General features: G+C 39.8%; 12 protein-coding genes across 16 annotated transcripts; 5 read left to right on the forward strand and 7 right to left on the reverse strand.

Moving 5' to 3' along the window:
* Window positions 1-9,331: 9,331 nt before the first annotated feature.
* On the forward strand, window positions 9,332-11,431 carry LOC102718762 (NAC domain-containing protein 43-like). The gene is made up of 3 exons (XM_040526541.1): window positions 9,332-9,636; window positions 9,741-10,018; window positions 10,331-11,431. Exons 1-3 carry the CDS (start codon window positions 9,465-9,467, stop codon window positions 11,045-11,047), a joined length of 1,167 nt encoding a protein of 388 aa, XP_040382475.1. The 5' UTR covers window positions 9,332-9,464; the 3' UTR covers window positions 11,048-11,431.
* Window positions 11,432-33,983: 22,552 nt separating this feature from the next.
* Window positions 33,984-39,730, reverse strand: LOC102719694 (polyadenylate-binding protein-interacting protein 11). The gene is made up of 10 exons (XM_006659001.3): window positions 39,094-39,730; window positions 38,866-39,009; window positions 36,277-36,321; window positions 36,126-36,198; window positions 35,940-36,052; window positions 35,780-35,839; window positions 35,652-35,699; window positions 35,462-35,530; window positions 34,503-34,564; window positions 33,984-34,413 (listed from the first exon to the last, which is right to left on the reverse strand). The coding sequence occupies exons 1-10, from the start codon at window positions 39,391-39,393 to the stop codon at window positions 34,356-34,358; spliced, it is 972 nt and encodes a 323-aa protein (XP_006659064.2). The 5' UTR covers window positions 39,394-39,730; the 3' UTR covers window positions 33,984-34,355.
* Window positions 39,731-43,643: 3,913 nt separating this feature from the next.
* Window positions 43,644-45,203, forward strand: LOC102719977 (60S acidic ribosomal protein P1-like). The gene is made up of 5 exons (XM_006659002.2): window positions 43,644-43,698; window positions 43,790-43,902; window positions 44,011-44,134; window positions 44,708-44,793; window positions 44,891-45,203. Exons 2-5 carry the CDS (start codon window positions 43,834-43,836, stop codon window positions 44,942-44,944), a joined length of 333 nt encoding a protein of 110 aa, XP_006659065.1. The 5' UTR covers window positions 43,644-43,698; window positions 43,790-43,833; the 3' UTR covers window positions 44,945-45,203.
* A 343-nt stretch (window positions 45,204-45,546) lies between these two features.
* LOC102719317 lies at window positions 45,547-75,996 on the reverse strand. 3 transcript variants are annotated; one of them, XM_006659702.3, is made up of 48 exons: window positions 75,855-75,996; window positions 75,453-75,530; window positions 75,224-75,336; window positions 75,043-75,136; window positions 74,589-74,632; window positions 74,420-74,488; window positions 73,379-73,452; window positions 72,370-72,574; window positions 71,399-71,464; window positions 71,217-71,296; window positions 69,862-70,011; window positions 68,868-68,931; window positions 68,634-68,735; window positions 67,460-67,636; window positions 67,229-67,353; window positions 66,111-66,261; window positions 65,954-66,043; window positions 65,751-65,852; window positions 65,121-65,179; window positions 64,934-65,036; window positions 63,390-63,581; window positions 63,187-63,303; window positions 62,736-62,995; window positions 61,105-62,648; window positions 59,857-61,013; window positions 57,440-57,568; window positions 57,210-57,362; window positions 56,146-56,739; window positions 56,007-56,078; window positions 54,425-54,889; window positions 54,162-54,348; window positions 53,839-54,079; window positions 53,361-53,735; window positions 52,595-52,711; window positions 52,064-52,337; window positions 51,873-51,986; window positions 51,319-51,402; window positions 50,407-50,457; window positions 50,147-50,323; window positions 49,741-50,045; window positions 49,324-49,665; window positions 49,153-49,234; window positions 47,677-47,823; window positions 47,337-47,441; window positions 47,149-47,259; window positions 46,965-47,069; window positions 46,710-46,779; window positions 45,547-46,563 (listed from the first exon to the last, which is right to left on the reverse strand). In XM_006659702.3, exons 1-48 carry the CDS (start codon window positions 75,946-75,948, stop codon window positions 45,902-45,904), a joined length of 10,272 nt encoding a protein of 3,423 aa, XP_006659765.2. In that variant the 5' UTR covers window positions 75,949-75,996; the 3' UTR covers window positions 45,547-45,901. The 3 variants fall into 3 exon arrangements, with proteins under 3 accessions (XP_006659765.2, XP_040382901.1, XP_015695966.1); XM_040526967.1 differs by lacking the exons at window positions 45,547-46,563; window positions 46,710-46,779; window positions 46,965-47,069; ... (2 more) ...; window positions 47,677-47,823; window positions 49,153-49,234 and having other exon boundaries at window positions 49,425-49,540; XM_015840480.2 differs by lacking the exons at window positions 45,547-46,563; window positions 46,710-46,779; window positions 46,965-47,069; ... (3 more) ...; window positions 49,153-49,234; window positions 49,324-49,665 and having other exon boundaries at window positions 49,812-49,929.
* Window positions 75,997-77,134: 1,138 nt separating this feature from the next.
* Window positions 77,135-81,906, reverse strand: LOC102719888 (exosome complex component RRP41-like). The gene is made up of 7 exons (XM_040526901.1): window positions 81,504-81,906; window positions 80,024-80,102; window positions 78,500-78,602; window positions 78,279-78,399; window positions 77,915-78,003; window positions 77,676-77,825; window positions 77,135-77,598 (listed from the first exon to the last, which is right to left on the reverse strand). Exons 1-7 carry the CDS (start codon window positions 81,664-81,666, stop codon window positions 77,512-77,514), a joined length of 792 nt encoding a protein of 263 aa, XP_040382835.1. The 5' UTR covers window positions 81,667-81,906; the 3' UTR covers window positions 77,135-77,511.
* A 466-nt stretch (window positions 81,907-82,372) lies between these two features.
* On the reverse strand, window positions 82,373-86,129 carry LOC102720170 (beta-1,6-galactosyltransferase GALT31A-like). The gene is made up of 11 exons (XM_015840219.2): window positions 85,939-86,129; window positions 85,758-85,797; window positions 85,603-85,664; window positions 85,320-85,525; window positions 85,188-85,251; window positions 84,952-85,030; window positions 84,742-84,862; window positions 84,541-84,628; window positions 83,875-84,000; window positions 83,681-83,790; window positions 82,373-82,721 (listed from the first exon to the last, which is right to left on the reverse strand). The coding sequence occupies exons 1-11, from the start codon at window positions 86,061-86,063 to the stop codon at window positions 82,573-82,575; spliced, it is 1,170 nt and encodes a 389-aa protein (XP_015695705.2). The 5' UTR covers window positions 86,064-86,129; the 3' UTR covers window positions 82,373-82,572.
* Window positions 86,130-90,610: 4,481 nt separating this feature from the next.
* Window positions 90,611-94,770, forward strand: LOC102720259 (kinesin-like protein KIN-1). Its single transcript, XM_015840267.2, has 17 exons — window positions 90,611-90,766; window positions 90,951-91,090; window positions 91,412-91,514; window positions 91,663-91,706; window positions 91,959-91,988; window positions 92,080-92,202; window positions 92,280-92,305; window positions 92,401-92,482; window positions 92,612-92,653; window positions 92,728-92,761; window positions 92,839-92,914; window positions 93,180-93,328; window positions 93,408-93,469; window positions 93,547-93,638; window positions 93,717-93,915; window positions 94,003-94,185; window positions 94,276-94,770. The coding sequence occupies exons 2-17, from the start codon at window positions 90,971-90,973 to the stop codon at window positions 94,444-94,446; spliced, it is 1,536 nt and encodes a 511-aa protein (XP_015695753.1). The 5' UTR covers window positions 90,611-90,766; window positions 90,951-90,970; the 3' UTR covers window positions 94,447-94,770.
* A 1,893-nt stretch (window positions 94,771-96,663) lies between these two features.
* On the reverse strand, window positions 96,664-98,499 carry LOC102720451 (40S ribosomal protein S13-2). Its single transcript, XM_006659706.3, has 5 exons — window positions 98,397-98,499; window positions 98,219-98,291; window positions 97,986-98,124; window positions 97,701-97,887; window positions 96,664-96,947 (listed from the first exon to the last, which is right to left on the reverse strand). The coding sequence occupies exons 1-5, from the start codon at window positions 98,417-98,419 to the stop codon at window positions 96,914-96,916; spliced, it is 456 nt and encodes a 151-aa protein (XP_006659769.3). The 5' UTR covers window positions 98,420-98,499; the 3' UTR covers window positions 96,664-96,913.
* A 4,606-nt stretch (window positions 98,500-103,105) lies between these two features.
* On the reverse strand, window positions 103,106-104,061 carry LOC102720541 (probable calcium-binding protein CML7). Its single transcript, XM_006659004.3, has one exon. It carries the CDS (start codon window positions 103,938-103,940, stop codon window positions 103,494-103,496), a length of 447 nt encoding a protein of 148 aa, XP_006659067.1. The 5' UTR covers window positions 103,941-104,061; the 3' UTR covers window positions 103,106-103,493.
* A 5,066-nt stretch (window positions 104,062-109,127) lies between these two features.
* LOC102721011 (somatic embryogenesis receptor kinase 1-like) lies at window positions 109,128-112,917 on the forward strand. Its single transcript, XM_006659707.3, has 4 exons — window positions 109,128-109,602; window positions 110,695-110,955; window positions 111,085-112,011; window positions 112,358-112,917. The coding sequence occupies exons 1-4, from the start codon at window positions 109,128-109,130 to the stop codon at window positions 112,837-112,839; spliced, it is 2,145 nt and encodes a 714-aa protein (XP_006659770.3). The 3' UTR covers window positions 112,840-112,917.
* Window positions 112,918-115,024: 2,107 nt separating this feature from the next.
* On the forward strand, window positions 115,025-117,769 carry LOC102721298 (cation/H(+) antiporter 15-like). The gene is made up of 2 exons (XM_040526930.1): window positions 115,025-115,345; window positions 115,440-117,769. Exons 1-2 carry the CDS (start codon window positions 115,106-115,108, stop codon window positions 117,660-117,662), a joined length of 2,463 nt encoding a protein of 820 aa, XP_040382864.1. The 5' UTR covers window positions 115,025-115,105; the 3' UTR covers window positions 117,663-117,769.
* Window positions 117,770-117,866: 97 nt separating this feature from the next.
* Window positions 117,867-121,675, reverse strand: LOC102720818. Of its 3 annotated transcripts, none has more exons than XM_040526932.1 (7): window positions 121,507-121,675; window positions 120,196-120,652; window positions 119,945-120,111; window positions 119,768-119,848; window positions 119,575-119,650; window positions 119,407-119,496; window positions 117,867-118,289 (listed from the first exon to the last, which is right to left on the reverse strand). In XM_040526932.1, exons 2-7 carry the CDS (start codon window positions 120,632-120,634, stop codon window positions 118,144-118,146), a joined length of 999 nt encoding a protein of 332 aa, XP_040382866.1. In that variant the 5' UTR covers window positions 120,635-120,652; window positions 121,507-121,675; the 3' UTR covers window positions 117,867-118,143. The 3 variants fall into 3 exon arrangements, with proteins under 3 accessions (XP_040382866.1, XP_006659068.1, XP_040382865.1); XM_006659005.3 differs by having other exon boundaries at window positions 120,196-120,659; XM_040526931.1 differs by having other exon boundaries at window positions 120,196-120,659; window positions 121,499-121,675.
* Between the last annotated feature and the right edge of the window lie 221 nt (window positions 121,676-121,896).

Consider the following 121,896-nt stretch of genomic DNA (forward strand, 5'->3'; position numbering starts at 1 on the left):
GTGTAGAAAGAGAGAAAAATATTTTGACTTTTTTTCTCAGAGAGAAAGAGAGAGAGATGCAATTGCGACTGCCCTCCAGTCATGTACTCATCCAGTTTTTCTATATGGTGGACTTTTAGATCTCTATTTGATCATTTACTTTATTTAAATTTTTTGTGTAAATACGTAAAATAATTAATAATTATATAACTTTTTAAATAAAATGAATGGTTAACTTAGATAAAAATTAACTGCGTCAAATAAAAAATTTGATGAAGATAGCAGTGAAAAGTTTTAAGGTCGTGTGAGGACCGGTCACTGGCCGGCACACTGCCTTGCATGTGCATTTATAGGAAAGGAAAGAGCCGGCTTTCTCTTGTAATTTTCGATGGAGCACATAATTAACCCCTAACCTTTTTGGCTCACTTGAGACCGAATACACTGTTTAAAATGAACCACTTTAATTACTCTGTACCAACATTTATCTTTTTGTTTCTCGCCCATTGCTTGCTAGCTAGTCAGTGAACTGAAGTTAGAGAGATATACTTGTAGGCAGGGGTAGAACAGAGAATTATTAAGCCTAAGGCTCAACAATAAAATATTAATCTTTTGGGTAAATTTTAATTAAAGAATAGTAATTTTCAATGTAATTTTTCGGCTAGGTGTGTGGCTCAAATCTAAACTGTTCCACGCCTAGCACAGTAGCACCACCCCTGCCTGCAGGGTCCAAGGGCAAAAGTGCTCCAAACAAAATAGTTTCAAGGAGTGCATTGAACTTTCCAGGCTACAAATACCACGCATTCCTTTGATCACTTTTAGCCATGTCATTTAAGTATATTTTCTTGAGGAAAAAGTTCATATTTGGTCACTTAATTATAGTCCTGGTTCAGTTTTCGTACTCAATTATAAAATTACTCACTTTTATATTAGTCCATAAACTATTGAACCGTTTAATTTTATCGATGGAAACTACATTATTAATTTTTAGATAACGTGGAAACCCAAGTAAAGTCCATATATATGAACTAGTAGTGATAACATCACTATACTAATAATAAATAAATACAAAATAAGTTAAAAATAAAAAAATATAAAACTTGTGAAGCCGATCTCATCTCTTATTCCTCTCCACTTTCGTATCATATATATAATTTGTGTTAAATATCTAACTATTTAGAATACCCCACATGACGACATGCCACCGAAAACAACCATGGTTTCGACTGAGGGACCAAAGGTTAGAAGAAAGCACAAGAAAGATAATAGCTGAATGACCAACGTAGACTATTTTTCTTTTCTAAGAATGCCATTTGTAACAGTAGTGGTAGAGCTGTAGCTGCAGATATTTGTGCACACAAAAATATAAAGTGAAAATTAGGAGATATTTCGTTAATTGGTAGAAGGATAATTAGGGAAGTCGAGTTGATCGGCGTCGTACGGTTACTGCCAGAAAATGCGCGCTTTTTTGTACACCGGAAATACATATATACGGCGTACTGTGTACGTACGAGGTCAGTACGTACGTACGGACCATCGTACTTGATTTGCATTATTCGTTTTGTAATCAAGTTGCACATTACACGTACAATTATTACACTATTATATGTCGTGTACGGTCGATCGAGAACCTCTTGCATATATATACGAGGTCCCTATTTTTTTTTCTCTTCCCAAAAGTATATATATCCTGCTCGATCTGATCTAAAACAGTACTTTCATGTGCTCGGTGCTGCCAATTAAGTATGGTTATTAAGGCCGTCTATTTTTAATTGAAAATTATCAAATTTTTATAATTATTTAATAGTATAACCGATTAAATTAACGATAATAAAGTTTGAAAACTACTCGGTAAGATGTAGATTTATTTTTTAAAAAAACAGTGTTTATCCGTTCAAAAAAACATGGACTTAAAAGCTGAAAACTTATATAGGGAAAACAAAGCACCTTTAAATAATCTGCCAGGTGCGTCTCCGGTGGCATTATTCACATCACATAGGCGCAAAGGTCACATCATTTTTCCTTTTATTTTAGGAAAATTTTAAAAACTTATCATACTGTCGTAAAATATTTATTTTAAAAACTTTAACTCTGATTTAATTTATCCCAAAACTATAAAGTTATATAACTTAAACTACCACAAATTTTCCAAATAGATGACTCAAGGTATGCTTGTTTGAGGTAACTGATCACAATTCACAAACTAATATTATTACAGGTTAATTTAATTTGGTTGTAATACACGGTTTCGGCCGGCGACGCCTACCCCGATCTATTGCTCTAAAAAAAATCCCAAATAGGAAAAAAAAACAACTTAAAAATATAATGCAAATCCTAAGCTATCTGAAGGATATGCAAAGGCCCTAAGCATTATTGAAGACCAGAGGCCGGCTGAAATCCAACAATGCTGCTTCCATATATTATAATTAATAATTAGGTATGATCAACAAGCACCTTTCGTCTTTAAACAAAAGAGAGATTCGATTCCTTTTGCATCAGGCCACAATTTTAAAATGTCACTTTTCAAACATAATTTATCAACACCAAGTATATTTGTTTTGAATGGTTGCAGATGCAGATGCTCTGCTTAACCAACACATACATAATGATTGATTAATCGGTTTGCTAATTCTCTCTTTTGACATGATAAATTTAAGATGCCGTGTGGACAAAAGTCAAGGAAAGCATCAAGTGCAAATCGGTCGAATTTACACTGAATCACAACTAATTTTCTTTAATTTGTACTGAAAGTTTATACGTACAAAATTAAGTACATCGAACAAACTGGAGTACGTAGCTAGCAGGTAAGTAGTACGAATTAAGTACAAAACAAATTCCGACAGTGTACTTGCTGAAAATGAATAGAGAGGGTTAATTTTAAGAGGTTCGAGGGAGAAAATATTGGATTGCTCGTAACCGTAATCACGTACAATTGTAGCCTCGTACATACGTACTACGCTTTATCAGCTTCTCTCCATCTCCTTAATTTAATTTGTTGTCAACCGTAAATACACCATTTAGCAATTTAGAAAGTGTATACACGAAAAACGAGAAAATCAGATTAGATATAAGTAAGAAAGAACGGACCTACGAATGCACACAAGTACAGCATGTGTAATAGAACGAGGACCCAAATAAGGACCTCCAAGAGTTATACATAAATATCTATACTTATATTAAAAAAAATAGTGGTTATGGTACTAAATCTGCCACCACCCCTAACCTCACAACAGTTTTGTAATTTAGTCTCAAATTTCTTGATATTAAAAACCAGTTAAATATAAGTAGATATCTATATATAAATTGAAATTAAGGTGACTATTTCATTTAAGAGAATTTGATAACACATTATAAAATCCGTAACAAAGTACGGGTATTTAACCAGTAACCTAAATATAAGTCCCACTCATACATCTTAAATAAAATATGGGAAATCGGTCCAAAAGAGTGTATATAAGACACTGGGACCTAAGATCTTACCAGGTACTGCAACCTCTGTTTCAAAATTTAAATAATAAGAATTTTAAATAAAAATTAATTGATGGGACAAATAGAAGTGGGAATAGTGTCAGTAGTATTTATATTATGGTATGGGATTTAACAACTAGAGATGGTTAATTATATTTGGGAATAGTGTCAGTAGTATTTATATTATGCATGTTAAACAGTAACTCTGCTTCCCCCTAATTAATTAATTAATTAATTAAACTTGATACAACAATCCAGCGGTGGCACAGGCACATGCAGCGATAGACACTGGCTGTTGCTGACGTACGACCAATCTAAATCTTAGCACTTACATCAGATGCAGATGAGACACGCCATGAACAAAATTTTAAGGACATCAATTAAAACTATCAGGCCCCAATTAAAACTATCGAGCATGGATTAACCTATCAATCGAAAGCTAGGTGACTGATTATAAATATAATAATCAAGTATGATTAGTTCATTCCCAAGTGGCCAAATTAAATATTGGTTAATCAACAGGAGATCATACTGATGGTTATGATTAAATACATGTCGAGTAGTACGTAGGTACGTGACTAACAAACGACATTGGACAATTGTCGCCAAGTGTGTACGTACCATGTTTAATTCATGCATATATGTCGCCACGTACGCGAATAATCAACATCGATCGAGACATGGAAATCTGAAATCTAATTGTTGCACAGAAAAACACTCTACTCCATCCATTCTAAAATAAGTGATTAATTTGTGAAGACTTATTTTGTTGCATAATTTGTGAAAAAAAAACTTCATTGTTGGAAATTTGTGAAGAAAAAAACTTCATTGTTGGAGGGAGAGAAAATTACCAACACGAATCAATCATACATCCAGTACCCCTCCATCTCAAAATAACTTTACTTTACATTGATCACACACATACTAATAAAAACACAAAGACTATAATACCCTCAGCTATATATATCAAATCAAAATATAATTATTCACTATTTTATCTATTATCAATGCACTTATTTTCATCTTTCATGAACTCCAGTACAACGTTTTCTGAAAATAAACTTATTATCTAATGGAGGTTATATAACAGCACACAATTAACAGTGACAACAGTAAAGGTGATTATTAGCTAGCTAGCAGCTGGTTGCTTGTTCGTACGGCAGGCCTAGATTAGATTAGATTGATAATGCAATGTGACGAGAGAGGGTGAGACCGACCTAACCTGCAATATTGTCCAGGTGCGTGCATGGTCCAGACTCTTTCCTGTCTATATATCTTTCTCTGCCCGTACTGCCCTGCAATATATCGCTTAGCTGCATGCTGCATGACAGCATGTTGTTATGTGCAACTAAAAGTTTTATATATCTCCCAAACTATATGTTCCCTTGAGCTATCTATCATCTCCTAGAAGAAAGTAAGCACATAATTACACCTTTTTGCAGTTTTTGTTTATCTTATCCATCTATCCGGCCCCTTCATACTATATATCACTCATCAAATACAGTGCCAGATCTAGGTTAGTTTTAATTAGGATCTGGACAAATATAATTAATACAATTATACTGAGGTTAACCGTGAGGTTTAACTTTTACTTCCTCCGGATAAATATATTTGTCGCTTAGGATTATATTTAGTCAAACATTTTAAATTACGACAAACAATTTGAAAAAAAATATAGACCAAGTCAGAAACTAACAAATGTAACGAAATTACACTGAGGTGAGCAATCGAACCAAAAGAACGAAATGTACTGACCTGATCTCTCGATCAGTTATATAAATCAAAGAAATGTACCCAACAAACAACCGATCGAAGAAAAAATTGGCCAGCTGCTTATTGCTGGCCACGTTGAACGTTGTCACGCCTCAAATATATTTGTGCCTGGTCAATTAATCTCGATTCTATGATCTTCTAGCAACTTAGTACTATCACACGATGGAGCAAGTCAGAAATTAAAGAAGATAAAAAGGATTGAAAATAACAGCACATGCATGGCAGCATAGTAGTACATATCGATCGAACAGACCCCCATATAAAACAAAATTTCCTAATTAAACACAGCTGATCCCAATTAACTAGTTGTTTAGTTGATTAATATATATATATTTATATATACTCTCTCCGTCCCTAAATATTTAACACCGTTGACTTTTTGACACATGTTTGACCGTTCGTTTTATTTAATTTTTTTATAAAATATGTAAAGCTGTATATATGCACAAAAGTATATTTAAAAATAAATAAAAATAATATAAAAATAATTAATAATTACTACCTCCGTCCCGAAATAAGATCATTTTTCGTTTTTCCGTGTCCAACGTTTGACCATTCATCTTATTTGAAAAAATTTTGCGATTAATATTTTTGTTCTTACTAGATGATAAAACATGAATAATACTTTATGCGTGACTAATTTTTTAAATTTTTATATAATTTTTTCAAATAAGACAAATGGTCAAACGTTGGATACGGAAAAATGAAAAATGATCTTATTTTGGGACAGAGGTAGTATGTAATTTTTTTGAATAAGAAGAATAGCCAAATATATATTAAAAGAAAATCAACGGCATTAAATATTAAGTGACAGGGGAGTATATATGGTTAATTAGTGCATATCCAGTAGTTACCAGCTATATGAGTTAACTGCAAAACCATGCAATTAATTTAAGTCAATCAACTTCATATATATTGTATAGCTTTGGTACTCCCTTTCTTTCCTGCACGATGTGTCCACGTCTGACACCAAACTCACAGGTTGATACAGTGGCCTACTAATTAAGCTTGATTTAATTTTCATCTAGACATACGCACGCGTGCCTGATTCAAACTCAATTTTAATTAACACTTGTTAGTTTAGAGTACGCTGAAATTGATAATTACTTTAATTTGTTTGCTATGCCAATATATATCTGCGGGTATGTAATTAATCTAAACTTTCACTAATATATAGTGAACTCCTAAACTGCTTTGGATTAGTATCTGTGTGTTGTCTTCTGATAGGACTTATCTTAATTAATTATTATCTATGGTTGGCCGCCGAAAGGAATTATTATAAGCTCTCAGAAAATTAATATGGTAGTAAATTTAAGATCTCTACTTAATTAGGTTGGAACTAACTCTCATGGAGTTCAAATTCCCCTTTTGTTAAAACTCATTATCACCGCAGCATGTGTAGTGCATACTAGAGTACACATATATAGTATAGTGTGCACAATAATTAAGTTGTAGAAATCCATTGGTTAATTTTATCTTCATATATAGCTGCGTTAAACCGTACATTGAACCTGACTGATTAACCTACCTAGGCTTGGTTTTTTGTTTTATAGACAGTAAGTGTACATGTCCATTAGTTTGGTGTTTATCACACAGTGCAAGAGAGTGACATTGATATGATATATAAAAGCTCTTGGGCAAAAGAGACTTGGCATCCATTTGTAACTACCCGAGAAGAAACTTTGGGGAAATGAAGTTTGACAAGGCCCATCAGCTAGATACTTAAGGTTAATTAGAGGACACTAGAAGACAACGAAATTTATTAAATTCGTACTAGCTAATTAACAGTTACATACTTATTATTTAATTGGGAGTTATATATATGTATATAGTTTTGTCGTACGTAAATCATGCAGTTTGCTGCAGCCTCGTACAGCTGCTTTATATGTAGGTGTTATATATAGATATAGATATGTACTAGTATATATACTACAGTAGTGTTGATCAGCCTGATCAGTAATTAATTAACCATGCATATGGATGTATTCTCCGAAATGGAAAATAAATCAATAGGCATGCACGTGCAGGGAACGCACGCAAAAATAAAAGGATCAATGTTGTGTTAGTTGCCACCTAATATTAATTAATTTGATATTCAGATGGTTTGACCAACGGGACTTTGTTTTTTGATATACTAGAAAATAACGAGGAGGGGAGGGGCAGTGGCAGCTATTACGGTTTTGGGCCATGATAATTATAGTTATCGTCATAATCACGGTGGACAAATCATCGGTTTTGTGAATGCTAGAGGACACTATTCATTCATAGCAATTTTACCATCCTTATGGAGGTACCAATAGGTACTACTATTTTCTACGTAAAATTTAATGTTTCTTGATACCTTAGGTACTAGAAGGTACCAAAATTTACATAGAAAAAAATGATATCTCATGGTACCTGCTCAAGTGCGGGAAAAAAGCTCATTCAAGAAACAAAAATTTCAGAGTTAGCTAGCTGCATGCTTGTCGATGGTAGTAGAAAAATATATTTGATTGTTTCGTCACCTTATGTCATATTATTATAGTTTAAGCATTAAGTTGTGCTTTGTATTATGTTATTAAAAGAAAAACTCTTTTGGTGGCTATAAGAAAAAAGGTAAATTTTGGTACCAGACATCATGGCCACTTTGATTTTTTATTTTATTTTATTTTATTATTGTTGACTAGATTGTTACGTTGGTGCCATGTACATTCTTCTATGAAAACCACTCCAAACAGTGCTGAGAAGGGTAATTCAATATCCGGATTAAAAAGTTGATGTTGCTAAATGTTTGGTTTTGTATTTTGAGGTGTAATTTGAGTTGTCGCAATAGTTGAGGGGTAGTTCGTACTTTTTTTCATTTTACTTTCACATATTAAATCTTAACATATACTACTGAGTTAACATAACGTAAAACAAAACAACCTGTAAATAGTTAAACGAGGAGTTTGTCAGTATGATAAATATGGGATATTTCTTAAGCATGGAAATATATTTGCACGTAAAAATCCTAAATATACCATACGTGGTATGGCCGTATGGGGGTGTATACAAAAGGAATACATTTTCTAGATGAGTCCTAATAGGACATAATATCATGAAACTCAACGACTAATTTTTTAATATAAAATATGGTACATTTTGGTGCATATAAATATACACAATAATATGGTATATGGAAAACCAACAGTGGAAAAAGTGCTACTCACCTGGCACCTAGAAAGTACGGTAAAATCACTCTCACTGTATTTGCAAAAAGTTAGCCGGTAGCCAAGCATATATAACATTCTATAAGTGGTATAATTCTTTTAAGCAACAGAATAAATAGAAATGAAATCCTCAGGGGAGAAAAAAGATACCAAAAATAAGAAATCAACTTATTATTACTAGCTGCCGGTGTAGATTTTGTTAATTAGAATCAATCAGATCAGTGGGAGCAGAAGAGAAGTGACTAGAGAGTTTAATTAATTAACTGGAAATAAAAATATGTTCCAGCAGGCTCACCATCTACAGGAGGCAGCAGCATCATTATTAATTTATGCAAAATAGATGACCTTTAAATTAAGAGCAATTTTCCCATCCTCGAAGGTACCATGAGGTATCAATGTTTTCTATATAAAATTTGATACCTCTTGATAACTTAGGTACTAAAAGGTATTAATTAAATTTTGTATAAAAGCAGTGGTACCTCATGTATCTCCTCAAGAACGAGAAAAATGCTCTTAAATTAATTACATGCATGAGAGAACAAATGAACCATGCATTCCCCTCTCTCTCTAGATCTTTAACATATATACACACACATAATAGCTTAATTTCTCTCTCTAACTTTCTCTGTCTGGCCATCTCTCTCAGGGGTGGGTGGCAAAACTAACCCCACTTGGCACAGCCAAGCTATCTAGAGAGAGGAGAGAGAAGAGAGAGCTAGAGAGAGGTATAGTATTAGTATGGATGGAGAAATTAAGCAGCAGTGGCCGGCCAGCCACATGTACACAAGTTACGTACAGCATGTAATGATGGCCAACATATAATTTTTTCTCTCTTGCGATTGATTAATTTTCGGTATCGCATTCCCTGCGCGCACTGCACTATATAAACGCGCCCGCACCCTTTCCCTCGCCACGCCCGTCGTCCGTCCAGCTTCTTCTTCTTCTTCCTCCTCCTCCTCTCGATCCTTCGCCGCCATAGCCAGAGCTTCGAGATCGAGCGAGAAAGAAGAAGAAATTGAAGATAGGTGTGCTGGAGAAGGAGAAGAGGGGGAGGGATCGATGAGCATCTCGGTGAACGGGCAGTCGTGCGTGCCGCCGGGGTTCCGGTTCCACCCGACGGAGGAGGAGCTCCTCAACTACTACCTCCGCAAGAAGGTCGCCTCCGAGCAGATCGACCTCGACGTCATCCGCGACGTCGACCTCAACAAGCTCGAGCCATGGGACATCCAAGGTATATTCAATCTACTTGCAGCCATCGATCGATCGAGCTCTATATGATCCTAGCTAGAGATGGATGAGGTTGCTAATTAGTGGAGCTGCGCATGGGTGTTGCAGAGAGGTGTAAGATCGGGTCAGGGCCGCAGAACGACTGGTACTTCTTCAGCCACAAGGACAAGAAGTACCCGACGGGGACGAGGACGAACCGCGCCACGGCGGCCGGCTTCTGGAAGGCCACCGGCCGCGACAAGGCCATCTACAACGCCGTCCACCGCATCGGCATGCGCAAGACCCTCGTCTTCTACAAGGGCCGCGCCCCCCACGGCCAGAAGTCCGACTGGATCATGCACGAGTACCGCCTCGACGACCCCGACACCGCCTCCGCCGCCGCCACGGTACGTGCTAGCTCCGGCGACCCCTCTGGCCGGTGGTGCAACAATGGCCGCCCGGCAATGCAATGATAGAGGACTAGTGTTAGTGTAGTACGGCCACGGCCTCCCCCCCTCTTGGTTGATATGAACAATGATATGATGACCTGATCCAATCTTGTCTCGAATTATTAACCTAGCTAGCTTTTTCCATGTGATTCATGTGCACCAACCCAAAAAGCTTCAAATAATTACCTGTACTAGCGATTAATTATGCATGGATGCCCTTAATTTGGTTTTAGTTTTGATACATCGTGCATGCATGAATGAATGGTTCAGGTCACTGCTGCTGCGGCGGCGGCGGCGTCCGACGCCGGCCAGGAGGATGGCTGGGTGGTGTGCAGGGTGTTCAAGAAGAAGCACCACCACAAGGAGGCCGGGAGCGGCGGCGGCGGCGGCAAGCACGGCGACGGCGGCTCCAAGGCGGCGCACGCTTACTCCTCCGGCGACGACGCGCTGGACCAGATCCTGCAGTACATGGGCAGGTCGTGCAAGCAGGAGCTCGAGCACCCCTCGCCGCAGGCCACGAGCGGCGGCGCAAGGCCGGCGTCGAGGTACCTCCGGCCCATCGACACCGTGCTCGGCGGCCACGGCTTCATGAAGCTGCCGCCGCTCGAGAGCCCGTCGGCGGCCACGGCGCTGCCGTCCACGCCGAGCACCGGCGGCGACGCCGCCGACCACCACCACCACCTGCTGCACCACCACCACCGCACCGACTGGGCCATGATGGACCGCCTCGTCGCGTCGCACCTCAACGGCCAGCCCGACGCGCCCGACGACCAGCTCTGCTTCGACGCCGCCGCCGACGACGACGACGACGACGCCTCAGCGGCCGACGGCCTCGCCTACTACTCCGCCGCCGCCACCAGGCTACTCGGCGGCACCGCCACAACCATCGCCAGCGACGACGACCTGTGGAGCTTCACGCGGTCGGCGGCGCCGCCACCTCCGCCGCCGTCCACCACGCCAGAGCGGCTGAGCCACGTGGCGCTGTAACACCACATCTGTAGATGTACGTACACATACGTACGGCTCCTCAGGCGACGGAGCTGCCACTGCCACTGCCACTGCCAGCCCTAGCTCCATGCTACCCTGCTCCTGCTTGCTAGTACAGTAAAAACTAAAGAGACAAGTAATTAAGAGGATCGGAGGAAGAAGACGAAGCAAAAACAAAAAGAGAAAAAAAAAGAAAAATAAAAGCAAGAAGAGAGATCCATGTCGATCGATCGATATATTTCAAAGGTGATTAGCAAAGATCGAGTGATTAATTAGTGAGTGAGACACTGTGAGAAAAAAGAGAAAAAAATTAAGGACGAGATTAAAGCGAGTAGTAAGTTAGCTATGGTGGCACTGTCAAACATGTCTGCATCCATTGTTTAATTAACCCTACCTGTCCAGGCCAGAAAAAAAAAGAGTATATGTTAATTAATTACAATTTTCATCTGTCACCATGGATCGGTTAATTAATGGTAAATTGGTACTGTACTGCCCTAGCTAATTGCCTAGTTTAGCTAGCAACTAGCTAATTAATAATTAGTGTGGTGAGGTACGTAGAGTACGTAGTACTTGCTAGCAACTAGTGTGCATGCATGGTGTACGTACGTACGTACGTACATGTGGCTAGCTGTTGTGTCCACTAATTAATTAATAGTGTACTATTATTACGATCCAGATAGTCAGCTCACCTGCATATATATATATATATATATGCATCCATGCATGCATCGATCAGCAGATTAATTTGATTTGAGACAGAGGATTTTTCCTAACAATCATGCTTATTTGTAAATAATCATATAAAGTTCCTGCTTTTCAGAGTAGCTTAGCAGAGTTGTTTTCCATTAGAGATTTGCTCCAGTTTAACAAAAAATATCTCAAGTATCGGTACCTCCAAAAACCAAATCGTTTTCAATCGTTGGATCATCGACGCACATCATGCTCAATAAGATCCAACGGTACCGTGAGACATCGGTATCTCGAGATACTTTTTGTTAGACCAAAGCAAACTCTGTTTCTTTTAACATGGTTAATTAGCTTGAAAATTAACACTATTGCATAGCTAACACGAGATGCACGTAGTAGTGGTAGCTAGCTACTCGACTATAGATATAGTTTTTGTTGTCATTCGCGACTTGTTTGATTGATCATGTAGACGACGACAATAGAGGGAGCAGGAGATGTTGGGGGTTCAGATTGTTATCTTGTTTTGTCGTGACAGAGGAAAAAAGGCAGGTAGCTAGTGAAAATAATTAAAGAAAACTAAAATGAGCGCCTTTTAGATAGGTGGGTGTGGGGCCCACCGGGCAGTGTAACATCAATCGGCGCCGGGGCCGGGGGCTATAGGTACCCGGTGTCCTGTCCCCAGTGCATGTACGTACCAATGGTGCAACGTCGTAGATCAGTGCCCTTTTGGTCCCCCAATAATTCTTTTCTCTCTCTCTCTTTCTTTCTCTCTCTCTCTTGTCACCTTCCTTGCAGCTACACTGCTTCTGCTTTGCTTTTTAGAGAGAGAAATTTTGACAAAAAAAAGTAGACAGAGAAACAAACACACTACTATTACTACTGTCACACACACACCCACACGCAGAGAAGAGATTGACCCATCTTTGAGAGAGAAAGTAGTTGTAGTTGGAGCTGCAGAGAGTAGTGCCCGGGGGACAGCCTTGGGGCCTGAATCACGTTGCGTCTCTGGTGGTATGCACACGTCTCCTAGGAGGGAAAATTAACGATTTGTTAGTTTTACTTATGACTGACAACAGATTTGTCGCTCTTCTCTCATAAATCACACAAGTATTGTGAGAGAGGGATTAGACAGACGTGGCAAAAAAAATTAAAAACCCCTGTTAGGAGATATATAATTTAGCATATTAAATTTAAGATTATGGTATACATTAATTAATACAGACATGCATACTTGTGAATAGTTGTTTAACATCTTCATCAACACGGCCTTCATCTGGTCTTCCTCTTTTAAGAGAGGTGACAAAGGTGGGGGCGAGAGTGAAACTAATGAAAAGTACTATTACAAGTGTCAAAGAAAATATAGAAAGGGAAGAGAAGAAAAAAATCGACATTGATGTATTGTGCTCCACTACCACCGTGTGGGCGTAGATGCTGCTTGCTCACTAGCTTAACTAACCCAAAAAAAAAACATTGTGCATATGCATAATGTCACGATCTCTCGCCCTCATTTATTGTATAGGCGAGAGGTCGATCGACAATATATGATATCAGAGAGGGTTTTGCATGGGGAGCCTGGGCTTCCCTAGCACATGGTTTAGAAAAGTTTTTAACTAGAATTTATTTATTTTTACCATATATGTATTCTTTCATTTCAAATTCAGACACCCGTAATAGTCTCAAAGCACTAAAAACAAGTAGGTGATCTTTCTCTGTATTTTGTTCTAACTCTGTCCCTCGGGGTTGTATGGTGATCGTCGATTCTGTTGCTCTCTCCGGTGGATCTATGGCCGGCGGCCACCGGGGACCGTGCGTCCTTTTCCATACATAGAGCTGCACAGTCGCCGCCGGCCGGTCGCTTTCCGGCGTGGGGACGGGATGCCTATGTGTATATGCGGCCGGCCGCTGATCGATCGAGATATATATATATATATATATATATATATATATATATATATATATATATATATATATATATATATATATATATATATATATATATGAGCATGGACTTGACTTGAATTCCTTCACCCAACGTTGTACTATTCTGCATATACATATTTGACACACATTCATAAGTGTGTGTAGCTACTGTTGCATACTTATTGGCAGGTGCATGGTTATAGCTATGTGGGGTTACATATATATTATCCATGTATTTTATATGTATACTACTACTAGTTGCTAAGGTAGCTGCTCAGCTCAGTACACTACATGCATGCTAGGAGTACCTGCATATATAGTTGAATGTATACTGTATGTCAGAAGATAGCTAGGAGATGGCATGATGCAACAGTAGTGATTAGTTGAGATAATTTATATGCACCACAGGCCGGGTGAAGGGATGTACGGGAACATATGGAGCTAGCTGTCAGTTTATCAGAGTTGTCTCTTCTCTTAATTAGTCTTGTCATTTACTTTCAGATCTAACCACCACTCGATCCATATATCGTCTTCTCTCTAGCTCCTTTGTGTGTATAAGGGGTACTGCATGCTGCAAATATGAAATTCAGATAGGCTACTCGTCGTCAGATATTGCCTGAACGATGAATATACTTCCCTAGTCTCGATCAGGCTCAAAAACCGAGGCTTAGTCCTTTTGCAACGCTGCAATGCGGTTTACTCGTCAGTTTTTACGTGTGTATTTCGTAAACGGGGCTAAACTAAACAGTGTGTGTTTTAAAAGAATTTTCATTATATCATATTTCTAAGTTGATTTTTAACTTTATAGTGATTAATTTTATTATATACACCATTAATTATGTAAAAAATAGATAATATTTTATCGATCTTTCACCTATAAAAAAACACAGCCTAAATCAGTAGATTAATCTTTAGTGGCTATTTGGATCAATGTGGTGCCAATTTCTTATCCTTCGACGAGCCGGCAGCTATAGCTAGCTGCACTGGACTATAAAGTTTGGGTTGAGTTAGAGGTTGGAAAGTTTTGATTTGGGGAATGCATGAGGAATGTTTCTTCATTTCTTCCTCTTTTTTACCCGCTCTGTTTCATAATGTAAGATGTTTAACTTTTAACTTGTAACGTTTGATCATTCGTCTTATTTAAAAAAATTATAGAAATATCATTTATTTTGCTTGTGACTTACTTTATTTTCAAAAGAACTTTAAGCACACCTTGTCTTTTCTTATATGTGCACTAAATTTTTTAATAAGACAAATGGTCAAACGTTGTAACCAAAAAAGTCAAACATCTTACGTTATATTATGAAACAGAGGTAGTATTTTTGAATGGATCCATGGATTTTTTGGCTTCTAGATCGAGTCCAATATATCGATAAGGGTGCTACCATATGATAACACTAGGATGGCGATGGGCGGTGGTATTTGCGGTAAATAAATCAAGCCTCATATATATTTTTTTTCTTATGATTATGTTATAAAAAATTGAATTTTTATATTTTAAATTTAGAGTTAATATTGAGGTTTTTTATTGTAGTTTATTTTTAGAATTTGTTTTTAGATCACTAATTAGAACACATATATAAAAGTTTATCAACAAATTAATTTCTAATCACTAAGAAGTAGTTTTGTTTGTGTTTACCTTATTTTAAATGAAAAGATGATGCTGCGAGTGATTAGAAGGGGAAGCACAGTGACGATAAGAAGGGAAGAACAAAATGAATCACTGTGGAGGTTGAAGAGGGTGAATGTGCTATTGGATATGAATCCAACAATAAGAGTAAATCTCATTGACTGATCCAATAAATCAAGCATCGGTCACTATTATATGTATTTTTTTTACCTCGCCCAAGTCGCCTCTTCTGGTGCTCCCTCTTCTATTATATACTAAATTTGTATTCAAAATGCACCACATGCATGCCTAGACCAAATCACTAGCAACAATTAAACAGCATGAAAATAAATAGATGGTGATAAATCACTTACATGTTGGTAACCTTTAGAGATTAGTTCCAGTTAAATCACTGGCCATTGTATGTGACGGTTTATTTCAATGTAAAGATTGTATTTTCAATCTCGCTAGAGATCAATTAACTGTCATGTAGTAAAGTAGTCAGTACGTAGTGAGCAAAACCTGCAAGTAAGCTAGGTAAGCAAATTAACCTAACCAAACTAGCTAGATCTTGTTAGTATCATGCACCAGTTTTAATTAATTGGAAAAAGTTTCTTGGTGGCTTCTTTGCCCCACCACTAAAATTATATATATTTGCATGAACAAACCTAGCAAGTTATAGCTAGCTAGCATGCACTGTATATATATATATATATGAATATATAGTTGCTGCAAAGAATCGTCAGCAAGTAGCACTTAGGGTCAATCATGCATGCAATGGTACATACATATATCCACTTAGGAAAGCATCGTTCGTTCAACCATGCATGCATAGCTAGCTTAGTGGCGACGTACGTACTTGCATGCATGCATCTAGGATGACCAACTTTTTTTTTCTTGAGAGGCAAAAGATTTGCACGTCAATCTATCGACGACGATCAACTCATGCATCGATGCGATGACCCTTCAATATTGCTTTGATGCAAGTAAAATGTCTATGGTTGTATATGTTTGTTAATTAATTTTTTTCAGATCATTGTTGCTTCTGTATGTTACTGGGGTATTGATTATAAAAGTTCGTGGGTAAATTTCAGAAACTAAAGCTACCGTGGTTAAGCTATCGCTAAAATACAGATTTTAGCTGTTCCATCATAAAGCTATATATTTTAGATCTAATTTTCATAGAATTACATATTTAAATTGAAGTATCATAAAATTACAGGTTTAATAAGAAAAATATCGCGAAACTAAATGTGCAGTGTAAATTTCATCACAAAACTACAACATCTATAACTTCGACATAACACCTAACGATGGCTCTAAGGATTTAAACTCTAAATCTCTAGTTTCGTGGTACTTAACCTTAAATTTAAAGTTTTATGATAAACTCGACGTTAGATTTGTCTTTTTTTTATACAGTATCTTAAATCTGTAGTTTTGGCAATTTCAAAATAAAAAATCCTTAGTTTTGTAGAAAAAAATTGGTTAAAGAATCTATATGGATTTGTGAAATTTACTCAGAAATTATATATGTGCATATATGTATTCAAGCAACTCTATAAGTGTTTCATAGTTTCACAGTACTTAAGTTCTCCAGAAAAAAAAAGTGTATTCTCACGAAAGCCTATAAACTTAGCCAGTGTCGGCATTTCAGTGAAACCCCAGTAGAACAGTACTGCTTGGTTAAATCAGTCGTACGCGTATGCATGACCACAGAACATGCTGGTACTCTAAATTAATGTCTGATTAAATAAAGTGATTAATTTGACCAACGTGTCTATGTCGTATCTCGTACACACATGGTCTATGCTGCTATTATATATAAACTAGCTAGCTGCTACATGTACATATATAATAGCAATAGATTGTATTGTAATTAATTTACATATCTGCATGATACCGATCGATCACAAAAAAGGCTATCCACTAATACTATATACTAATCCTACATGGTAGCTTTTTCTTATTTCCCTTGTTTATTTATATAAGAAGATCAAGAAGAAGAAGAAGAAAAGTGATGGATCGATCGAGAAAAACAGATTCGCCACCAGTGTTGAAATCTTTCCCTTTTTCCAACCAACAATTAATAACCAACACATTATCAATGACTTTGTTATTTACATATATTATATGTACCAGCTAGCTAGCCACAACCCTAGCTATCGGCTCTTCCAATTTGACTAGAAGTTACTTCCTACAGTGGTAATTATTTGAAGTTAGGAGACACTTTAGTCAAACTTTTAAAATTTTGGTCGTGAATAATTTCTGTAGCTTCGGAAAGTCTGTGTAGCTAGATTTAATTTCTTAGGAAAAGATGCTTTATACAATAATATTATAGACTTGTTAGATTCTAAAATTAAGTCTAATATAAGTTCAACAGTCAAAGTTTAAAGACTTTGACTGACTATTATCTTAAGCTTCGAATATTTATTACAAGGTGAATAAAAGTAGAGCATTTTTACGGTACTTAGTAGGTACTAAGAGCTACCAAAATTTTAGATACTATGAGGTACCAAATTTTACACTAAATTTTTAGTATCTTCTCAAAATTGCTCATAAAAGTAATCTATGTGAAAGAATGAAAGTAGGTCACTTTGTGTGTACATGCTAGTTACAGAATCATATGCTAATTGGAAAGACTGATGGGCTGCTATAATACGAATCTAATGGTCAAACTTTCGTGAGGACGTAATGGTCAAAGTTTTACAAAATTTAACCAAACTGTCTTATAAATGTCAAACATTTATGACCGAAGAAAGTAAAACCGATACGTACATGTAATTAAGAATGGTTTAGTTACTTCGTGGTGTACCTACCCTAGTTCAATCGAATGAAGTATACACATGTGAAATTAATGTTTAACCGCATCGATTTTACAACGTGGATCGAGATCGAATTGAATTTAACTAAACAGATCAGCCAGAATTACAGTAACATGCATGCATATATTATTTGATTTGATGCATGGCCCATGCGCACAAATGCACGGAAAAAGGGTTGTGTGCCGACAATTAAAGCCGGCATGATTTGTCCAAATAATACTACTCCACTACTATAGTACTGCTATCTATCTAGCTGTTGCATGCATGCATGCATAAGCTAAAAGCTAGCTTTCACCATGACCAATAATAATATATATTACAGAAATTAATAATTGCATGCAAGAAAATAGGAGATGGATTAATTTAATTGCTGCTTAATGATTTACTCTCTCAGATTTTTCATGTGTAATGTTCTTTTGAATCTATGTTTGATTATTCTTCTATTCAAACAAATTACGTACGTAAATACCATTTACTTTTGGTTTTATCATTATATAAACTTTAGGAGATCATTTATATGTTTTTGTATATTTAAAAATAAATAAGACATACGATCAAATGCATGCTTAAAGGTCAAATGTGGATTACTACAAGTGAAGTGATATGATCCAGGAGTTTGACTTGATCGACACCTTGGGCCCTCGATTGAGTTGATTAGTGACAAATCATAATCAGGTCACCAATTGCTAGTGGAGGCTGGACTGGATCATCATATATACTATTGTATAGGCAGGCATGCATCATGCACGTCACCCTCCTTTTATGTTGGGTGATCGATCGATGTTCGATTTGATTTTAACCACGGCATGCATCTTTAATTCGCTGGTTATTAGTCTAATCAATGTGTGTGTTCTTAGTATACCTTAGTTTAATGCATGCACCCCACACGACACTGACATTAATTAATCGATCGAGCTAGCTAGCTAGCAGAAAATATATCTGTTCCGATCGACACAAGACCAGCTTCATGTATGTACGAAACGTTTTGCAATCAAATTTGACTTATATTTTACATTCACATCACTAGTAAAAGAGAATATATAGCTAGCCTAGGTTAACTTATTAGGTTATTTTTGGTTTTAACCAGTCCATCTGAGTTCAAGAATTAATTAAGCTTAGCACAAGTACGCACATTACGTTTGATTTTTTTTTTCTTTGGACGGCGATGTGCCTGTTGGCAAGGAGACATTTATATTGGCTTCTTCAATCTCAAGATTTACCGACTTATTCCCAAAAAGGTTATAATCGTTGTTGATTGGTACTCTCTTTGTTCAATTCCTTTATATTTGTACCAAGCACTATTTATATTTAAACTCCCACTGCTCATCATTTTTTGGCTTTTTTTCCTAAACACTGAAATTATAGTCATTTAAAATTTCGTAGTCAAAGTTGCTGTCGTATCAGTCTAACGGTGATAAATAAAAAGGATAGGAGGGAGTATTGTTTTAACTTATATATAGCGTTGGTTAATAATTTTACATGGTTAGAAAAAAGAAAAGGAAAAGCTTAATTCTTACGTTTAGGATTTAGAAAATATTTTGGATGATGATATATGATATGTTTTAAGTATTTATATTCTTTTGCAAAAACAAAGGATGATCAAAATTAAAAAGTAAATAGTTTCCAATGATTAGGGAGTGATTGTTGGGCTTTTTCATGGAAAAATGTCAAACGACATATTTACAAAGTAAAAATAATTTTTGAATAAATATTTTAATATACTTATTCCTAGCGATCTAAAAATCAAGGCTAAAAAATAAACTCTGGTGAAAAAACCACAAAATCATCTCCAAAATTAAGGTTGAAAATTCAAAATTTTTCTTATAAGCAGAAACGAAAAGGTAGGGGTGTAACTATTTGAGAGCAAAAGGAGTAGCATATAAATTAACGTCTATAATTTTGTAGTTAGTATTTTTTTTGTACTGTTTTCTTGGGTGTTCTAATCTGTGTTTTATACTTTCAATCCTATTAAAAATCCTTCGTTTTTTCCTTCGTTCATTTTTACCATTCCAAAGAAACCCTTAGTGGTCTAGGGCATATATACAATATCGTCTTACGTCCTTAAGTACTTAACATGCTACCTGCATGCAAATGAATTCTCACATACCCTACACGAACAGTGGATATATATCATTGTACTACTGCAAGTCGATCACATGATTACAATGCTAACATCACAGCTAATAAATGGATTAAGACAAGTGTATGTAGACTGGAGGCAAAGTCTACAGAGATCGATCGATACTGGTAGCTACAGTAAACACAATGTTCATGCCGGCAAATGAAGGGAATTGGGGAATTAAGGGAGCCATGCATCTACATGAAAATTTTGCATGTATGTTGTTGCAAATATTTGCATGCAGTTTTTGCATCCTTCACAGTTCAAGAGCCCCTTGATCTGTGAGCTTTCTAGCCATGGCTGCAACTGCAAGCCCCTTGATCTTCTTCTCTTCTCTGTCCTATCCATCACAACTTACGTACATCTTCCGTTTCAAAAAGCATAAATTTCTATGGATGAATTTGAATAACTTGATGTTCATATTCCAAACAAGTTGGTTTATTTTAGGACGATGGAAGTATGAATGTGTTTGTTATGGCTCCAACTCTTAAATTTAGGATTTTTTTCAGATACCCCTCGATTTATTGTGATTTCTCCGTTGTTATGGATCAGACGAATCTATTTTTTTATTATACTATGACGAATCTAACTTTTATTATACTACAGTTGTACTATGTATAGTAGAAATTTATAATGGTAAAATTAGAACTAAAATATATAACATTACGGTAAATTTGTGTATTATATATATCGTGTTAAAATAGATAAATTAGTAAATATATCTTACCAAAGTTTCAAATAAAATATTTAATGTACTTATAAAACTACATAAATAAATTTAAAATTCTACTACAATACGACCACTACTAGTACAAGGTACCGTAACAGTGTCCAAATTTAACTCTATGAGCAAAGTTTGGAGTAGAGATTGACCCAGTTTCACCTATCTAGGTCATCGTTTCATATCATTGTAACCCACTACACTCTTATTTTGAATGAAGCTAAAACCGTTTGGTTACCCTCCAACTCCATATTTAAGAGATAGAAATAAAAGATGCAGGCGTAACAAACAGGCCCTGCCTAACTGCATCTCTCTTTCTCTCTCCCTCTCTCCCCAATGGTGGCACAAGGACAGAACCCTACCTGGTTAACAGCCATTATGATACACAGTGCTAGTGATAGGCTCCCATCGTTTTGCAGTTGCAACTGCTTATAAGCCAAAATTTAAATTTTAAAACTTAATTTTGGAATTGATTTTGTGGTTATTTTTATCATGGTTTGGTTTACACATTTCGCTTGAGTCGCTATGAACACGGATATAAAAGTTTAACTGCAAATTAATTTTCATTTGTAAAAACGTGTTTTCGTTTTTTTCCTCTAAAAAGCAAAACTGATAGGAGCCATACTCTCTCTTTCTCTCTCTCTCTGACAGGGGTGGCCCAGATGAGCAGTGACATATATATGTTGATGTCTCAGTACCAGTACCAATGTGCATGCATGGTGCAGCTAGCAACAGAGATCCATGGATGACATAAGTAGACTAGTGCATGTGCATTTGCCATCCATGGGAGAGACCCAGCTCCATCTCCATCTCCATCTCCATGAGCTCCATCGATCTATTCAACAAGCTGGGTCCCCGTCGATTGACAACGACCTAGCTCCTGCTCTCTCCGTCCTCTCCATCGATCGATATGATCCAAGCAGCTGCATCCATCATCAGTTCATCACTCGATCGATCGGAGATCGATCAGATTATGGCCGGCTAGCTCATGATCGATCGACTCAAGACTGAATATATAATGCAAACTCTATATATTCAGTCAAAAGTGTCAATTAATTGGGGAAGTAGTGTATAGCACGGTAGTTGCTGTAGAATTGAAGTCTTGAGAGAGATGTTAGGGCTGGTTCTTTTCCTTTTACTTCGCGGATTATTATATGGATTATTTCTTATTAAAAAAATTATATGGATTATTTGCTTCGTTCCTTTAAAAAATATGTATTTTTTGGAAAAACTTCCTTATGTTAAAGTATTATCTATAGTTCTATACCACCACTTATCCTAAATAAGAAATAGTTTTTTTTAAAAAAAACTTTCTTATAATTCACCATGCCTGTAGCACCAAATTAAATTCAGTTGAGAAAACAAGTAGTACAACATGATGTGAGACACAGGTGGTCAAATCTGATGGAGGTGTTTTGTGTTTGCGATATATGGAAGATGAAAATTTTTTGATTTTTTGATAGTTATTTAATTATACAACAATGAAATTAATTACTATAATGTTAAAAGTCTACTTTAGAAATGTTATATGATAAACTTTTATATGAAAACCTTTTAAATAATAATGTACAATTTTGCCAAAAAAAACTGAGAAACAAGTTGAGGAAAATATGGGAGGAAAAACGCAGCAATATTAGTTTTCATCTAGAAGAATAGTCCTGGGTAGTACATGATCATGACGAAGTATACTTTTATAGGAAGAAATCTTATTATTAATTTCCCTGGGCTGTAATTTTCCTAGAGATGATCATGCATATTGGTACGATGTCTTTGTGATGGCGACGCCATTTGCAATCCGGCCTGCAGCTTTTTGTAACACACAAGATGATCAAGCTTTGTCTATTCTGTAGCTAGCTGCACTTTTACACACACGTTTTTTTTTTTGCCTCTAAACTAAAGTCAGATTCCTATTTGTCGCTTTTATCTTCTTTTTTCTTATCTGTCAACACCACATGTGAATTGCATGTATAGAGAAAACTTGAATATATATATTTTTTTTAAAAAAATTGCAATTTCAGTAAAGACATGTCCACATTTGGTCTCTCGACAACGATGGTTCTAATGTAATTTGGTCCTTTAACTGTACGAAACATTAGTCCTTCGATGTTTGAAACCGTTTATCCTTGGGCTCAAATAAGGGTGGTAAGTATAGGTTTGCTTCAATCCAACAAAAAATATCTTGAGGTACCGATACCTCGTGGTAACAAATCGTTTCTGATCGTTGGATCTAATAATGCACATCCTACTCAGCTAAATCCAATTGTGAGAAATGATTTGATACCTCAAGGTACTTTTTGTTGGACCGGAGCAAATCCCTTCCAAGTATAATCCTCGCAAACACCATGTCATCAAAAACTGCCCTGATCTAGAGTTTGAACAAACAAATAAATAAATGTTGACGGTTTTGAAAGTTGAGAGACCAATGATGAACAGTTTTGTAGTTGCAGGCCAAAATCGAAGGTGATAGTTGAATGAAAAAAATGTAGACTTATCTCTTTAGTATATAGTTTACACTTTTCAATTTTTAACCTTGATGTGTCTTCTTATGGCTATATATTAAGTTCAGTTTTTTTCTTTGTTCTGTTTAATATCGTCAAGGATCCCCACCAAAGTATAACTTTTAATAGGTTGTAACATTCTCTGCTTCATTAAAAAAAAGTAAAAATATGGTTTGTTAATTTTTTGGATTTTAATCTTGTGGCCGAAAAAAAATTGAGAAGAAAAAACCCCAGCCACTTGAGAAGTAGATCTATATGCATGGGACAATTAAAGCATATATATATGAATAAGTTAATTTTAGTGTGTTTTGGCTCAGCATCTACCATTAGGTTTTAAGGAAAACATGGTAGCTAGGCATGAGATGTTGAAAGCTAGGGTGTTTGAAGTTTAATTGCACATAGCTAGCAAGCAAAAGTATGCACAATAAAGCTGGCATATACAAGGGGGCCCTACATTAGATTTCACTTCCAATATCCAAGGGATGTGCATATGTGGCCAACCAAAGACTGTCGATGAAATCATCATACCATGAACATAAACAAGAATAATATTTGGTGATGCTTTTCTTTCAACATATATATTCACTTCACATTCAAATTTATATCATAACAACTTTTGACAAAACTTCTCTCCAATTGCATGTAACTCATTTTTCTCACAGTTCAATTCCTCCAGTTTTTCTGTGAAAATCCTTTGAAACGAAGAGGCTCTATATCTGTTGCTAGTCGTAAATCACCAAACAGGCTTGCTAGAGAAAGTTTTCTATGTAGTAATTGTGATAGGTGGCTCACATCATATCACTAAATTTCACTCAAAACTTAACACACGACTGAGTTCATAACTAGCTAGCCTCCAAACTACACACCTAAACAATGATCCTAAACACAAGCTAGATAAAAGAAAACCCAACTAACATAGTACTGATTAATGCAAGAAAGGTGTGCAACTTGTTGTGCACCAGTACTAAGAAACTTGATCGGCTAGGACATATATAGTACAGATTGATCGATGAAAGGAAAAGGAAACTGAAAGTGTTCAATCAACCTAACAGCCATTGTTTGGCTTTTATGTGAAAAAAAGCTAAATGGCTTATTTATAAAGAAAAATAATTTGGAAACAAAACTTTTATATACGTGTTCTTAGTGATCTAAAAATAAAGGCTGAAAAAACTATGATTAAAAAAACTAAATCAACTCTAAATTTAAGGTTAAAAACATAAATTTTGGTCTATAAGTATAAACAGAAGCGAAAAGATGAGTTGATATCGTCGGTGTCATGATTATAAGTTCATTCACATAAAGGGCAATTACGCCTAAAGGGGGAAAAGAAACATTCAATCAACAGAGTACAATCAAGATAACTAAGCTTAGTGTTACAATGGTAGCAGCTAGAGGGATCAACATGGTGCAAAACTGCAAATGTGATATAAATGTTAGTGGATGAGTATATAGCATGGGTGTGATCGTACCAGATGCACACCACTCACCAAAAGAGCTACTTAATTAATTATAGGTCATGTTTAAGAAGCTTGAGATTTTGAGAAGTGGTTGTTTAATCAAGTAGCCAACTGGTGATAATACGAGGAAATGGGTTTATCAATTTCTACCTAGTGTTTTCTAGATTATGTAGCTATTGATTTCCTTTTACCTATGTCAAGATTTGAACTGATTAGAGAGCTGCAGCTATTAAAAGCTTCCTGAATATTTTATTAAGAAAAGACATTAATACAAGATACATGAAACAAAATGCGTAATTAAGATTACACCAAGATATATAGTAAAAGAAAAAACGATTACAATGGAGATCACTGTCCAAAAGAGGAAAAGGGGTGAAGGTTTGTTGCGTCCAGATCCTTGTAATAAAGAACCACTTGACTTTAAGGACCCTCGTAGACCATGCCTGCATTGATGGCATCACCACATCGTACATATGAGAGCTTAGTTTTTAGGGCATGGCATAAGCTGGCAAAATTGTTAGATTGGGAGAAACCTTATAATTTATATAGCATGTATTACACTGGTTCTCGTAGAATGTATATACAGTGTATATAATAGATAGAGACTTAGAGTATCAAATATTTATTTCGTCTCTCCGTGATTTTATTTTTTATCTTCGGAGTTTCTATTTGACTCAATTATCTCTAACCACGTATGTCTGTATCTCTAACAACATGCTCTTAATTCAACATTATGAAAAGATCACTTGAATTAATCTTTTTCGAGGACTGATCGATCGACCTCTTAAGACTTTTTTCTTTTTGAGCAGTGCAGAAGAGTATTTGGTCACTGCACAGCACTAGTGTACAGCAGAACAACACCGTCCAGCATATGTCACTTGACGCTTCAGACAATACAAACGGCAAAATAAAGAATTGTCCCCCAGAAAATAACAAGCAGGCATAAGGCTACTGTGGTGGTAGGTCAAAGAGAGTTAAGCCGATGTACGTTTGCATGTTAGTGGCAAGCTAGTGATCTCGATCTGACATGTATGTCCATGTTATCATTAAGCATGGTTTGGTTTACAAACATGAAGAGCAAATGGAGTCCTGGTAGGTGTACATTTTTCACCCTCAAATATTAAGGTGATGTTTAGTTGTCAAAATTTTTTGGCAAAAACATCGTATCGAACGTTTGACCGGATGTCGGAAGGAGTTTTTGGACACGAACGAAAAAAAGATTTTACGGCTAGCCTAGAAACCGCGAGACGAATCTTTTGAGCCTAATTAATTTGTCATTAGCATATGTTGGTTACTATAGCACTTATGGCTAATCATAGACTAATTAGGCTCAAAAGATTCGTCTCAAGATTTCTTCCATAACTGTGCAATTAGTTTTTTGGTTCATCTATGTTTAATGCTTTATTTAGGTGTCCAAAAATTCGATGTGATATTTTTGGAAAAAAATTTTAGGAACTAAACAAGGCCTAATATCAGGCGAAAAATCCACTCGAGCGGCTTTGATGCTGGCTTTAGCTTAGATTAGTACATATGGCTATCTAAAAAATGGCCACATATACTAATCTAAGCCAAAACTAGCGTCAAAATCGCTCGAGGGAATTCTCTATCCTATATTTCCAGTTAAGGATGAAAAGGTCTGATTTTGAGGTTTATGGGATAATTTGTACTCACCCAATAATTTAGTGTTTTAATTTGGATTTTTTCCATGTCATAACACTGTCGTCGTGGATCTAGGAAATAAAACATTGTGGAGGCTGAAAATCCCCTTCTTCAGCCTACAAATGGGGCTCTAGCCCTTCATTCGTATGGACCTACAACAAAAAAGAAACATAAGAGCATCCCTAGTAGCTCATCTATCCTATCGTTCATCCTAAAAATAGAGAATAAAGACTACAAATTGAGCTTCAATAGAACAGTCATACTATCATCTATTTTTGGATGTTATCTATATTATATTAGGAGAGAAACTTGATATTTGAATAATCTCTCTCCATCTTCCAAAGAGATATATAGAGAATGTCATATATGAATAATCTGGTGGAGTGCAAAGAGATATGAAGAATAAAAATGTTTTAGATAATCATCCAAATAAATATATGGATGACTAAATTTAAATGAATTGTTGAGATGCTCTAGGAGGACTCAAAGGGCTAGCTCCATTGCCCCAGGGTCGGTTGTGGAGGCTCAACCCACACTCATGGCAAATTTGATAATGTAACAGTGTACCGCAAACAACCCAAATGGCTACTAATTGCTCCTCTATCTTAAAAATAAGTTTCTAATTTTTTCAAACAAAATAGTACTCAAATAAAATGACATGTATGCCCCTATCTATTTACGGATATCCGTTTGTATTCTGATTTCTTTTCTTCTAGTTACAGTTGATCCAGCAACTCGGCTAAACAACTTACTCAATTCCCATTAACACACTTTTCGAATAGTTAAACGGTGTGTTTTTGCAAAAGAATTTTTATATGTGAATTGCTTTAAAAATCAAATAAGCCTATTTTTAAAGTTTAAAATAATTAATATTTAATTAATCATACGCTAATTGTTTGTCTCATTGTACGTGCCATGAAGTTGCCACCTCCTTTAGCAGGAGAGAGCACACCCTAAGTCCCAAGTAGACAAAACTTTTGACCAAAATAGTTATTAATTTTGGAATGGAAGGAATATTATACATAAACTACTCCTTGGAATCTTTACCTACTATAAAAATTAAAGGTGTTTATGTCAAAAATTTGGTAAGTCATCCTATTTCTAATTAGAACGTGCAGACACATTAATTTTATATCCCTATCCCAATTATGTACTTCTCTACTATTTTTTATTATAAAAATCAATAACTTTTTTGCCCCGATTTCACCGTCGCCAGCATTTCTGATTTGTGCCCGTGTGTTGCAACAGCAAAACTGAAAACTATGAGTAAAACTGAAATTTTTTTTCTATTTTTTTCTACTTCTCTACTATGAGTAAAGATTAGTTCCTCTATGTGCCCGAATTCCTTCGGTCGCCAGCAAAGTATGAGTAAACAAAAGTTCACATATAGATTTGTTTTCATTTAAATCTGACGTGCATGTAAAAAGGTAACATATTTCCAAATTAAAGCACAATCAAAAGTAGAGGTAATGCATTTAGAACTTAGAAGCATACAAGCTGCATTAGCCTATGGGTTGTATTTTTTCTGTTCTAAAATATAAGCATTTCTGTATTATTTGGTTGAGATTAAGATTAAGAGTGGAAACTTTTCTTGCCCCTTATTTAATAAGAGATTGTTCGGGTAATAAGGTACCCGAGGGCAATTAAGATATATAGGAAGAAATTTGAATAGAAAATAATTGATGTGATAAATAAGGTAGTGACTAGCTGGTTCTAAAAATAGTTATATCAGGAAACAAATTTTAGATTATAGAAATGAGATTTGGTTCGGTCCAACGAAATGAGTATTGCTAGATCCAACGATTAGAAACGATTTGTTACCATAAGTACCTCGAAGTATTTTTTGTTGGACTGAAAAAAATCTTCATAGAAATACTTATAAATTTAGTAACGGAAGGAGGAGTAGGTGGCATGCTTAATCTCCCAATTAATTAATTGCGGCGCACGAACTCTATCGCCCACACCCAATTTGACTTTGCACGAATGTAGTAGTTGACATGTTAATTGTTGCCTCACCAGGCAACAAAACAATCTGTTTGCAACTATATGCATTGATCAAATGCATGCAATGCATGCATAATATATACCATACCGTTCCTTCTCAGCTGAAAATTGCCATGGCACCTAATTAATTAATCAATCAGAAACAATGCAGTTATAGCTCACCTTCCTCTTAACAGTCTCTGCATCGATCATCTCACTGCACATTTTGACATCCATGCTGATCTGCTCTCATCACCAAATTGTAATCATGAAATCATGCATGATCCAGTATATATCTCTTTTTTAAAACAAATTCTTTTGGAAACTTTCGGTTAATTAGCAGGTTCGACTGATCAATCCATCCCTGAATTCATGGGGATCGGCGTCAGACTAATATATCAGTAGACAGCACATCTCTCTCATTTTGTCTTCTTAAGATAATGATCAGCTGACAGCAGATGATCGATCTGGTTGTGTCGAAACAAGGAAAAATCAGAATTTCATCTTCTTCTCCACTTCTTTTATTCTCACGTTATCATCATGGCACGAACAGAGTACGTACGTACGATAGAACATGAAGAACTCCACGTGAATTTGATTTTGATCGATGCCTATTCAATTTCCTATTGATGCAAGAGGACGTACAGTTAGTTCGTACGAAGTAATTAAGCTTGTGATCAACAAGGTACGCGCATATATAATTGATCTCGATCGATCGACCTGTAATCTTGAGCATTAATTAATATTTGCATTGCTTACTTGAGCTGTATATCCGCTCAGAAGGCCGGCTGTGGTCTTCTGCGGGAGTAGCGTCTTTTGGCGGCATTTTGGTAGTAGGTTTGTCTGCATTCCCCCTACCTCTCTTGGTGTCGAGTTAGTCGCTTAGTCTCTTAGGTTTCTAAGTTAGTCCTAGCTTCGTTCCTTGGGGTTCTCTACGTAAGGTCGGTCTGGTATTGTTGCATCATGTATCAATACTATTTTTCTTTTAAGATATTGACGTAAAGTCTTTTGCGTGTTCAAGAACTTGAGCTGTATATTGCCAAAACCTGCAGATGGATCAGTCAATCGACACTCGACAGATAGATGTTTCATTTGTAGAATATGCATATCGATCAGGTCTTGTTTTTTTATGTGCACTTATGGAGAGGCTAATTAAGAGAAATGGATTCAAAATTAAACGGGTTTAGATCATGGCAGAACGACAGGTATGCATATGGGCCATGGCCACTCTATCTGATCTGGCTGGCAACTCTCCAACGGCGATGTAGAACGTAAGTACATGATCAGATAGAAATTAAGAAATGTAATGTGAACTAAAAGTTTCATCTTTTCTTTATAAGAGAAAATATATATATACACATGGAGAAATTTGTTGTTGGCACTATATATATTACTAATTCTCGACTTATCTGCATGCCCTTCACTTTAGTTTGCTGTTCATTCATCAGTACAATTCACACTCTTTATCCAACATGCTTTGACTTGAATCCTCATATCCCTCTCAAATTCAGGTGAGAGATCATGCAGAGAGTTAGATAGACGGCCAAATTTCATTCCTTTTCGTGCTGCCCTACTTGACGGCAGCAGATACAGTGACAAAAAGTTATCTGTCGATCGAGACTGAACTTAAAACAATTGCCTGCCGACAGAACGGACCATCATCCCTGCAAAAATTCCCCCTTTTATCTGCACATATATGTGAGATTTTAATTCTCTCGATCTCATGCCAAGTGTCGTCAAGAACAGCAAAGATTTCTCAGACAGATACTTCACATGGACACGTACGAGGCCGGCCGGGGTTAGTGGGGGGCAGCATTGCTGTCAGTGCTCTCAGCTGAGTCCGACGGATGCATGAGAATTATTCAGAAAAGCTGATGAACTTTACCAGAACGAATCCATCGATCTCTAGCCATCTATCTATCTACCAGCTTGATCATGTATGTCTTAGTGGCATCCAGTTCATAGCTAGTTAATTAGCACATCGATCGACAGATCGATTGGATGGCAATGATCACTCGAGTGAGTCAACGATCGATTTGCAAGAAGAAACTAACCCACTGTCCATGCATGAATGATTGATCCATTTCTCTGGATCACTATGTCGTTTCAGCAAACGACACATGATCGCTAGCGATATTAACTTTTGACTAATTAATCACACACATGTACAATACGTACGTGTATATATACTTAGAGCTATGTATTTCTATGCGTATTTGTACAAGGTACACGCATACGTACATGTATACATGTATATATAGTGTATGCAGCAGAGCAGTGCAGGCTGTGCAGCTACGTCGCCGGCGATGACCACGTCCAGCGGCCGGCCATGCAGCCGTCGAGGATGAGGCGTCCAATGTCGCCGCCGGCGTTGCTGCCGGCGGCCAGCGCGTTGAACTCGCTGGCGCGCATCCGCACGGTGAGCCGCTGCTGGCCGGCCGGCGGCGGCGCCCAGGGGTGCACCGCCGCGCTCGCCACCCTCATCTTCTTGGATGCACAGCTCCCCATGTAGCTATAGCAAATTAACCAATGAATCAAGTATCACTAGCTCTTGCTAACTTGCTAACTAACTAATTATAAGTTGCTAGCTAGCAATGAATTGAGCTCTGATCAATTCATTCTTTGTGCTGTTCTCACAAGGAGAGATTATAAGTTGCTGTACTAGCAGACATGCATGCACATACTAACAAACATATATATAGATGGTCACAGAGATCGATGGAATCTAATTAACAAGCTAGCTTAATTAGCTAATAACTATGTGCAGAAGCAAGCATGGAAAGCAAGCGAAAGCACATGAAGTTGGACAAGCGTCAAGAGAGTGGATGTAGACGCCGGCAAGAAACATACACACTACTCTGATATCCTCTCCTCTGCTGCATATGTGTGTGTATAGGTATAGGCATAACCAGTTAATTATACATTTTTCTTTCAACAACATTTATACCTACAAAATCTGACAGTTTTTTTACTATAAATTTGTCAGACTTTTAAAGTTGCTCTCTATGTACAATTTGAATACAAGACATCATGCATGCATGCATAGGTGTAACACTATTGGAATTACATGTATAATTTTTTTTCTAGAACCTTTAGTGATAATTGTTAGTTTTGTGCATGAGAAACTTGTGTGCACAGGATACGTTTTCTTGATACATATATTGTGATTTGTATGTATTACATATATATTTAGGTAATTAATCTAGCTAGCTTGTCTGCATTGATAGATAGATAGATACATAGTATGAGCTCATCTTGTTGCATTGACAGTGTGGACTAATACGATACTGATGCTAGCCAGCTAAGTGCATGCAGAACTGCAGATGTTGTTATGTTGCTGTTGCTGGCTAATCTAGGTCAATTAATTAGGCCCTGAAGACACGGGTATTGGACCAATTGGACATAGGTTTATGGGGCGGCCCCTCTTGCTTGTGATACATTCATTCATTCCTTGGATGGATGCATGCAAAATCTAATTGTTGTGTGCAAGCAACGTTTTTTAGATATATCGGCAAGCTTCAGATACACCTACATGCAGTTGTCACTGTTCAGATTTCACCACACAAGTACAAATTAAATAACTTGGGGTATTTGGGACGTATGGTCATGATTTATTTTTATAATTTATATATATATGGTTATTTTGCATAATTAGACAATTAATTCACACTGCACAATTGAATAATAAACTGTTTTTATATACAGACATCCACACACACACAATGAGGAGAATGGTGGTTCATGTGTGTACATGTGTGGGCCCGCTGCATGACATCACTGCTGATTTTGCATCCTGGTACACTCACACGTCAAGTTGTGGTTACGTGAGCAGCACCTAAAGTCGTTCAAATCTTCCTGGGAAACTTAGGCTAAGTTCTTAATTTAATTTAAAAAAAGATTGCAGATTATATATAGGCCGAATAAAAAATATCTTTCTCAAAAAATATTTGTAAATAAAAAATAGTTTATGAATAAAAATTTACATTTACTTGTTCTTAGCAATCTAAAAGCTCAGGCTAGAAAATAAACTATAAGAAAAAAGCCTAAAATCAATTCTACATTTAAAGTTAAATTTAAAGTTGATAATTCTAATTTTGGATGATAAGCATAAGCATGAGAAGAAAAGGTCCAAGCCTACAACCGTACAACTTTTAAGTTGATGGATGATGCATGGATAGCTCAGCACACAAAAAACTGTGTGAATGAAAACTAAAACTAGCCTGATGTATGCCACTATAGATCAATTCTGTCAATTATTAGTATTCCAGTTGGTTGGGATACAGAAATTCAATTGCCTAGCTTATGACACATGATGAAGTAATGCAAATTCCACCTACGCCGCGTTCCCTGTGGGGATGATAGGTTAACTTAAAAACGTACTGATAGATAAATACATGATTAATTAATTATTAATTATTAAAAATATAAAATATATTAATATGATTTTTTAAGACAATTTTTCTATAGAAAATTTAAAAAAAATACATCATTTAGCAGTTCAGGTAACATCCATACAGAAAACCGATGGAGGTTAGTTAACTTATGCCCACGTACTAATGTGGCCCTAGATATAGTGCTTGCTTGGGTAACTTCTAGCAGGTTTAGTTTTTTGGCAGAATCTCCAATAACCTAAAAAATATATAGATGTAAAATCTAGGAAATAAACAGAAAACAAAAGCCAAAAAAAATCCATCTTGTAGGGAGGAATGCAGTTTAGCGCATTTGGTAGCCGGCCGGCGTCACGTCACATTTTCCACGAGGCTCTGTGCATGCTGTGTTGCGAGTTTTCTTAAGCTGCAGTGAACAATTAGTTTCAGACTTTCTGATCACAAGCTTGTTAATCACAAAGAACTCAGGTCCCCTGTCGGTTGAAGATGCAAAATGCAAGAGGAAAAAAAATGGCACTCTGAACAACCAAGTGATCAAGTGATCAAGGCATCTATCTTGCCAAACACCGTTACAAAATATGATTCATGAATAAAACTTTTACATATGTGTTCTCAGTGATCTAACAACAAAAACTGAAATAAACTATGATAAAAAAATCATAAAATTAACTCCAAATTTAAGATTAAAAAATCAAATTTTAGCTAAAAAAAAGATAAATGTGCAAAATCTAGGCTTTTACTTCGCTGCACCCACCTCGATCGATGACTGCACAACATGTTATGCGATGCAATAGTGGAATTTGAGTCTAAATTAGTGAATGGAAGTACCCCTGGACACAGCTCATAACCATGGAAACTTATACCACCAATCAAGAATGAACCATATGTTTAGGATGCAGTTGCAGTTGATCCATCCATCCATCCAATGGTGGATCTGACTGTACAATTCCACATGTCACTGCCTGCTACCAATAATGTTCAGTGCCACAATAGTACAGTTCCAACGAGTGAACTGAACATGCCATGAGACACATGCATGATCAATAAGAGAGAGGGAGAGAGAAGTGGCAAAAGTACAGCATAACAACGGTAAGTCTCCATCATTTTTCAAGTAACGAAGTTGTTCAGGTTTTCAGTGGCAAACAAGACACAGCAAACAACTGAACAGCGACAAAAGTCCAGGAGTTTTGCCTTGCTGCATCAAGGACAAAAGCGTCAGGCCCGCTTCTAAGAAGCGCTATGTGCAAGGTAAAAAAGATCATCAAACCCGGTAGCTGTTTTCCGCACCTCCGTTGCAAGTGTAGAGATACTTACTAACGGTACAGTAAAAAAAAGAAGGCCGAGCAGACAAAACAAAAGACATATATCGTAACTTCTCTTTCATATATGTCTATCTCTCTCTATATATAAGCAGTGCCATCAGCACCTCCTGTACCTACATTCATCTAGTGCATCAGCTGGCGAGGTGCACGGGGACGCACGGGAGTCTTTGAGGGGCTCACCCTGAAATATCAACAAGCCACCTCAGTCGTTTCCGTAAATAATTGGATTTCATAAAAGCTGCCGGAGTATGTGAAAGACCACATCTTTACCTTATTGGCAAGGAACCCAGTATCACACCACTGCAGTTGAGAGCAGCAGTGGCACTTTCAGCCTGAATATTAACCAAAACGAAATATGTGAACCGTAAGACAGACAGTTGCTTTTGTGCAAAGAAACTAGCAACAATAAAAAATTTTGAATCAAGGAACATAAGCTTTGACTCCACTAGACACCTAGCATCAAAAGGCTGAAGAAAGAAAGAAAGTAACGACCACAATACTTATCTAGGATAAAATAGCATTGACAAAAAAAAATCCTCAACAGCAAGAATTGCTGAGGGAATATCAAGCAAGATGACAGAACTAGTAAAAGTTCTTGTAAACTGAATGCACTTGGCATGACGACAGCAACAGCCAGTACTAGTTCTTCTAAACTGGCAACTTCTCATTCAAGAGTACTTAGGACCACAGTTTAGGGTTCTAGGACATGATCTTAAAAATCCACCTTCATTGCCATGCAATGCTAGACATCAGATCATAATTCATAGTACCAACCAACACAATCTGTTGTCACCAATTAACAGGTAATCATTGCTCATGAAAGACTACTTGAGAAGAAAATAATCATACAGTCAGGAATAATTTAAAAACGAAATAACTTGACCCCATCTTTCCACAGTTTCACCTAAGAACATCACAAGCTAGTTAACTGTTCTCTAGCTGATTTGTCCGGGTGATTGGAGTATTTGTTCGGGTGATTGGAGCAAAAACTCTCGGATAGAGCAGAACAGTTTCGTACTGCTTTGACTAATTTAGCCCAAGAAAGTAAGAAAAAAAATAACTCTCTAGAAAAAAAAACTGACTACATAGAGAATTCATTGTGTATATTTTCCACAAAGTTGTGGACAGTGTGCTATGCTATGTTGTCACCTAGTAACACTATAAATTTGTGTTATATACGTAGAATGCAGTGATTTCAGACAAATACAAAAGAGGAAAGATGTACTGACCATCACAAACTCCACAAAGGCAATGCGAGTAGAATGGTGGTAATCACCAAGCAACCTCAGCCGATATACCTGTAAAGGTGGTATTGCAATGAGGGAATGGATATGTTGTTGCTCGAATTGCATTTCAATAGCAGACGAACGAGTATGATTGAGAAAAGAAGGTTCAAATAAGGAATGACCAATCACCAACCTCTCCACATATCGACTCGAAGAACAATTTCACATCTGCCTGAGAGACCTGTATCAAGGGTGTCAACCATCAGATACAGAAAAAACATGAGCATATCAGATACGGGGTACAATGGCTGGATAGAAAACCTTCTTGTCAATGTTTGTGCAGTAAATAGTCCTTGCGCACATCTCACGCTCATCATCGGACTGCAGACAAACAAAAATGGGTGTCGGCTTTTACACATCAGGTGAACATAAACTAAAATAAGCATTATCAGGTGTACTGAATTCTGCAAATTCAGCTTACCCTGGGCAGAAATGTTGGGTTAACAGGTGCAATTGCAGTTTTTGACGGCAGCACCCTGACAGGATAATATCCCAGCACAGTTCCTGACAGATTTAGAGCGGCCCTTGCACTCTCTGCAGCAGATCAGTTTATTAACCAATGGAGAATTTATCCAACTATATGCTTAATTATTATTTGACTAATTACCCTCATCAGTGAACTCTATGAAAGCAAAACGAAGAACTGAATTTGGATCCCCACACATACGACAGTCCACAACCTTCAGAATGAAAAAAAAAATCAAGAATAATTATGCACCGTTACCACAGATTGTAAGTGGGAAGCCAGAAAAATGTACCTGCCCACAGTTGATAAATAGTGCTGCCAGTTGCTCTTCAGTGACCTAAACACCAAGAAAATGAAAGCTGTCAACCAGCATGTAATTTCTGGTTTGCAACTGCATTTAAGAAAAGAGGATAGAAGGCTGGGTATCATCTGGCTCGATGAAACAGTGGAACACTAATATAAATATGGAGTCCGACAAGCTCCAAAAGTTGATTTTATCAAATACAGATGGGAGTAGTCAAGTAAAAACAAATTAAAAATAGCTCTTTGAATATTGGATTAGGCATTACACCACTGTGAGACAACACAAGTACATAACCTTACAGAGCACAAAAACAAATACATGCAAAATGACCAGCAGCACTCTAAAGAAAGCATTCACTTCTAGCACAAGTGAATAAACAATATCATACATTTCAGACCATGTCACACAATTTCTTCAAGACAAACTGATTTGAAGTAAAGCTTTCAGTATTAAAAAATGCTGAAAAACAAGGCAAACATAAAAAGATACTAGTGGAATTGTTTTGCATGGTTGCATATATTGAACAGAGCATCATTCGTCTACAGAAAAGTAGCAAGTTATTTGCTTCTTACTACGAGTATGTGCCGCGAAATAGTATGACATGCAGCACACTGCACACGAGGACAGTGTTTTACAGATAACACCAAAGCAAGATCGTACTTTTACCATGAAAATTTGAAAGAAAAAAACATAACACATCCAATTCATGTTTCAGCATTATAGAGGAACAATACTAAAGATTAGAGAGACTAAAGATATGCTTGGCTTGGAATTCCACCCACACCCATAAAAGACAATAATGAGCCAAGTTGTCCTAAGTTTATAAAGAAAGAACGGCGACAAATATATGCAAATGCACCTGCAAAATTGCTTGGATAAACTAAACCTGGTGCTCCTCCAACTACAAGCTCAAAACCCTCTATGGACAGGCTCTAAATGGAGGCACCAAGAGTGAAAAAAGAGGCATCCATATGTGTCAGGTAGCTACATGTATGTTTATTCCAAGTCCCAACCGAGCTTAAACAAAGGATTATCAAACACATTTTCTAAACTTTTAGCACACTTCAACCAAGAAATATGGCTAGTATTATGACAGATATAAATCTGCTGAATGTATATGGATCGCAAATGCAATAACTGTCATCAGATACAAAATATCGTATGGACGCTACAGGTAAAAGGTACAGAATAGAGAATACCATATACTGGTGTGTTTTTTTCTTTCCACGGAACAGATATACCAAAAAGAGAAGCATGCAGGCACCTTGCACTAACAAAGATGGCAAAAAATGTGTTCTAGTATATACTTCTATTAGGGAAAAATACTAAATCCAGGAAGGGAGATGTATACCTAAATGGAACATTGATCACCCTACACTACAAAAGAATGTGTTCAGTAGCAAACAGAATCATTGATTTAAAACCTTGGTGTTAGTAAACATCACACACAGACACATAATTTGACATTCATTTCCAATATGCGGATATGAGAAATACCGCTACGCATATCTAATTAGCTATCAATTGGAACAAGATACAAACCCTATCAGGCTACCTCAATGAAGCAACAAGGGCCAAGCAGGCTAGGAGTGACAACATAACATGCATACTAACTATTCCATTATCAAACAAGTCTGATACCACACAGGGCAACTATAAAGGCAAAGAGGCAACTATAAACAGTCACTAACAGAAACTTTAAGCTCTGGCCCTAACTGTGTTGCACCAAATAAGAAAGTTTGCGCATTTACTCTCGAAGCTATCACTCTGAATATACTAAATTTCGCCTGTGGTAATCTCACAACAGGGCATAAGGTTGAATACTTACTGTTGTTTCCTATGACTACACAAAAGGAACACAGAAGCAGCAGAGCTCATAAATTAAGACACTTCCACAAATATAATGCCTAGTAAAGTAACGCCCACATTTATGGTGGCTATGTTAGCATATAGTAGAATAAATGAGTTACATGTGTAACGTAATACTAGTCCTGATGCATGCACAAAAGCTACGAAGGCCACATGTAGGCAGTACAAGTGCAGGATATGTGGAGAAGCCAAAGAAGATAGCAGTGCCAAACCAGAGAAGAAAACAATAACTCGATAAGTCTTAGCTACACTGAACCCATGCACACAAAAGGAAAATACGCCATACGACTTTCTAGATTCCATACAAAATAAATCACCCAGAAGTGCAAAAGGCAGAGCATGGTAAGCAGGGGCATCCAAATCCATGAAAGCAACAACAGGATGACCCTAAGTGGCAACATGGTAGCGTACAGTACATCCCAACAGTGCAAGATCGTCTCTGTCTCATGGTCTCATCGATCCTAGTATTACAGGTTTCGTTCCATTATCTACAGCACAGGCGGGGTGACCCGAATCTAATTGAGTATAATCATCGCGATAGCCATAAAGAATATGGCAAATTGACATCACAGATCAATCCATATGCGAAATCGTAGAAAGCTGCGAGATTGAGCGCTTCTAGGACGAAAGAACGAGCTAGGCATGGCAGAAATGGACAGAAATGAATCGGCGGATGTTAGGGACGAGGGATCCCGAGGGGTGGGTGACCTGGTGATCGATGTCGGAGACGTAGACCGTCCGGCGGATGACCTCGTCGCGCTGCGCCATGCTGGTGCGGCTGTTCATCCGGCGCTTCCCGGCGTGGCCCTGGCCGGCGGCGAACCCTCCACCCCCACCACCACCAGCCTTCTTCTGCGCGGGACGAACAGAAGAAACGCCGTCAGCTCGAGCAATCGGACGAACGAGGTCAAACCTGGCCGTGCCTTGCGTCCTCACCCTGCCGCGCCCGAGGCCATCGGCGGCGGGGGGGAAGCCGACGACGCCGCCGCGGAGCCCCGTGGGGGAGGCGACGAACCCGGCGCCGTTGGGGTAGTACCCGTACGCGGGCGGGGCGGGGGCGGGGGCTTGGGCGTGGGGGGCGACGGTGAGGGAGGGTGGGACGAATTCCTCCGCCATGGGGTTGAGCTTGGAGAGCAGGTCCTCCAGATCCCGCATCTCCCTCTCCCCAGCATCCCCCTCCGCCGCGCTCGCGGCGGGCGGGGCGGCGTGGTCGGCGGAGGTCTCGACGACGGCCATCCCAAGAACGGATCCTCGCGGCGCGCGGCGGGGAGGTGGATCGGGGAGGCGAGGGGAGTGAAGGGGAGGGGAGCCAACCACCCAGCCACGGGGGGGAGCAGCAGCGGAGGCGCGGGTGCAGTGGTTGGTGGAGGCGGAGGCTAGTGGTGACGCATGGGATCGGCGGGAGGGGACAGGAGAATCAAGGGCGGCAGGCAGAGGAGGAGCAGAGCCGACCGGCGCAGCGCGGGGGGGGAGCGGAGCAGAGGCAGACCAAAGCCTCCTCCTTCTCTCTCTCTCTCTCTTCGGCTTCTCTCTCTCTCTAGAGGAGGAGGAGGGAGGAAGGAGAAGGCGCTTTGCCTTTTTTGGGAGGAGAGAGAGAGGCTGCCACTTCCACCTGCCTCTCTCTCTCTTTCTTGCTTTTTCTCTCCTTCTTCCTCGGCTCCTCCTCTCTCTCTCTTTCTCAACGCCGGCTGGATGTTTGCCGGGAAACCCCTGCAACGACCTGGATTTCCATCCTCCCAGGATTTGAACATTGGAGGCTTGTTTGGCATTGGTGGTTGTTACGAGTGTATTACCACGGTAGAAATAGACTAGTTTGTTATCGGTCTGTTTTACCGTTTATCTTCTTTTTATCGGAGGAATATATATCTATTGTTGAATATCTTATACGAGCTTTTGAAAATGTTTAGTTTTTTCTATGTTGCTATCTTTTTTCTCATACTTGACCATCCACTAATCTTAAATTAAATGTTTAGTTTCTTTCTACGTTGCTCTCTTTTTTTTCTCATCCTTGACCATTCGCTGAACTTATGTTGACACTGCAGACAGAATGGAGGGAGTTGTTTTCATATGGTGGCTTGGTGCTCGACCCAAGAAAGCAAGACTACGTCCTTGGTGATAAGAGGATATAATGGGGGTAGTTGTTTTGTTTCTCAGGTTATATTAGTAGATTACTGCATTATAAGTTATTAAACGGAGTGTCCTAGATTACCGTAGTATTCAAAATATATCGTTTATCACATTATTTTCATGGATTCTCTACTTGCCTGTTGGGATAGTTTTTTTTGAGAAATAAACTTTAAAAACTTTTTATAACAAGTGGCCTAAGCATTAAAAATTGTCTTTTTTAGAAAACGTATCTTAGAAGTATGGATAAATAATACGTCACAATAGTATGGTGCATATTTAGGGAAAAAGCGACTTTGTGCTTATCCCATGAAAACGTGCCTACAATATGTCGTAACCTATACTAGATGCGACAAAGTGATGATCACTTCTACTTACTCTCTTTAGTTTGTCTTATTTCTATTCTTACAAACAAGGGTGTTTGTCTTGTTTTTTTCAATCATGTTATAGGTGGCTTTTGGTCCACAATTTTCAAGAGAAATTGACTGTGTGGAGCGTATGACAACATGGTGTGCGTAATGAATTAATGACTATGCAATAAAATGAAGGTATCTCTAGGATAGACTAACCATGAGTACAATGTGATAGTGTAGATTGGAGTCAACATCTCGAGACAAAATGCGCAAGGGCGGTGAGTCCACAATACCTAAAAGCTCTCATCTCATTCGAAAAACAAGTAATTTCTCCCTCCTCCATGGAGAAACATATTTCTTCTTATGTGTCCATACATTATCTTAGCCATCTTATCAAAGTAGTATCATGGTAGATGAAATGACAATAGATACTTATGGTTTTATAAATTTTAAATTAGGCAATGTTTCATTGTTTTGCTGAAATATAGTTGGCATCTTAAAAGAGAGATTCTCATAGTTTTATATATGCATCGAAGACTAAGAGTACAATATTATAAACCATATATATGAATATGAAATTTATTATGAACATTACAACATGATTTATATTCCATACCATATGTATAAAACTCGAACATTAGGGAAGTACGTAATAATAATTAAATAGGTAGAAGTGAGGCTTCGAACCTACATTGGCTAGCCCACCACCTCGTGGAGCTACCTAGAAAACGTTTGGTGTTTCTCTACCATATGTAAACATAAGCAATCATCAAATGATATCGTAATTAGCAATAACAGACATGGCTAACAACGGTTGGATCATCATCCCCAATTCCCCATACATATTGGTTGCATAAATTGCTTAAATAAAAGAGAGAAACCTTGCTCTGCTTGCCTGGCATCTATGATTGCTCTATGTAACAATCAAGCCATACAAATGCATGTCTAAGATGCAAGTCAAATGGAGTTCATTAAAGAAAAATGGTTGGATGGTGATGCAAAATCAATATACTAATAGGGGCCAATGTGTGAAAAAAAGTAAAAGAGGAGAGAAAGGCCTATGTTGCATTGCCAATTTGCTATTGCCTGCATGCCTCATCGGTCTTTTGTACTGCCACAATGGGTTAACTATGGTGCCATATAAGATGAAGATCCTCTGAGCCTTCAAACTTAAAAGATATCATATTTTTGCTACCGATATATAATGCAGGGTTTTTTGGGCTAACATGTTAGTAACAAAGTTATATAACTTTAAAAATATCTTGATCTGGTGTATGGAGGACAAAAAAAATTGCAAAGCAGTTCATCGTAACATGGTATGTTTTTTGATATTTGAGGATATAAACAAATAATTTAAATGTAGAGAAATAAAATAAGATAAAACTTATCACAAAAATTCAAATTTCCTCATACAAAGCAAACGGGCTGAACATTTATGGTTTTGAACTTTTTAATTTATCTACTTCAAAAAAGTTTGAATTTTTGGCAAAGTTTAATCTTTTTTTGCTAACTTTTTTTGGGCGTTGGTGCGTGTCTGTGGCTGGGGAGGCAGGGTGGAGACCAAAGCTGGCGTTTTTATTCGTACGTCGTACACTCTGTACTGTTCGGTTACGCCCTCCCCTCTCTTCGTAATCGTACGTGTCCGTCTCGTGCTGTGTTGACATAAGGGGTTGTTTAGTTTGCAAAAAAATTTTGCAAAAAATCATATTAAAACTTTAAACACATATTTGAAGTATTAAACTTAGTCTAATTACAAAATAAATTTTAGATTTCACCTGGAAACCACGAGACGAATCTTTTGAGTCTAATTAATCCATCATTAGCACATGTTGGTTACTGTAGCACTTATGGCTAATCATCTCCTAATTAGACTCAAAAGATTTGTCTCACTGTGTAATTAGTTTTAATGTTTATATATATTTAATGTTTTATTTAGATGTCTAAAAATTTAATGTGATGTTTATGGAAAAAAAAATTCGGGAACTAAACAACTCCTAAATGGATAGATGTAGCTGGACTAGCAGCACCAGGGAAAAAAAAGCATTTGATCCGGCCCAGAAAGGCTGGCTTTTCTTGTTGGGCTTGGCTGCGAAAATTTAACAATTATCATTGTCAAATATCTAATTATAAGAAATGTCATCGATAAGTATAAGTTCTACAAAATAATATCATACGAACTAATTTGTTTGAGAAAATCGTCAATATTTTTTCGTTAAGTGCTATAATATGAACAATATATTTAACGACAGAAATATGACTACGATGACATTTCTTGAAAAAATCATTTGTACGATAAGAATATTCATCAATGATATTTCTTGAGAAAATCTAGAAAATATCATTTACAAACGTCTGAGTCCAGAAAATACCATTAACGAATGTGAGTTCTAAGAAATACCATTGTACAAACGAATTTGTCTAAAAATGTTATTGTCGTTAGGTTTCCATCTATTTTTTACCATTAAATACACCGGTCATATACTTAACGGAAAATGTTAACGGAATCCTAATGGCGATGACATTTCTTAGACAAATTTATTTGTATGATGCCATTTTGTAGAACTCACTCTCATCGATAGTATTTCTTAGAATTAAGTGTTTGTCAATGACATTTGTTAGATTTTCTCCCTGACTGACTTAGTTTTCCAATGGTGTATTTTAGATTTTGTCAATTAATAATGGGCTACAATCTGATCTTGTTGGGCTTCTGCCTCTGCCTGCCAGTAGCATCGTTACTTATAATGAACCTCCTCCACTTACAAACGTGTGTTTGGAAAGGGCCTTGAACGGGCCAAGTCATTATACAGAGAAGATGTGGCCCATACACATCGCCCATATCATGGGCTGCTCGGATAACGGGCCTGATTGTATGCGGCCCATATACAAAGCAAAGAGCATGACGTGAACGGGCCGGATCTGAACCAAGGCCCACGAGGAGGCCCAAGCGGGAAACCCTAGCGAGAGATCGCCCTGCCCGCTATAAATTCTCAAGCCCGCCGCCTCCCCCCAAACCCTAGAAGCCCCCCTGCCTCCTGCGCCTCGCCGCCGCCGCCTTCGTCTCCTGGTAAGCTCGCCTCGCGGCCGCCGCCGCCGCCGCATCTCATTCCAAACCGCCGCGTTCGAGTGCTCACCTCGTGTTCGCTTGCTGTTCGCAGAGATCGTAGATCCGTCGTCGAGGAGGCAGGACGAGCTCGCCGCCATGTCGTCCAGCGAGGTCGCCTGCACGCTCGCCGCCCTCATCCTCCACGACGATGGCATCCCCATCACCGTGCGTGCCCCCCCTTAATCCCTCTTGACTCCGTTTTCGCTTCACGCTTTTCCTTGGTGGTGGGATGGATTTTGGTGTCTGAGTTTGTTGGTGTTCGACGGCGAACAGTCTGAGAAGATCGCCACCCTGGTGAAGGCGGCCAACATCAAGGTCGAGGCCTACTGGCCGGCTCTCTTCGCCAAGCTCCTCGAGAACCGCAGCGTCGACGACCTCATCCTCTCCGTCGGATCTGGTAAACCCTCCCATCTTTCCTCTTGCCATGCCACGGCGTGTATGACGTGGACTCATCTCATCTGAGTAAATTATTGGAGAATTGTAGAAGTTTTTTTTTATCATGAATGTGTGGTTAAGCCATTCCTAAATTTACTATAGGTGTAATCCTATTTACAATTTTTTTACCATGTGAAGTAGTTATAGTCATACCTCTGTTATGAAGTATGTGTTCTGAATTATGATAATCTGATTGGTCTAGTGTAGATTAATACAGCATAGTTATGCAGTGGCATTGCAATTGTCGCTATGCCTGTTGGAATTGTCTCAAATCATGTGGATATATTCTATCTCTGTTAAATGCTGTTGGGAAGTCAGATACTATAAAATCAATTTTTATCTGTTTGAGCTGTCTATGTTATGCCACTCTTAACTAGTTAACTTGAACAAGTTAATTCTGATTGGTTATGTAATATTACATTGGCTATGTGTTCTGGTCCAGGATTACTTGTCGCTCATCGCCTTGAATATTGTTTTACTTGTCGTAGACTGCTTTGAACAATATTGTATTTACTTGTGCAATCGATTTGTGTAGGTGGTGCTGCTGCCCCAGTTGCTGCTGCCGCTGCTCCTGCTGCTGGTGGTGGTGCTGCTGCTGCCCCAGCTGCCGAGGAGAAGAAGGTGAGCTTATATATACATATTTGCCTGCTATTACGATTGCCATGTAGGCATTCTTGGCTTGAAATTTACAAATATCTTCTGGCTTTGCGCTTCTCAGGAGGAGGCCAAGGAGGAGAGCGACGATGACATGGGTTTCAGCTTGTTCGACTAAGCAGAGCCTGCAGTTGATAGCCAGTCCTCCGCCCAATGCTTTGCAAGACTATCTTATGTTGTGTCTTTTAGGTTTTCACTTTTAAGTACTGGAAGTTTTGAGTTTTTGATATGGTGTCATCGAGAATCTGTCTTGTGGAATGAGAACCTCAAACCTCCCTGGATGGTCTACTTATTAGAATGAAACCGTTCTACATTCTTATATCTAGCTTATTGCTCCATTGTTAATTTATATCATCTTGATCCATTATTCCATCTTCTATCGTTTGTTTGGTGCTGTCTTTGTTTCATATTTTTGATATGCCATTGCCCTCCGGCATGTCTATATCCACAAAAATGTGCGTGATTTGTTTAACACCGAAACACAAAAACATAAATCCACACATACGTAAACAGTTGCGATGTTTCGTCCTCGTTAAAAAAGTTTGCAGCGTAGTTATGTCTGTTATGGCACATACTTTTAGTATGAATAATTCGGGTGTGCTAATATCTCCTAGGATAAATCAGAGTCCGGATGGATTTGATACACAGTGAAAATAGAGTATACATGAAAGCAACTCTGCCAAATAGACGATTTTTTTTTTTGAAACTGCAGCTCAAGAATATTGATAAACGAGAGCTAAGCGAAACCTTATTTTTGATATATGGAGAATAATGCTTTTAAATTTATTTACAAGCTAGCAACTACATAGGGGTAATGGACAAAATTCCCTGGACGCCTAAAATAACAAAACTCATTCTACACCATAATCCATGGGCTCAACTATCGCAAAATTGCACTATTTACATGCATGATGGATCATCCTGAATATCTATCTACATACTCCTGTTCTAGCTATGACATAACCCTCGTGCTTACAAACGGCGATCTTCCAACAAAAACTTGTCTATGCCATTGCGTGAGGTGCAAAATTATGGCAACCACTGAAACGAATGGTAACCCAGATATTTCACTCTTTCAGTAAATGTTGCTTCGGTGAATGATGTTCTTGTCCCATCTCCGTGCTTTCCCCTTGTCGATAAGAGCCAGTAGGATCTGCAGTGTGCCCTCTGCGTCTTCAATGTTGGGCATCTCTACGCTGAAATGGAACAGCGGGATAAAGGACGAGCTCGCAGCCCTGTTTCTGATGCTCCCTCTTTTGTCCCTAGGCGATGTTGCCCCATTGCTCCCAACTATGTTGACTACCTCCTGAGCTCTGTCCAGGTGAACAATGCTTTTGAGGCTCATCTCCGTTTCAATCACCCATTGGGAATCAGGAGGAACACCGACAAACTGGGGTGATCCTAAATCCACCAAGTATGGGCTGGAAACGAGCAGGAGCAGTTTCTCGGTCAGCACAAGAAACTTCCCGGGCTCTCTGAGTGTTTTGCACATGACAAATGTCTCCTCCCTCAGTCTACCACCATCAGCTTGGAAAAGCAGTGACATCCCAATTGCTTCTTCCCAGGAGTAAGGGAACAGCGGACGATCTCTAGCCACAGGCCTTGGAAAACGGACACGCAGTCGGTTCGATTCATGAGGGTTGCTTCGGTTTCTTATGCTCTGTGCAGTTCTGCCAGTCGCTTCAAGAATGCTTGCCATAGGCCTGGCCACAAGCCCTGCTGTTCCCATTGCTATGCCTGTAAAAACAGATAGACATTTATTATTTGATCAAGAACAGATATACATTTATTATTTGATCAAAAACAGATACACGTTTATTATTTGATCAAAAATGGGAATAACAATAATAAACTTAAATACAAAGACCCATTGGATTCACTACCTGAGATAACTCCAGGAAGGCCATGTTTCTCAGCACCCCTGATTGGTGATTGGAGTAGCCCAGTCAAACCCTGGAGAAAATGGTGGGGCAAAAGTAAGCCGACACAGGTGATTTTTTTTCACCCAAGCATTTCACACAAGAATGTGGTTGAAAAGAAGTGCGTAAAGCTAGCAATATTCAGCAACAAAGCTCCCGTGCCATATGAAAGAAAAGGGAGGGGTGGGGGAACAATACTAATAGAGAAATGGCATTCACCTCTAAAAATCCATTCAAGACTCCTTCCCCATGCAAACTTAGCTGTCTCTCCCGTTCATCCATTTTAGAAGCAGCTTGGTCATCAAATGTAAAAGCAACAAGACCCTGCATAACAAAATTATTTCTGGTCCATACTTCTTGAGAACGCAAATCTCAATTATCAAATGGGCGCCTGGCATAATACCTTATAAGCAGTTTTACTAAAGTGAGAAGTGGCACTACTGACAGCATAAACTGTACTTCCAATAAGTGTTTTTGAACCTTGTGCTATACCGTTTAACAGCTCAACCGGATTCTGTCAAAGTGCAAAACATAGATATGTGAAATGCATTACAGAAATGCATATTCCTGCCAAGGCTTGCACCGACAAACCTGCAATATCCCTCTCCTTGAGGCAGATACAAAGTCCTTCAAGCCAAACCCAACATTCCTAGCAAAACCCATAGGATTTCCAATAACACCAGCAGAGCCAAAAACCTGCACGAACAATCTTGTCACAAGAATTTCTCCTGTCTGAAATTCAATAGTTAATGCAGCAAATACAACTACTGCTGCTCCTTGCAAATTGAAACATAAAAAGAAACATACTATGACTAGTGTTGCACTAAAAGCATCTTTCTGAAAACCCTGTTGTTCTTTTGGATGTTACTACCTACCGAAAGGCAAAAGAAACCCTTGATACATAAAATTAGCCTGCATGGTAACCATTTACCTTGTAGACTTCATGAAGCAGTTGCCTACTATAATGCCTCACAAGAATGTCCTGAATGGATTGCCAGCTGGCCATGAGATTTTCCACCACTATTTCTCCAAGGTGGACTGGCACACCTTCAACATCAATCAGGGCCATTAGACCTCTCTGCAACCAAAAGTTAAAAAGGTCAAAGAGGCAAAGCACTCACGTAAGTTTGCAGTGCATAGATAAAGAGTAACTGCTATGAGCAGCTTAACATGTTCCTAGAAGCATACAGAAGGAAGGAACAAATAAATTTCATAACAAATAGACACATATATAACCACATTAAGATTTTTTTCTATTTCATAGCATAACAGTGTATCACATTAGTAGAAGTAAATAAAAATGTCAATGCCTGACCAAGATATAGCCCTAAACAACATTGAGTACTACTGCGTTCTAAACAGAGGTTTGAATGAACTGATTAGCTAAACGTAAAACAAGAAACATGATTAGCATATGATTAATTGAGTATTAATTATTAAAATCTTAAGAAATGGATTCATTTGATTTTTTAAGCAGCTTATATATAGAAAGTTTTCTCGCGAAACATACAGTTTAGTAGTTCGAAAAGCGTGCTAATGGAAATTGAGAAGTTGCTAAGCTATTTAAGCTGTTTAGAACACGGCCTACAAGGGGTCAGTCATGTGCTAGTGGGGATCTATTGTTGCACTAGATGAGAGCCTTCAGCAAATATTTTGTATTTGCCACTTCAACAAGTTTCCATGCTGTGCATGAAACTGCAGATGGCAATATGGCTTATTTCTTGTGAGCTTTAACAATTAGCGGCATCGTATGCTTATATAAATACGGTCCTCTAAGTTCAGGCAGATTTCTACATTAACTTCTTTAAAGTTTTTGTTTCAGACTCCCCTCTCTTTATCCCCTTTCTGTTTAGCCCTTCATGGCGTTTGCAAATTGCATACCTTTATTCTGTTGATATAATGGTGTTATAAGGTAGAGCAATCTATTATCTTTTTACATAAAAAGAAAATCATTAGCACTATTCAAGAGAGGGAAGAACATAACTCAAGCACAAGGTTGAGTGCAATTTTGTCATTTGTGGAACTGTACTATTTCATATAAAATTTCTCCAAAATTCTTGTGCTCCAAACACCCAGCTTTCGCAGTTTTCTCCAAGAATGCCTACCATGCCGCCCTTTTAAGGAATCCAGTCAGCTAGTTATATGTCGATAAACCCATAGCACAAATGAGCCTTCATGTGAAATACTATTCTCCTAGATATTTTTGTAAAGAAATTTCTTTTGAAAAGTGGCAACACGAGTGAACATGAGCAAATACTGAAAAAAGAGGAGCTTTTGATATGATTGAATAACTATTCTTTCAAGATGCATGATCGAGTGCTATTATATAAACCAGGGAGCTGTGTAAAGAAAAAAAAGTTTTTTAAAAGAAATATTCTTCTGCAAGGGGAGTGAAGTGTGCTTCCACCTGAATTGCGGTACTGTTGTTGAAGCTTGTGCTCGGATCTAAGCTACCTTCATTCCTATTGAGCCATGGAGTGCTTGTAAAACTACGAAAGAAGACATGCGAGCAGATAAATTAACTGATAACATTTTTTCTGCAGTGATATTCAGGAAACATAAAACAGAGACAAATAACCTGAAAGTCAACTTGATAGGAGTCAACTGAAACAATTCAATGTACACTTTTTTCTGCTTTCTGGCTAATAAGTGTATTTGTTGCCATGGAGCACCAATTGGAACAACAGAAGGCAGCAATTGTTCTTGCTGCGCCTCCACCATATAGGAACTTTGGGGCTTCCCAGATATGTGCTTTGAAATTTTCTCATATTGACCAAAAATATCCGTAGCACCATCTAAAATACTCAAGTCAAAACTTCTATCCAACTGTCCAAGATGTATTCTAGTGGAAACAGATCTGAAAAAGTCAATCATGCTAAATACAAGCTGTTCTTCAAGTTCAAGGTGAAAAGGTGCTATGCTGCCAAACGCCAGATGGAGAAAGTTATTACAAGTTTAAATCTCGACATATAAAGAATAATTGAATGACTGATACCTCATGTTTATGCATTGGTACGAAACAAATGGTGCTTCATTAGATCTCCACTTAGCTGCAGAAAGACGCAGTATGGGTTCTGGAGCAGAATTTTCATTTTGAGTTCTCCGCATCATATCTCTACTCTTAAAAACATTCATATGCTTCCCTTTGTGACTTCCCTCAAATGATAGCATGACAGGGTATGGACTGTCAGGGAATTGATTATCAATTTGCATAGATTGAATTTCAAACATAATTTGTTGCTGATCTAAACTCTGCATGGCAACAATTGTTGTCTCCTTGGCAGAAGCAAACAACAATTCCTGCCAAAAAAATTGAAGTACGGTAAAACACAATTGTCTTTTGAGGCAACTACTGAAAAACACATGGTCGAATTCAGGATCATCCATAGCACTATATTCACCTGGGAAAGCGAGCTTATCAAAGATATCCCAACAAACGGCAAGTGTATTTTGAAAACATCTGAAAAGTTCAAGTCAAGCTCCTGTTTCTGATTAGCATCTTTTGGTTCCCTTGAACCTAGTAGATCCGTTTCCCTTTTGTCCATACTGTGGCAATTTGAATCAATAACACTAAGCACCTGCAGTTTATAATTTTAAATACATAATCACCAACACAAATGGATTAATCAATTATTAATAGTTAGTGAGCCTGAAAAGCAACCTTAATTGCTCCCTCCGCATGCACTGAAATGCAGAATTTCCTTTCAGCTTTCTGTCAAAAGTACATTAAATTGAACTAGGTCAAAAAGCAACACAGAAATATGAGTAAGTAGTAAACAACATAAGTCAACTAAAGATTGTCATAAAAAAAAAGATGCCCCAGCAGCAGTCCAGACTCTCTTTCTTTAATGTGATTATGCAGATTTAGATCCTAGCTATTCTAATCAGAATCATGTGAAAAATTACGTGATTCCCAATTATACAAATCTTCAATCTTTTCTGACAGCCTAAGAGGATAAAAACCTTCTCCAAGCAAAACTTAAAAACTCTTGCACAAAAACCCTTGCAAAGTAATTCAAGAACCAAAGACTAAAAAAAATCACAAGCATAAAAAATTGATTTCATAAACCCTTGCAAAAGAAAGTTCTACTCCTCTGTTTTATAATATAAGTCACTTTGAGATTGTCCTAAGTCAAATGGCTTCAAGTTTGACCAAGTTTATATGAAAGTGTATTAACATCTGTAAGATCAAATTAGGTTCAAAAAATCCATCATTGAATATAATTTTATTTTTTATAGGGCCCAGCGAAAAAAAATATTTTTCTAGTACATTTATTTGTGTTGAAAATGTTGTTTTATTTTTTTTATAAACTTGGTCAAACTTAAAATGGTTTGACTTTGGACAAAGCCAAAGTGACTCGTAATATGAACAGAGGGAGTACTAATTAACTGGTGCTTTGATGATACCTGTTTATTTTTTTTTCTAAAACCCCATTATTAGAGAACCATGTTTTGACCAAAGGAACCAGTTTCATTCAACAGTGTTTATCAGAAAAATATGCCCTAAAAGAATTCAGTTTGAAACATATAGGACATGCTAGATTGCTAGACCAATTTGAAAGTATTGAATTACCTCAGGTGTCAAAGGTAGGGACACGTGAACATCATCATTGAAAATATCCAGACTATACGTACCCAAACTCCGTTCACCAGGAACCTGCACAATACTACAGAGGTCAAACCATGTTCCATAATTGCTTAGCACATAGAAAAATAAAATCCAAATGTCCCTAAACTATTCCGTCCAAATAACCATCTGAGATGTTTTGCATAATGTTTTTGCCCACGTGGCGTGCATACTCAACAGTTTTACCACACTGGTGCACGCTGACTAGAAGATTTTGCCACGCTGGCTTAGTGACTAGGCTAGAAAGGAACAACAAAAATACAGCAGGAGCAGCGTTGACAAGGCTGATGCTTCATCTTTGCTCAACTGTCATAAAACCAAATATGCTCAAGCTATCCTTGTTTGGTTAGTGGTCTAGTTAGCTCAGTAACATGGCAAAAGCAACATCACTCAGGTAGTTATTTGGGTACGACGAGAAATTTTACAGAGCATAATGCCAGTGCCATATTAATAGTTCAGGTGCCATATTAAATTGCCAAAAAGAATCTTGAAAAAAATACCTCAACAGTTAGGCGATGAGGATAGCAAGGTTCATCCCAAGCATATTGACAGCATGTGTAAGGATACACAATCGTTTCAATGGATTCACATTTTTGCTGATATATGCGCAATTTCTGAAATTATTGAATGAGTACTTGTAAGTTTGAGTTTTACAGTTTTCAAAGCAAACTACACAGCAAGAACTAGTTACCTCCATTGAGAAATTGTCAACTCTGTAAGGTACGAAACCTGTCTTGTCATCAGAAAGCAGAATCAATATTGTGCCAGTGCTGCTATTGTTTCTTCCCGCAATTTTATTGATTTGTACATCCAAATCAGCATTTTGTACTTCAACTCGAACCATATTTGACATCCCTGAGGCACTATTCCTCATTTTCAATTGAACATCACCTAACCGGTCAGGGAAAAAACTACCAGACCATTGCCATCCTGGCCCATCGAAACGAATTGAAACAAGTAACTCTCTGCAAGAAGATACTTCAGTAGACTCAATAAATATTGAACAAGGAGAATGACTAGCACAAGCAGCCATAGCATTCTGGCAAGATTGATGACTTATTCTAGTTACAAAAACATCTAATAACTCCTACTGTATCAGCATAGGCATAGCATGTAACACTAGAAAAGTGGCTATCTATAATTCAAACCCAGATTTTACAACATTGAGTGAACCAGAACCTTAATAAAATTGTCCAGGTACATAGGATATCAATAAAATTACCTCTCTGTATCCGACCAGTGAAGAAAAGAGTGTTGTCCAGAACTTAAATGCTTAGAAAATCTTGTTCCCTTTTGCCTATAGAACAGGTCGTTGCTGCATGCATTGCAAATCACATATCTGCAAAATAGCCAGGCCACATTGTAAATAAAAAGTTACACTGGAGGAGAACATGAAAGCAGATCACATTATTACTAGTTGCCAGCAACAAGGATGAGCTAGATAGAATTATGAAGTTTTGATGTTAGAAATGATAAATCCAACTCTAGATCTAATGCAATTGCTGACATCACATGGTCTTTCGGCCAGAAAAGAAATTTTTGAGAGCAAGGAGAAAAAACAGGAGAATTCTTGTTCTTAGTAAATTTAAATTAAGATTTTAGAATAACAATGCAGCCAACTCCTATTATGTATCTTGCAAAAAGTAATGATCATGGTTCCTCTTAAGAAATTGCTTCAAAACATCCACCAGTTATATCAAATGCCAACTACAGTACTGCACAATAACACCTCTACATTTTTCAAGGACAAGAAACCACATAAAAAGAAATACCAGCCAATACTATTGCAATATCTGGTCTTCTGCATTACATCCTGTTTGTTCTTCGTAAAGGATTATAATATTCCTTTTCTTTCTAGTGGCTGGATCTAGATTCAAAATGGAAGGGCTCTGACCTAGATATGCAGTAAAGATAGATAAGAATATCTACTGTTCACTAAAGACAATCATGTCGCCTGACAAAAGAGGATGGAAAAATCTTTCAATTACCTTGGCTGAAATGCAATAGCCCTTGTCCTACCAAAGAGTTCTGTTGAAACAGGTATAGATGTTGCAGCAATTAAAAAGGCACCAGAACTAGATGATTGTGGAATGGTGGCATTCACTGAACCACTGGCAGGGACAAGGAGAAATGGACTCGACCAATCTCGTCGAGTCGTTTCTGTTCCGCTGTTAGGTACAGATGCATTCAATTTAACCAAAAGTTCAGTTGCAGGTGTATGTCCAGCAGGAGCAAACATATAAGCTTTAGCCTCTTTGTCACATTCTTTTGGAGCATCCTTGCTGTTATTTGCAGCGGTTCTGTTCAAATAAGAGCTGCATCCATCCACAAAATCTAACTGTGGAATTTTATTTGCAAAAGACCTGCTAAGCAAAATGCACACTTATGTTGCTAGAGAGACATAATTCCCAAAAGCAGTTTCTTAAAATGCTATGTAGATGCTTTAAGGGCAAGAAAGACACTGACTGTATAGGCTGATCTTCTGAAAGAAGAGAGAGACCATTTTTTCCAAGCAAATGTCTTGTTGGCCCATCCAACCCAAAACTAGAAGGGATCACAAGGGTGGACTCGTTCCTTTCATAGCTGCTTTCTGTGACAGTGAGCAACAGATCTGTGCAATTGTACAATAAAAAGGGGACAGAAAGGTACAATTCTCTTGCACCAGAATTAGCATCCATTGCTTTCTCCAAAGTAACATTGAGAGGACCTGCAAATGAAATTAATCACTTTAACTTTAACTTTTTAGAATTAAATTATTCAGAATAAAAAATAGATGGTCCGAATAGTACCCTTCAATTCATTTGAGTAGAAGGTAATTGTCTCTGTTGAGGAGAATTTTGATCCATTTGATTTGGCTGCAGTAGAGAGTGATTCCACACGTGGGAACTTTATGGCCAATGATCTGTAATCTTGTATATGAAATGTAATTCCAAGATCATTGGAAGGGTCAACAAAAAATATTGAGGCAAAGCTTACCTGGAAAATAGCAGTAACAAGTTAGAAATAAAAAATAGAATTTAGACAATATATATGTAAGGTATTAGAAATTCACCTCCTTAAGCGAAATTTCATTCGCAACCCCACCATTATCTATTGTCAAAGATATGCACACAGGAAGATAATTCTTTATAAGAAGAGGTGTACTAAGTCTGACTTTACGAATGAAATGTTTCCTTGATGAAATTTTCTTAGAAGCCTTTGGAGTAGAATTTCCATAGTTTGGTTGTACATCCAAATGTTCAGTGCAGTACTGGCCTTTCTGATTACTACTGGATGTAGGGAAGCTGTATTCTTCAACAGATACGCAGCAACGGAATGGATCATTACTAGGGTGAGAGGGATAGCACACAGATGATTTCATAAACCCAACCCTGCTTTCATGTGAAAGCAAACTTGACAAGGAGTGGGTTTCACTCCACAGATAAGTTCTGCCTACTGGATGCCACCTAATCTGGCCAGCCTCTGACAAATGAACTGGCAGTGGAAACTCTTTGTCTGGAAGAATTGGCCCTAAAACCTGCAGAACAAAGTTTCTTGAGGAATCTTATGTTTTACTGATTTCAATTAACAAATTACTTTGAGTAGTACAGAAATTGCCACTGTGTGACCAACACCTTATACAAAAATTAGCTACATATACTACCAAAAGGGGGGAAAAAAGCAGAGAATCGAGCAGGAACAACTAGGCAGCATATTCATTACTGTTGTGAGTCTTGTGGCATGTATTGAAGGTGCACTGTTTGTAAGACATTACTGTTTGCTGCCCACCAGCACAATATTAGTTGGAATTATTTTTTCGAATACGCAAGAGAACTGTGCATCATTTTATTAAGCAAGGGAAGAACAAGGGTGAGGGAAAACACTCCAACCCCAAACAAAACACATTACAAACTGAACTCACCACACCCTAGAGGTAAAAAACCGATCAGCTCCCCAAAGGGCCAAAAACCTTTCGAGGGCAAAGTGGCCGAATAAGTAACTCGTGAAGCCCGTGGTTCTGATCATACACCAGAAGGTACCCTCACCCTTGTTGGAAATTAGTTGGAATATGAATTAATTAATTCCCTTGCTATGGGATTATTTTCATAGAGATATATAGTTTGCTTAAGGTAAAGCTTGTTAATGGGGATCAAGTGAATTGTGATTATGAAAAAGGATAGCATGTATCCATTGTTAGCAAAGGAATAATGAATTACTCTGCCCCCATACGAAGTTCTCCAGTCCCAGACCATAGTTCAATGACCAACTAAAATGATTATGCCCTTTAAGACATGCCTTCTCTGCAATGTAGCTACCCAGCTTACTGCAGTGAGAACCACAGTTCACAACTTCACATTAATTACACTGTGTAGAAATAATTTCAAGCTACTTGCTAGTTACTACCAATCCTAGTAGGGTTTTATCTTATCTAAATGCATACCTTTGTATTCAAAAGCGACTTCAATCTTGAATCATGAACCACCTATTATTAACCCAGATTCTAGCCTGTTTTTTCATGTAACCTTTATTTTCCCTAGAACATGAGTGAAATATCTAAAGGCAGGCCACCATTGAGTTATTTCTAGAGGTCAACACATAAGATTTTGAAGCAGCAGATAAAGCCAGACATTAGAAAAGACATATACAGTATATACCTTTGAAGATACACCAAATGGAATATCAAAACGCAATTCAAGGGGCATTGATGTTGCATTGTAGAGTTTGACCTACAAAAAAAGATTGTTAGTATGTGCAAGAATTAATGATGAAACTGATTATTCAATAGGCAATTACCGTCGAGTAAACTCGTATAAGCTTGCTGTAGTTGTGCAAGGAGACATCGAGTACCACAGGCACAATTAGCCCATTTTCATGATTACCCTTTCTATTAGATGCAAATGCTTCCCAGTTTTCTCCACTAAGTGGTTTCTTACTGGACGAGAAGTTTACATCAAAGAAGTAAATGCCCACAAGATCCATTGACATTGGCTTAGAGGACCCAGAAGTTGCGTCAAACTCTATAGATATCATATAGTGCGAAACTGCATTCATCCGTTTCTCGATGAGGTGTTCAGAAGATCGTGCTTCCCTGTGTTGAAAGAAGAATTCATCAAGAGCCTCTTCAACATATATTGGGACTGCACACCCTGCCGGCACAGAATTTTCATCTACTACTGAGAAACTATCAACATCATCTGAATTGACAGCACCACGGTACACCCGGAACTTGAATGGTAATGATGTGTCATTCGATAGGATGTATGGTGCATATCTTCTAGTATGCACATCATCACGACTTAACCTCAGGAACCCAGGATCTTCTTGAAGACTGCCTTCACTAACTGGATTAAGAGAATTTGTAATCATCTGACCAAGCCTGAGGACAGCCTGCCAATGATTAGACCAAAGCAATGTATTTAAGAATTGATGCTTAAAAGCACAAAAGGTACCGCAGATACATTGAATAGATCCCATAGAGTTAGTTCTTAATTCCACCAAGAGGATTTCACATAATCCACCTAAAGTGTTGTTGAGTCCATTCTAGGGATCTGAAGTTCCTCACCCACAGCCCCTGACATATACTACTCTAAGCTAAAATACCAATGTTCCTCTACCTAATGAATTCCAGTGTTACAAGGAGCCTCACATTATTACTTTGAAAGGCTAAATAACAATAGCAGAATCTACTTTCCTGAAAACTGCATCATTATTTGACCAAGAAGACAACATCAGTAAAACTGAACATTCATAACTTTCAGATATTACATTTTGGGTATATCATCACGAGATATTTGTAGGAAAAGAATACAGGGAGATTTTCTTACTGGCAAGTGTTCAAAATGAAGAGAATAACTTACCTCAATCAAGGGCTCTGATATATTTAGATTAAGCTGGTTGCTTGAATTTAAGCACACCTCAGTGCTGGGAGATATATCCAGAGCATGATTGGCACATTTTCTAAGTACATTTAACTGAAATTTTGAGGGTTCTATAAAAGGCTCCCACATAACCTGCATGCATATTGTTGTTATTCCTTTACTTTCAGAACAAAAGATACAACAAATATAGCAACAAGGTATAACTTTACCTTATCAATATTGTTGTAGTTTACTAAAAGGTCAACAAAACCAGAGACTTCAATCCGATCATTCATTTGGCTAAATTGCACTGATAAGTTCTTCACTAGGATCTCTATGACAGGCCCATGACTGCCCCTCTGTTCAAAGCACAGAACCAGAAAAGAGTTGATGGTTAGAGTTTATTCAAAAGCAATGCCATTTGGGATATCTGGGTATGTAAAGACAGTACAAATCCATGTGCCTTGACTAATTACAGAATGTACTCCTTTTTTCCTGGTAAGGGTAGTGCTCTGAACACCAAACCTATATTACACAGTCTCACTAAAAAAAAAAGAGGGGGTTTCTCATTTTTGGTCAGGTTTGCTGGACATTAAGGATAAGTTTCTAAATTTCTCTAGCAAGAAGCTAGGTAATGAAGAGAGGACTCTTTTTTTCTGGGAGGACACTTGGTTGGGTAATAAACCTTTGGTTTAGCAATTCCCACATTTATATAGCATCACTTGCACACAAAAAAATGTCACTGTGGCCAAAATTTTTAACGAAGCAATGTGGGTTCCAAATTTAGAAGAGCAATTGTAGGATATAGCTGAAGAATGGAATAAGATACAGAGAAGATATAATGAAATAAAACTGAAAAATGAGAAAGATGATATCATCTGGAAATTGACTAAAGATGGATTTTTTTTCTTTTAAATCCTTCTATCAGACTATGAAAGTACAAAACATTGGATATCCTTTCATATTTATATGGAAATTCAGAATACCAATAAGAATTGAAGTCTTTGTTTAGTTTACCCTAAAAAATAGTAGTTTGACAAAACATAACCTTTATAAGAGAGGCTGGAAGAAGAGCTCAAGACAATGTCAGTTCTGTAGCAAAGAGGAAATGCTTGATCATATGTTCTTTCTCTGTCACTTAGCCAGATTTGTCTATAGTATTGTCAATTGTGCTTTGCTGTTACAAGTTTTTTTTTTCCAAACACACAGGAGGTCTGTGTATCATTTCATTAAGAAGGAGAAAGAAAGAAAGTGGGAGTTAGGTAAAACCTCACCCCCACCTAACAAAAAACCACAACGGCCTTCTTCAGAGCTAAACATAAAAGCCATAGCAAATTGCTCACGCAGTCTTGATGCTCCCGCCAAGGACCAAAAAGCACCCTCAGATGCTACTGCCTGGAGCACAACTTCCACATTAGGAGTAGCCCCGTTGTTAATATGGATGAAATGTTTGGAAGTTGGCTCAAAAAGTAGCTGTGGGTGTGGCAGCAGTGATGTGGACGATTTGGAAGATTAGAAATAAAGCATGCTTTAACAATATACTACCCAAATATCCTGTAGCAGTTATTTTCCAGGTTGGTCCCTTTGTTTCAACGTTAAGCCATATCGAAGAAAAGAGGGAGAGGGAAGAAGATTTTAAAAGGGGACCAGATTACTTATCAGGCTGCTTGTGATGTGTATGAAGCTCAGCATGGATGGAGTTTCAAGATGTGGCGTCCGCAATGAAAGCTGGCAATCATTCTGGACTTATAGTTCGAAGATGTGGTAGTTTTATCTCTGGGAGGAATGTTAGAAACTTGCTTTTACTTTAAATGCTAGCTATATTTTGTAGGCTTCTTGCTTTAGCTAGGTCTTTTGTTGAAGTGTTCTTGTATAAGCCAGTTTCTGCATGTTTGGATGGGATGAATCCAGATATGAAGAAGAAAAGGCGGGATTGTTGATCGGTAACTGTTCTTGGCTTTCTTTTGTTTTGGACATCTTGTTACTCTGTGGCAATTTCTGATATATGGAAATGGGAGGGGGATCCTACCCTCTTGCTTAAAAAAACACATTATTTTGCAAGGTGACCAAAAAAGCTAAATATTTATTACTACCTCTGATTTTTTTTCCTTTGACGCTGTTGAATTTTGGATCTATGTTTAACCATTCATCTTATTCAAAATATTTATATAATTATTATTTATTCTGTTCTGATTTGTTTTATCATTAAAGGTATTTAAGCATGATTTATAATTTGCATATTTGCACAATATAATTGAATAAGACAAATAATCAAACGTAGATTCAAAAGTTAACAGCATTCAATAAAAAAACAGAGGGAGTACTGATCATGGTACATAATCTTATGTAGACAAAAGTATCTATATACCTACATCTACACAATACTAATTTTTCATAATCCAACAAGTGCTCCTTTAATGATGTTCCTTCTTTGTTAAAAGTGATGTATCCAAATTTGCTTCTAAATTCTTAGCTTCCAAATGACCCAGAAAATGACAATCAAATGAGACTACACTAAATTTCTTTATGCTTTTATTAAATTAACCATAAGCCTGAAATAAATGTAGTTTAAGGATGGTTGCTTTATATTGGCAGTACCGGTGTTTCATGGGCAAAAATATATAGTTAGCAGTGTAGTGTTACTTACCCTTCCATCATTTAGCAGGAGAGAACCTTTTCTTAATCCCGCTTTGAATGTCACAGAATAAAATGATGAAGCAGATGATGATGATACAGGAAACTTGAGTTCCATACTGCGGCAAAAGCTAAATATCTGATGTGAAAAACCAACATCCATGTATTCTGCTTGTAAATCAACAGAAAAATGTAGCAGATTCCCTTCTGGCTGATGAATATAACCAGCAGCTTTAGCCTTAGATATATGCATGAATGGAACAGAGGTACCCTTATCCCCTCGAATCATCTCCAGTATTATCTTGATACTATCTAAATCACATCTGAAGTTCATCTTGCTATCACCTAATGATACAACAAAATGTTTACTATTGAACATTATGGAGATAAACTTGCAATCTTTTGGCTCAGGAGATCGAATATCTGCAAAGAGATGAGTGGTAGCTTGCATTTTACAAGAACCAGGAGTCCCACGCATAACATTGCTTGCACAGTTTTCTGTTTTCTGCCAGATAGGTACATGAACTACACCAGCAATATTTTCACATGTTACCAACAACTTAGAATCATCCAACGAACCACAATCTGTTTCAGGAAATGGTGACATTGGAGAGTCTGAAGAAGGCAAAGCAGCTGAATGCACCACATGGGAACTGCTTTCTTCCTTCCTTACGTATGAATGAAAATGATTGATAATGTTGTCCCAATCAACTAAGTATAGCCAGATCTCAAAAGAAGGTACAGACATTAATATATCATCTCGTCCGTCATGTTTCACGAACTTGATGAAAACAGGAGACAGTGGCCCATCAGACACAATTGAGACAAGAGTGTGATTGTCAGATGACTGGAGGGCTAAAGAAACAATATCCATGTCAATGAGTTCTGCTTTTTCATTAACCAATAAAGCAGTGACATCGAACTTCATATTTGCATTGGCAATCTTCTCCAATTCCAAACCATTATCTTTTGAGTGACAGAAGAAAATTGCCAGATCATTGACAGAAACAGTGATATTAATGGAGTCACTAGAAGCAGGGCTCTCATTTAAAATTCTTTGCTCTAAAAACTGCAAGGCATTGCCTTTATACAGTTTACTTGCTTTGCCAACAGATATTAACTCATCAGTAACAGAAAAAACTGCGTCCATTCCATCCACAAAATAAAGATCTGTACATAAGAGAACAAAGTGCAAGCTATTATTACATATACCAAGACAGTTCCAGAAGTGTTAAAATTTAATCAGGAAGGACCTCTTTACCTTCAGCAATTAAGCTGCATTTTGATATTTTGCTCATAATGAATGTGTGCAAAGATGATTGCTCGGAGAAGGATAGTTCTGTGCAAGGAATTTGAATCCATATATTGGCATCAAGCTTTTCCAAAAGAGATTGGATTTTGCTAGGGATGTTTTCATCAGACTTTAGCATAAAATTTGATTGGTCATCTGGAAATATAAGTGATATGGATGTCTTTACTGCACACAGGCTGATGACATCAACTCTGCTGGAAAACATACATTCTGAACTGAAGAATTCTTTGGGGATACGTTTTGCAAATTCTGCAGTGCTTCCAGTTGAAATGAACTCACCAAAAAAATATGGAACACCAAGTTTCAGACCAAAGAAATCTTGATTTTCCACAGGAAAAAGTAAAATACAATCAGATATCTCAAATGTATATGTCATACTGTCAAGTGATTCTCCAGAGTTATCAAGATTGTGATTTTCCACAGAGTGATGCTCTTCTGTCAAAGGATTCCAATCATCCAACAAAAAGAACCCAATAAACATAGCGAGTACCTTTGATGGTAATATGCAGCAAACATTTTGAACTCCAATACATACTTCTGTTGAGAGTGCAGGAAAATCTCTTTTAACGCGGATGTTGAGTACATTAGCGTTACCATGTGAGGATCTTCCCCATAGTAGTTCATGGACACTTGGAGAGGTCCATGATGAAGCAAGCATTATATCTTTAGCAGACAAGAGGAAGTCCCATGAGCTCACATCAGACAGCGAGAGCGTTGCTATAGACTCGGGAATAGTAAGCGTGGCTAAAATACCACACGATTCATGGAAATGTACCCTGACTGAAACAAGAGATAGATCAAGAACAGTTAAACTGTCATTCTTGGAGTTCTTTGATGAGTTGGATGAACAATCGGAATGCTTAGTTCTACACAGTGAATTGCTTGCAAGTCCTTGTGCAGAGTAACAGTTTAAATCAGAAGTCCCGTTGCATTTACTCTTTGAACATGAACCGCCTGATGCTTGGACTCCTTGAGTTTCTAAAAATTCCCTATCATGTCCAGATATGAGATCCATCCGTACAAAGGGAAAGTGATCAACAGGCACTCCTGCAAATAATGTGCCGTCTACACCACAGAAATTAGAAAGAGCAAACTTGGGAAATTTGGCATCGGCTGCTCCAAATCTCATGGAACCCAGATCCAGTTCTGAGAGAAAAACATCAGTGCCATCTGGATATACTCCATCAAGAAATTTTAGAAACCTCCTTATCTGACCAAAAACAGATGGAATAACATGCAGATCAACATCATTTATGTTCAGCTGGTACACTTGATGCATTTGATCTTGATATTTATGAGTTCTGTAATGCAGCTTTAAGCAAGCATCAGAAGTGGAACTCTCAGGGCATCCTGCCAAGTTCGCACAGGTGTTACTTTTGTAGTTTCCTGATAAACATAGCACTCGTGAATTTGATTCCTCTTTCAAATTATTGGAAGTTATTTGGACCATCTTTGTGATGACCCATATCTCTGACAATTCTTGGATAGCATACCTACATATTACAGCAACTCATCACATCTAAAAGTAAGAGAAAATAAACAAGATTGCAGGACTAATGATTTAGTGAACAGCTACTGACCTGATATCAACATCTCCAACACAAACAGTTATAGCTGAACTTCCTTCATGATGGTCCTCAAGGTCAACCCTTAAACTCAGCTTGGCTAATTTTAGTGATGCAAACATATTTAAGGCTAACTTCTTGGGTTCACTCTTCATATCATCAGAAGCATTATTTCTGATTAGGTTGGTCTCTTTCACATAGAAACACAAATTAACAAAAGCACTGTACATTGTCTGAGAGAAGTACATGTCGGCAAATGGCACAACAAAAGCAACCTACCAAAAAATGTTTGAAATAATTTGCTTAGAGAAGCTTACATTAAGAGAATATTGTATGCAGATAAAACACATTGTATGCACCATAGTGAACCACCTTTTGTAGTATGAATTATATAAATGTACAACAACCCAGAACATCAAAAGTCAAAACTAAGTAACTAGTCACCAAGGTCTCAAATAATAAGTACCTCCAATTGCTTCAGCACTGGTTCATCTAAGAATATGCATAATCCAAATACAATGGAAGCATCCAATTTGATGAGTGTGGAGGCAGAATCATGTCTGTCCGGCATCAATACCTTCACCTGCAAACGTGTATATGTTTACCATTGATTCTGGTGGATATTGAATGCATAAAAAACAGAATAATAAGAAATGCACCATGTCTAACCTCAAAATCGGTGAGGCTAACCTCAAAATGGTTATAAAGGTCATCCAATTTGAAGCCAATGAGAAGGTCATCAGAGAAATTTGGAGGAAGAGTTTTCAATATGAGATCAAGGAAAGAATCGCTTTCTTGCATCCATGAAGCATCCCTAACTGTATCTTTGGATTGCATGGATACGTCTCCAGCCTCAAAAACCTGCAATATGTACTTATTGTTCAATCACAAAGTCAATTAAAACAACTGAAATGGCAAAGTTGCCCTTTGTCTTCTTCTCCACTATGCATCTCCATTATATTGCCCACATGCCATGTTTCTCCACCACACAGGTTTTTTTTCTCTCGAACACGCAAGAGAGCTGCACATCATCATTATATTAAGAAGAAAGGAGTCTAGGAAGATTCGTATAAGACCTAAGGGCCAGGGTTAACACATCACACAAAGACTATAAGAAAAGGAACTAGGACCAGTGACCAAACAAACTTTATGGCCAAAACCTAATAGGACCCTTGACCCCCACATGTTGCCCGACTGCTGCCCATCAGTAACTCGGCATCGCTCTGCTCTATGCATCTGCATCGCCAACATACCCTGCAGGTGCTGCTTGCAGCCGCTCTGCACCTCTCTGTGCACAAGGAATTTCCTCCACGTCCATGGGGTTGGGTATACCATATACCGTATTGGATGTGGGCAGATGGGGGTTGACATCTTGCACGTACAGGCAGCAGCCATGGGGTTCAACATCAGGTGGCAGATGTGCAAGGACAGGTGGCCAAGTAGACACTTAATGAGTTTTTTGGGCTGCAGCTTGCTTCATACCTTCTATTTAAATGTGAGTATGTGACGTTCATCTGATTCGGAGTACAGGTTCTTGGACACTCATGGAAATAGAAATCCCAATCTCTCTTTTTTCTTCTTTGGTACTGCTTGGGAAGAGAGCAAATTTAATTTCCCATGGACCCAAATTAAATCGATTTGTGCCCTGCTGCCCTGTGCCCTGCTCTCCAGCATGATGAGGTGTACGATCAAGATCTACAGTAGGCCAGCAGAAGTGGACATTTTTTCTTTTAAAACTATCCAACTCAAAGGAAAGAGGGCAAGGTGAGGGAGGGGACGCAAGAATTGGACTCCTCACTGCAAAGTCGCTGCATGATGCAAGTGCATTGTCGAGATTGAAACAGACGAGGACTGGGGACTGACTGACTTATAAGAGAGAAGAGTGGGAGGGGAAAACATGCATGAGGACGGGAGAGGCCATGAATGGCATCAGGGCATCAGACCATGGCCATCAACTCTAAAGGGCACAAGGGTCATTTTGCACCCAATTTGACAGTTATATAACTGTGCATGGAAAGGAGTGGCATGGAAGGCAGACGGAAATAATTTCAGTGGCATCTAAGGGAGTAGCCTATTTTTTTCTCAAACGCACAATAGATCTACTTATCATCATATTAAGAAGGAAAAGGGAGTAGCCTATTTTGAGTGGCATATTATGAAACTTAACAACTTTCAATGGAAAATAAGGAATGCTCTATTTATAATGTCCATACCACGATAAGCTCTTCTGTTCCACAATTTTGTGATGACAGCCTGATAACAAAGTGGTGAATCCTTAAATCCCAAAGAAGCTTTTTTTGGTTTGCAGACATATACCTAGGATTATGTTAAGCAATGAGTAAAGTGCTATTTCTATATAACAGTGTTAACAAACGGAGAGGTAAATGGGGGAGAACTGACTTTAGTTTGCAGAGAAGTCTTGCTCCAAAACTATCAAAACAATTTAGTGAGGAAAGTACCTGCAGGAATGTACAACGTAACTTGAATATTACATAAGACTAGTGATGTGCCCATGCCATGTGACAGATGCCAGACAAACATAGTAACATCTAACATACTATATGCTCTACAGTTTCAATGCAGTATATGTCTATCTAATTCTAGAAAATATACATGTGGCTATATGAGATCAACCGAAAACCTAAGCACAAACATATGCAAAGAATGCAGTTACTTTAACAAAATGTATTGCAACAATTCAGCCATGTCCACATATATCTAGCCATATGGGGATTGGTGCAGAACACATCATCAGCATAAGTCCTATTTAAGGAGCAAAGAGCCCCCCAATCCTACAAGTCACTGTTTTGGGGAAAAAATATTTAATGTGGCTTTTCAAACCGCTGCACAACTTACTCCATGGGATGAAAAATCTCAATCCAGGCATGAGCATAAAGTACTTGGAAGATGCAACAAGTAAATTGCAAACAAGATAATGTAAGTAAAAGGGGAATCATTATAATATGCATAATGGATCAATACGTCTATCCTCCCAAACAATAGAGCATGGATGTACTACACAACACTCACCCTATCATGCTGAAACTGGAAGGAGGAAAACAAATCATAGATGTACAGGAGATTAAAGATGAACGCTGGTTCATATATAGCACTGAATTCCTGGACAACAACCTAAAAAGGGAATGGACAAAAATACGCAAATCAGCAATCAAAATCTTTAAGCCATATGTAGTGACTTCTGTAGCTCTCTTTGGATGGAACCAATTAAGTACCCGTGTTGAAGCTTCCGAGCTTTGGTTCGACTTAGGAAAGTCAACTTGAACACTGATAACAGGTGCCCCCAGACCATCAGCAGTGCTACACTAAAATAGATTATATTTAAAATACAAGCAATTCGCAAAAGGACTTGATGACTAATGTGATGTGTACCTTTTCAGCCAGCAAGACTTTGTTTTCATTTAATGGGTTGATGATTGCAAGAGAATCAAGCCAGGCAAGGATAGTTGTTGAATAATCCCATATTTTGCATTCAACACCAAGCCCAGAGAACATTGCATCTACAAGTTTTATGCCAAATTTCCTAAACCATAAAATATGTTAGTTAACCAACAATAAAGGCTCTCCCAGATAAATGAAACCAAGTAAACCGTGTTAAATACATGCATATAGCTGTGACTATCTTCTAACATAGGGTAGTTGCCTGTAGCCCTGTTAAAAATACTTTGGGTCATCGGCCCATAGTCATATAAGGTTCATTGCCCAACAAACAGGAAATATAGCTCTTCATCATCGATAGCAAATATTCAAACTGTAGGAAGTACAAACTACAGGGTTTTTAACTGGAACAAGCCCACCTCTAGACACCCATCTGACAAAATAGCAAGCATAACAAGGAAAGACTTATCAAGAAACTACAGAGATAAGAACTTTTGTAGAACCTAAAAGTAGTTAAGTTCAAGGAAAAATGGTGCTCTTGACAACAATGTGAGTATGGTACATGGAGGTTTTGGATGGATAACGGTTATCTGGAGTAAACATCATTCCAAACAGAATTTAATAAATACTACTACCTCCGTTTCACATTATAAGATGCTTTGGCTCTCCCTAAATTTCTAAATTCATATGGATGCTAGTGAATCTGGACAGATATATAAAACAAATACATTGATCCATAGATGAATCTAGGTAAGGCTAAAACATCTTGTAATATGAAACAAAGGGAGTAACATTTAACTATTTCATGAAAGCTGACACTTTTATTATCATTGTTGACAGCAAAATGAGCTGAGGGAGCTATCAGTGCAGTTCCTTTTTGGACTAATCTTGTTTTACTCAGCTGGGGTATAATAACTACTCATAAGCAACAGCAGTTTAGATCCCTAACAGAAATTATTTTACTAACAGTACCCAAAAAAATTACTTCGTTAGTTGCCTCTGCGGCATATTATAGCAAATTAGCAATGCCACACTGGCCTAAAATCTATTATAGTAATTGATGACAACAGTATGATATGGAAGTACCAGTGATATAGAAATGCAACACTTGCCTGGAGGTGACGCTTACAAGGATCTCAGAGAAAGATAGCCTAACAAATAAAGAATAGTGGTTTTCTTTTGTCAAATGATTTTCAGCAGAAGAAATGGGATGGAATTCCGCTCCCTCATATATATCCTGAGAAAATTAAAAGTAAGATGTCATGTAAATTATTGTACCTATACATCAATTGCACTCAAATTGGCCTTACACAGAGACTAATTTGAGAACCACAGAGTATAACCTTGATAATGTCATCTGAAACATCAGCAAATGAGTTGGTATCAGCGGTTCCACCAGCACCAAGCATTCCACGAGAAATCCACTTTAGCCATCCTTGGCCTGCCCCAGCTGACTGTTCATCAGTTCGAGGGCTTCCTGGACTAGAAAAATTATCTTTGGTAGATTTCACCAAAGCTTCCTGTAAAAAATCAATGAGATGTTAGCAAAGTTAATGCTGAACAAAAAGATTAATATGCACTCTAAAACATGAATCTACCATATGCAAATTCTACATAAGAGCCCAAAAATAACTATAAATTTCATTGTTCTTATAACAAAAATAAGAAGAAAATGTGACCAAAGCTACAGTCCAGATGCATTGTTCGTATTGGTCATCACATGCAGATCACTTCCTACCAATAAAGAAATGATATGCTATCCCTATTTAATCCCACATTGGAGTACCTAACAGAGGTGACTTAAACGCAGAATTGAGAAGCATGCTTATCTGATGTGTGTATATACCAGGAGGAAACAAAGAAACCAAGTGACATATCCAAGACTTGGGAGATATATAGCATTTGACTAAGTCATTGTTATCAAGTTGCCGATAATCGCGATTAGTCCTAGATTAGTCGTAAAGTCGGTCAACCCACACGACTAGAGGGTCACGACTTGACCAAATAGCAAGTCATGCGATTAGTCGTGGTTAGTCGTAGATTAGTCGTAAAGTCAGTAGTAGATTAGTCATAGCAAAATCAACAATTTACCATGTTTATTAGCTTATTGTGTTTAATACTTTAATTTTATTTCTTGTTGACTTATTGTCTTGCTGGCTACTCCATAGTCCATAGTTTATACTTCATATAATGGTTAGTATAGTATAATAGTAGTAAAACCTTTATATTGCATCCCCTGTCTTCACATGAACAAGTCGTGGACGAGTCGACCAAGTCAGTCCAGGGGTGCCTCGACTCATCTTTACGACTTGACAACCATAGACTAAGTTGCCAGGACTAATATACCATCAATCGATATCAAGAATATTAAGCCGTGGGAAATGATGAACTATGGATGTTAGATATGATTGATTTATGCCAAGCCATCAAGATAGTGACACCTTCAATGGTACATGTATTTATGGACAAAATTAGGTCTCACATTTACATTATTCCTCACATAAAAGTAACAGGTACCTGTAATTGCTGCTCTGCAATAGTTCTGTAGTTAAGTATATCATCTATATCACCTTCTCTATCCATATTTTCAAGCTCTTGTAGGATGTCTTCGCTGACAAGCTGAAAGGGAAAAAAAACAGACTTAAAGTCAGTGTGTGCTCCATATTCTATTCAGAAAAATGTGTGCTCCACACATAGATTTTTTTTAAAAAAAACAAGATGAATTCCATTTTTATATCGAGAGAACCACACCTGCCCTTTCTGCAAAAGCTCCAGTTTCATTCTGTACAAATTGACATATCTCCTACGGCAGTCCCTGTTAAACATATCAAGGAGACATGTGAAGACCAGCATGTTTCATACACAATAAACAGAATATTATAGATGGACATTTGGTTCAGATAGACAAAACCAACATAATCAAGCAACAGGCCATTGCACAAAGCATAACACGAATCATCAAACTGAAAGTGTTTTAACTCTTAGTCTCTTAGTGATTACAGAAATTATAAGATAATGGAATTTGATATTCATAAAGCTATAGACTTCAAAACCAAGAGCTGTATGACAAGAAACCAGGTTTTGCATGATGGGTTTGCAAGGAAATTTAAACAGTTTAAGCCATTAGGTGTATGTCCCTTCCAGAGGTGGAAGATGTAGGTGCCTTCTAGGGGTGGAAGTTTTACGCTCTTCCTATTTGACCTGAAATCAATTGATCTAGCCATGAGCAGGTCAAAGTGAGTTCTAACTTGTAACAAGCCTAGGAGGACTAAACCCATTTATGTGGCAAAATATGGGGATAATAACTTGTAGCAAGGGGAGAAAGGCCAAACAGGTCAGCAATTGCTACTATCATTTAAAAACAATAAAATGTTAGTAGTTATATCTACTTGTCAGCAGATAGGATCCATGCCTCGTTTAGTTCTGAGACCCTGAGCTCCCTGAAGCTTGTTTAGAAAGACAAAACGAAACAGGAGCATATATTAATAGGTAACTTATTGCATTTGCTGCTACCACCAACCTAAACTTGACATAAAAAATGAAAACCATAAAGCCAATTAGTTTAGTCATTTCCCTACTGAACAAAATTTCAATTAGTTTCCAAACCAAGGTCTGCACATTAACCAAAATGTGTTCCTCACCCATCTAGAAATATTTGATTATTTGCACCTACTCAACTATGATTCCTGCTCATTTTACATCTTGCCAATCAAGTTGAAAAGGAAAGAGTTTTCGAAAAGCTCACAGCCGCTGCCCCAGGTAACTCCATGAAGTTTTCCTCAGTCTTCTGTGAACATCTGCTAAAACAGATCTCTGAGCATAGTGCCACCACATCCTCTGCCAACCTTTATGTCTCTTAGATAAAGAGCTTTGAGATGGACGATGACGACCATACCTGTGAAGATATGGAGTAATAATTAATCTTACTGCATAGAAAATGCTGGAAAAATTTAAAAAGGCTGCAATAATGTCCAATTATACTAACTTAGTCCCAGCTGAAAAAACATCAAAAGGATTACTTCTGTGGAGGGGCATTCTTAAACATCTATATCTTTTCAAGTTGATTGCCCATCCTTTCATGATGGAAAACAGTTTTATTCTGGAATTATCTTTTGCCAGGTTCTGAATCATGATTTTTACCAGCTTCACACTCTTAACAAAAAGGCCTTTGACTTTAGTCGATTTTCTAATAGTGCATGACATATTGACAAATTCCTATGTGCAGCTTTCAGAAGCTGCCTCTCAGCAATTTGGTGGCATCATGGATTAGTATTTTCAGCAATACAACGGCATATAAATTATTCAGAGGGGACACATAAAGTTCATCTCAATATGAATGGGACTAAGAACGAATATATGTTGCAGCACAAATTTTCTACAGATTCTACAGAATTGAAAGTGTTTTTTTATCAAAGAAAAAAAAGAAAAATGAAATCATGCTCAGATGATTATAGTTTTCTTTTTCTTTCTTGATCTAGAGAAGCTTAGCATTTAGATTGCAGTACCAAAACAATAATTTCCAATAATAAGTCACTAACACAATGATCCAAAAATCTTATGCATATCCATTAAAAAAAAGTCCAACAATTTTTGTTGAGTCTGATGTGTGTCATCTGGTCAATATTCTCCATTGGATTTGTTTCACAAAACTTCAGCAACGACTGTTGATCACATTATTATTATCAATCAATATTGCAATAGAATACATCACTGGACTCCATGATATGTAGAATCAAGAAAATTTATCAGAGGGAATAAGTAATTTATTCAAGAAACTACTTACCTTTGGTTATTTGAACATTTGGTTACAAGAGTTACACATTTGTGAGACGTTGGCACAACAGTTTCAAAGAATGCTAGTTTGAGATTTCTCTGTGGCTGGAATATTTATTTTCTCTTTTCTCCTGTAACTTTGTTTCTATGATTTCAATTCCTTTTAATAAATTTACAGTTGGACTCTCCCCTACTGATTTTCCCAAAAGAAGACGGAGGTAGCAGGATGATATTGTCATCACATTTAAGTCGAATAAGAATAAATGGAACATAAATGAGATGCTTTATAGGATAGCAGCTTTATTCATCTAAATTAGAAGAACATACTTTGTCCGCAAAGCACAGATGGAGAAGTAATCACAAAGATTCAAAATTTGTTGAATCTGGATTTCATTAATCGATAGGATCTACAAAGATAAGATGAAAAAAAAATGTAAGGATGCAATACACAAATCATTCCCAGAATATTTAGCATAATTGCACTGTGCTAATAATAGAATGATACAGACCAGAGCAGTTAACTCCACAGTTATGTTATATTGAGGTGCACCATCAAGCTTTCCAGCTTTGTTAGCCTGTTATAACAATGAAGTTCCATTAGATTAGGCTAGTCAATATTCATCATTAATTTTTTTAATGGAAAATACTAAACACTCAAGATAATCATGAAAGAACCCAGAGAATAAATTTTGAAGGCCCTTAGGCCAGAGAAGGCAGCTTGAGAATAAGCTTAGGTTTCGCGGTCAAAGTTGTAGAACACCAGGTATTATGGCTTGTGGATTTGTGGTGCATAAACCCACGTTTTAAGGACAAAAGGTTAACATGATCGAAAAAAAATAGATTCAGATATATGCATACAGATAACTACTTTCAAGACTCAACAGATGGACAGAAGGTTATTTAACCAGCCCACCTAACTTTATTATCGCAAAACTGCATCGACTACACACGAGTCAAAAAATCGGACTCCAAGCTCTCCCTGAGTAGGAAAACTAGAGGGGTTTAGGGGATTATAATTAAGCTCCGTTACATTGATGGAATAACACTAGTGAGTAACTCAGGCCTCTGGACAGTGTCCATGGCACCTGAGAGATCCATGGGATGCTCCCAAGAATACTGCATGGAGGCTCAGTTATCCAGGTGGATGTTGTTGAAGGACAGTTCCAAATAACCCAAAACGGCAGGAAAAGCAGCATATGTATTTTACCCTATTTTTATAGCATCATAAAATATCTATGAATTGTTCGCTTCTTGTTTGAGTTGATCAGAATGTTTAATAATATGTTATTTTGGACCGTTTTGTAGCAAAGATGGGATTTCTCTAGGTTGCAATTTTCTGAAACCTTAAGGCCTAAAATCAGGATTATTTATATGCACAAGCCACAACATCTACGGTTTTCTACAACTTCAACCACAAAACCTGGATGGTATTAAATCAGTAAAATTAAAGGAAACATGTATAGGGAACAAATACACTTACAAGCACAAATATAGTCACGTTAAATGGATTTATAAGATAATCTCTTGGATGGGCCAATCCTGGACTGAAACTAAAATTAGTTTCAGTAAGAGCACCAATATCACATGGATCCTGCTGTTCCTCCAAGTGATCACAGTAAATGCCAACATTGGATATCTCTACCGTCTTGTTTACTTCATCTTGTCTTGACATGGCCATCAAAGACCTAAAGCACAGAAAGAAATGTGAACTTTAACATATGCACAGAAAACACAAACACATATCTGCAACCAACCATTTACATACCAAATTATCTGCAACCCTAGCAAACCCACAATATTGGCATACATATTGCCCATGTTCCATAGTCATTAAAATTGTTTGTCCAGAAAGGTGCAAGAAATTATTTTACAACAAAAGCTAAAATTCCTCATGGTTCCATGGCATATAGCAATTTACAACGAGAGAGTTTTAACAGCTGTACCCGCACATAAAGTTCGAAGCTTTGATCAGAGTCACAACCTACAAGGCAAAGCACTAAAGAGCTCTAGTATGCAATTTTAGACCACAGGAAGCTCTTAAGGCATTCAGAAATAAAATTTGTTGCAAATTATCTGTTCCTTCAGGAGCCAAGCTAATCTTGTAGTATTGCAGCTTCAGAACAAGCTTCCATGTTAAGTCGGTTATCTTTAAAACCCCTATTGTAGTTTATGCTTCAAGGAACTTCACTGGCAAGCGGCCAAGCGTTTCCTTTAGTGTTTAGCAATTGCATCGTTTTCAATTTTTTTCCTGATAAAAACACTCTAATATTCAGTAGCAAAATAATGTAGAACTAGTGTAACATTTTCCTGATCAAAATACACTTATATTCAGCAGTAAAATAACGAAGATAAGAATATATTGTGTATAAATAATGCATTGAACCAGCACTGGAAGCTTTGTCTCTCAATATGCTGTTCCTTTTCTATTTTGTTTCTTCCCTTTTTGCAGTTTGGAAAGAACAAAGAATAAAGGAGTTTGGCTAACTCACATCGCAAAACTTTGTTTCTTGGGATCTGTTTGTATTGAGAGACTGGAGAATTCCAAACCAAACGTGAAGCTTCCCTATTGACATATCAGAAAGGAAATAGTAGAGCTGAGAATAACTGACAGAACACCAGGGAAAATAAACAAAAGAAACACGTGTGAAACTAGAAAGTAAATGAGCTTGCTGAAAGGGTGTATCGCTATTGCCACATCTGATGCAGAAACCACTAATGTTTTGGATTGAAAATGCACTTTAGGAAATTTCCATGGTAGAATTTCCAAACAGGACTATTCCAAGTTCATAACATGTATAAAAAATTGATAAACTTAAGATATTATAACTTTCAAGCTTCAGACATAGTGTAAAAATATGACAGTACAAAAGTAGCAGATTAAATGAAATCTCATGCAAAACTATCTTTGGGTTACATAATTCAAACTCCAAGTGTAGACTACTAGATGGTATTTGAATTTGATTTTTTTAGCAAAGCAATACCACTAAAACACACAAAATTGTTTGATTGGAGTAGATTTATGGAAACTTGGAGGGTACATGTATGACCATTTTGGAAGTTCACCCTTCATAAAACAACAACAACAACAGACTTCAACCCCAAGCAATTCAGGGAAGGCTAAAAATGCACCATTCATACAGTTTGGGAACTATGTCGGAGGCATTCCACCAACTTAAATTTAACTAATACAACTTAAATGCAACAGTCCTAAGTGACAACATCCAAATATTTTTTGCAGTTGCACTAGATATATACCAGTATTCATCAACTTCGAATACATCATAGCTTTTCTTTTCATCTGGCAAAAACCTAAATAAAGGCCCTAGATAACGAACTAATTTGAGTAAGAAAAGTAATAACTGCTGGGAAAACAATTTCCAGTCCTCAGTAACAGTGTGCACACAAAATCCTAAAATCGTTGTAGGAAAAACATAAACAGTCTCCATGTTACAAACAAACACAAACTTGAACGAAACAGAACTGTACATTACACCCAATTCACACCAGAAGTGTGATGTAAACAGATATACCTTATCTTTGTAGTTATCAGCATATGTGATATGAACATTTCGTATAGAAACTTGGATGTTGTCCAGTATCTGACAAGAGTAAAAAAGGAAAAAAAAATACAAAAGTAATCAATGTGCCAGCACTACCTCCTAATTACTCTCACTTGAAAATAAACTGCAAGCATGTTACCTTTGCTAATATGTAGGATAAAAGTGATTGCCCCGTTTGGTTATCTAGAAACAGAAGAAATGGATCAGAGGTAATTGTTAGTTTCTCCAAAAGGACAGGAGAGTCACATATAGTTCCATCAACAATATGATTTAACTAGGTCCAAAAACGATTTTTTTGTGTTGGGGGGTTCAGATCTTATCATGAAGGTTTTCAGAAAACAGTACATCTGCATCTTGGGAGTCTTTTTTACATATACATATTACTATACCAGTTAATGTAGCAAAGTGCTATATTCAAGAGAAGAGAAAATGCATGCCAATGGAAATAGTGAAAACAACAATAGTTCCGAAACGGCCACTAACATTGAAGTTCATAACCTCACCAACAGCAACTTAAATTTTAATGACAGACTAAAGCAGCGCAATTTGCACAGAAAAACAAATTCCATGAAGAACATGGAATCAGGAATCACCTGTAATTCTTCTGGTAATTTTAGCAAGCTCAATAGCTTTAAGTTTAGCCAGTTTTCCATCTAACTCCCTCTTATCCAGAGAATCTGAGCTCCACTGGTAAAGAAACAGACAATTATTGGGTCAACATGCCACACCGTTACAAGATAATTGAACAAATTATGACAAGGCTCAAAAACACGCCTCAGAATCCTCTCGTGGACATGCACAGATGAACACATCTTCTATGGCAATAATTATAGCGCCCCACCCAAGCGTTTTCCATGGAATCCTGACGCTTAGTTTGCCGATCCGTCCTGTCAAGCAGTAGAACAGAAACTTAGAATTCACAACTACAAAAGGTGCAGCAACCTAGGAAAAAGTAAAGGTAATGGAACCCATATCCATAAAAAAAACAACCCAGGATCAATACCTTTCTTCAGTGCGAATGGCAACTGCAGGTAGTCGAAGGCTTCCAGAATCAGCTCTACATTTACCAATATTATTTCCTCTGCGGAACATGGAGACAACTAAAACTTAATCACCGCGTGAGAGAGAGTACAATATGAGAAAAAATTACAGTAAACATGTGATCAATATCCAACGCAGTCACGACGAAAAAATAATAATCATAGAGCGATCAAACTCGATTCTGGTTGCACATTTACATTGCAATTACGAGTCAAACAGTTGTGAGTTGTGACAATAAGCGCAAAAAAAACCCGCATCGCTGCGGCAACGGCGGGGTAGGGAACAGCAGGATCAAATAAAGCGCAGGGGAGGGGAGGGAGCGGTGCGGTGCGGTGCGGTGGAGGGGAGGGGATCGAGGACTTACGGTTCCAGATGTTAATGGTGAGCTGGTGTTTCTGGAAGCTGACGTAGCGGCCGAGGAGTGCAGGGAGAACCTTGCTCACCAAATCCTCGAACATGGCGGCGGCGGCGGCGGAGGAGGACCCTAGAGAGGGCGCGCTCCCATGGCGCGGGAGGGGAGGCGAGGGGAGGGGAGTGTGGAGGCGGAGTTGGGTTTTGCTTGGAGGAGGAGGCGGTGGTGGAAGGAGACAGCCAATTCGTGTCGCTGCAATTACGTATCTGCGCCGTATGGCCCCGTATTTTGTACTCCGTAGTACTTTGGTAGTAGGTTACCGGAGTAATATGTTTTTGTTTTTCTTATATAACCAACGTCCTATTTTCCCTTATTTTTTACTTAAATTTATTGACTTTTATATCTAAGTAACTATTTATCTTATTTAAGTGAGGTGATTATTTAGGTGTTTCGTGTAAAAACCAAACGGCATATTTATAAACGAAAAATAATTTATAAATAAAAATTTTATATTAATGATATAAAACCCAAGCCTAAAATTCCCAAAATCAACTCCAATAGTAAATTTATTTATATATATATATATATATAAAAGTTAAAATTATATAAATATGTTATTAGGTATTTAAAAATCAATACTAAAAATTATGCTACGATAAAAAGAACTATGAAACCAGCTCCAAAAATAAGGCTACTTTTGAGATAAGCTAAAATCGGTGGATTATCTTTTTTAAAAAACTATTTGAAGGTATGAACTAATGAATTAACTCTTACAAAGCTATCATTAAAGAGTTGTTAGTAAAAGTATTTCAAGAAAACTTTATATAGATAATTTTGTACAAAACAAATTGTTTAGGAACTTGAGAAGCAGATAAATGAAATCCAAAATCTAAAACAGAGAAAGAACAAGCCTAAGTTTCAAAATTAAATTTTGATTGTAGCCGATAAAAACTACTCCCTTTGTCCCAAATAAGTTGTTTTTGCCCCCATACTCCCTTTGTCCCAAATAAGATTGTTTTTGCCCCATCTTGCTTGTCCCAAAATAAGTTTATTTTCTAAGCAATTATTGCATTTGAGCTTACGAAAATATGGAACAATTGCATTAAACTAGAAAGAATTGCATTGGGATTTTATAAAATGAAGAATATTCTAGTCTTTTTTGCTTTTGCATCGTACATGTGGGATGAGGAAAAATGATGTTATTTTAGGACATATGGAGTAGCAAGTAGACGATGATAAAGTGGTATGTGGAGCCAAAAATCAAAAATAAAACGATAAGGAGTGATGGTATACCAATTTCATTTAAAACTTACTCAAACTACAGTTATCAGTAATTACCAACTAAGTTATCAAATCGTAGGAGAGGACTAGCCCCAGCTCAGCTGCTCGAATATAAGTCTATAACTAATAATATAGTAGTACATGGAAAAAATAAGGGCAGGAGTACCGCATCAAGGATCATCCCAATGTATAAAACTCTGGAAGCCAGGAGTACAAAACAACATACAGATCTACCACTTTCTCTCAGAACAACTTGTAGTTTTGCCACGGAGGAAACAATAAGCATAATCTTGCAAAACGTCAGGCCTTAGCCTCCCTTGCCTACAAAATTTGTACAGCTAAGGATATCTGTTTTAAGCTTGCAACATCTAGCTGCTAAAAGGGTTATTCACTCAGCCAAGCTGGAAGCATCTTTCAAGCGCTCCCGCAGTATGTCACAGAGCTTAGTGCAAGCATCCATGCAGAGCTCTACCGCCTATTGATGAATGAAGCAACACGTTAGTAATTCAAATTGCTTTAGTGTCATCTGTTAATATAGTAGAAGACACTCACATTGGTGATTTTGCCATCAGACCACTCTCCAGTAAGCGTTAACTGTGTGATCTCCTTTCGGGCTGGCATGTATGCCACCATAAGGCTGCCGTCTTGCCATGCTTCCTCATCAGAGGTTGGATCAATGATAATGTTCTTCCCAAAACAGGACTGGCAAAGAAGCAAAAGTGGATTGCCTAAGTTTAAATGTCTAGTTTTAAGTATAGACATTGTAAAGTAGAGAGAAGGTGTAGCCATACCACGGATACTGATGTAACAAGATCATACATCATGATTCCGGCATCAGCTAATGCAAGACTAGCACAAGAAATAATGATGGGAAGATCGCCTGAAACCAAAGAATTTCCAGTATGGATGAAAATAATTCTTTTTTTTTAAAGAAATAAAGTTCTGTGGAAATAGCTCATGATGATATATGAAATCTTCACTCAAAAATATATCGAAGAACACATTATTGTGCCATAATATCATACTGTTCACAAAGTTAAAGTTAGTCCATTTATCAGGTCATAATTCTTCCTAAAATAAGTAAATACGGAATACTACAGTAAAACACATCCAAACGTGCAGAAAGATTAAGATTAATATACTATAGTATCTTACTGCCACCAGACTCAAGAACCAAGGCAAAAACATCAACAGTGGTCTTTGGAAAAGTGTGAAGCATCACTGCGCCTTCCAGGGCTTTATGAAGCATTGCAGAGTACTCCTTGTTGTCTGTTCCCTGGAAGGGAGATGCAAACTGTCAACACTTATTTTCAAGCATAAATGGTCCATCATCAATTTCTCCAAACAGACAATGGAGAGCTAATAAAACAACAGACCTGTCCACGTATAGGGGTGGCAAATGTTGTATAGCTCACATTGCAATTGAGTCTACCGGTATCACTGTACATCATTGTTTTTTTGCTTTCTCTTGGTCCAAACCTGAGAAATTAATCATAATCATCAACTAAACATGACCAAGCAATCAAAGCAATATGACAAGTTAAACAGGAATCAATAATCTGACAAGTCTGACTGACAAGATACATATGAAACTTATGTAACATGAAGCTAGGAAGTTCATGTCAAAGGTCCACCTCAAGGACCTAAAACTATCATTGTGTTTTTTTTCTCTCTTTTTTGAGTAATTATCGCAAAACCTCAGGTTTTCAGGCACATATCTCAAAATCACATGTTTAGTCATTTTATCACAAAACAACACCCTTTACGGCATGCAGTATCATAACATCTATATTCTGTTCCTTTCCTTCCTTTTTTGTTTCCATCGCTCCTGTTCACTGCTTCCATTTGCCGGCCCCACCTGCAGGTTCGCTGAAATGGAAGGCCCATTCCACTGCTTGAGGACAAAAGCATGGCAAGGTAGGGGAGAGCTACCTGGAAAGCTGTGGAGATCTAAGCAAATTGCCCACCATAAGAATGTTATGTCTCCAGATTTGAGGGAAATTTAGTGTTTAGGGTTCACTGATTTGGGCATCTCTACCAAGGAGAATACAGAAGATACAGGGTTTTTTTAATGAAATACAAATGTTTTTTTTTAAATGCTGCTTTGGAGATCAATTTTGATGCAACAAACTGATGGTGGTCTCTGCTCCAAGGTGCCACTGTTCATCGAGGATTTAGAGTTCTGTTGGGAGGAGACAAGCAGAAAGCTCAAATGCTGTCATGGACTGACTCCCCAACAGTGAACAGGAGAAAGAGAAATGAGGAATGGGAGGACACAAACGAAATTCAGGTTCTCTGATACAATATGCCCCAAAAGGTGTGGTTTTGTGATAAAAACTTATAAACTTTGGTTTTAGGATATATGTTCCCCAGAATCTTGTGGTTTGCGATATTTACTCTCTCCTTTTTTTTGCCCCTTCAGAAAGGGTTAGTCATAGAGCCAAAACCCTCAAAAAAGTCCTAAGAGCACAAGTGTATAAAATACTGACAAATGTTTGCATGCTCAACTAATAGATGTATGCAACATACTGGATACATGAATCAAGCTGAGTATGAACTATTCTCAAGCATCTACCGAACTTTAAGCATATTTCATGTTCAAAGAAAGAAGTTGTGAAGTTAAACCAGAAAACATATTTCAGTTAACCTTAACTTGCTAATATTTAGTTCCACAAATACCAAAATCTTTAAATGATTTAAATTTAGAATGATTTGAGGATAGATTTGGAATATCTAAAAGACAATCGAAACTATTATGTTTCAGTAGCAGGTTGAATTTATAAGAGACACTTTTAAATTGAGATTTAATGAAAAACATGATCTTTAACACTTGGAATCTACTAAACCATAAACATGCACACGTGCGGTACATGATCTTATAAAAGTGCAGTTGTACTTACACTGACACAATGACCTTTGTCTTCCCAAATTCTGCATAGGCAGATCCTGATGCGGCAGTTGTTGGCCCTGTTTGCATAACTGCAAGCCAAATGGAAGTGGTGAACAGGAGCATATTTGAAAACGAAAAATAATTTGTGAATAAAACTTTTATATATGTGTTCTTAGCTATCTAAAAGCCAAGGCTGAAAAATAAACTTTGGTGACAAAAAACCTCCAAATCAACTTCAAATTTAAGGGTGGAAATTCAAATTTTGGCTTATAAGCATAAGCAGAAGTGAAAATATGAGGGTGCAATTTTTTATTGATTCTGATCAGCAATTGAGGCCGCGTTCATTTGGGGTGAGAGGTGGGTTAGTTATCCGGCACGGAAAACGTAGTAATAGATTAGTACATGATTAATTAGTTATTAATTATTAAAAAAATATAAAATAGATTAATATGATTTTTTAAAACAACTTTCCTATAGAAAATTTTTGTAAAAAATACAACGTTTAGCAGTTTGGGAAACGTGCGCGCGGGAAATGAGGGAGCTAAGATAACTTAGCCCCCGGCTGAACGCGGCCTGAATCCTGCTATTTTAAAGCTTCAAATTCCAGTGATGTTAGAGCAATTTGCGGTACCATTCAGGTCAAAAATAAGACTTAAAAGGAATAAATAAATAGAGGTAGTGAAATACAGTTTCAGATAATATATCAAAGAAGACTTTGCAATCATGTAACATAGATTATAATGCTCATACATGAAAACAAAATGTTGTTCTTCCTTCAAGGTTGGCAGTATTGTAGACACATGCTTATATAAATTCAAGTTTTTTTCCTAAGCTTGAATATACTGGTTCTGGATGTTGTACTGCCTTACTGCAACCAAAGGCACATGATATATATGCACACGTAACATGCAGCAACATTTTCTATTATATAATTAATATCAAGGGATTATTAGGTTCAAAGTATTTCCAAAGGAATTTTGCAGGAATTGAAACCTCAGGATTTTTTTCCATAAAATACCATCAGTTTCACATGAATGGACCCTAGTCAATTCCTTAGGATTGCGTTGTGGTGAGTTAATTGTAAAGGATTCTTAGCATGAGGTGAGACCTCATGGAAAATTTCCTTTGGATTGGAGTTGCCATGACACTCCAGTCCTTTACTTTTCCTATTCCTATGATTTTGCAATCCTACTAACCGAATAAGCCCCAAGCATGGAAGAAAATAACAGAAGGGTAGTCTTGAGCAACAAACACTTTAGAACACTAAGGAGAAATTGCATCAAGATTATGCTTTCCTTTATTGACAAGCACACACTAAACGAAAGTTCAGTAGGGAAACCTGACGCATAATGTCGAGCACCTAAAGTGCATACTAGGTGATGGCAGAAAATGTTGCCCAATGGGGATCCTTCAGCACGAATGGGCGCATTCGATAGAGGTTCGCCACTAAATCAGAGCAGAGCATGGAGAGAATGGGAGCGAAGAATTACATGCGGGACGGCAGTCGTGGAAGGAGCGGCCGTCAGCGCGGGGCCAGTCGGCGTCCTCGGCGAGGTGGCGCCGCAGCTCCTCCTTCCTCTCCCTCCGCTTTTCCCCGGCGGACGCAGCCGGGGAGTACGTCCCAGTAGTAGCCGTAGCCGCCGCCGCCGACATCGCCGGGAACTGCGCGTACGTCGCCGGCGCCTGCTCTAGCTACCCGACCTTGTTTTACCTTAGCAGCCTAGACCTCGGCTTGCTGCTCCTGCTCGGTGGCTTCGGCGGGAGAAAGGCTGCGGGAGGACGACGTGGTCGGGACCGGGGAGGGGAGAGAGGCGGCGCCGGCGCGCGTCGTCTGTGTGAGGGCGTGAGCTCGCCGTCGCGCCCCGCGGCACGCGAAATGCTAGGTTTGCCAGTGTGGGGAGGCTTCGCTCGCGAATCGGGCTGGGCTGGGCTGGGCCGGGCCGAGCAGGGGCTATATGGGCTTTGGCGAAGTATGTATGACAAGTGTCTCTTGTTTTCGGCTTATCGACTGAATTATTAAAACAGATTATTTGTTATAATGTTATACACTTCAAAATAGTATGTGTCTTTCTAAAATATTTTTTTCACTAAATTGTTTAGATCACATGTTTTGAGATATCTGTTAATTTTAGTTCTCAAAATATTTGATTTATCTATATAGTCAATTAGATAATACGCGGCGATAATTCGCTTGGTAATCTACATCAGACGGGACCACATATCAATATTCTCCTTTTGAATGCAGGATTAATATGATTTTTTTACATGAAGTTCAGTTCCGGCGAAAATCCTCAAAAAAAATTTGAAACCTATGAAAAATCATATAAAGCTCCTACGAAAATCAGTCATTTGGACATGGTTTACATTTAATCATATTTTTTTCCTTCTCCCATTTCAAGCAGTGCATTGCAAACTGGCCAGGAAAAGATGGCAATCTCACAGTGCGCATCTGAAAAAACTAACCATATTGCACAACAATTTCGTTCTCCGGATCAATTTACATGGGGTTACAGAGGGAACAATGGTATAAGGATTGCCTGCGCTACCACAGATTGGTTGTCAAAACTGTGCCTGCAAATCGGCCACATGACCTTCCCAGCATCGCCGGTGCACCTCCTCCATCCTCTCCACCGGATTGCAGATGCCGGTGCAGTTCCAGTCGAAGGATGCGGCGCACGGGTTTCCGGCCTGCGCCTTCCACTCACAGTCTGCAGGACCAACCAAACATGCCAAATGAATGTCCCTTGATCCGAAGTGTCTACTGGAGTGCTTTGCAATATATGACAGGTAGGTAGATGCTGGATGCCCAGGGGGTGATTGTTTGACTTTTTCACGGCATATTTGCAAACGAAAAATAATTTGTGAATCAATGTTTTATATACATATTCTTAGCGATCTAAAAGCCTAAATAAGCTTCGGTGAGAAACCCTAAAATCAACTTCAAATTTAAGATTTAAGGTGCAAATTCAAATTTTGGTTTATAAGTATAAGCAGAAGTGAAACGATGGCTGAGATAATCTTAAGCTGATTGCAATGATTGGAGGGGTATATGGATGGGAAAACATTCCAAAGATTGACAAATTGCGCAAATGGTAGTTACATCATACAATGGGACGACACAATCATGTGTCCATTCTGAAGCACATTGCACAAGTGGCAAACAGAATAACTGCAACAGCAGTTACCTCCACATCCTCTAGATATGTAGACGGGCTGGTATTGCCATCTTCTGATGTCATTCATTTACGTTAAGAGTAACCAGCTACTGCTCAATGCCAGGCTGCCAGCAGCATTCTGAATTTCTGATGAATAAATATCTATACTTTCAAATATTTGGTGCAAAATGTCAACAGATGGTTTGAGTATAATAACCTAGTGCCATTTCAGAACAGAAGGGATCAGAAAGTTGTAAAAGGCTAAAAGCAAGTCTTGCATCTTAATTATTAAAGATAGGTGCTAACCACCATGGTAGCTGCTATTTGTTAAAACATGCATGTCATCTTTTTCAAGTAGAAAAAAATGGGGGGGAAAGATCCGATCAACTACTTTAGTATGATTACAAGCAACTTCCAGGTTAAGTGAAAAACGTCAAGCACACAAAAATGAGAGAGAGAGGGAGAGAGAGAAGAGGAGAATATGCTGCAGTAAACATGGAAAATGCTGTAACCTGGGGGGGTGCCACAACAAAGGCTTCTCTCATCCACATGTTCGACATCCAACCCGATCAACCAAGAACCAAATGATACGTCTTCATTTGAATATTTGTGCAAGATATGCCTGAAAGTAAAATCATACGAATATAAAATGGAGAAGTAACATAATCCAGTTTGCTGGGCATTGCATTTCCAAATTAAAACTGACCGATTTGCTGTTATGTAGGTCGCCAGATCCCTGGTTACAGCATAGAGCTGTCGTGTTGCATGCCTAAAGTAGTTGTTACCCTCAGTCCCAAACTTCCAATGGTCCGGTTCATAGTACTTAGATTCACTGTTGGCATCAAGCAAGTGCTTCATTAGAGCAGTTTTTTTTAAGAAAAACATTGTTAACATAAGCATATACTAACTAAGCTACATGTTATGAAAATAGCAAAACTAATTAGTGTTGAAAAAAAAAATTAATTGGTTGAAACAAGATTGCATGTGTGTTATAATGTGTTTAAAAAATACACAATATCTTTCATCTGAAAATAAAAAACAAAAATACCATGCCTAGAAAATTAAGTTATGGAGCTACGCAATTACAAAGAGCAGCAAGAGCATTCACACGTATTGTGTTGATATAATGGCCCACTTGATAGTGGTGGCGACAGACTCACCACCACCATTACTGTCTTTTATAGTAGTATAGATAGCAAGGTGTGTCCTTATAATTAGAGAATGTCTATATTTGTCAAATCCATGAAAGATATATATGTAGCTTCCCTTGCAACATTAGAAAGTAGCAAAACTAAGTTCCTCTTTGGCACATTTACTAATCTGTTTGATCAACTGAAAATGAAAAAGGAAACTAAGTTTTCTGAAGTGTTACTTTTTATCAATGACAGGTCCAGATTTCATGCAACCAATGTACACACGAGGTTTTGATCTGTGTCGTGCCAAAATTGACCTGGTAATACCTGTGATGAAATAGGGAAAATTCACTATGTGCTATCATTGGGTAAATCAGAATATCTTTAAAATATTCTATAACAACAACCAAACTTTAAAGGATGGTCTGGGGTTGGCATACCTATGTTGACATGAACATCATCATCAACTTTTACATAGAAATCAGCATCCCATGTGGAAAGAGCAGTTGAAAGAAAAGTCTGAATCTTTGAAGGAAGACTGCCATTTCCTTCAACATGGTCCTGGTAAGGATAACCGGTGTGTCAAAACTTCAATATTATAAATAGGTTGGTCAAATACATGAAAATTGAAACTAGCAGAACCAGCATACAAGTCTCAAAATGTCATTGTATTCTTTATCTTCTGCAGCAATAGCGCGTTCCACTTCACTCTCTGGGCTGGCATTTGCACTACAAGAAGTAAGTCCCAAATTCAGTGATACTAACAAGGAATAATACTTCAGACCTTTTATCAGGTAAGTGGCGTCATTATATTAGAAAACAGAACAAGATCATATCATTTGATGCAGAACTGATTATCTTCTCCCAGGTTTAAACTGGACAATACCTGCGTCCAATGACAAAACGGATAACAATGCCCTTCTCCTTCTCCAGCCTTTGCAAATGCTCACCTAGACAGCATCAAATTAGATATGTATCGAACAAAACCTCTAAGATGCGTTAGAAAGAAAATTTATACCTTGTGGCAACCATGTCTGCCTGATAGAGTCTCTTCGCTTGCGATTAGCAAACGTGGTCACAATGCCCATGACAAAAAACAATCTCGGCCTCATGTTTCCCTGGTCACCACCCGAATCACTCGGAGACAAGCCTTGGCTCCTCGCTTGCATGGTTCTTGCAGCAGCCAGACGCATCTCGATGTCGGATATCGTTCTATCCAAAGCTCTGCGGTGAAAAATAGTTTAAGCAACCCTAAACTTGAACCATTAAATATCCATGAATGCAGAAGCTTCCGACATTACATGATGACTTCCCGAGTCTGTGATGCTTGGTTCATAACAACCCCCGGATTATCCGAATTCGCCTGGAAAATTGAACCGGATGGCATTGTATCACATCCCTATGAACACAACAACTAAGATAAAAAAAAAATAATGGAAACGACACGATGCATCACCTTGTTTCGGCAATCGGGAAGCTCAGGAACCGTCCAGTATCTGCAAAAACACACAGAGCTAAACATCACCACTTCCCGGCCTCGAAACCGACGAGCATTGCCTCAACCCGTAGCGAAACGAAGAGATTGGGGGGCGGCGAGCACGGAGCAAGAGGAGGGGCAGCGGATTTGGGGGGGTGACCTGTTGATGACACAGACGCCGAGGAAGAAGCAGGCGGTGCAGAGCGCGGCCACCAGCCGCGTGGGCACCCGCGCCGGGGGCGCCGCCTTGTGCGGCCTCGCCGGGGCCGCCGGCGGCGCGAACATCGCCGCCGCACGCCGCAGTGCTTGTCTTGTCTCTCTCGGATTCCTCGTTCGAATGGAAGGAGGGGGATAGCTCTCGCTCTCTCTCCCTCCCTTGGCCTGCTTGCTGCAACGCACTGCCTTCTCTCGCGGCCGTGGACTCGGTCCATATGTCCACCTGCTGCTTTCTCCGTAAAATTCCTCTGTTTTAGGTGGAAAGTACAATTCCACTGTCCTATTAGACAGTTTGAAATGATTTATAAATTTTTCTTTTCTTCAAGGTTTTCACAAAGAGGTATGTGTCTTAATTATTCAGTCAAAATAATTAAAGTATCCACTCCGGGTCGGAATAAAGTAACTTCTAAGCTTAAATTTAATTTCAAATAAATTAACCTCTACACTCTTCGTATAATCAAATTCACCAATCGATAAATTCTATTTCAACGATATTACTAACATACCCATCCATCGATACTATTTTTGTATTTTGGTCTTTTTTTTCAACTCACTGTGTTTGTATTGGGAACCTAGGAAATAATGTTTTATATAATGGAGTACGTCACTACCCATTTCATATTGTAAAACTTTCTAGTCTTATCTAAATTTATTAATTAATGAATGTATATAATTTATATATATATATATATGTCTAGAATCATTATCATTCATATGAATCTAGGTAAAGTTAGAAAGTCTTACATTATGAAACGGAGGAAGTAGTATTTATGAATAGCACAAATAATAATTAAAATTCAAGGCACGACCTTTGTCATAAAGTTAAGAATTAGACACTAGGTCTAATGTCGGTTTGCTTCGGCTTTTGTTTATAAGCTAAACTTTAAATTTTAAACCTTAAGCTTAAAGTTAAAATTTTATATTTTTTATTATGCTTTATTTTGTAGCATTGATTCTACTAATTAGTAGGTATGGATACATATAAAAATTTTACTTATAAATTATTTCTCGGGTGCTAAGTTTTGTTTTTTCAAAAAAACAAAACAATGGGTAGAAAATATGTGTAATGTATGTTTAGTAATTTATCCATTTAAACACATTATCGTACTAATAAACTCCTCGTAATACTTCATTTATCACGTTTCTTCGTACTGTATCTCTTTGCACAGTTTTGCACTTGCATCACATTTATTTTGCCTTTTGCAGCAACTTTCAACCTTACAAGAAAAGAAAACGAAATGAAAAGCATCCAATAAGCCACATCGCTCCAGTACATTCTACACCGTATTCTCCTGCTAGAGAAGGGCTTTGCGGTGGACCAGGTCCACCAAACAATCCACACGTCAGGCCGTCCCCAACAGACAGCAGCATTTATCATCGTCCATTGGCCCTGGTACGCGTAGCGCAAAGCGGCCATGTCCTCTACTGCGGCCGCGTCTCCCCCTGGACCCGGCGCAGCAACGCCGCAGGCGCACCGACCACCTCCCGGTCCACGGGTCCACGGGGGTTGTGGCGGTGGTGGTGGACCGGGTTCCGTGGGGTTGCCGCGAAACCGCCGTAGCACGAATCCACGCGGTCCACCGCCGTGCGCACGTCCTCCTCTGCAGTGTAGCGTAGCCTTTTTGGGCAGAATTGCTGGGCCCACTGTCATTGATGGTTGTTTGCTAGTGCAATGCAGTGTGCAGTAGACCAGCATGGCACTGGCTCTCATCAAGGCTGCTTTAATGGTCCTTAGCAGAATATTATAGGGTCATCTTTTTACAACAATAAATATTTAAAAATATTTAAATAAATATTATATATTGATCTAAAAATAATAGCTTAAAAATAAATTATAATAAGAACATAAAATCAACTATAAATTAAATACTAAAAATTTAAATTTTAACTTATAATCATAAACGAAAAGACGGTGCCTCGTTAAAAAATTTCCTCAAATAAGTAAGTTATACTTTGAATCATATTTTATTACTCAACTTTTACTCGCCCCTTAAACATGCTTTTTTCGCATTGGACCGAGTATATTTGCTATTATTGTGATTTAAACCATTCTAAACAAATTATCTTACATGTCAAACTTCTCTTTTGGCAAATATATGAACTAAAAATACATCGAAGTTCATCGATGTGTCAGTACCGATGTGTTTGAAGTATTTTATTTGTAATGAAAAAATCATTTGGAGTAGTAAAAACTTAAAAAAATAGTTATTTATCTGGTCCAAAGTGACAGTATAATTATACCTGTGTTTTTTTAATGTTACCGAATGTTTAAGTATATTTTCCCTTTTCAATCAAAATTTGCTTGTCTAGTGCTACTGATTGTCTAAATAATGTGTCCAAATCTAAAAATTCTTTATATTTTGGGACGAATCACAGATGGAGTGATCACACCAACAGGTTTCTTTCCCTCTCTTTTTCTTCAACATTATATAACCACAAAGGTTTTTAATGATATATAGTTAGGATGGTTATTATAGCAAAAAGAAAGTTTACTTTCCTGTGCTAAGCACAATGATGGTTGGTGTGCAGATTAGTGGCCATCATTTCTGGTTTAGAGGGATTGATTATATTTTGTTGCTGAGGGCCTGAGCTAATGCTCTGCGTTGCACATTTGCACATGGGGCATGTGATGGCGTGAGGTACCAGTATGATTAGGGTTAATCAGCAGCAACCCATTGGTCAATTTAAAGGACGAGAGCTATAAGCATATTTTAAGAAGATAAGAGATGAGAAAGAAGAGAAGTGGGTTATAGATTTATAGCCAGCTACAGCATAGACTCTAAGACATAGGGATGTATGACAGGCGAGACCGGATATTAATTGTGTAGTATATGATTATTGTATGACTTGTCTATTAAGTTAGTTATAGAACAATTAGAGCCAACGGTTGGCTATACTATTGAACTTGGTCTAATGTAGCAACGAACATAATGCTAACTGCCTCTGTTTTTACTGGTACTAACAGCTTGGAATGTCGTGAGCAGTAAAGAGTTTAATAATGCTCGAAGAAAAAGGCTGAGCGGCAGAGGCGGAGGCGACCAGCACCCCGCGACCAGAGCCAGCGAGGCGAGCGCTCGCCGTGTAACCGGCTGCCTGCGCTTGCGCCCTCAGGCCAAGCTTCCGTGCGCCGTGCCGCCGGCGTAGCCGGCTCGCCCGCTTGCCTGAGCTCGCGTTGGCCGCGAGGCTAGAGGAAGAGCGGAGGTCATCTGGCCCCCTTTCCCTTCGATTCCGACGGCTTCGGTCGTCGACGGCAGGAAGGGGGGTCCAAGTAGTCGGGTATATCCCGTAGTAGGGTTAATCATTTTGCTTTGTTTGTGTTTTTCTTTTCCTGTGAAGCTCAAGAGGTTGCCGGCGTCGCTTCCTCTTGTCTCGGTGCAAAAACATGGTTGTTGATCTCTCATGGTGGCAGCTTCGAGTTTTCCCATGGCGTCTTCAACTGGATGTGCTACAGGTTTGTGTTTTAGCGGGTTGTGCCGGCCTTCAGCTTTATCTCCGGCAATACATCCGCAAGAACGTCGACCTTTTTTTGTCTACGGAGACGGATCTTTAAGGAGTGGCTGAAATTTCTTGTTGTAGCCAATGAAGCTTTAATCTCCATCGGAGACGCCGTTTGGGTTCCCTTCTTGGTGTTCATCTGCAACTGCTTATGGTCTTTAAATCACCGTCGTCGTCGCCATAGGTGTCTTCGTCCAGGCAGAGAAGCAATGAAGGATCTGATTGTTTTTTTTCTCCTAAAGTTCTTTGTTGTAAAAGTTCTGAGCTTAGGTTAATTTGGCTATCTTCTAGGGTCCTCTTTGCAAAATTGTTGGCGCATGCAGTTCAATCCTCAGTGTCGAGGAATACTCATGACACGTGTATTTTTTCTTACTAAATAAAATTCATGAGTTCTATAAAAAAAAGTTTAAGAATGATAAAATTTTGATCGAACGAACCTTATTAAAATATGGTTTGCTCCAAGTATTCTGGGATACACACCAAAGGGTTTTTTGATCATTTATCTAAACGGGCTTTCTAATTTAGTTTAATGGGCCTTGGAAACTCAGGTTAGTGGGCCGATGTAAACACTTGTAGGAAAAAGTCCATTCCCGCCGTCAATGCAAAACTGGTTATATGCAGTGAAAAAGTATATTGTATAAAGTTATTATAAACAGTTTCTCTCTGGCGTGTGTGTGACTCCTTGCCTGTTCTTTCTTTTACATCTTACTGGATAAATATCCGTGCGTTGATACGGCCAAAATACTAATCTAAAGCCATCATTAGTTTCCTTTATATTCATAGCGCCATAGAGGATCATATAATTATATGTAAATTTGGTCACCAAATCATGCACCCTAAAGAAAAATAATGAAAACACGCAAGGGAATATGCAGTGAAGAAGAAAAATAAAAAATAAATAAGCTCAAAACGCGTAGTCCATCCGTTCCAAAATAATTTTACTTATAATAGTTGACTCCTCGTCTTATTAAAAAAATTATGATTACTATTTTTATTTTTATTAGATGATAAAATATAAATAATATATTATGTGTGCCTAATTATTTTATTTTTAAAAAATAAATAAGATTAGGACAGAACAAGCAACCAAAAGTTTTTTTTTTCTTTTACGCACGGAGCAGTACGCTTCTCCCCCCGCGACGAAGAAAACCTTCCTTCGCCGCCGCTCGCTCCCGGCGTCTCGTCCCCTCGGCGTTGCTCTCGCTCTCCCCTCTCCTCTCCTCGAGCGAGTTCGCCCGCCGACTGCGCCGCTGCTGTCTCCTCTGCATTCCTCACTGGTGAGCATCCATCCGTTACGCCTTCTGCCACATCCTTTCTCATCGCGAACTTTTTCTTCTTCTTCTGCGAATTCGAATGATGAACCCTCTAGATAGGTTCTCCTCCAGATTCGCGGAGTTTCTCTGTTAATTTTCCTTAAAACCTTACTAATAACATTGTTTTTTTTGGGGGGTTCCCAACAAGTTTTGGGATTCAACTCAACTATGTCCCGATCGGCCACTGCTGTGTGCGTGAGGTTCAGACCACTGAGCCACAAGGAGAGGAAGGCTAATGGTGATAAGGTCTGCTTCAAGAGATTGGATTCGGAGTCCTTTGTTTTCAAGGTTTGGAAACTCTTCATCTGCCACTGTTTTTTTCTCACACATAAGACAAGCAGTGAATATATATGTGAATGCCTTCTCTATGAGATGCGCAATTTGGTTCTGGAATAGCACTTTTACTCGAGATTACTGGATTTCCACTAATTTCAAAGTTCCCATTGTGCAAGGATGGAATGAAGAATTGATATGCATTCTAGTTTTTATTTGGTTATAGATGCATTCTCCATGATAAATCCCTGTGGTGGTGTTAACAAACTTTCTGTGTTTGGTCATGCTTAATTAATGATGATTTTTCACTGATGTGTCTGCAAATACTTGAGTTAGGATGAGAGGGAAGAGGATGTCATATTCAGCTTTGACAGGGTGTTTTATGAAGATTCGGAACAGTCTGATGTCTATAACTTCCTTGCCGTGCCAATTGTTGCAGGTTTGTTTCTCCCCTATCTTTTTTCCTTCTGTTTATTTGTCAGGATAGTCAAAGCTTCTGCCTATTTCTGTAGTTTTATCATCACTGAATCTTTTAGTTGCATGAGGCGCCACACTTTGTACTAACTCTCAAAATTACTTGGACGCAGATGCTATCAGTGGAATAAATGGGACTATAATTACTTATGGTCAGGTATGCACTGCTATCTGCTGCAAAGTGCAAACACCCTGTTCCCTAATTAGCCAATTGTACACAAACGTTTGATGTACAGGTTGCATATGTAACTTGCTTATTGTTGTTGCTACTACCAGCCTCAACCTTAAAAGTTACACTGAACAGTTACCATTTGCAGTGCACCAAATAGTCTCATATGTTGTTACATATGTCTGACATGTGCTGCCTGTGTCAACACTGACCTTTAATTATAATTTTTCCGATGTGAAGACTGGAGCCGGAAAGACATACAGCATGGAGGTAAAGTGTATACCATTAATTTACAGGATGATCACTGACTGCATCATTTCAGCTTTGGCTTTTTTTTTTTTTCATTTGGATGTTGGCACAGGGGCCAAGCATCTTGCATTGCAATAAGCAGAAAACCGGACTAATCCAGAGAGTTGTTGATGAGCTTTTTCAATCTCTACGATCATCAGAAAGCATAGCTATGTGGAGTGTGAAGTTGTCGATGGTAAAATTTCCAGATCATGTTCTGAATTTGAATACACATCACTAAATCTTTACTCACATTGATATACCATTTATCAGGTGGAGATATATTTGGAAAAAGTAAGGTCAGTATTGTTGAGAATATTTTCCTATGCTTCCATTGTACAGATTCATATGCTGGATATAGAAAGAGTACCAAACTTGCTTCATCTTATCTTAGGGACCTTCTTGACTTGTCCAAAGACAACCTACAAATCAAGGAGAGTAAAACTCAAGGGATCTACATTTCTGGAGCAACAGAAGTAAGAAAGAAGTGCTTAACATATGTCTTTGCGTTTTATTTTTCGTTTGATATTCTAAAGCAAGTATTGCATATATCATTCCATTTTATTTTTCCTTTGGTAGATTGTAACCTTCAATTATCTCTGTAGGTGTCCATCATGAGTAGTTCAGATGCTCTGGAGTGCCTTTCTGTAAGTTCCTCGAGTTTTCCTTGGAATGCCTCTCTGCATACCACTTTAGCTTTGTTTACTTCTCTAAATTACAGGAAGGGATTGCCAACAGAGCTGTTGGAGAAACACGTATCCTCTATTTACTGTTTCTGAAACAGCCGTAAATATTAAAATTTTATGCATTTCATCATCCTTAATGTACATAGAAATGAACCTGGCCAGCAGTAGAAGTCACTGCTTATACATTTTTTCAGTTCAACAAGGATCTACTTCTGATGAGAGGTATGCTTGAATGAATCATAAATATCAGCGATCAGTAGTCCCTTTTTTGAATTGGTTGTAATTAATTACATATAACCTTAAAGTTGGCATGCCCATTCCTTTGTGCTACTGATACATACCCCAAATGTTGGATTTCTTTTACTCAAATTGCTAAAATCTGGCTATGCAAGGGAAATTGCAGCTACCTGTATTTATAAACTGCCATCCTGAAGAAATGGCGGTAGTCTGAGCAGGCCGTGATTTTCTCTCCAAAAAAAACGTACAGGGTGAGAGGGGGGAAGATTATTCTTGTTGATTTAGCTGGGTCAGAGAAGGTTGAGAAAACTGGTGCTGAAGGACGAGTTTTTGATGAGGCGAAGACAATCAATAAATCTCTCTCAGCTCTTGGGAATGTTATCAATGCTCTAACTACTGGTATAGACTTTTCTGCACCCACCAACAAAAGGTCACCCTGATAATGCTACATTTACTTGTCTTATATTTTCATCTTCAGGTAAACAGAATCATGTACCTTATCGTGACTCAAAGCTTACGCGGATTCTTCAAGATGCACTGGTGGGTGAAAAGCTGAAAATATTTTCTCCTGAGTTTCTGAATCTTTGGGTTTGTTTAAATGCCACTGATTTTTGCAGGGTGGCAACTCAAGAGCCGCATTGCTGTGCTGTTGTTCCCCCAGTGCCTTGAATGCACCCGAAAGCCTGTCCACTATTCGCTTCGGAACGAGGCATATCTCTTGAACATTGCGTGGTATTTCATTTCTACTTGTACATATGGTCCTGATTCTATGGCAACATCTGTCCAGGACGAAGCTCATAAAGACTTCACCCAAATCAACCTCTCCTGAAGTGGATAGCGTCAAGACTGCATCGAAATCAACCTCTCCTGAAGCAGATAGCGTCAAGACTGCATCGAAATCAACCTCTCCTGAAGCAGATAGTGTCAAGAAGCCTATCCTTGATTCTCATGACCAAAATGATATGCGTGACCAGATTCTGAGCAAGGTTTGTAGCAATCAACTAATAGTCCCCATTCAGGTCCACTTTTCAATCACCTTTGATACCTTACTGAAGATCAGACACTATTCTCAGCTAAGGTTGAGCCTGAAGGAGGAAGATGTGGATCTGCTGGAGGAACTGTTCGTGCAGGAAGGCATCATCTTCGAACCTGACTACTCCATGGCAGACATTGACTCCGTCTGCCAAGACGTCGTGAGCCAGGAGATCTCACTGCTCACACAAGCAGTTGAGGAGCTGAAAGAAACCGTCGAAGAGGTAGTTGCACTAGCTGCATCAATCCTCCGTAGTCCATACTCTCTCCCATTGTCGTTGTGCAAGCTGTAACTCTATCAAACATATTTGCAGCTTACCGATGAGAACGAGAGGCTGAGAGGTGAACTCGAGCTCGCGCAGGAGACCGCCACTCAAGTTCAGGCTCAGCTCGCTGCCGCGCAGGCTGACGGCACCCTGTTTGGTTTCATGCCGGCGGCCGCCATCAGCTACCTCCTCCGACCCTTTGGGCTCGTACCAGACTGAAGAAGACGAGAGGCAACGTCACACATGAATACATGATACGTTCTGCTGCCATTTCTGACATACAGTAACAGTAGGAACGAAGAACGAAAACTAATGGGATCGATTGATCTCCGTACTCATCTTTATCATTGTGATTGTGATTGTGATTATTGGGTAGTACTTGCTACAGAAGAAACATTGCCAGTGATCTATCTGAGTTTTGTCATTACGAGAAGGAAATGTAATACACATGATCGGATGGAAATGCCCCCGGTTGTTTTTTTGCTTTGAATATGTTATGAAATTTCATCTTCTTATCGTCCGGATTACTTCGACAATTTCGAAAACTTGAGCGTATTTTTCCTAGATGTGGTGTGCTCTTTTGTGATGAATGGCTGAGAAATATCAGCATGTCTCATACACCACCTGTGATCTACGTTGGCAACATTGCGTGGTCTGTTCAGCCACAAGAATTGCGAGAGTATTTTTTCCAGTGCGGAACCGTTGTCAATACAAAGCTGCTGACGGAGGGAGAGGCCGTGTTTATGGATTTCTCTCATTTGCTTCAGCTGAAGAACTTGAAGGTGCATTGAAGCTTGACAATACGGTATAATACCTCTCATGTTCTGCCATTTTCCCTTCTTATTCGAGTCACTCCAATAGCTTGACGGTACATCAAAAATCATAATTTCCTCTCTGGATTTCTTCTCCCAAGAAATTTCATATTTGGATAGAAAATCTTAATGAGGATTATGGGTGAAGAATTTGTATTGCTAAGTTTCTGCTTGAGTAGAACCTTACCAGTTAGCAGTAGCTTATGAAGCCTAAGCCACACTGCTTCACATTTTCTGCAAATTATTTTTCTGATTCTAACCTTTTTTTCTCTCATAGGGCCAGAGGAACGTCATTTCTAACTCTGATTATTGCTTCTGCAACAGCATTTTCATGGACGAAATATCCTTGTCAGGGAAGCTCACGAAGATCGTCAGGCACGCTGAGCCGTCCAGGGGATTGGGTTACACTTGTACCAGATCTCTTGCATTTTTGTCTGGCTTGTTTGCTGATTGAGTCCATCCTTCAGGCACGATGCTCACACTAAAACTAACACGTGCTCTTTTGTATGTACTTGCAATTTTTGTATCGATCGCCAGTTATGGGTTCTACGTGACTTGCTAGCCTGAGGAAATGCTTAAGGGCGATTCTTAGCTCCCTTTTGTTCTACCTGTTACATTATGAAAACTGGTATTTGAACAGAACAGGCATTACAAATTTCAGTTTGGAGAAATTCCTCATGTGGATATGCTCCTGTTACTTAATTGCTTGCTCCCACTCCTGTAGGTATTGCTCGTCTGTGGGATTCTGAACTGGTAATCGTTGAACTGATAACACGCATCAATCTCGGTTATTCTTAACCATCAAATAATGCGCTTCAAATCGGCCACGAAACTTGGAGATGCCCAATGACAAGCAACCCATGTCTCCAATCGTCGTCAGTTTATTAACCACAGCCAAACGACTGGAAACCATTCATGTCGTACATCATCGAGATGAATGAAAGGCAGAATAATACATTTTTGCAACATTGCGCCTAAAATTTAGAACGATTTGTGCTGTATTTCGATGATTTAGGCCCTCTTCGTTTTGAAGGAATTTTACAGAAATTTTTAAAAAAGTGAACTGTTTTAATTCCTATAAAATTCCTGTGATCCGAAAAAGCCTTTAAAGAACTTCATCAAACCTGATCAAACCTGATGATCGAAACAAGATCATACACACCTAAAAACAGAGGACACGCTGCAGCAAGACGATTAAGAATACAGAATAATTATAATAAACAAAATCTCGATGCACACTAATTAGAAGTTTAGCGTTCAGAATAGCGAATGCATAAGGGTTTTATGGTATTTCCAACACCATTTTCATTCCTGGCTTTCGTTTCTAATTTCGTTCCCGAGAAATAATATAGATGTGAAAATGGTTTGCCTATACCATTTTCATCCCTACTGCAAAATCATGAGCCACATTCAAAACTTCGTATATCTGTTGAACCATGGGCACAATCAACACTCATATAGCTCAATATTTACGATTCCATAGCTCTACATCTCATTCAGAAACAGACCGCATCAGTGTAGACCAGTCAAATCATGAATGATCATATGGTGTATGTTTAGTGCAACCACTTAAACGGAAATTGCGCAAACGCCAAGTGACATCAAATAGCGAAAGCATAGAGCCGGATGCAAACGGATGGAGCCGAACAATTAGGTAAGGTAACAGCTAATTGTAAATAACAAAATACCGATGCTTGTTTAACACAGAATTGTGAAACCAAAAATGGTTTATAGGATCCTCGAGTAAACATAGAAAAAACTTGCAGTTTCTTGCCCACGTCTAACTCGTTCCAGACTCAAAGCAGTACATAAATTGATTTCTAGAACAAAGTCCATATCGAAACAGCTAAGTGCACGCCATAGGAAAAGTTCTCTTAGGCCACCAGAGTACTGGCCGTGGTCGACTCACTGCACAAAAACGAAAGCAATACTTGTTAGCAGCTACCAGGGAAGATTGCAAGAATCAACTATTACTGGAAAAAGCATGGTAACACTGAAACATAAAGTTCTGCAGTAACCCATGACCTGGTATAACAAAGGCACATCTTCCAGATAAGATGAGTAAAGAAAAATTGCAGTGCCTCCGTAATTGAATTGAACTAATGTATTATTACAAAATGCATCAGACAGACATACAATGCCTAAGATATTTCAGATGAAACAAATGAAAATTTAGCTTCAATATATTCATTTACCTACACTTGTTGGTTCCCACATCTCTATACAGACTACCCAACAAGACTGATACATGACTTAAAACAGAAGATAGGCCCAAACGAACTCCAATTGTCTCATGAGTCATGATGTTACCAATACGTGATTCTAAGACAACAATATCAACACCTGTAAACTAACAAAATCAATTATGCAAGACCAATTGCACTCATAGTCATCAGGTGCTAACAAATTCATCATACTTGTAATAGAACTGCCAAGGTCTCACAACAAAAATCACACAATGCTAGAAAGATTATGCCTACAACGCACAACTACATTAACAATATGAACACTTCGTCCGAAAGCTAGCTGCGGCACAATTAGGGTATCACAATACCACATAGCACACAAACTACATATAAACAGAACACTACATAACTAAGGAGTTGCCCATACATGTGTTGGTAAAAAGAGGAAATTGCCAATATGTGCAAGATTACTTACTACTTCCAGGTGGGCGGGAGCTTCTTTGTGCGCTTGTAGTAGCGGGCAAGGCGGTGGATCCTGCTCTCAACAAGGATAAGCCTGAACTTGGAGTCCTTGTCCTTCCTGTTCCTCTCCAAGTGCTTTCTAATAGCTACAGCCTTCTTGATCAGGAAGTAGAGGTCTTCCGGGATCTCCGGGGCAAGGCCTACACATCACACCCCACACGAATCAGCACACGACACATGACAAAATCACATTGAGGCAATGGTGCCGGGGAGTGTTTGCTAGGGGGAGAGATCTCACCATGGGCCTTGAGGATGCGGAGAATCTTGCTGCCGGTGACGCTCTTGACGAGGGGGATACCGTGCTGGTCACGGAGCACCACGCCGATCTGCGACGGCATCTGCCCCTTCTTCGCGGCTTTCATGATCATCTCCTCCACCTAGAATTCAACCAAGCCAACACCGTCAGAATCGGAAGCCCACCAGATCGAATCGAGGATACCAGCCAGAGCGAAGAGGGGAGAAGTCACCCACATCGGAGGCGGCGGTCTTGAGCCAGCTTGGTGGAGTCCTCTTGTACGGCAGCGCCGACGACGAGATACCCTTCCTGCACCACCACCGCACCGTCGCGGAGCCGCCGCCGCAGCCATTAGACCACAGAGAGGAGAAACCACTAGGACGGAACGATTACACAGGGGGAGAGAGGGCTTACCCGCGGCTGTGCATACGCCCCATGGCGGCGTCGAGAGATTTAGCTCCGGCGACGGCGGGCGGGCGCTGGCGGCGGCGGCGGCGCGCGGGGGCGAGAGGGGCGGTCGGATGAAGAGGTGCGGGCTAGGGTTTTGGGGTGCTACTTATAGTGAGGCGGCGGCGCTGGGGGTGGGATGCTAGGGCTGAACCACTTTGGGCCGGGCCATTGCTCATTAAGGTCCATCTCTTTAAAATTGTCGGCCCACTAAGCGCTTAACCTTTCAGCCCTATTGCAGCCCACTAAGGAGGAACTTGTCCTGATGAGCTACGCTTAAGCGCAAACCCAGCAGATCATCTATCTAATCATCCATCACGAAAATAGATGACATAAGTGAAAAAGATGGTTTTAACATGTCATCTATCCCATCATCCAGAAATAGAAGATCATTCATATTAGAAAGAGAAACTTTAAATATAAATGTTTTCTCCCCTTCATCCATAGATCAACATCCAATCATAAGAAGAGAGAGTAATATTGACATGAGAGAATGATGTTGCAACTTATTAATAAAACTAGATGGATACCCCACGCGTTGCTGTGGCAGAACTGGGTGATAATATAGTATATATGAGTTCGATTTTTTTACCTACTGTACGATTTTTTTATGTGTTTATATATTTTGTGTCTTTATCAATTATTCATAGGTTATAAATGATTGGGTTGTATGGTATGCATTTTAGGGGAATAGATGCAATTTACACTTTTGATGAGTCATCCTGAGGCTAAAAACAATTGAGGTGATGTGAAGAGATGTAATTTACACCATTGATGTATTATCTTGAGGCTAAAAACAATTGAGATGATGTGGCTTCATTAGAGAAGAGAATTAGTATTAACTACACTTAGTGGTTACTGAGCGTCCAGATTAGATCCAATGGCTGAGATTTACAGGTGACATGGCTCAACCACAATTGAGCTTTGGGTCTTAACTTTATAAAAATAAGGGATATATATATATAGATTATGCAATATAAATGTTCTGCTGGAGTGATGCATATATATGAATAGAACATCTAATTTGAATGGTCATCTAAATTACTATATAGATGACGAAATTTATATGGGTTGTTGCAAATGCTCTAATCTCTCCGTATATGTATTGTTTATTTAGGGTAAACTACCTTTAATCTCACCGTTATATCAAAATGACGAGATATATGGTAGTAATCTACGTATAGAATTAGGGTTTGTGTTATGTTTATTTTGTACGCAGCCCAAGAATTATTATTGTTCTTTGCATGAAATTGTAGATCAGAGTTTCATGGATTCAATGGAATGAAGAGGTCTAGCACCGCCTCATGATATATCAGGGTGTGTTCAATAGTAGAGTTTATTATGGGTTCTATCTCAAGCCACGTCAGCAGAAAAAAAACTCCTTATACAAATGTTAATCTCTCAAACTGACTCTTCATAATTATAGACTAATTAATTCCTCTGAACGACGTCTCTTATTGGAGTCAGCATATATACAAAGCATATTTTTCAGTTCTCCTCATTTTATGCGCCAAGAGTCGAAGTTTTGCTCACTCCATGCAAAACAACTTATTTTCTCTCTTCTATCATCTATCTTCCACGTCAACGAACATACATCGATATGGTAATGGGAGCCTTTTGTACACGCCCTCACGGACACATGGTCAATGGAATTCACATGCCAGCCTTTAGGCCTTGTTTAGTCCCCAAATTTTTTTTCCCAAAAATATCACATCGAATCTTTGGACACATAAATAAAGCATTAAATATACATGAATATTAAAACTAATTACATAGTTATGGAGAAAATCGTGAGATGAATCTTTTAAGTCTAATTAGTACATGATTAGTCATAAGCGCTACAGTAACCAACATGTGCTAATGACGGATTAGTCTCAAAAAATTTGTCTCGTGGTTTCTAGGCGGAATCTGGAATTTGTTTTGTAATTAGATTACGTTTAATACTTTAAAAGAGCAACGTTACGCATCGATGTGACATCTGACCTAAAATTTTTTGAGATCTAAACGCTGCCTTAATCTAAGGAAAGTTAAATCAGTCGATGTCAATCCAACCCAATGGCACCGTCGATCAGTCTCACAACCACTTGCTAATTGTGAGAAGCAACTTCTATGATCTAGTATAAGCGATTAAATATAGCGGTTCAAAATTTCAAATTATCCATGTAAATGTTTCTCAAATGAGATAACTTTCATTCCTTCCGGCGATGTTTGGACATTGCATCACACCAGAATGGTTGCGCCTCTTTTCCACCGTATTATTTCTCGGCCTTTACATGTATGCTTTCTAAATCATTAAACATTATATTTTAAAATATATATATATATAAATTGATGGTATAATATTTGTAGAGTAGATTTTTGATTTTATAATAATTAATTTTATCATTTACGCTATTAAATAGCTACTTAAAAAATAGATAATCATTCATCTTTTGTCAAAAGAATATAAAGGACATGATGTGTGTTGCTATATTGGCTATATGAACCGGTTTGAGATGTAAATCTAAATCACAGTGATACTGTGATACTCCAAAACTAGGGATAGACGTGGATAATCCCGTATATAATCCGTGATCAGACTCTAGTTTAAATAAATGATCTACGTTTTGTTTTCGAGATGTCTAGTTCATTTATTTAAATGATAGCCAACTACGGATTACCCTCGGACCAATCCGCGCCCATCCCAATCCAAACAGCAATCTGGATTCTTCCCCAAAAAAGAGTAAACCGCACCGAAACTGCTAGGCTCAAAAGGAGGTTATTAAAACAACTGCTGGTTTGGTTCAATGCCAAAAAAAAAAAAAAAACAATCCGTTGCCACTCTCCCTCTCTCGCAGTGGCAAAAGATGACTTATTGGCAAAATCAAATGGAGCATAGTTCTAAACAATTCAATCTGTACGTCAAAATGTGTAATGTAGATAAATAATGAACATCAATTTTGCATTGTGCCATGGTATCCCTAAAACTTATGAAGAAGTCCGAATGCACGCAGTTGCAAAAAAAATCTGCGCCATAAAAAGCACACTTAGGGGTTGTTTAGATGAGGCTAAACTTTTTAGCCCCATGTCACATCGGATGTTTAGACACTGATTTAAAGTATTAAACATAGACTAATAAAAAAACTAATTTCATAAATGAGTGGTAATCCACAAGACGAATTTTTTAAACCTAATTAATCCATAATTAGAGCATATTTACTGCAGCATCACATAGGCTAATTATTGATTAATTAGGCTTAATAGATTCGTCTCGTGAATTAGCCCAAGATTATGAATGGGTTTTATTAATAGTTTACGTTTACTATTTATAATAAGTGTCCAAATATTTATAATAAGTGTCAAATGAATTAGCCCCTTAGCTCAACAAGCGGAAGCAGCTCACATACAGCTTGATCCTTGATATAAGGCAGCTATTAGGAGCCAATGCCCTAACCAGATCTAGCAGAAATGAGATGTCCAATAGAATAGCTTGCACATTTATGAGAAAGATGAATCGGTGCATGGATCATATGAAGGATGAACAGTACATTTTGCTTTTCGCTCGACTTTGTCTGGCAGTTTGGCACAAGGGAACATGAAGTTCCCTCCACTCACCAGCACATGTGAACAACCTAGCCTGAAAGTTAAGAGTGCTGGTGTATCCCATATTCAACCGAGTCTAAATCTGTGTGTAAACTAATACTGTATTGTTCTGGGGACCTGGGCCAATCGACTAATAGAAATTCTCAGTAATGCATCACAAACCCCATGGATCAGGAAAATAATTGAGTTCATATGAATTAAGTCGAATAAGGTATGAAATGAAGGTTACCAAGGTGGTTCACGAGTCCAAGAGACCTTAACAGGGATGCAAATGCTTGGAGGAAGCAAATAGTGGATATCTTGGGTAAGCAAAAAGCCCGATGCAAGAGCACCAAGGAATTATGCAAAATTAATGCAGAGTTTCAAGTAAATGGAGAACAACTAGGTATCAGTGTATTACCATCATGCTCAGAAAGGAAGTATCTAAACTCTAAAAAAAATGTGATATAGGACTAAATCAGTTTTTACTACAAAGCTCATCAGATTGAATGGTTCAACAGTAAATTACTACTGGCACTATTAAACAGTGAAATCAGAAGAATAACCAATGGTATTGCCCGTAAGTAGAGCTATAGAACATTGCCCATATTACCGGAATATAGCTTTAGGTATCAGAAAAGGGCAATTTAAACAATAATACTGAAATGGGAGCAAATCATTGACCACTCAAAAAGCACTTATGTTTAATTGATATAGTACAACTGGATTACTCGCTGCCAGGCTAAACCATCATATTCATGAAATATGATCCTTGAAAGAAGAAATACTGCAAAGAAACTAAACCAAGTTTCTTGTATCACACGCATATAGAGCTAGGCTAATGTGCTTCCCTTTATTATTCACGTATTACTACGTATCTGATTATACTAACTGAAAGATTAAAACATGCCTAAATTTTAAGCACAAAATTACCGTTGCGGGTGACGATACATTAAATGAAGGCCAACTTGTCAATGATCACATAGCATTAATCCAAGTTTTCAGGAATATCACAACGAAATATGGACGAGCAAACTGCCCATACAACAAAAAATATCTGAATGAGATAGACCTTGGAAATTCAAGTTTTGAGGAATATGGTAGGACGCAAACAATTGCAGTGAACATTGTAACAACAGTAAGCCACAAATCGTGCCATTTCTTTTCTGATGATAAGGAAACAAGCATGGCTACACACTAGATCCATATGTGTTGGATGCTAGATAGATCCACAATTTACATTGCAGAGAGCGAAACAAGGCATCATTAATCAGATCTATCCATCCATCAATCGATTAATCACACCATTATCCAAACCCTAGGTTGTCCAAATCACACCGAAATGAAAGAACAAAATAGAGGAGCAAGCAAAGCGCAAATCAGAGAGAGAGAGAGAGAGAGAGAGAGATCATGATAGGTGACGAAACGACAAGAGAGTTATTATGTGTCAAACTGTGAAGCAGCGCATCCTGGGAGGAGGAGGAGAGGAGAAATCACAATGATTTATTTGGCGACGATGCGGCGGATGAAGTCGTCGTAGCGGATGGTGCCGTCGGGGGCGACGTCGACCTCGCGGATCCACTCGTCGAACTCGTGGGGCTCGAGCTTCTCGCCGATGGAGGTGAGGACGTGGCGGAGGTCGGCGACGGAGACGGTCCCGGAGGCGTCCTTGTCGAGGACGCGGAAGGCGTCGCGGAGCGGGCGGTCGAAGGGCTCGGGGCGGAGGTGGGCGCGCATGAGGTCGAGGAAGCGCGGGAAGTCGAAGGGCGCGGTGAGCTTCTCCTGCGCGGCGATGTCGCGGAGCTGCGCCTGGGTGGGGTTCCCGCCGAGGGAGCGCATGAGGACGCCGAGCTCCGACGGCGCGATCCGGCCGTCCCCGTCGGTGTCGAAGAGGGAGAAGGCCTCCCGCATCGACGCCACCTGCTCCTCGCTCAGCTCCTTCCCGCCCATGATCTGATCGGATCCCGCCGCGCCGCCGGAGTTGGAGTTGGAGTTGGAGATGGAGATGGAGATCTCGCGAGCGTCCGCGTTGCGCTCGCTTGCTGTGGTGGAGGGGAAGGAAGTGGGGATGACGACGAGGAGAAACGTGGGGTTGGTGATGCGGCCGCTTGTGGGCCGGTCTTTCAGGCCCAATGTATTTCGGGCAGAAATGGCCCACGATATCGGTGCGGCCCAATAACTGGGCTGTGGATTAACTACGCGAACATACGTGTGGCCTGATTTTTTTGGGCCAAGGCGGTTAACTTGCGTACGGCCCATATTTGTTGTGCGGCACAAGAAGTGGATTGGGCTCTTACGTGCGGCCCATTTCTCTTTGGGCTGTCAATTTATAGAGTATTTTTTTTTGGAATAGGTTAGCCACATGTCTTTCAACTTAACGTCGAGTTTATTTAAGGTCCCTTAACCCTAAGACCGGATACGTGTACCCCTAAACTTGTATAAACCGTTCAAAAACCGTCCCTCGGCAGTATTGGCTCATCTTTTTGACTGGTTTTGTTGAGATGAACTTCGGTGGCCCCACGTGTCAGGGTGTTTTTTTTCCTTCTTTTCATTTTTTCTTTCACTCTCTCTCTTCTTCTCTGCTTCATCGCCACGACCGACGGGAAGCTCGCTGCGCCACCGCCGCCAGCCTGCCGCCCAGGCACCCGTGCCCTATCCTGCCGCCCGCAGATGTACCATCTGGAACACCCGGAAATGCTGACGTCGGCTTCCCAGGACGAGGACTGAGCTTCGCACCATTAGCTGCTCGTTGCGGGACTCCATGAGGCAGCTAATTAATCAATCCATGCATGTATGCTCAATGCGAAACCATCACATTTTCATCTACTACATGTATGCTCATGCTAACACACAGCCCCTCGAGTTCCTGCCGGAGCGCTTCATGCCCGGCGGGCCGGCGGCGCCGCCGCCAAGGTCGAACCGCTCGGCAACTACTTCGAGCTCATCCCCTTCGGTGCCGACAGGAGGATCTGCGCCGGCAAGCTCGCCGGCATGGTGTTCGTCCAGTACTTCCTCGGCACGCTGCTACACTCCTTCGACCAGAGGCTCTCTGACGGCGAGGAGAAGCTCGACATGTCCGAGACGTTCAGCCTCGTGCTGCCCAAGGCCGTCCCGCTCCGCGCCATCATCACACCGCCCCTCGCGCCGGCCGCCCGGCAACGCTGTGTATGCATCCATATGTGTCGGCCCGTACGCCGCTCGCTCGCCACCCGTGGCCGGTGGCGATCTGACGTTGTACGTAAATATTTTCGTTGGTTCATTTCGAAAGCAAAACGAGACCTCAAATATTGCAACTTTGCAAGCAAATACGCCTTAATTTCTTTTCTTCTCTGGCTTTTCATCATCATATCATAATTTAATGTGTTTCGTCGTCGAATAATTTCGGTTCTTCAGGGAGGCTTGGACAGAACGCGTGCCGCGCACAGGACGCCGCGTCCCCAGAAATTTAGAAGACCCAGGCACCATCGAACGAGCCAAAATAGCGCGTCGTGAGTGCGTCCTCCACCTGCGGCCCAGCCCGTCGACGGCCGTAGCTCGTGCCCCAACTGCTCGCCACTGCCGCCGCCCCAACTGCCCGTGAGCTAGAAGGACAGGAGAGAGGAAGAAGAAAGATAAGGGAGGAGAGGAAGAGAAAGGGGCTGACGTCAGTAAAATAGGGGAAAATAAGCCAATATTATCTTTTTTAAACGGTTTATATAAATTCAAGGATTTTCATTTCTGGTATTAAAATTAATGGATCTTAAACAGGCTGAGCTTTAAGTTAAAGAACCTGTTGTGAATTTATTCTTTTTTTTATCTGGCCCAGCATTCTGTTGTTTTATCTCTCCCTAACGACGCAAGTATTCAGAGATTGTTTACGATAGATTAAGGTTTAGAAGAAAGTCTATATTGCTCTTTAATTAATTAATAAATAATTGATGGTAGTGTAAGGGTATGTGGGGGATAAACATGAATAATTAAGAATGATAAGTGATCGATACGAATAGTGCCGACAATTTTTTATTTTCTTAGAATATTCAAATGTCTTATATTTTGGAACAGAAGCAAATAGATTAAATTAATTTTTTTGGCTGGAAGCTATATGTACGTACGTCATGTTTGGTTGCTAACTAACTTTGCCACATCAGCCTTAGGCAAGTCACAGTTTTGACCTTTGACATGTAGTGATTGGAACCTGTCACACCTCTAACTTGAAACTTAGGAAAGTCTTTTTTTTATTTTGTTTGCCGAAAAATATAGCAATAATAAAGTTAGTCATCTTAATGAAAAATATGTGATAATATTAGCTCTCAATCAATCATGTGTACTGCATTGGGCCATCGCTGCATCTCCTACGTCCAGCTATGGCAAATTGACCTGTTGTATTGCATCTGCATTATCTGCAAGCATGCAAAAATGCAAAACCAGAAGAGTGCAGATAAATGATTGAGTAATGGAAACTTTTTTTGTGTGTGACTGACTAATGGAAGCTTCTTCTTACTTTTCGCCTTATGCCATGTTTAGTTCCAAAAAATTTTTGTGTTCACCTGTCAAATTGAATATTTGAACGCGTATATAGAATATTAAATTTAGTTAAAAATAACTAATTACACGGTTTGGAATGCGTGGATTACTTATATTAGGGGTATCCGTAGACAATACATATACGTATGGTAGGGGGTTACCAAATAGGAAAGCAATTATATCCGTACCGGATCGGTTAGGTGTTTGGTAATATTTAGATTGCATACCGCCTACACCAGGCCTAACCGTATCCATAAGATAGATTCTAATCTTATTAGATTAGAACTCTACTATATTTGTAAGCTCTGTCCCTCACTATATAAGGTGAACAGGGGCACTCCTCATGGGGACACATTATATTCAGATCGGTTATTCTCTAGTTGATCTCTACACAATCGAATACAATTGTCAAGCAGGAGTAGGGTATTATCTCGCATATCGAGAGCCTAAATCTGGGTAACCCTATGACTTCATCCTAACCATCGATCTTTGCGCTTCGCTAGCCACCTCATATACTACTGCAGATCCAAATCGTCGACAGAGTGAATATGATAGACGAACCTTTTGAGCTTAATTAGCTCATGATTAGACATAACTGCTATAGTAACTCACATATACTAATGACGGATTATTTAGACTTAAAATTCATCTTGTGGTTTTCTGACCCTTTATGTAATTAGTTTTTTAATTAATTGTCGAAATAATCATTCAATATCTGATCAAACATTTGATGTGATACTTAACACAAAAATTTTTACAAACTAAAGGAGCCGTTACGATTCTGCCACTAAGGGTCACCCAAGAGAGCATGAAGGCCCCATCGAAGTTAATAATGTCACTAAGAAAAATTGAAAATTCACCGTGGCGTCGAAGAAAGAAGAGCAGAAGACGTACGACGGTCATCGGAGCGGAGAGACGACTGCACAGTACAAGAATGCAGTGGCAGTGTCGTCGCGTGACTGACCAATTCGTCCGTTGCTCATCCCATCTCACCTGCAATAAATACTCTGCCCCTTCTCGGTTCGGAGGAATTTTAGAGGAATTGAAATGTTTTCTCTAAAATTCTTGTGATCTGAAGAAATCTTTTGAAGAGCTAGATCTATGAAAGAGACTGAAACGCGAGGGTCCGTTGAACAAATACTTTGAGACATGTGTTGAAACAAGTTGTACACAAAAGAGAATGGATTCTTCAGGTCGGTCTGGTTTGTGGCCTAAATTAGTTTTTGCTAATATTCGATCATTTCAATAGTGTTCGGTCTCCTTCTGGATTGAAGTCAAAATCTGGCAAGCCAACAGAAAATAGACCACCTCAACAGTAAATTATGCTATTTCGGCCTCAACCTACATGCAAAATTGACCATGCCAAAATATGATATTGATAAAAATCGGTAAGATCACTTTTGGCTCCAAACCAAACCAACCATTCGTTCCAAAAATCCAAACTGAACAAATACCACGTTGCCAAATTCAAACCATAGATTTGATTTTTTAAAGATAGAGGCGGAGAATTCAAACCTTAGCAAGCTGGAGAGAGCCCCGGAGGGAAGGAAAGGCCCCTTTGGCGCGAACTCGAACCCACTGGGCCGCCGCCATTAACTCCCGGGGGCCCAACACCATCACCCGCCTCGCCACGTGGCCTCGACACCGCCGCGCTGCAGTGGGGGGCCCTCTCCATCTCCGTCTCGCCGCGTGCGCGCCAACCACGCGCTCTCCGCTCGATGCCCACACACGCACACAAAATAATTTAATTTGGACGCTCCCCGATTCAAAATTTGAATTCTGCTACAGTGCAAACCTGAGCCAAAAACCAACCGATCTACCAACCTGGATTGGACGTGGATGCAGATCGCATTTCATCTGGATTCTGGATCGCAGAATGTTTTGTTTGCTTAGATTTAAATTAGCCCGTGATTAGATTTAAATTAAACCAACCAACCAATCGAGGTAGATTAGATTTAAATTGCATGAGGCTTAGTAGATAATTAGGCCGTGATCGATCGCCGTACGGCCTTGGCCACCTGCTACGATCATGCATGTGCCGATTGGAATTTGATTCCTCTTTTTTCCAACACTTTTGAGCTTGATTTCATTCCAACACTTGAGTTTAAACTATAGTTAGAGTACGTGAGTAGTTACCGCCGTCATTCTGATCTCTGAAACTAACGCAGCGTACGTACTCTTGCTACCGGTTGAATGTACTCCTAACACTTTAGATTAAACTATTGCGGGAGATTTTTGTTTTTTTTTGAACCTTTGAATTATCTAAAATTATAAAACTGAATTCCACTTTTTTTCAGATATGGATATTTTTTTCACGAATAATATTCTCCTTATCAAAACCGTAATTTACCGCGATACCGTATGTATCCCATCCGTATTTTATACTCCCACATTTATCAAACTCGAGCGTACAGTACGTATCATACGAAGAAGCCAGACTGACACGCACAAATACAATGGATGCGACAATCCCAATAAAACCCCTCCTTTTTTTCACCTTTTTACCATCCACCCAACATTTCCATTTCCCTCTTTTACCGCGGCCACATTTTTTTTTACCGTAAACCCCCTATAAACCTCCGAATTCTCATTCCTCCGCTCCGACCACCTCCGCCCTCTCCGCCGCTCCCTCCAATGGCGTCCACCACCAAGCACGCGCTGCTCCGTCTGCTCCTCCTCCTCCCTCTACTGCACACCTCTCTCCCCGCCATTGCTGCCGCGCCCTCCGGCTCCGCGGCGGCGGGGAACGCGGAGGTGGACGCGCTGATGGAGCTGAAGGCGGCGCTGGACCCGTCGGGCCGGTCGCTGCCGTCGTGGGCGAGGGGTGGCGACCCGTGCGGCCGCGGCGACTACTTCGAGGGCGTGTCCTGCGACGCTCGCGGCAGGGTGGCGACGGTCTCGCTGCAGGGGAAGGGGCTCGCGGGCGCCATCTCGCCGGCGGTGGCAATGCTGCCGGGGCTCACCGGGCTGTACCTGCACTACAACGCGCTGAGTGGGGCTATACCTCGTCAGCTCGGCGACCTCCCCTTGCTCGCTGAGCTCTACCTCGGCGTCAACAACCTCTCCGGCGCCATCCCCGTCGAGCTCGGCCGCCTCTCTTCCCTCCAAGGTGACTGATCAGTTCTTGTCGAGATGCGAAATCGGAAAAAAAAATTCAGTACTTGGAGATTTTGTTTTCTTTTGCTGTTTCTACTCTGCATAGTTAGCTCGATTTCTTTAGTGGTTGTAGTTTCGAATTTTTTAATAAATTTACTACCACAGTTTTCATGTGTTTGTGCATATGCAACTCTGTTCCTGAGTTTGACGAAATTTGGGCACATTTTGATTTTACTTTCCTTGCGTTGTTTGTGCACTCAATACTTGCAACATCTAGTTATTAGGTGTTTGTAACAGCTTGTAAAATTTGAAACGATTGGGAGTTTAATGTTTAGTGTACTATATGCAATTCTGTTCCTGAATTTGATGGAATTTTGTGTACATTTTGGTACTCAGTAACAGCATTTGGATTTGATAAGTTTCTGTTCTTCTTTAGCTCGGAGCATTGAGTTGACATAAATAAAACTTACTAGTACATTCTTGTATTCCCGAAATGCTGCTACATCATGCTCTTCATTTGTCTGAATGCCGATGATTGCCTGCCTAAAACCCCAGGACATGCTACGAAATGACAAAAAGTTCGAATTTTTATGTGTACAACTTGGCATATTTGCATTCCTTTGTACGACTACTTGATGTGTGTATCACGAATCCGATATTTATTCTTTGCCTTTTGGCTCTTTCGGTCGTCTCTTCATTTCACTCTCTGCACTGACAAGATTCTGCTCAAGGAATTGCATTTCTCTGTTCTGAACTTTGAACTGTTTTCAACAGCTTTCGACATGTTGCTGTGCTCACATGATGACCATCATTACTCTGTTCAATCCAGGATCAATTAGCCTGCAAATAATTTGATTGCATCTCACATATGACACATGACACACGTACCAGAAGTTAATTAGCATAATTAATTGTTAGTCACTGACTCACTGTCATCAAATGACTGGAGAGGTTGTGTTCATTGTGTTCAGGATTAATTACCCTGCGACCAGTTTGATTGCATCACACATATGACACATTTGACAGACCTACCAGAAGTTAATATGATCATGAATTGGTCATCTCTGTTGGCAAATGACTGAAGCGGTTGTGTTTCATTGTGCAGTGCTGCAGCTCGGGTACAACCAGCTCTCTGGGAGCATCCCAACTCAGCTGGGTCAGCTCAAGAAGCTCACTGTCCTTGCCCTCCAGTCCAACCAGCTCGCCGGCGCGATCCCGGCATCTCTCGGTGACCTGCCGGAGCTGGCACGGCTGGATTTGAGCTCCAATCACCTCTTCGGATCGATCCCTTCCAAGCTTGCCGCAATCCCCAAGCTTGTCGCATTGGACCTCAGGAATAACACTCTTTCAGGAAGTGTTCCTTCTGGTAATTGTCATTGCCACTCATTAACAATGGATTAATTCTTTTGGATAATGATGTCATTAACCATGGTGTCATGAGTAACTGTGATTAGTTTTGTGTGTCATCTGAGAAAGAATCCATTGATTTTTGTAGGTCTGAAGAAACTGAACGAGGGGTTTCACTATGACAACAATTCAGAGCTATGTGGAGCTCGTTTTGATTCTCTGAAACCATGCGCGAACGGCGATGGCGACGATAACGAAGATGGCGGGAAAATGCCTCGTAAACCTGAATCAACCTCTGTCAATGTCAAGCCACTGCAACCTCCACAGACCATGAACGTGAACAGAGACTGTGACAATGGCGGCTGCTCAACGTCATCGTCGTCGTCGTCTTCGACGGCGACGACACTCTCTTCGGGGGCTATTCTCGCCGGAACGATTGTCATCGTCGGTGGAGTGGCGGCGTGCGGGCTGTCGGTGTTCTCGTGGCGGCGCCGGCAGAAGCAGAAGGTTGGCAGCACGGTGGAGAGCTTGGAAGGGCGAGGTAGCATGGACAAGCAGAAGGAAGCTTGCCAGAGGAGCAACGCGTCGTCGTCGTTGATCAACGTGGAGTACTCCAGCGGCTGGGACACCTCGTCGGAGGGGTCCCAGCAAGGCGTCCGGCTGTCGCCGGAGTGGTCGCCGAGCGTGCGGTTCAACCTGGAGGAGGTGGAGTGCGCGACGCAGTACTTCTCCGACGTGAACCTGCTCGGCAGGAGCGGCTTCGCGGCGACGTACAGGGGCACCATGCGCGACGGCACGGCGGTCGCCGTCAAGAGCATCAACAAGAGCAGCTGCAAGGCGGAGGAGGCCGACTTCCTCCGGGGGCTCCGCGTGATCACTTCGCTCCGGCACGACAACCTCGTCGGCCTCCGCGGGTTCTGCCGCTCCCGCGCCAGAGGCGAGTGCTTCCTCGTCTACGAGTTCATGGCCAACGGCTGCCTCTCCCGCTACCTCGACGTCAAGGACGGCGAAGCCGCCGCCGCCGCCGTGCTCGACTGGCCCACGCGCGTCTCCATCATCAAAGGCGTCGCCAAAGGTACACTTCAAACGTAAATTTTCTATCGTTCACAAATATTTATATTTGATGGCTGAATCTTTAAAACTCAATCAATCATTTTTACGTTAAAATAAATTTTTAAAACGTAACAAATTTGTGACAATATGCTAATATTTTTAGGCAAATTTACATACATCACTTACTGCGTTTTTAACTAAGCATTCGAGGAATTATTAATGATCTGAATTTTAAAAGTTTGACTTTTTTTTTGAATGATGAAGAGGGTATCTTTAGAAATGACATATTTTTTTTAAAAAAATATTGTTCGTATTGGGATCGCTTAAAATTTTGATTTGATGACATTTAAAATTATGAATTTGTTCAGGAATCGAGTATCTGCACAGCAGCAAGGCGAACAAGGCAGCTCTGGTGCACCAGAACATCAGCGCGGACAAGATCTTGATGGACCACCACTTCACCCCTCACCTCTCCGGCGCCGGCGAGCACAAGCTGGTCGCCGACGACGTGGTGTTCTCGACGCTCAAGGACAGCGCCGCCATGGGCTACCTGGCGCCGGAGTACACGACGACGGGGCGGTTCACCGACCGGAGCGACGTCTACGCCTTCGGGGTGGTGGTGTTCCAGGTGCTGACGGGGAGGAAGGCGGTGTCGTCGCAGCTCCGCCTCCTCGGCGGCGCCGAGTACTCCGGCAAGCTGGACGACCTCGTGGACCCGCGCCTCGCCGGGCGGTTCTCCAGGCCCGAGGCCGCCAAGCTCGCCGGCGTCGCGCTGCTCTGCACCAGCGAGTCGCCGGCGCAGCGCCCGGACATGGCCGCCGTGCTGCAGCAGCTCGGCGCCACACAGTAGTGACCAGTGACAGTGCCGGACCACCGCCAAGCTGCCATTGTCGTTCTAGCTCCATCCTGTACTGCATGCCATCGTAGTTCCAGTACCAGCTCCAGTTCCTTTCTCAGGAACTCGGATCATTTGCATTCTGCAAGTTAACCTTTGTTAGTTTTGCCGGAATTGAATCAGTTACTGCATGATTAACTAAGATAAATTTCTGAACTCGCTTGCTTTGTTTACGAACATGTGAATAAGAAAAGATCGATATAAGTAAATGCAACTATGAATCTGACGGTGAGTTTGATCCTGAAGCCCTGATTGGAGACTTCAGAGGGAATGTGCGTCGTGTTGATGAGGGCGACGGAGCCGAGCCAGATTTTGCAACGTGCTGTTTGAGTGAATAAACGAATGATTTAGTTAGTACAAAATTGAAAATTTGCTCTAAAAATATCATATGAGAAACTTTTTATATAAGTTTTTTCCGCAGAACATATTAGTCAGAAGTCTAAGAAACGTGTCCACGAAAATCTAAAAATTTTCACTGAAAATAAAAGCAGTTGTATTTGCTCAATTTGGGGTGGGGGGTTACGTTATCTTGGGGCACCGTTACCTCCCCCAAAGATACCGACAGTTACTACACGAATATACATCAAATTTAGTTAAAATTTAAAACTTAATTGTAATTTAATATTATTACCGTAGTTTTACCGCTACCAACCGCCTGCAGTAGAGCGGTTTTGAATGCAGTCATGCGATGGTCATGGCAGGGATGATTTTGGCATGAATGCAAAGACATTGAAGCTTGTGGACCGGAGGAGATTGATGACGCTTCTCGCAGGTCTCCGATCTACTGCAGGAGAAGCGTATTTGATGATGAGAATAGGCGCTTCAGCTCTGCCATTAAACCCAGACAACAGCAATGACGATGACGACGCAGTAAAGTTTGCAGCTTCAGACCGGGGTTCCCTGTTTCGTAATGGAGAAGTAATCCAGCGACTGAAATTTTTAAATTTTGGGATGGCAAGTTCTGAATTTCGAACAAACTATTGCTAGGTTCAAAGAAGTTGAAATTTTCTGCTGGAAGCATATCCTACATAAGCCAATACGAGATAAACCTAGAATTTTCAGGAGAGATTGTAAATTATGAACCTTGGTTCCGACGGAAATGGATTATGACACCTCAGGGGGTAGGGGTGGACAATAATCTCGAAGCTCGTGGCTCGGATCAGCTCATATCAAGCTCGGCTTGCATCAGCTTGAACTCGTAGTCTTAATGAGTCAAGCCGAGCTAAAAACGTTTTTAGCTCGTGAGCCAGTTCATAAGTCACTTATTTAGCTTGTTAGCACTGAATGTTTTTATATATTTAGAATTTATTAGCTTGTGCTTGGCCCTATAATTATATCCGAACTATTATACTGAATAAGTTTGTTAGTTAATGTTTATTCTTATGGTAATAATAATAAATTTATAAATTCTAGAGATAATTTAAATGAAATTTAGCTTGTTAACAAGCCTAACGAGCTTAGCGGGATAGCTTGTGAGCCGAGCCGAGCTAAACTTTTGGCTTGTTAATGTTAACGAGCCAAGTCAAGCTAATCCGTTAATATAACAAGCTCAAACGAGTCGAGAGTTAACCAGTCGACCTGACTCATTATCCACTCCTATCAAGGGGATATCCACTTCCTTTTACATGTCAATCCAATAGTTATCAAATGGTATAATAAAATATATTAATATGCGATATATCGTTATGTGAACAGTCATTTTCAAATTTGATATAACAAAAAGAGTATGCGCATATTTAGTCATATTTATTTTTTCTATAGCAACTTGTACAAATTAAATTAACATTGTATTTTAGTGATATATAACACATTAACATATATTGTTAACTTTTAAATCTTTTAAGATACGTAAAAAACGAGGACATCCCTATGAGAGTTTAAAATATTTTTTCTGGTCTGAACGGCAAATGACTTTTTTTTTTCTTGTTGGAAAGGAACAGACGGTAAACTCTTCGTGATCTGAAATTAACATGTGACGGTAAATGAAATTATGATTTACTTTCAACTAAGAAAATAAGAAGAGTAAAATGGCAATCTTTAGCCCTTGATTCAGTGGCTGGTTCTCCACGTTTCCCGCCAAATGTGCTACGCTGCGCGCGCGCCATCTTGCAACGATCGCATGCCATTGGAAAAACTTTCCCCGTCTCCTTCGGATCGCGCGCGGCCACCACCACCCCCACCACTCCACCGGACTCCCCGAGCTAGCTAGCTCCGGCCACCCATGTCGCTGGCGGCGCCGGCCACGGTGCGCCTGCAGAAGGAGGCCAATGTCAACCAGAGCCTCTTCTGCTTCCAGACCAACTCCGGCGCCACCTCCTCCGGCGTCTTCGCCGGCGACGACCCCCTCAAGTTCTACTTCCCGCTCTTCCTCTACCACGTCTGCATCGTCTTCGCCCTCTCCCGCGGCATCCAGGCCGTGCTCCGCCGCGCCAACGTCCCGCTCGTCATCTCCCAGATCCTCGTACGTTCGTGCACGCCCTAGCTTCTTCTCCTTCCTCTCCGGCCAGCTCGCCGGCGTTCCATTGGTTGATTGCTTAGATGATGTGTGTGTGTAGGCCGGCACGCTTCTGGGCCCGTCGTTCCTCGGCCACCTGGTGCCGCGCGTCGGCGAGATGTTCGCGACGCCGGAGGGGTGGGTGCTGATCAACACGATCGGCGGCTACGCCTTCACTCTCCACATCTTCGTCATCGGCGTCAAGACGGACCTCGGCATGATCGCCAAGTCCGGCAAGAAGGCCATCGCGATCGCCGTGTTCGGCACAGCCGCGCCACACCTCGCCATGTACATCGCCGGCCTCGCGCTGAAGGCGCGCGTGCCGGCGGCCTGGGCGGCCTCCTTCCTCATCACCAACCTCACCTCGTGGTGGTCGCTCTCGGCGTTCATCGTCGTCTGCTGCACGCTGCAGGACCTCAACCTCCTCTCCTCCAAGCTCGGCCGCCTCGCCATGTCCGCCGCGCTCATCGGCGACTTCGCGAACACCTTCTCCATCGCCGGCGTCACCTCCTACCTCCTCACCGCGAGCCCCTCGGAGAAGCTCCAGCGGATCGGCTTCGCCTCCGTGATCGCCTTCACCACGTTCATCGCATTCATGGCGCTCTTGGCGCGGCCGACCATCCTGCGCCTGATCCACGACGTGCCGGAGGGCGCGCTCCTCTCCGAGGCGCGCCTCGTCGGCGTGCTGCTCATCTGCCTGACCTGCAGCTTCGCCGGCGAACTCCTCGGCCTGCACGCGACGTACGGGCCGTTCATGCTGGGCCTGATGCTCCCCGGCGGCGCCCCGCTGGGCGTGACCATGGAGGAGCGGCTGGACCGGCTCGTCGCCGGCGTGCTGATGCCGCTGCTGTTCGCGCAGGGAGGGATGAGGATGAACGTGCACAAGATCACCGACGCCTCGACGTGCGTCCTCCTCGAGACGTTCCTCGTCGTCGGCGTCGTCTCCAAGTTCGTCGCGTCCGTGCTGCCGTGCCTCTACTGCCATATGCCCGTCCGGGAAGCCGTCGTCGTCGGGCTCATGATGAACTTCAAGGGCATCACGGAGGTGGTGTACGCGTCGGCGTTCATGGACGCCAAGGTGCTGGACGATCAGGTGTACGCGGCGTTCATGATCAACGTGCTGGTCCTCGGCGCGGCCTCGGCGACGGCGGTGAAGTACATGTACCACCCGGAGGAGAAGTACGTGGCGTACCGGCGGCGGACGGTGCAGCACAAGAAGCTCGGCGAGGAGCTGCGCGTGCTGGCGTGCATCCACTCGCAGGGGGACGTCGGCCCGATGCTGGCGCTGCTCGACGCGTCGTCCCCGACGCCGACGTCGCCGCTCGCCGTCTACCTCCTCCACCTGGTGCCGCTCGCCGGGCTGACCAGCTCCGTGCTCCGGCCGTTCAAGCACGGCGAGCGGAACTGCGTGCCGTCGGGCACCACCGACTCGGAGCGCGTCGTCAAAGCCTTCCAGTTCTTCGTGCAGCAGCGGCCGCCGGGCTCGGCGTCGCTGCTCCCCTACGTCTGCATCGCGCCGTACGCCACCATGCACGACGACGTCTGCGCCGTCGCGCTCGACAAGCGCGCCATGCTCATCGTCGTGCCCTTCCACAAGCGCCTCGCCATCGACGGCTCCGTCGAGCCGACGTCGCACAACGCCGGCGCGATCCAGGCGGCCAACAGCAACATCCTGAACTACTCCCCCTGCTCCGTCGCCATCCTCGTCGACCGTGGCAGCCTCGCCGCCGTCGCCACCGCCACCGCGGCCGAAGGCTTCCCCCACCGCGTCGCCCTCTACTTCCTCGGCGGGCCGGACGACCGGGAGGCGCTGGCGCTGGTGGCGCACATGGCGGAGGACGCGGCGATCGGGCTCAACGTGTTCCGGTTCAAACTGCCGCCGGAGTGGCAGAAGCGCGGCGGCGACGACGAGGAGGACCACCTCGACGAGGAGGAGCTGCAGGAGTTCGTACGGCGGGTCGACGACTCCCGCGTCTCCTACAGCGAGAACCTGGTGAGTGGCTCCGACGAGATGGTGGCCGTCATCCGGAAAACAAGCCCGGCGTTCAACCTGCTGGTGGTCGGCCGGCGATCGGAGGGCCGCGAGTCGCCGCTGACGGCCGGCATATCGGACTGGAGCGAGCACCTGGAACTCGGCGTCCTTGGGGATCTGCTCACGTCGACGGACTTCGGATGCAAGGTGTCCACGCTGGTGGTGCAGCAGCAGACCAGGGCGGCGGCCGGAGAATCCAGCCGGTCGCCGGAGTTGCCCGCACAACAGCACCCATCAGGTGGACCTGTCTGACAAGCCATCAAATTATCAATCTCTAGTTGTAAGCATAATGTACTGTGTAGTAGTAACATCTTGGTGGTTAGAATGTAATCGATAGCAACATGTTTTCCTACTCTCCTTGCTTCTATGTACACATTAATATGTTTATAATCTCATGGTTGGAACAGCAGAACAAAAAGTTCAGATAGTAACAAAAACATCTAAGCAGCAACACAGTTGCATAGTCCAGCGAGTGACAGTTTTTTTGGTCATACAGAGGCCAACCTGGATAGTGTGCAGGTGAATGAGGTTGCTTTCCTTACATTTCCCGTGTAGCTCTGCATGCAAGCTGAGCATAGAAACAGCATAGAATCAGACTGGGGAGTACTATACTAACAGATATCATTTGCCGAGGTGAGCACGAATTACATTTGTTTAGGATGCAAACGGTATTGCACAAAAGTACTCCACTAATGCTACTAGCAGATATCATTTGCCAACTACTACTGGGGAACTAAGTGCGGCGGGAAGGACCCTTCCAATGTACGCTCTGGGAGGGCCTCTTCGTCTTATGGGAACTGGTGCCACGGGATTGACCAGGGCCAGGTGCTGGAAGCGCAAGCATCCGATTCTCATCTCGGGTGCCCGAACGAACACTTCCTGCATTGTGATGAAAGATCAAGAATATGTAAGAACAGAGAGGCACAGAGCTATAGGAATCAAGTATTTGTTTTAAAGATCAAATAAGAAATCTAGCCTGAATCAGAACTTCAGAAGCCAGAAGAATAAGCCAATCCAGGTTATTGCCAGGTTCCAACTCAAATGGCGTACAGAAAATAAAATGCACGATTTATGGATAAATCAAAACATGGTTGATTTATGTTGCTGTTAGTACACTACATGGTAAAAACAATCCACTACATTCCTGGACTCAAATAACTATGTACACATCCATTCTCCCGCAATTATGTTGCTGTGCATTTTTGTTGGTCTAACCAAATGCTAGCCTCATACCCTGAAGCCATAATTTGATTCACAGCAAAATCTGTTAAAAGAACTGCACTTTCTAATGTACTACCTCTGCACAAAAATGTAAGCATTTCTAGGTTGTTTAATCCAAGGGGAGATCTAGACAAACCATATCCTAACATGGTACTCCATTTCAAAATATATGGCGTATTTTGTTTCGCTAGGGCAAAAGTTTGACTAAAGATTACTCAGTTAATATATCTATAAAAGTACAACCATAAGAAAGTACTTTAGATTATGAATCTAATAAATATAAATTTTGCATCATAAAAATTATATCATAATAGAGTAAAGTCTGATCAAACCCTTATCTTAACAAAACAAAATATGCCCTAATTTTGAAATGGAGGGAGTACAGTAATGGACTGATGACTACAATGTTCAAGAGTTTCTTTCAGACAATTGATGAGCGGATGCACCAAGGTATGGCCGACATAGGTTAAGGCCAAGGAATATGGCCTCATCTACTATCCCACAACCATCAGTACACTTTCCAATTTTGAGGAATTTGATTGCTAGGCCATCAGTGGCAGATAAGTTAGTACAAAACATACAGGAAACATAACTTATATTTGGTGCCCCCCAAACATGCATTACATATTATACTACACAGTGCACAAGCAGAATGTCCATGTGTGTTTGTGCATGCAACCACTGCCAAGCATGTTCACGCATTACATATTGTACTACACGATGCATCTGCAGCATGTCCATGTGTGTTTGTGCATGTGAGGACAAGAGGATGTACCATTAGCAAGCATGTTCACTCTTGGATCCCAACCAGACAGATTTTGCCCTGCATTTCTCTGCCACGATTCCTCAAATTGAGCAAGCTCATCTACAAGGAAAGGGAAACAGCATCAGAACCAACTTGACAGAAGATGATAGAGTTTATAGCATTAAAAGGCACTAAAACCTTCATTCAAGTTGTGTAAAGTTTGCATGGTGTCAACATTCCCATCAGAGCTCAGTTTCCTTGTTAATGAATGGCCCTGCAACATGAGAATAATAACTTGTGTTCGCAAAAAAACAACAGAGTAATAGCTTTAACTACACCCCAGTCTGATTGAAAGAAATAAAGCAAGTTATTTCTTTGGATCGCCAAGTACCTTATTGCGAATGCCACGTGAGATCTTGTGAGTGGCTTTACCAGTGGTTGTGTCTGTTTCCTTCCTTTCTTCAAATGTAATCTAGAGATATTGAAGAAACAATAAACACTAGAATTTTGGAAGTTACAACAGGAAAAATATGTAGGTAAGGAAACAGAACTGCTAAGATTGACTTACTCCATCTCCACCAATCCTCCTAGTGGCTGAAGACGTGTAAAAGGCTCCATTTGGACCACCATACGTAACAGTAGAGCTCTGAAACATAAATGTCTGTGGTTGTGGATGCGATGTGCTGGCTCCGACATATTCCCTTCTAAATTGCTCATGCTTAGGTCTTTTATTGTCTGCTAAAAGATCTTAAATCTTAGTAAATGATTAGCATCAAGCACAGAAAATAAGTAACTAATAGCGGCATAAAACAAACTAACCTTCAGTGTCTTCGTCAGGATCCTCCACGTATAGCAGTTGGCCCATCCTTGGATGCTTCCGAGGGTTACCATTCCTCTTCTCGTCTTCTTTATTAACATCAACACCATCTTCATCATCTGAAGATAACTCCTTGATTATTGGCCCTCTCGGCATGCTTGGTTCAGGAGCTTGCTGAAGGAAGCCCCCCATATTGCTCATTCCATTGACATTTCCATGAGGCCCAAACATACTTGACCCAAAGGTCCCAAACATGCTTGGATGAAGCAAGCTAGGTCCCATCATAGAACCGAAGGGGTTTGTAAAGAAAGGATCATCAAAGGGATTTGCCCCACCAAAGAAACTCGGCATCAGGCTCCCTGGTGGTCCAAAGTTGCCCAAACCTGGAAAGGGGTCCCCAAAACCAAAGAAACCATCCCTCCTGCCTCTTCCCCCTTGCATTTTATATTGTGAAATACCCTGACAGCTAAAAGATATGCATTATAGAACAGTTATGTTATACAATGTATTAAACAAATTCACAGGGTTGTCAATAAGCGGGATCTAGAAGAAAAACACACACTAACAATGTTACTATTGAAATTAGCCTACAAGGTGTAGGTATGCGACCTTTTTTCATTACAAAGTTATTAAGTAGTAGGATCTAGAAGAAAACTAGACATCAAACAATGTCAATTTGGGAATTAGCATGCCTCCTCAGGCATGTAACTCTGTTTGATCACAGGGCTACACGCCTGACACACACCACATGTTAGTGTGTTCCTTAGCACATTGTTAAACAGACATAGAAAAGGAATAACTTAACATCATTGAGTGACCAAAATATCAAGGTTTAACTCTAAACATCCATCAACTACATTATCAAACACAGTTACCAGCCAAAAGAAGAATAAGAATGCTCGATCATATAGGAAGTAACAGCAACTAAATTATCTGAGACACCCATTATGCTCCATTCTAGCCAGTAGAACTGCAAAATTTTCTGACACAGCATATCCATCTACCAAAATGGCAGAAAAATCTCCTCTTCATCAGTTCGGCAGCAGCAAAACGACCCGATGGCCACCCAGTATAACTTATCACGCGTCATTTTTATCATGTATAAAATCAGCAAAAACGCCCTAGCTACCGCAGACGCTGCTCGCGCTCGGATCGGTTCGAAACCTAGAAACCTAAACCAACAACATGGCCGAGAGAACTACCAACAGCGCGATCCAAAACTGCCGCGGCAACACGGGTAAACGGTAAATCTCTAGCACTAACAGCAGGAGGAGGGGGGATTTCTCACGGGAACCATCCAGATACCTGCCTACCTGGAGCTTTCCGGTGAGGCCGCACGGAGCGGAGGCGGTGGCGCCGGCCGCCGATCTGATCGGAGCGGGGCGCGGCGCTGGCTTCCCGAGCTCGCGATTTGGTGGTGGGGGTTTCCAGAATTGGGGAAGCGAGAGCAAAGCTGCGCCTGCGCGTGGGAGAAAGAGAGGAGACGTGGAGCTCGGAGAAGAGAAAGAGAGAGAGAGAGAGAGAGGCCTCGAGACTTCCAGAAGCGGATCTCTATAAGGCCTCGGCCCATTAAGAATTCATCCGGCCCGTTAGCATCTCTCTGCAAGTATGGGCCGGAACATGGGCCCCATGCTCAAATATTTGCTCTTGGTGGCCCATTTATCACCGACACTGCCAGAAGCGGATAGGCCTCGGCCTATTAA

The sequence above is a fragment of the Oryza brachyantha genome, chromosome 8 (genome assembly GCF_000231095.2).
Source record: "Oryza brachyantha chromosome 8, ObraRS2, whole genome shotgun sequence".
Classification (NCBI taxonomy): Eukaryota; Viridiplantae; Streptophyta; class Magnoliopsida; order Poales; family Poaceae; genus Oryza; species Oryza brachyantha.

Excerpts from the sequence above, each read along its gene's own strand:
- LOC102718762 (XM_040526541.1), top strand. The coding sequence starts at position 9,465 with ATGAGCATCTCGGTGAACGGGCAGTCGTGCGTGCCGCCGGGGTTCCGG. Across the intron at positions 9,637-9,740 it reads CGAGCCATGGGACATCCAAG|AGAGGTGTAAGATCGGGTCA; the intron begins GTATATTCAATC and ends TGGGTGTTGCAG. Across the intron at positions 10,019-10,330 it reads CCGCCTCCGCCGCCGCCACG|GTCACTGCTGCTGCGGCGGC; the intron begins GTACGTGCTAGC and ends TGAATGGTTCAG.
- LOC102719694 (XM_006659001.3), bottom strand. The coding sequence starts at position 39,393 with ATGGCCGTCGTCGAGACCTCCGCCGACCACGCCGCCCCGCCCGCCGCG. Across the intron at positions 35,700-35,779 it reads GCACAAACATTGACAAGAAG|GTCTCTCAGGCAGATGTGAA; the intron begins GTTTTCTATCCA and ends CCCTTGATACAG. Across the intron at positions 34,414-34,502 it reads CTGGGTTCCTTGCCAATAAG|GGTGAGCCCCTCAAAGACTC; the intron begins GTAAAGATGTGG and ends TTGATATTTCAG.
- LOC102719977 (XM_006659002.2), top strand. The coding sequence starts at position 43,834 with ATGTCGTCCAGCGAGGTCGCCTGCACGCTCGCCGCCCTCATCCTCCAC. Across the intron at positions 43,903-44,010 it reads ACGATGGCATCCCCATCACC|TCTGAGAAGATCGCCACCCT; the intron begins GTGCGTGCCCCC and ends GACGGCGAACAG. Across the intron at positions 44,135-44,707 it reads CATCCTCTCCGTCGGATCTG|GTGGTGCTGCTGCCCCAGTT; the intron begins GTAAACCCTCCC and ends CGATTTGTGTAG.
- LOC102719317 (XM_006659702.3), bottom strand. The coding sequence starts at position 75,948 with ATGTTCGAGGATTTGGTGAGCAAGGTTCTCCCTGCACTCCTCGGCCGC. Across the intron at positions 73,453-74,419 it reads CTGATAACTACAAAGATAAG|GGAAGCTTCACGTTTGGTTT; the intron begins GTATATCTGTTT and ends ATATGTCAATAG. Across the intron at positions 63,304-63,389 it reads TTAGCCTCACCGATTTTGAG|GTGAAGGTATTGATGCCGGA; the intron begins GTTAGACATGGT and ends ACACGTTTGCAG.
- LOC102719888 (XM_040526901.1), bottom strand. The coding sequence starts at position 81,666 with ATGTCGGCGGCGGCGGCTACGGCTACTACTGGGACGTACTCCCCGGCT. Across the intron at positions 80,103-81,503 it reads CCACGACTGCCGTCCCGCAT|TTATGCAAACAGGGCCAACA; the intron begins GTAATTCTTCGC and ends TTTGGCTTGCAG. Across the intron at positions 78,603-80,023 it reads ACAAAGGTCATTGTGTCAGT|GTTTGGACCAAGAGAAAGCA; the intron begins GTAAGTACAACT and ends TTAATTTCTCAG.
- LOC102720170 (XM_015840219.2), bottom strand. The coding sequence starts at position 86,063 with ATGTTCGCGCCGCCGGCGGCCCCGGCGAGGCCGCACAAGGCGGCGCCC. Across the intron at positions 85,031-85,187 it reads CGTTTTGTCATTGGACGCAG|TGCAAATGCCAGCCCAGAGA; the intron begins GTATTGTCCAGT and ends TACTTCTTGTAG. Across the intron at positions 84,629-84,741 it reads TGATGTTCATGTCAACATAG|GTATTACCAGGTCAATTTTG; the intron begins GTATGCCAACCC and ends ATTTCATCACAG.
- LOC102720259 (XM_015840267.2), top strand. The coding sequence starts at position 90,971 with ATGTCCCGATCGGCCACTGCTGTGTGCGTGAGGTTCAGACCACTGAGC. Across the intron at positions 92,762-92,838 it reads CAGAGCTGTTGGAGAAACAC|AAATGAACCTGGCCAGCAGT; the intron begins GTATCCTCTATT and ends TAATGTACATAG. Across the intron at positions 93,470-93,546 it reads GGATTCTTCAAGATGCACTG|GGTGGCAACTCAAGAGCCGC; the intron begins GTGGGTGAAAAG and ends TGATTTTTGCAG.
- LOC102720451 (XM_006659706.3), bottom strand. The coding sequence starts at position 98,419 with ATGGGGCGTATGCACAGCCGCGG. Across the intron at positions 97,888-97,985 it reads CCGCATCCTCAAGGCCCATG|GCCTTGCCCCGGAGATCCCG; the intron begins GTGAGATCTCTC and ends TGTGATGTGTAG. Across the intron at positions 96,948-97,700 it reads CTCCCGCCCACCTGGAAGTA|TGAGTCGACCACGGCCAGTA; the intron begins GTAAGTAATCTT and ends GTTTTTGTGCAG.
- LOC102720541 (XM_006659004.3), bottom strand. The coding sequence starts at position 103,940 with ATGGGCGGGAAGGAGCTGAGCGAGGAGCAGGTGGCGTCGATGCGGGAG.
- LOC102721011 (XM_006659707.3), top strand. The coding sequence starts at position 109,128 with ATGGCGTCCACCACCAAGCACGCGCTGCTCCGTCTGCTCCTCCTCCTC. Across the intron at positions 109,603-110,694 it reads CCGCCTCTCTTCCCTCCAAG|TGCTGCAGCTCGGGTACAAC; the intron begins GTGACTGATCAG and ends TTCATTGTGCAG. Across the intron at positions 110,956-111,084 it reads TTCAGGAAGTGTTCCTTCTG|GTCTGAAGAAACTGAACGAG; the intron begins GTAATTGTCATT and ends TGATTTTTGTAG.
- LOC102721298 (XM_040526930.1), top strand. The coding sequence starts at position 115,106 with ATGTCGCTGGCGGCGCCGGCCACGGTGCGCCTGCAGAAGGAGGCCAAT. Across the intron at positions 115,346-115,439 it reads TCGTCATCTCCCAGATCCTC|GCCGGCACGCTTCTGGGCCC; the intron begins GTACGTTCGTGC and ends GTGTGTGTGTAG.
- LOC102720818 (XM_040526932.1), bottom strand. The coding sequence starts at position 120,634 with ATGCAAGGGGGAAGAGGCAGGAGGGATGGTTTCTTTGGTTTTGGGGAC. Across the intron at positions 119,849-119,944 it reads GGAGGATTGGTGGAGATGGA|ATTACATTTGAAGAAAGGAA; the intron begins GTAAGTCAATCT and ends CAATATCTCTAG. Across the intron at positions 119,497-119,574 it reads TTTACACAACTTGAATGAAG|ATGAGCTTGCTCAATTTGAG; the intron begins GTTTTAGTGCCT and ends CTTTCCTTGTAG.